The sequence below is a fragment of the Notolabrus celidotus genome, chromosome 4, assembly GCF_009762535.1.
Source record: "Notolabrus celidotus isolate fNotCel1 chromosome 4, fNotCel1.pri, whole genome shotgun sequence".
NCBI lineage: Eukaryota > Metazoa > Chordata > Actinopteri > Labriformes > Labridae > Notolabrus > Notolabrus celidotus.
This window is the reverse complement of record NC_048275.1, coordinates 10,265,830-10,368,749: the sequence shown is the minus strand read 5'-3', so window position 1 is coordinate 10,368,749 and position 102,920 is coordinate 10,265,830. Positions and strand designations below refer to the sequence as shown.

The following is a 102,920-nucleotide window of genomic DNA, read 5'->3' as shown; positions in this document are numbered from 1 at the left end:
TCATTCATTAAACTTTAGAAAGCCTACAGGCACACATAAAAGGAGATTAGTAGCATTGATTCACGCAAAACAATTTAAATGATGAAATAGAGAGATATGAGGTTTCTGCCTGACTGCAAAGATATGAGAATCAAACCTCCAAAGTGAAGTCATGCCGCCTGAAGTTAACTGAATCCAGTGCACACAGCTTAATGGGAAGTCCAGCCATCCTCTTAACTCAAGTGTTCCTGGAAATGCTTCACAACCACTGAAATGAAACTGAATCAGATGGTTGTGATATATCTCTGGTCAAGGAATGAAATGACTCATCATTTATGGCTGAACACTCCCAGGAAAAGAACTTTTGGACATAGAGATAAGTAGCCGGTTGGTGTATCTTTGACCCGTCCATGATAAGTTGGATATTAACCTGCGTTTTTCTTTTCACAGAATCTCTTCCTTCATCCAAATCAAAAAAGAGAAAGGGTAAATATTGACTGTGATGGTACAGTGAGATAAATCCTCAATGTTATCTCTGACACTGTGGTTTGTTCAGTATGAGTGTGCATTCTTTTAGGATACGTGTAATACAGCACATTGAACTTTTGGCGGAAGGCCACACCTGTACACGTTCAGGAAACTCCTATCTTTCCTGCAGTTGGAGTGGGAAACAACCGGTTCTACTGCCTCTATCAATACACAAGAAATGCCCTGTTAGGGCTCTGACCCTGAATGAACTAGCTTTCATTACAAATCAGATTGGTTAACTCAGGATGACAGCACTAACACTTAGTTTAACCCCTCAAAGAAATGTGGAAGTTGATTTTACGTCTCTTATCATATGTCAAACATTTCACAACTAAAAAACTGACCTAATTTGGACAGTTTTGGAAAGTTTCTTACCTTTGTACTTACCCTTCATTCACTTAAAGTTTCCTCTCCAGATTGTGGATATAGAAGAAATACATCCCCTCATGAAGCCTTCTTTGTTATTCTCGTAAAGCCAAGTTTCAACCAAACTAAGGCAGTCAAAACTCAAAGAGAGATACTAGGTTTCTCCTGAAAGAATGAGCATACAGTGAGCCATCCCTCAGTTCACCTGCGGGTTCAGCTCACTCTCCCATGTCCTCCAAGTCCCAAGAAGGGATACAGCATACTGTGTGACATTCAGAGCAAAGAGCCTTTAAATATCAACACCTTTCACATCACCCATCAGTCTCCCTCCCTCCCACCTCTCTATCTGTTTCTCATACACTCCCTCTGTTCGGTAAGCCTGACAGTCACTTCCCAGTAAGAAGGAAACAGTGGGAGTGAACAGCACGCCCCCTCACAGTGAATCAACACATAATAGTTTCTGAGGAAAACCATCTGACTTGCCCTGCCCCCTGTTCCCATAAAGTAAGCAGGGGAAAGGCTGTGTCTGCTCGAGGAACCAGGAATTCCCCCACAGGCAGCAAACAGCTGTTGAGATGAGGGACGATGACGAAGCCAGCACACGCTGGAAGTTTGAAGGCAGGGGACGTATGCAAACAGAAACTGTGTTTGCTGTTTAGTGTGAGCGAAACTGAATTCAACAATACATTCACTAAATAAGGAACTGGAAATTCTGTCCAAACATTGTGGTTGCAATGCACAGTCATGTTTGAGCTGCTGACAGTATGCTTCTGAGAAAAAACATTTATCATGATATGATTGTATTAATCAGAAGGGTAGTGTATACGTGCTTCATAAAGTGGACGTGACATTGAATCATGTGAATGTTTGTGTAGCATGTGAGGTCAAACAGGAGTTAATTCAACAGAGAAACACCCCTAAAATCACTTCAATTACTCTCTGGTCAGAGTTAAACATGATGTGGATGTACGGATGATTGTGTTCAATATGAGGTTATAATAGTTGTAAACATTTTTATTAGGATCTATTTTATCTTGACTTATATAATAAAGTAAATAATTTCAGTGAAGTTTAGATTTGTTTTCTTTGTTTTGTTCTTTAAGTTACTTTATTATATAAGTTGTGGTCATTTTTCTGATATTTATGGGAAACTTGGGGCGAGTCATAGATGGCCAGAAAAAATGTTGTGTAATAAAAAGTAAAAATATCATCCAATTAATAAACGTATTCAATCAAAATATAAACATGTGACTGATGACGTATGAACAACCATCCACCAAAAACAAATCACACAGGATGTGTGTCAGTCAGTGTGCCTGTGTCATTAGCCAGAAAAAATAAACTGGACACTTGAAAACTGAGCTCATTTTCTCTATGATCTAATTTAATTTAGCTAGTTTTGTAAACATATGACACAGTTAAAATTAGTCATTCATTTTCTGTAAAGCTTCATTTTTATTTGACTTTGGTTAAAGCTCCTGTGAGGACTTTCTGTCTCTTTATGAAACTGATTGAAATGAACAGCTCCTCCATACATCACTGATCTCCTGTCACTTTATGTTCCAACCCGATCACTGAGGTCCTCGAATGCTTCCGTTTTAAATGTTCCTCGTGTGTCTCGCACAAGTGCCGGCCAGAGAGTTTTCTGTTATTATGCCCCTAAGCTGTGGAACTCTCTGCCTCTGGACATTAAAACGGCGAGCTCTCTGGATGTTTTTAAAAGAAAACTTAAGACTTTCCTTTTTAACCTAGCTTTTAATTTGGAGTAATTTATTTTTAGCCCTGAACTGCATTATTTTTATTATTATTTTAACAATTATTATTTGAATCATTGCTTTAACATTTATTTATCTTATTTAATTATTTATGTATCTATTTATTTATTGTATTCACCTGATCTTGTTAAGGCTACCTTATTTTTAACTTTTCTTTCCACTATTACTTATCTTATTAATTTTATTGTATTGATTTTATTTTATTTTTAAGTATTTCATATATAATCCTGCCTTTTATAATTTTACCATTGCTGTTGTTTTCTGTCTCTCTGTTACTCTGTGAAGCACTTTGGGCTGCATGTTTTTATATATTTTATATGTATTTTATAAATAAAATTGAGTTGAGTTGAGTTGAGTTGAGAACAGTGATGCCATCAACAACAAGATTAACGGTGTTCATATAGTGAGTTTAAAACCCTGTACCAGCATTTCACTAGCAAGGACCACACCATCAACAGGATGAAATTTGACAATGATTTGTTGATTTAATTGGAATGGTGATTCTGAATTTGATGTTGAACTTACTGCTGGTTGCTGTTACTTGTTTGGGGAAGCTTATTAGGGGAGCCGCCATGGCCCACCCCCCATTAAGAGTCCTATGTATTGAAGGAAAGAAAGAAGGGAGGGCGGGGTGCGGAATCTGGGAACGAAGGGGAGGAGAGGGATAGGTTTGAATTCCTAAGAGAGACAGAAGAAGCGTGGTTGAGGTGTGGTCCTGCTCCTGAAACTTTGCTTAATAGCATCCTAAAAAATGTCACAGAAAATATTCACAATGAGTGATACATTTTAAAGAAAGCAGATTAGAAAACAGAACTTACACATGCACCGGACCCATCAGGTTCCTCACAGGAGCTTTAAAGAAAATGTTGGACGGCGTAGTTTTCTTTATTTCATTCGTTTTTGTTTAAGCTCCAGTGAAAGTTTCAAACAGGTTGTGAAACTGATTAAAATGAAACAAAACTGACGCCTCTCTATGACTCACAAAAGCAGATAAGACCGTCAGCAAGGAGACTGACATTTTTGGTGTCGTAATTCTTAATGCCTGTAACTGCTGTGAGGGGGTAGGTGTCAAACCAGAAGAGTGACCACATGCTGAAGAAACAGCCTGTTTGTCATATTTTGCAGTTAAAAGAAAGCAGAATGAGGTGTTTTGTCAGGAAATACTACGTTGGCATGTGCGTCTTTGCCCGCGGGGGCACCATCATTGACAAAAAACAAAAGTTCCCCAGAGGAGCTTTAACATCAACAGCCTCTGATAAGATAAAGATCACAGGATCGGCTTAGTAGCTTATACAACGTTTTTTAAAACGCACCGATGGACATTAATATTCAACCTGTTTCTTTATGCAGTGACCATAAATCAAAAAACAAACTTTTGTTTCCTCATTCTTTCTACCTCATTACCCCACAGACAAGAAACCAGTCTGAGCTTCTTCCAGACTTCCTCAGAAAAGGCATTGTGAGATAAAACCGACAGATTTCCTTGATCTGGGCGAAAAGGGGATTCCACATGGGGTTGGGAAAACTTGCCGCACAGTTCTCTTCTTGTTCGAAGATGTGCATTTGCTCATATTTCCTGGATGTACTGTATATACTCATACTATGTCACAACACTGTTTTGCAACAGAGCACACTCAGATCACGTTACTGAAGGTAAAATCCAACAGAACCAAGAGAAGCTCTTACTAGAATTAGAGACCTTATAGTGTCCCACCATTGATGTTCAGTGACTCTAGAATCCACTTTCAAACTCCATCCTTGGGCTGGTGGGATAAGTTGCAATTGACATTTTGCGCCGGACTTCAGAAACAAGCCTGGCTTTCATGCTGCTGTTTGAACACTGGGGAAATCACTCGCAAAGGTCACTGAGCCCATTTCCTTTCTTTCCTCTCCATGCATCTAAAGACCTGTAACAGCCTCTTTCAACTGCACTTCACTTACAGGCACACATATTCAGATTTCCATATGGGAAGTGAAAGAAGGTGTAGGTAACCAAAGTGCAAATAAAGGATGAGACAGCTTATTTAATTACAGTTTTCTCACTGTTAATGTGCCTCACATAAAAGGGATCAGATGGAGGAATGAGAGGATATTTATATTTGTTAAAACTTGGTGGTATTCCCTTTTTCAACCACAGCATATCAGTCTCGGACTGTTTTTACACAAGGAAAGATTCATATTAAATCATGGACTTACTTGTTGAACATTATCACATGGGGGCTATTGTCCTCTGAGGATGGGAATCTCAAATAGTGTCTTTATATTTAACTGCTAGGTTGGTATATCTTTTTAGAAATGTAAACAAATTTGTCATCAGTTTCCTAATTTTAAAAATAATTATTTATTAATAGACAATGCTGGAAATTTGGTCCACAAATGAAGGTGAAAAAAAACAGATGAGCCATCTGCTCATGTTAGACAACAGCTAATGTTAGCATGCAACCACTTCCTCCTTAACATTCCAGTTTGATGGAGATACATGGTCTGTTAAGAAAGACAGAAAATCCTAACTGGCTGGTTTGCTATTCCTTTCCTGTCTTCTCTTTTAGAAAGCTTAACTTTTAGCTACACAGACCTTACCAGAAAGCTAACCCGGCTGTAGTATACAGTGTGTTAGCTAGGAAATTATACATTGCCTATTTTACTGTGTAACTCCACTAAACTTGAATGAGATCGAAGAGTTAGTTAAATCATTCTTTATCAATTATTAATAAGCATTGATTTAATTTTATCCAAAGCTTTACAGAAAAACAAAAAGGTGACAGCACTCCCCTCATTGTCTCGTTGGTGTGTGTATTGTGTGGTCAGTAGCCTATCAGTAAATCACAAGTGCTGCATTCAAATTTTGAAGCTTATAAGAGTTACAATCAGAAAGTGTGAAATGAAAGTAATCAACCAGCTCTGTTTCGGTTCATGTCCTCTTCATGACTTTTTGAAGCTGACCAGACAACGCTGTCGTCATCATTTTACTCAGGTTTTCCTCATTTATTCAAAACTGTAGAGATTTTTCTTTTTCTAATTTTTTTTCTTTTTTTCTACCTTTTCCAATTTCAAATCAAAATCGTATTTCTTTATTTTTATTTTTTTTGGTGTGTGTTTACTTATTTATTATTGTTATTTAAAGTTTTACTTATGAATTATCGTATTTCCCCTTTTGCTTACTTACATATTATGTAAAATCTGGGAAGGTAGGTTGAAGGGAGGGCAGGGGTGGGACGGGGTGGGATATGGAGAGAATATTGTGTCTTTAATATGCAATCAAAAATAATGGATTTGAGAACAAAAAACAATTTTGCAAACAAAATTATGATTTGAAAAATATGAAATAATGCTATGAATAAAGGAAATATATTTGTGATTAAAAATGTATCTTTATAAATCCACTCTTTTTTTGTTACAAACAAAATTGTTATTCTCACGAACCACAGATTCGTTTGCGTTTCCAGTTTTTGCGTTTGCGTTTCCAGTTTTTGCGTTTGCGTTTCCAGTTTTTGCGTTTGCGTTTCCAGTTTTTGCGTTTGCGTTTCCAGTTTCTGCATTTGCGTTTCTAGGTTTCTACATAACTGTCATGGGCGGGACCTCCCCTGAGAGATGCAAGAAGCCTCCTGATTGGTCAGTCTCACTCAGAGAGACGGTGTGACAACTTCCGCCCCAACAAGCTGTTGCCGCGAAGGGAGACATATCAACATCGAGAAACAGGTACGTTTTGCGTAACATACCTGTCTATTTTCTGTCTTATTGGTGCTATTAAGGTTACACTTGTCGTTCGTTCTTCCAGTGTTTTTTTCCCCTAACCGTTTTAGACGGCGGTATCAGATATTAACACCTAACACGCTGTGTGCTCGTCATTAGTGACTGACTTTATTACCGCCCGGCTTTAGTGACAGTTATCCCAATTTCATAGTTATCGGCCTGTTTATAAATAAATAAACGAACTTTTTCATTAGATATACTATCAGAACAAATCAGGAGGCGTGTGTGTGGATTGTTGAGAGGTCATTCCTCCTTTAAGTTAAGTGAATAGAAACTAAAAGCATAAAAGGGGCCATATTTTCACTGATCTTCAACCCTTAGGGTTTGATCATGTTTTATTTATCACTGTCGCTGGTACCAGAAAGCAGCATCAGGAAGCAGTTTACTGAGGTAACTGTTATTATGAGCCGGGCGGTAATAAAGTCAGTCACTTATGACGAGCACACAGCGTGTTAGGTGTTAATGTCTGATACCGCCGTCTAAAACGGTTAGGGGAAAAAAACACTGGAAGAACGAACGACAAGTGTAACCTTAATAGCACCAATAAGACAGAAAATAGACAGATATGTTACGCAAAACGTACCTGTTTCTCGATCCAGCTGTGTTGTATTTACTTACAGACAGGCGCTGTGTTGTGCTTCAGACACAAGATTCGCCACACATTTACAAACATATTAACAGAAGTTCTCAGGTCTCATCTCACATCTACTGCAGCAACAATGGTCGGATCAGTGAGCAGTGCATCACAGCTACCCACGAAAGTCATTAAATATGTAAAAATAAAGTATTTTCAAACTTAAACAGAGTTGGATTCGTTCCCACGAGAGCAAAATGTGATTAAGTCAAGAGACCGCTACCTAAGCTCGTGAGCCACGAAGCTCACTGTGATTCAGTGATTCTGACAGGTATCCATCAACTACTTCATCATCCAGGTCACAGCCAGGGAACATGTTAGTCTGTGCTCACCTGAAACAACTGGTTTCCTTGAGTTCATATCAGGAAATACTGGACCATGTTTAGCAAAAGTTTCCTCCAAACTACGGCCTCATTAACCTCTGAACTGCAGCACACTACTACACCTTACTCTGTGACAGGTAAATACTTTATAACGGTGACCATCTAACCCACAGAACTCGGTTAAAATACACCTTTAGACGGTTTACGTGGAGCCGTGGGAACACAGTGCAGGAGGAGTTTTCAAGTCGTGTCTCAGTTAGAGTTTACTACAGGAAGAATAACTCAGGTGAAGGAATCACAGGATCACAGACATCTACAAAAATATATGCAAAGACGAACAAAAACACAGACTCGATCTTACGCGAACAAAATTCACGAGTCCAAAAGTCTCATTCCACAAACATAACCACTATGCCACTAACTCTACTGAGATAATACAGTTCTGTCACTTAAATATTATACACGCTCACGTGGGGTAACATTTTGGTCTGTGCTCGTCTAAAACAACAGGTTACTCTGTGTCTGTGTGAGGAAATACCTCAATATATTTAGTAAGGTGTTTGTAGGTAGTGATGCTTTATTAGCTGCTGCCTTACAGCACACTTCAGACCTACACATATTCACAAAGGCAAAAAGTGACGAACATCAGGTAAAATGTTACCTGGCGTGGAGTTCAATAATGTTTTAAATAGTGATTATAAAATACATTGCGGAGCAACACTGTCCTTTGTCTTTTCTTAGCTGTATTTTTGTAGATGTCTGTGATCCTGTGATTCCTTCACCTGAGTTATTCTTCCTGTAGTAAACTCTAACTGAGACACGACTTGAAAACTCCTCCTGCACTGTGTTCCCACGGCTCCACGTAAACCGTCTAAAGGTGTATTTTAACCGAGTTCTGTGGGTTAGATGGTCACCGTTATAAAGTATTTACCTGTCACAGAGTAAGGTGTAGTAGTGTGCTGCAGTTCAGAGGTTAATGAGGCCGTAGTTTGGAGGAAACTTTCGCTAAACATGGTCCAGTATTTCCTGATATGAACTCAAGGAAACCAGTTGTTTCAGGTGAACACAGACTAACATGTTCCCTGGCTGTGACCTGGATGATGAAGTAGTTGATCGATACCTGTCAGAATCACTGAATCACAGTGAGCTTCGTGGCTCACGAGCTTAGGTAGTAGTCTCTTGACTTAATCACATTTTGCTCTCGTGGGAACGAATCCAACTCCGTTTAAGTTTGAAAATACTTTATTTTTTACATATTTAATGACTTTCGTGGGTAGCTGTGATGCACTGCTCACTGATCCGACCATTGTTGCTGCAGTAGATGTGAGATGAGACCCGAGAACTTCTGTTAATATGTTTGTAAATGTGTGGCGAATCTTGTGTCTGAAGCAGAACACAGCGCCTGTCTGTAAGTAAATACAACACAGCTGGATCACGGAAACCAGTTAGCGTAGAAACCAGTAGGGCGATAACAGCGGCAACAACTTGTTGGGGCGGAAGTTGTCACACCGTCTCTCTGAGTGAGACTGACCAATCAGGAGGCTTCTTGCATCTCTCAGGGGAGGTCCCGCCCATGACAGTTATGTAGAAACGCAAATGGAAAAACTTGAAACGCAAACGCAAAAACTGGAAACGCAAACGCAAAAACTGGAAACGCAAACGAATCTGTGGTTCGTGAGAATAATAATTTTGTTTGTAACAAAAAAAGAGTGGATTTATAAAGATACATTTTTAATCACAAATATATTTCCTTTATTCATAGCATTATTTCATATTTTTCAAATCATAATTTTGTTTGCAAAATTGTTTTTTGTTCTCAAATCCATTATTTTTGATTGCATATTAAAGACACAATATTCTCTCCATAGTGGGATAGGGTGGGGCATGGAAAGGGAATGGCAACCTTAAATACTGCAGCAGCTGTTCTATGTATTTGTTTGTACGTGTTTGCCAGCAATGTATGCTGCAAGCAAAATGTATCATGATTAAGTCTATGGAAAACTCAATAAAAAAAGTTAAAAGAGAAAACTGTAGAGACTTGCATTTTTGTGTTAATTTCATGTTACTTTGATGTTACTTTCCAGCAAAAACAGAGAAGTCAGCATCATGCCATGTCCAGGAAAAAAATGAAAGAGTCATGCAGTGTGCAATCAGTAATGTCTTTTAGGTGCTGTTATATATAACCAAGAGAAACTGTGAAATAAAGAGGAAACTGGCAGCATGTAGGAAGTCTAGGGGTTGAATGTAGAATCCACCATGGGCAATCATATTAGTATACCATTAGCTCTTCTCCATGTAAGCCACAAGGGAGGTCTGCATCAATACAATTTAATCTATTTTCCTTTAGTTGTGAGCAAATTTCAGTTGTTATCTTTAGATTTTGACTTTAATGTCAGATGATTATAACTTGTACACTGTAGTTGAAAAGGAAGTATAAAAACACAGAGATAGGCCGAACCAACCTCACTGGTGTTGTCAGTGGTAGCATGGCATGTTGTGGTCTGGCTTATCAGCATCCCAGTCAATTGTTTTGTTCTTTAGAACGCTTAAAAATGAAAACAAGCTTTGTTTCCTAAGATGATGAGAAAATAAATCAAGCTTTGCAGAAGACAAAGGGAAACTATGAGTTTTCACAGGAAACCTTGGTCAGATCATCCCATCCCCTCTGGATTGTTACCACCCATTTTCATTTGAAGATAACAGGAAGAGGTGAAATGATAATCTGTCACATTTCTTTTTTTATACTTTTATTATTATACGCGACCTGGAAAACAGCTGTAAAACATTATAACATCTAAGAGCTTGCTTTTAGAAAAGAAAGGCTTCTGTGTGAATGTTGATCTCAGTTGCCCTTTGCCTTTTTAAAACGCAGCACTACAACGTGTCTCTGTAGTCCTTCCTCTCCATCCCACAGGTGATCCAGAGAGAAAATTCCCCTCTGCTCCACAAACGTCTCAAACAGGTGAAGTCCACCACCTACGCCGAAGTAGTGCGATTTGGTGGCGAGGTAGATCAGCCCGTCTGGAGCCAGCAGTTTATGGAGGGTCTGGTGTAGTGTGGGGTAATATGTCGTGTTGTAAATCGTCTCTGAGGTGAATATAATGTCATATTTGGGGTGTGGGTTCTCCTTTTTAACCAAAGCAAGAAATGTGCTCCAGTCACCGGAGAAAAAACGACACTTTGTGAGTTCTGGGTGCTGAGACAGGTCAGAGGCCTTCTTCTTTGGTGGTGACACACCATCCTCTACGTCTTGTTTCTCTTTCAACTTCTCCTCACACCCCTCTCCCACCCCTCCCCCTTTTCCTTTACCCTTCCCGTCTCTGTCGTCCTCACTGTCTACTTCGTCATCCTCTTGGCAGTTTAGTATTACATTTGGCACCGTGAGCTGTTCAATAACCGTACTGTTATAGTCTTGGAAGTGGACTTGCCGTGCCCCTCTCTTCATAGCCAATATCCCCAACAGTCCCGCACCGCAGCCCAAATCCAAAACCGCCTTCCCCCTAAAGGTCACTCCGTCTTTCTCAATCAGCTCCAGAAGGTCGTAGGTGCACTCCCACACCTTCAGTCCCCCCTCGTACACACCCGAGATGAGATCAGACCTCTGTTCAGCGGTGCGAGAGAGGATTTTCTCCCCGTCCTCTCTCTCTGCGGCTGTCTTTTCAAAAACTGTCTCATTGAGGAAGTAAAGAGGAGGAAGCGTTCCTATTGTAATTGTTTCAGCCACAGCATCCATGAGGAGAAACTGGGGGTCAGAATTTGGAGGGTGTTCTTTGGCCTCTTTCACCGGCTCTGCTGGATTAGTTTCATCCTCAATCTGAATAAAGAAGAGCAGATTGTTTGTTAAAGACGCTACATAGGAAGCCTTATTAATGATTTTGTTTCAGGTTTACAAAATTATAAGAGACAAAACATCACAGAGTTAAGATAGAAATGAGCCTGTGTACAAACTGCAGCATGGAGGACGCATATTTGAATGATGGTGTTTTGGGTATTCAAAGTGTCTTCCTTCTGAGATGTCCTAAATATGCTGCATTATGTGTAGTATGTGTTTCAGGAAGAACAATTATAACCAAATATTAAAGCTGTCACCTAAAATACAACCATATCTTACTAATTCACATTCCTACTTCACCACGTTTCATCTTACTTTTAGTACCAGCTGAGACTTGTAACTGGTGTAGATGTCAAAACAAGACCTTTTCAGGCTTTCCTAACCCTGTATTAACATGTTGAAGTTGACACAAGGAATACAAGGAATCTGTTAATAAAAACATAATGAGGTTAAATGAAGCAGATGCGCCGTTATCAGATCTCTTATATTTCAGATCTGGGATAACACAATGATAATGTCAGAACTGAGAAACAAAGCGCTGTGTTTTCCTGGATGTCTACGGTCTCTTAATGAGCCTACTGATTACCACCTCTTTGTACATCTTGTACATCTGTACATGCGGTCTAATAACGACAACCAAAAGCCACGTGACTGACTCTGTGACTGACTCTCAGATAGACTAACTGTTCTTGTGGTCACACCCACAGAAACACATCACTTTTAAAAAATGCCTGATGTGTCAGAACTTTGACATCTGACTCAACAGTAACTCCTCCAGTCAGCTATCAGTATGAGCTGGTATGAACTTGTATCATTTCCGTTGAGTTTTATTGACACACTTCCACCCTATGACATCAGAGTTAGTGGGCAAGGAGACTGTCAACCTACGCTCTCTAGTGGATGTTCACCTAACACAATTGTTAGGTAGAACTCACATATCCTCATAGCTGGGTACATTTCAATATGAAGACTTTTAAATAATCAGAAATATGCAATATGAAATATCTAAATAGTAAATACAAAATGTACAATTCCTGTGATCTCAATTAATTTTTTTAGGCTTTCAATCAAATCTATTCAATGTTACTATACCCTCAAAGACAAATGATAAAAATATAATACATAATTCTGATTTTTTTTTATAGAAAGGTTCATTATTTGTAAGGCATAGATATATAGTAAAAATATGCATGGTATATCTTTAAAACAGGTTTATATATTATATAAAAAAGACAATAAATACACTTCTTAGACAGGTAAAAATGGTGTAAGCCAAGGATAACTGTTAAAGAAAGTTTTAATACTTAGACAAGTGTATGAAAATTAATTTATGTATAATATAAAAGAGGTCTGAGCCAGCTTCGGGCTGCGATTTGCCACCAGAAAGATGCAATGTGTGAGTCTTAATCCTTGGAAAGACGTTCTGAGATTAATTGATTAATTAAAGGATGCATTTCGGTTAGGACGAAATCAGTTATGACTCTGTGTCCGGCGGGACAGTATTTAGTATGTATGTTAAGTTATAAAGGATAGAGAGAGAGCAGATTAAAGATAATTGGCCGCACAAAAAAAAACATGATGATGAAATTTAAATGTTTATAAAATGTTTTAAGTGTGTTTTTGTTGATTGTTACTGTTTTGTTTATAATTCTAGAAAGCACTTTGAATTGATCTTTGTATGAATTGTGCTTTATAAATAAGCTTCCCTTGCCTATAATTTAATTTAGCCTATATGAGGTAGCTGACTGGATAAGTATAATTATAGAATTAATGATTTCCCTATTCTTATATATAAATAACATCTAAGTGTTTAATAGTGTATTTTGCTTTGTTTTTATTTTCTCTTTGTCTGCTTGTTTGCATACTTTCTCTCGTTTTCTTTACATGTTTAAAAAATCTTCTTGCCCTTCTCAACACATGAACTTCATGAATTCAATAATACTGAATTATACTGTAGTATGAGGGCCTTGATTTACAAGAATAAACTTTATTTAGTGTTATTCAGCACTACTGTTTTGCTCTCTGCAGCACTTTCCATGTGCATTTTGAATATAGCTATAGATATGAATGTAATGTTGATTATTAAAGGTTTATTTAGTGTCTAAACGAATATCCTGTGGTCGCCTTTCTGCTTTCAAGCCTGAAAATACTAAAAGCCACTCCAAGTGCTAATGTTATCTGTCTTTTAATGACACAACTCAATTCAGCAGGTCGATTTATTCAGCAGGAGTCCCCTGAACTGAAGAGGGATACTACAGTCTGACAGTTTGAGTAACTCAACCTACAACACGTTACTCACTTTAGCAGCATTGTCTTTCTTTCCCTTTTGCATTTCATTTCCATCCCCTTCGCCAAGAAGGTTCGTTGTTTGTGAAGGAACATCGAAGTTAAAACAAAAAGACATAGTGACTGAAAACCCTGCAGACAGCTAGCTTGGAAAGTTCTTCGTTTACTGCAAAATCCACATGGCGAGGAAGCTGGCGTGCAAGTGTCGCACAGTCGTTGCGTTTAAGAACTACAAATCCCACAATTCTGACAGCCACAACACAGCTTTAAATATTTCTATTAATTAAGTAAATTTGCAGCCAAGAAGCATTTAAAATTATATAACAATCAGTTAAGTGCATAACATAGAAATGGAGGCATAAAAATGTACATTTCTGCAGAAGCGTTGAATGTTAGAAATACTTCCTGACTCTTACTACCATGATGCATTTCGCCGTCTTCAAGCGCATGCGCGGTAACTCCGGATCAGGATTCAGATCTGTAAACTGTCACAGAAGGTCCCTGATCCTGCGCTTCTCCTCTAATATGGGGCAATAATCCTGTTTTTATCCTCCTTTTGAACATGTCCACGGGAGACGGTCTTTCGGCAGCTTCATTGCCTTCATAGAAGAGTGAGTATTTCATTAAATATGCCTCAAAGGTATTAAATGTAAACGCAGCAAACGTCGGGTGTTTGATTTGGAAAACAGAGCATGACATCCATACAAAAGGGATTTAGGAGGGCTCGCGTTTAATGAGGCTGTTCACAGAGATGTGTTTAATGAAGAACATTATTTTAGAGGGCGTCTTTGCAATTTTTCGTGTTAAAATCTTGAAATTGATGGAGTGTCGTGTAAGTGAATGGAGAGGCAGTCCCACTTTAGACCCTCTCACCTCACCTGCAGAGCCTCCACCCAGACTCCACCCTGTCTGGAATGCAGCAAAGCAAGGGTTGGTTTTTGGCATTAACTATAAACAGACAGTCCCTTTTGTCCCAATCTCAAATGATGGATTGGTTAGCTTTAAATCTGTTTTAATGAACAGTAGATGCACTGCACCTTTAAATTACCTGTACCTGTAGTTAAAGTGTCAGCTGACACATACTGATGTAGCAGTTCTGTTAACATCTTCCCTGCCTAACAATTCAAGATGGCAAGCTCCCAAATGTAGGGTATTGTAATTTTTATTAAAGAGACTTCATTAGAGCTGGAAAGATTAGTAAATGGACAGAGAACTATTTGGAATATACTCTGATAATATATTTATTGTTAAAATAGTTCTTTAAGCTTATAGATGCCAAACATTGTCTCTAGAGATGGGATTTATGGCTCTTTGAAGGGAACCGGATCTTGAGGTGCCGTTCCTTTGTGTATGTATGTATGTATATATATATATATATATATATATATATATATATATATATATATATATATATATATATACTCTATTGGTGGGAATTATTCTGAAATATTGATTACAATTTCATTTGGCATTGTAAACAATCCATAAGATGGTGATATCCCCGTGCTTCAACAGAGAGATCACTATTTTGAATTTACCCTCACCTAAAAAACTTTGTGGCACTATGAAAAGGACGCAGGCTACAGATAACTTCCATGCAAAACAACTTTACTGTAAAATTTTCCACACAAGAACATTTTAACAATACAGAAAAAAATATAAAAAATGTATAAATAAGAATAAATATAAGTGTATATAACAGATATAAATACAACCAGAATAAAAATCAGGACATTGTAAAAATGTGAATGCAAAATTGTACTACCCCACCTGGTGTTTCTACACCTGAACTACTTTACAAACAGGGGCTCAGCTCCTTGACTCGAATCCACATCAAAACAATGTAAACAATAACAAAGTGTAGACAATAAGTGTGAACAAAAGACTCATGGGGCACGCAGGTGACACGTGAAGGCAGCGTGGGCAATCTGCATGTAAAAACGGCTCCTAAATGAAGGGCTTGCAACTGCGAATCGGTTCTCATTGTTCACCTAAAAGAGTCGTCCAAAAGAACGACTCGTTCGCGGACATCACATCTCTAGAAAAGAGAACTATTTGGAAACTACTCTGATAATAGATTCATTGTTAAAGTAATTCTTAAAGCTTAAATGCCAAACATTGTCTCCTTAGAGCGCTCTCCCCTTGTATTGCTTTTCTATATCTGATTGTAAATTAAATATCTTTACCTTGGTTTATGGGTTGACTGTCACAGAACAAAGTAGTTACATTTATTTCAAACTTTTTTTGCTACAGGCAACAATTCACTGATAAATGAAGAAAAACGTATTTGACAAACGTGTCTCTCTTTCTTCACAGGTGCACACATATCACAGATGCAGGATGCGGTGGTGTCCCAACACAATGCTCCACCTGCTGCGCTGTGTGCGTTTGCGGTCATGCACCAGGAGAGGAAGGAGTAGGCTACCCTTGCCGGTCAGAGAGACATGGGCCTACATGAGGCTGCTGGTGCAGTCACTTTATTTTAACTCCCTGACAGACTCAGACGTGGTTTTTGACTCAGTGTTTGAGCCGGTGTTTTGGACTGTGGATTATATCACCCGCTGGTTTGGCATGGTCAGTGTGTGTTTTGTCGTTGTGCTTTTCACTGTGTGCAGACCTCTTTGAAGTGTCTGAAATGACTTTTGACTGATGTGTTCTGTCTTCTTCTCACAGGTGTTTGTTTGTCTTGTTGTGGTACTAGTCGGCTCCATTATGGTGATTGCCTATACTGTCATGCTGCCTCTGGTCCTCAACTCATACTCCCCTCCATGGATTGCCTGGCATATTTGTTTTGGACATTGGATTATCACAGTGATTATTTACCATTACTACAAGGCCACCATGACAACCCCTGGTCACCTCCCCACAGTAAGACATCACTTTTCTCCAGAACAACGAATAGCTTTACTGATCTTGGCGTCAGTTAAAATAACATTTCGTGATGCATCAAAAATATTCTCTGTCAATCAGGAAAAAAATGACAGTCCGTTTGTGGCAGTCTGCAAAAAATGCATCCTACCCAAACCAGCAAGAACACACCACTGTGGCATCTGTAACAGGTGAGTTCAGGTTCTTCTCTTCTGTCTCTTCAGATCATTCACCACTTGTATGGTTTAGACCAGGGGTGTCAAACTAATTTCAGTTCAGGGGCCACAGACAGCCCAATTTGATCTCTAGTGGGCCGGACCAGTGAAATCATAACATAATAACCTATAAAGAAGGACAACTCAAATTTTCCCTTTGTTTTAGTGCAAAAAAATACAAGTCACTTCTGAAAATGTTCACATTGAATGTATTATGTTTTTACATAAACAGCTGTTGTATTTTTCGCTATGATGAGTCTCATGCAAAGACAACGGCTGTGACAACGTGACTCCTATGTTAAGACTCTAAACAACTGTTTATACTACTTTCTCAGTCTTATTTAAAGCTAGGGTTGGTAGCCACTGAAAACTAGCATGAATTTGAATGTAGCATTTCCTCAGGACTCCGTCTAACCCCGCCCCCCCGCCCCTCGGCGCTCCTCCAAAACGACGCCCCGCTCACATGCATGCGCGCCGCTGATTCGTGACCATATATCGTGACTTATTCAAAACCGGTCCTCAGCACCTCTTGTGTTTTGCACTACGTCAACTCATGTCTCACTCAGCGGTAAGAAAACACCAAAACATTATCATAGTGAAAGTTAAAAACACAAACAAACATGAAATGCACGCGCAGGAGGCGGGCAGAACGGCAGGACGGGGTTTGATTGGTTTCATATTTTGGCTCCTGATGGCAGGGATTGGTTGGTGTTTTCCCAGGTTTACTCCTGCTGTAGATAGAGGCTTTTTTCCGCTCTTTTTTAAGAACACATTATGTATTCATTACCATCGGGACATAAAGATCATTTTAACCAGTATAACAAAAAGTGTATCTAAATCTGATTACCAACCCCGGCTTTAAAAGACAAGGTTAATGAGGTGCTGTCAGCCTAGCAGTTTGAACGTGCGCCCCATATTCAGAGGCTATAGTCCTCATCACAGCGGTCACTGGTTCAACTCCCGGCCTCAGTCTCCTCGGCTGTCCTATTAATAAAGGCAAAAAAAGGACCAAGTTAAAATTACCTTGACTTAAAGCTGCTTGGTCTAAATGACTGGTTCTCAACCTGAGGTCTGGACCCCCCAGGAGGGCACAAGGCTTTGCTTGCTCAAAAGTTGTCAAAATGACTGAAAGACTTGGTGGGTAAGATGCACTTTTAATGACTTTTTCTGTAATCTAAAATGTTAGATGTGTCCTATAAACTGGTGCGACCAATGTAACAGTATAAAACGCAGAGAGAGGTATTCTATGGTGTAATGGTAGTTTACCCAGAACTAGCACTGTTGGAAGAAGCAAGTGACCACTTCAATACTCAAGGCATGCTGGTGACAGAGCAAGCCAGACCTGTTCAGTGTTTTTTGTTTCGTTAGATACAAGTAGGAGGCTCCTAGATAAAAAGGTTAGGATACGCTGATCTAGATAATGAGATAAAGATTGATGACCAGCAGGAGCTCAACAAACATGAAGGTTAAAAAACAACACAGCTGAGAACTTTCTTACAGAATTAGCGCCGTATTTGCCTTTTTTTTAGGCTGCCCTTCAGAGCCTACAGTCCTCTGCTGGGTTATTTTGCTTGGTAACCATAAATAACTGGACCAAGACAGGTGTAAAGGCATGATCAAGATGGTGAGAGAGGTCATTGGATGAGCGCTGTTGAGCAAAGCTCTCAGTCTTAGCGAAGGCTGAGTCCATCCTCAGTGACCCTACACAACCTCGACCGAACAGGTTCAGACTGAGCGATCAGGGCAGAGGAGGAATCCTGCTCCAGGATTACAGTGAAGCAGGAGAGCTGATGAAACAGCCTCATTGTGAATAAAATAAAGAGTATGTAGTGTACAGAAATAGGATTCGGGGATTTTTGATCAGGGATGTGTAATGTGCAATTGTAAAGTCATGGTCCACTGCAGTTTGTCTCTTATCTGATGACTTGGGTTGTTTTGTTTTATTTATTTAACCTACACTAACATGTGTGTTAGCTTATATCAGGGAAAAGCTGATTGCAAATGCTTTCCCTGTGTGACTGTTTACAAAAGTGTGTGTGTGTGTGTGTTAGAGGTAACTATTTGGTGCTGTAGCTTCATGTAAGGTGGAACCAACCTCTCATAGATGTCTGTACGTGGATCTAAACGTTGTCTCTTTTTCCTTCAAAGGTGCATTCTGAAAATGGACCATCACTGTCGTATCCTTTCGGCTTCCGTTGTACTGAATTTCTATTTTTATTGTTCTACATATTTCCAATTGGTGCTTCCCTGTTTTCGAGACTTTGAAATCAAATAATGTGACCATAAGGAGGAAGAGGTTTTCCTTAATGTGAGCGTTTCAGCCTGGTTGAATAACTGCGTGGGCCACTTCAACCACCGGTACTTCTTCTCCTTCTGCCTCTACGCGACCTTGGGATGTCTCTACTGTGTCATCAGCGGCAGATATCTGTTCCTTGATGCATACAATGCTCTTGAGGTGAGATTTACCCACTTATAGCTAGCCTGCTTTGCGTTATGAGATGACATATTTATATCAGTTTAAAGCAATGCCCATTTTTGGTCATCTTAAGGCCTTCAACGTGACTTTTTTAAACATATGACATTGCATGAAAATTAATGCAGTCATAAAAAAGGGTCAAAATGTGTTGACTCAAAAAAAAATTCCAGTTTTCATTGTATTATGAAGGAGCTAATCCATTTTTAGTTTTTATTCATCCCCTAAATTCCTCTCTCTGACACTGTAACACGTGATAAATAAAGGGTTAATTATAATATTAGTGAATATTCAGTATGTTACATTAATACTGAAGTTAATTAAAAGATTTTAAAAAAAATTGGAACGATCCATCAATATATGACATATTTATATAAGGTTAAAGCAATGCCCATCTTTGGTCGCCTTAAAGGCGTTCAATTTATGTTTTTTAAACATATGACATTGCATGAAAATGAATGCAGTCATAAAATAAGTGTTGTTGTAAGTCATCAACATATGTCAAAATGTGTTGTCTCAAAAATAAATTCCAGTTTTCATTGTATTATGCAGGAGCTAATCAATTTTTAGTGTTTCGTCATCCCCTAAATTCCTCTCTCTGGCACTTAAACACATGGGAAATAAAGGGTTAATTATAATATTAGTGAACATTCAGTATGTCACATTAATACTGAGGTTGATTAAAAGATTAAAAAAAAAATTGGAACGATCCATCAATATATGGCATATTTATATCAGGTTAAAGCAATGCCCATTTTTGGTCGCCTTAAGGCCTTCAATGTGACTTTTTCTTAGGGCTTACAGAGTTGAAGGCTTGTCAGGTTTGGTCTGATACCAGTCTGGTGTCTTCCCTTTAAGGGGCTTTTCCTTTTCCTTACTGCCGCTGCCTCTTTCCTTCTCTAACCATCTGGGCTGCATTTGTGGGCTCTATCAACAGCGCTTTAAGCATTTGAATGCTGAAAAACCAGGAGTACCCGTGACCGGGATGGGACAGCTTATAGGGCTTCTGCCCCCTGGCCAGGTACAGTCTGAAAAGTAAAACCACTCACAATGCTGACAAACCTGTGTGTGTCTTATCTGATGGTTACACAACATGTGCTCTTTTTATTTTTGTCAAGACCAACTTTCTGACACCTGCACCTCCATACACCTTTATGGATCGGATGACTCATAAGTGCATCATCTTCATGTGGGTGTTTACCAGGTAACAAAATGCATTTCACACTGCCACTCTTCTGACATAGAACCATGCATCTGACTGTGCCAAGTGTTAAAAACCCAAACAAGCATGTGTTTGTTTATAAAGGCTTCACAGAAAGTAAACTCAAAGATGTTTCAGTGTTGAGTAAATTCGCCTCATTTCTGCAAATATCTGCAAAAAACAGCGCGTAGATTTTTTTTCAAACTGATCCAGGAAAATAATTTTAAAATAACATTAAGCATCCTTTTCTGTTAAGTCAGATCTGTACACAGGCGTTCTCCTTCTGTTGGTACGGAGCAATGAACTGCATTAATTTGTTTCATACCAGCTCCGGGCAGTGTGCCACGGCTTACATCAACATTATCTCTCAGTATGTAGCGCAGAGCAGAGACATGCTGCTTGTCCTTATTATCGGCACAGATGATCAAATGAAATGTGTTCTGTTCTCTCAGCACAGTGAGTGTGGCCCTGGGAGCGCTGACCATTTGGCATGCAGTCCTCATATCCAGAGGAGAGACCAGCATAGAGAGACACATTAACGGCAGGGAGACGAAGCGACTGGCAAAAAAAGGAAGGGTGAGCTTGTTTAGTGCTTTGAACGGTGAAATAAATCAGAATGAGATGAGTTATGAGAGATGTAAGAGACTACAAACCCTCAATTGGAATAAATCTGTTCTTGTTTTAACGCCCATAGGTTTTACTAGGTTTCTAATTGCCCCCTTTCTTTTCCTGTAACTGCTCTGGCAGGTGTACAGAAACCCTTTCAACTACGGCAGGCTGAATAACTGGAAAGTCTTCTTAGGCGTAGAGAAAAGGAGGTGTGTTCGTCTCATGTTTTTAATGATTTTCCACAAAGATACCAATGCATCATATATCCATCAGTGCTGCTTTGTACATGTTGTAACTTCCCTGTTGATTTATCTTTTGTCTGCAGTCACTGGCTGACACGAGTTATCCTCCCCTCGGGACACGCCCCACTTGGTAATGGCCTGACATGGGACGCCGGCACAGTTAAACGGGACTTAATACCTGTATGACAGACTCTATTTGGGCACACTTGTGGCCCAGATTCTGCAGGTTTTGCCGCCTCAAACTGTCTCTGGTCACTTGATCAGGTTGATTTAACGGGATACCTCCCAACAGCTCAACCTCCAATACCTCAAAAACTTTCTGTGGCATTGCTTATGGTTCACCGGTCTACATTTGCACCTCTGACAAGTGTTAAAGATTGTTTGTTGACTTACCGGTCTTGGGTGACTCAGAGCTTTCCACTGGGATGAGATTGATGTTTGTAAAAGATACATATTTTCACTGACATATCATGAACTGATGAACTTTCAGATTTTAAATAATTCCTCTGTTTGTTTTTCCTAAAATTACTTTTTATTTATATAAAAAGAACAAGAAAACATCCAAAATACATACCACTAATGTTAAGGACACTATAGTTCCTTCTAACACGTCCACCTCTCTGTTTTCTGTTCATACATCAGTCCAATATCATCAGAAATGAACTTTAAAGGGAAACTGCTGTACTACGACAATGTGTTATTTATCTGTTTTTTTTTTGTACCTGTTAAGTTAATAAATCTTTATAAAGTGATTTTTATAAACAATTTGTTACAGGAAGCATTCTTTACCTTCTAAAAAATGCTCACTGTTCCTACACACACACATACGCACGCAGGTAGTTTCTGTATTAAGACCTCTTTTTTAAAAAAGGGTAAAAATATTCACAGTTTTAATCAGTTCAAATTCATAAAGCTACTACAAGTTCTATTTATACTGTTCACTTTTTATCTTCTGATGGCCCTTTATGCTAGTGAGCAGACCAACTCCAGCTCAAATATTACATCACAGTGTAGCTCACGCAGACAGTCTGGTAGTAGTGGAGGATTAATTTGAGATTAGAGAAGACTGATATGAAAATACTACGTCAGACTTCAGTAGAGGAGATGCTCACAGATGAAATGAGGAAGAGGAGAAATGTAACCCTTTAAATTCCTCATGCCATGGCTCGCTGGCTTGAAACTACTCCAAAATTAGATCTTTTTGATACCCAGACAACTGGAGGTTAAGATCAGCTGTAACAGGGTGAAAATAAGAGGAAGAGTCCGTCAGATAAAGGCAGTAGAGATTACAGGATGATAGCAGATTTTAGCCTGTTTTGAACTCTGTTTCACCCTGCTACTGCTCATTATTCTCTCCCAAACCCCTAAGCAAGAGTCAGCAAGAGTCAGCAATCTCTCTCTCTCTCTCTCTCTCTCTCTCTCTCTCTCTCTCTCACAGAAATGTAAGTATTCAATCTTCCAGCAGGTGTCAGTGTTCGACATCTCAAGTTCTGTATGAGGCAGTACAGTTTTCAGAGAAAGGATTAATATAAATAAACATAGTTTATAAAAGATGTCATCATTAATTCTGATACTTCAGTAAGGACATCAGTGCAATGTGAAGAGTTAAACATTTTTGTTAACTATTTAACTAATTTCTTATACAAGCTACTCCTCATCAGGATAATGATACTCTTTATATTTACATGTGCTTTTGATATTCCCTGATTTATAAAATAAATACAATTTGACTCGTAAAAATATATTTTATTTGCATGATATGTGTGTAAGGAATAGCATACATTGGGCCGCTTTGTCCCTGACAAGAACATTTTGAATCTGGCTCATAGACTGTATAATTAAGATCTGGTTTTGCACTTATCAATTCAATTCAATTTCCTTTATTGACATGAACAGACATGTTATTGCCAAAGCACATAAAATTCATACACATACATTACATATTATATTCATTACATATACATTCAATATATGTATTTCTATTATCATAGGAATTCTGGTTTTATGCTCTGTTCTTAAATATTCTTCTTCTACAAGCATATTGCTAGTTTTGCACATTATGTGGGAATTCCCAACACTTTAATTTAATTATGAGTGTGTATTGCCCCTAAATAACCATAAAATTACACTTAAAAATAGGACAGTTTTTCAAAACTGGGTATTTTGTTTGAAGAAAGTGTACCAACACTCGGGTTTGTACAATTCTAGTGCTCATATTTCAAGGCTGAGATACACTTTTGTTTAAGCAAAAAATCTATTACCTGACTTCCTCCATCCTTTTCACAATAAAACACCAAATGCAAGACATTTACTCTCTTGACTGCTGCTGGCATTATAATGCATAACATACTGTATTATAATTATCTTTGCAATATGACATTATGTTATATTACATTATTATTGTAACTACAACTCATGGTCATTGTGCATACCCATATTTATTTTTTATTTATTGCTTAATCTGTCATTACCAACCATAATCACACCATGTCAACCTGTCACTACTGAATCATTTTTAATACTGCCTGTAATTACTTCTATTTAATCTAAATTCCATTGTAACATTGTATATATCTAATTGTATTCTAGCTTTATTTATCTATTTTTATTTTTACTTTGTTTTATTTTATTTTACTTAGTGAAACTTCTTCTTGATTGTACTTATGTCTGGGTTGCTGTGACAACTGAATTTCCCCCCCGGGATCAATAAAGTAATATCTTATCTCATCTTATCTTAAATAAACCATTATGCGTAAAATATAGTTACTGGAACCCAGATTTATTTTTTAGATAATGCTTTTTTTCGGTTTTAAATTATAAATAATAAAGTAATTAATTATGTTCAAGCGGCGGTAATATTCGGAAGGGAAATACTCCATTCTGCTCTCATTCTAGTGAACTTACCAGAGGGGGGGGAAGAATTGGTCCGACCCGCGCATGCGCACTAACTGAAGGATTTAATTCTCACTGAAACGGCTTGTGCGGATGCGTGAGCTTCGTGCAATATGATTCGGGGGGGATTCGGACGTTAACTGTAACTCATTTTTTGATTTAGAAGGATTATTACTCTTATTTTTATTTTACCAGAAGCTCTTCAGAGACAAACTGGTCAGCAGCCCTTCCTGCCCTGCACCGACACATTGCTCCCAGTGTGAGTCTGTGCACCTGCTGACTGGCATCCTGTGCAGATCGTCTCGTCAGGATCCAGAGATAACTCCACCTGGAAACGAGTTCGGATGTGGCAAGCAAACTGCAGACGGATGCATAATTTAGCAGACTGGATTTCGGGTAGGTCAAAAAACACTTTTTAATTAGAAATATTCAGTAAAATGTGTCTGTTTACACTGCAAAGTGATTAATAAATAAATTAATTAAGTCTCATAATATGTATTTATTTAAAATTACATATATATTACATTAATTTTAGTGCATTAACCCTTTTTAATAGAATGTTAATTAAAAATCATGACAATGGTGGCATGAGGTTTAGGCGCGTGCCCTGTCAGCTGGCAGTACACGTGACGTAAACATCGCCGCTTGCCTGACCCCGCAGGAACGAAGACTGCTGAGCTGTCATTATTCCCTGATGATGCTTTCCATATAAGGCACCTCTTTTTTACATCATCAGCAACTGTTTATCAATCCGACATGATAACAATGTGCATTTTAAGGCATTTGAGCTTAAATAAATGCAGAGTGAATGATGGATTTTCTCCTTATTGGTGTGGCATGTAGGGACAGTGATGGGAGGCTGTGTGGGGAGGAGTAGGATGGATGGACAAGGGAGTGCCCGCAGCTCGACGAGGAGCAAAAAACGTGGAGGTAAGAAGCTGGATCACACTGAGCTGCTGCCTTACACGTGCTCAAACAAGTACATATTAATGCATTATAAGCACTGCTGCACAGAGGAGCCCTAATAACAAGGGATGATACCCAGAAACCTTGAATAAGAGTCTCTGTATTTATGTTTGCATGCTTAGTAAGTGCTGTTACCAGCAAGATAAAAGGTAAAGATGAAATGAGGCCTGAGCTTTAGGGAGCCTATAAATATTCTTATTTTAGATTCTTATTTTATTATCACTGAGAGGAAATAGCTTTTGTGGTGATTAAATGTAAATGGTAGCATTAAAATGTAAGAGTTACACGTTCTCTGATACATTAGGTGAATTGTCAGAGTCAGTTTTTAACACATTACCTTGTTATATTTCTGACCCTAATAGTGCACAAGAAAGTGCAAAGTGATGTTCATATATGTGTAAAAACCATTCAGGTGGGCTAACAGTTCAGCTGAATTGCCGGTTGTGTTCAGGATCCTTGGCTTCACTTCACCCCTGTTTCATCGACATCCTCCGTCTAAAAGCTCTCTATGTCAGTCCCTAAATGTTTCAGAGCCCATCTGCATGTCTGATCTGCACTGTCCTGATAGAACTGTGTTTTATATAAACACCGGTCAATCCATTTCTTGTGAAAAAGCTGCTGTGCACTCAGCTGGATTGTCATGCATTATGTATTGAGCAGCAGCAGCAGCAGCAGCCAGGAGCCCGAGCAGGGAGTTTTCATATCAAAGTTTGACCTACTTGGTTTCATGATTTGCCTCACGGTGACCTGCTGCTGAACATATTTACATGCAAGGGAAAGATCTCATTTACCTGCAAGACAGAGTTTGACCTCTGGGATCATGTCTGGGAAGGTTCTCAGTCATCCAGGTAAAGGTAATTAAGAGCTTGATCCTAAAGGCATCTGGACTGAGTTCAACCAAATCCAGTTGCCTTTTGGATCAAGCTCTGGGACCATGTCCTATTATTAATTATTAGATCTTTTTAAGTTTGTTCTTGGAGTTTTTATGCTTTGTGTGAGAGAGGACAGAGGATAGAGGGAAGAGAGCGTAAAGAAAGATATGCGGTGAAGGGTAGCAGGTTGGAATCAAACCTGAGCTGTCTGCTTAGAGTACTCTGTACATGGGGCACTATTTAACAGACCTGGAACATTAAGAAACAGCACAGAAAGGAAAATGGCCCTAAAGAAATAGAGGATAGCAAAAGAACCATTTCGGCAAAAATTTAAATACACATTGTCCATCTCGCAGTTTATAAATAATTTCTCATTCTCATCTGGATCATGAAACTCTTCTATGAGCTCAACCCAGTTTCATACTTTAGGTAGTTCAATCTGTTAAAATGTCAGAGTGATTCATTATTTTACAGTGAACATTTATTTTTACTTCCTCATCCTCATGGAGAAACATAAGTGTCAAAAATCTGTAACTTAAAGTTCTATGTTGCATGATTTTCCAAAAACTTTCCAAAAATAGTTTTATATTTGGGCTCGTCCAAATAATATGGCCATGAATTACATGATTTAACTCTCTTCAGATTCTTCAATATGTCTGATCTGTCAGGACAAGTTGTGTTTTTATTTTACTGTAATGAAGAAACTCACATGGTTCTTCCAGCTCTCTTCACACCAATACACAGAAGAAAAAACAAGTTTCACTTAAAGCTCCTGTGGGGAGTTTTTAGCTAGATGTGAAACTGTCTGAAATTAATACTGATGTATCTTTATGACCTACAAAAGCAAAAGTGAAGAAGGTAAAAGACTGATTTCTTTCTATAACGTGATTTTTGATGTGTGAAACTGCTGCAGAAGGGTTAGTGTCAGAAAAAGTGACTAACTACACAATGCTGAAACCAAATTGTTACTTCCAGTGTTGAAAAATGTTTCTAATTTGGAAGTGCAATAAACTGCAGTACTTCAGACGTCCACTTGAGGCTGGCTCCAAAAGCCAAAGAAACCCCATAAACACCCATGACAGGTAAACATGTTGATATTTTAAGTCTCTAAAGCCCATCAACACATTAGTTTTGAAGATGTTAGGACTATGAGTTTTGCATAATTTGGCATAATCAGGGATACTGCTGACTTGACTGACAGACAGGCACATTGTAGTGGATTTAGATGCCTGTCTGCCTACATTGCCTATGGCTAATCCAGCCTTCTTATTTCCATTATTCACAGCACAGATTCTCAGTGAGTGGGCTGTTAAAAGAAAGCAGAGGGAGATTTTTTGGTATAATAAAACACTGATAACACACGTGCAAGACAGAAAATGCAAAATGCAAAAATTGACAGAAACTGAAAATTCCTCACATTATTCAGAACTTCTCATCTTTTCTTGATACAATCTGTAGATCTGTTATTTCTTTCGCCTTTGCAATCCCCTGATGCATTTTTAAAATGATTCATTTAGGACTTCCACTGCATGCTTGTATTTCTTAAGCTCACACTTTCTATTTTTGAAACATGAGATGCAAAGATAGAAAACCTTTGACCATCAGTTTTAGAAATGTGGTGTCTGAGAGACCGATCTGCTTCTTCTGGTATAAATAGAATTCTTCGAGGAGAAAGAGATCGCGGATGTACAGTGGCTTCTCCTGCCAACAGACTGTAATATACTCAAAGGGCTTTAATGGCTGTTAATAGGTTTAACATGTAGCCTTGGGTGCCTGGGTATTTCTATCCTATCTCTGAATAGAGCTGATAGGATTAGGCCTCCTGTGTAAAGATACTACCCTCTGGCAAGGACATTCACCTGGCTCTCGCCACATCTTGAACCCTCTTCTATGAACCGATCCCAAGGTATTTTTGGGTTGCGTAGTGTTTGATATTAGAAGGGATATAAGTGGACGGTCGGGTCGGCGGTCACTTTTAAGAAACTGGGGAAGTGTCACCACGGTTAGCAGAGCTCGGAATCTGCACGTCGCTGTAAACTAGATCAGGGGGTTGTTGCCGTGTTGCAGGAAGGACTGTCGTTTGAAGTTTGTCGCTCATTTACGAATTGATGCAGAGTTCGAACTGACTTGCATCAACTCAGACAGAAAACATGGGAGTACCAAACTCCAGGGAATACAACTACCATCACACCCCAAACTCACCCTTTAGGATTTTGCTGAAAAGTAAGTACAGGTGTTTGTGTGAGAGGAACTTAATTCTTTGATTGTTTTCTGATTGAAAGTTTGCAGCTCCCTGTGTCGTGCAGTAGTTTGTGTTGGAGGGTCTTGTAGTTTTAAGTTTAAGATTGTGTTGTGGAAGCTGTTTTTATTTTATGATTTTTAAAACGTATCTTTTGATGCATTTTTCAAAAGCTTTGCAGCATTCTGTATTGAAAGGTAAATAGCTCAAAGTGGATGAAAAGCAGACAGATATTTGTAAGTCAGGGTTGCAGCCTTGTTATTCCAGAATTTGCTTTTTATTCTGTCTACAGATTCTGATTTCATTTTCCCTCAGCCTAACTTTGTTGTTGTAGACTTCGGTAGCCAGTTTTTCTATCCAACACAAATTGCCGTAGCTTAAGGACACCACCTTGATTCACCTACTTCATTTGAATCATTAAGCTTAAGGTTCCAGGTATACGGGCTTACACTTAAGGACATGATGTCAGACCTGACGTCTCTGTACATTCACACTTTACTCTACACAATCAGCCAGGATCATTCACTTACTACAGCAGGGAGGTGAAAAATCTTGCTTCTTATTATGCAGGATGTCTTAGCTGATGGCCTTCAGCTGCTCTCAAGCCGACTTAGACAGACCATAAAGGGATTTTCAAGCATCTGTTACACACACCTTGTGACTTTTTGCACACCTAATACATACTATGTGCATTATAATCAACATTCTAATAACCTATTTTTGTACCTATCTCTTTATGACAGTATGAGTACTGCTGATTTTGGATCCTATTTTCAATTTGTTTCATATTCATAATAATGCCCCAATAACAGAGACTCTCCTTCAGACATCTTTGCTGACCCTGATCCTGATTACCTCAAAAAGTTTACATTATCTGAAACTCAGGAGTGACTTTTGCGTCTTAGTCTGTTTCAGGATCAATAACAGATTTTCTGTCGCTCTGATTTGCACATGAAACAATTATCACAGTTTACCTTCTTGTGTCTGTCAGGTTGTTTATCAGGAATCAGGTCAACCTGATTATTTGCATCTGATCTGCTTGCACCTTGCAGCTGTCTGTCCTCAATAACCAAAATAAACAAGAAACTGATGGTTTAAAGAGAAAAGTAGAAAGATCTGAGCCTTTTTTTCTGACACAGTGATGTGACTGATACTGGATCAAAATAACTGAGGGTATTTTGATTTTACAGCGATTATCTTCACCTCACTCTGCTGTTCTGTATTTATGGATATGAAAAAAAGAATGCCTTTAATTACTAATCAGTGCCTCCAGGAAGTTGCGATTTCGCGATCGCAACTATAAACGCAAATTCAACCAATCAGCGCGATTTTTTCGCGGTCCTGCAATTTTTTACAATCAGCGCAACTTTCCCGCAAATTTGACCAATTACCTCAATCTCAGCCCCTGCACGTCATTGGTTTTATCATCAATTTGACTTCCTTGGAACATAAACGTAAGTCCTCACTTGATCGTCACTTTTCAACAACAAAACACGCACAGAGAACGGGTGAAAAGAGGGGACAGCAGGCAGGACAAGTGACCATGACAACGTTATTATTTATAGATTGAGGGGCTCAGTGTTAGCTTGGTCTCTACCTGCAGCAGGTGTGCTTTATGAACCAGCTCTCCTCACCTCCATGCATCTGTCTCATCTTCATTGATGATTTTTACCCCGGGTGTGTGTTAGCGACAAAGACACAACCGGGGGACGTCTGCTTACTATTTGATGTTTGACGTTGTTGCCGTGGTTACCGTAAAAAGCTCTGCATCTACAACTTGATTTCGTCCAGTTTGGTGAAACATCAGACACATTCAGTAAGTTTTGATCAACTCCTTGTCATCAAAGATGCAGATTAATTTCAGAGTGCCGTGAACTGACTGTGCATCAGTCGCTGCGAGGTGCATTCAGGGACCGTCGTAAATGTGCAATACAGTCCTTTCATGGCATTTTTCTGTGAATCAAGAGAATCAAAATACAGTCAGTGGCCACATCAAGAATGCTTTCTAAAAACAACTGTAATTTAGCGTATTTACTTGCCCCTGAGATGTTATTGGGGAAAAAAAAAAAAAAAAATCGCAACTTTCACCGCAATTTTTTCAAAAAGCTGTCGCAAATTCAGGCTTTTTGGGCCGCAACAATCACAAAAAAATCCCGCGAAATCCTGGAGGGACTGACTAATGCATACAATAGAGATGATACAGTGTTCAGTTTGAGTTCTTGTGAATGTACATCAATATGAGGATGAATTTAATACATCTAATTAAGATACAGGCAATGTAGCACCCTGATACTGTAGCCACAACCTTACCCATCAAGACCGTTGTGTCACATCATCTTTATTAGGAGGTCGGCACAGAAAAATCCTTTACATCTGTTCAAACTGTGCAAGAAAATGGCCCCTCATGCTCACCACAGTAAACAGATGTAGGCAGCAGATGTTGTTGTTATGAAACATAGTATGTGATGCATCAGCTCATATATCTGACAGAAACGAGGCCCAGCGACTAAAAGTGATGTTTGATTATTGATTTGCAGCTCTGTTCTGCTGGCTGTGTTCCACTTCTGTAAGTCAGTGAGAGTGTTTTTGCTGGCTTTCATTGGCCGACGGGTGCTCATCTCCCCAACCAATGCCTTATGAGATGGGAACAGATAAATCCTGTTATGTGAAACCTGATTACTTCCTTTAATCCACTGCTGTGCGCTTGTGTGTGTGTGTGTGTGTGTGTGTGTGTGTGTGTGTGTGTGTGTGTGTGAGTTTTTGTGTTTGTTTTTGTGTGACTGAACGTCAGAGCACATGGATGTGTTACTAGCCACTGCGGTAATCCACAACACTATAAATAATCGCTTTGATTTTCCTCCCTCTGTCACTCAAACGGTCTATCTTTGTGTGCTGCCTCTGTGGATGAATTATAAATAGGAGTGTGGAAACTCCTGCAGAAGGTGTGGAAAATAATTTTGTGTGTGATGCTGGAGTTTGACAAAGAGCAGTCTCATGCGTGGCTGTAATTGGCTTCAGTTTGTCTTCATAGCAAAGATATTAGTGTTGAATATCACAGATGAAAGGAGCTAGCGTATTGTGCAGAGGTTTTCAATTTTCCTTGTCTCACATCTCTAGTCACATTTACCTCCTCTTCCATGAATTCTATATTAAATTACGTTTGTATGTCTTTGTTCTGCTCTATTATTTTTCAGTGATTATGTTCAATTTAAGCTCTAAGAGTATCTTAAACTTTGACAAATTGTTTCGGGGTCGATTAAATTGCTGCTCTGCTGGAAGAGGTATATTGGTCTAACCTTTGAATTACATAATGTTTCCTGTACTAACCTGGCTGAGTTTCAGTACCAGGTATCAGTGGCCTATAATCCCTTTTAAAGAAGCTGTTTTAGCTACAGCCATTATGTCATTAGGATGGAAAAAACAGCATAAAGTAAACACGTTTTCTGGCTCCTTCTTGAAAACTCAAAGTTGTTTGCCTGACTGTCATGCGGTGTGAGGCTCTGATTATATCTGTTTGCAGTCTGCAGCTTTTAGATCAAACTGAACACAGTCGTCTTTTTCCTTTCAGGACGTAATGAACCCCTCAAGAAGGAGCGCCCAAAGTGGAAAAGTGAGTACCCTATGACGGAGGGCCAGCTGAGGAGCAAGAGGGATGAGTTTTGGGATACAGCCCCGGCTTTCGACGGGCGGAAAGAGATCTGGGATGCACTCAGAGCAGCCGCCCTGGCAGCGGAGTGCAATGACCTGGAGCTAGCACAGGCTATAGTGGATGGAGCCTGCATCACTCTGCCACACGGTACGAAACCCCCCCCCCCACAGGCACACATGAAATCAAACACATGATGTGGAAATGTGCTTCATCCAGCTATCATTGTAAGCTGTGTGTGTCCTGGCACTTTCAGCACAAATGCAAAACTCACTGTTGTAAATCTCAGAATGTCAAAGGCCAGTTTGCAGAATCCCATGCATCAGTTGTGCAGAGATTACTGCTGTAATAGTTACATAATAGTCGCAGTGCTGCGTGACCGCTGTGAATGGATTGGTTGAGAGTTAGATGGAACAGACACTCACGCATATTTGTCTGTCACACACAGGAGGGCTTTTTGCTTTTTACCAATCTTTTTATGATTCAAGGTTACTGGTGTTATGATGTAAGCTGTAACAAACGATAATGGCCCTATGTTTAACCTGCATTCTGAGAAATGGCTGTTAGTAAAGCAGAGGTTCATATATCAAAGTGTAGAGTTTGATTCTGTTGGAACCTGTCCTTTATGTTGTCCATTTCTTCTTTTCCAGGCTCCCTCACAGAGAGTTATGATGAACTTGGCAATCGTTACCAGCTGCCAGCGTACACTTTAGCCCCGCCCGTCAACCTCATCAGTGAAACGTGCACTGACAACAAAGTGACAGAGAACACACAGAAACAAAACCAACCCCCTGTGTGCAGGCAGGAGTTCCAGCTGAGGGTCCGACTGTCATCAGGTCAGTAACACACTGTGCAGACAGACAGAGACAGACAGACTGTGATAATCTATAAACATACTTTATGTTCAGATACATTGAGGTGTCGATGTGAGGAGCAGTTTTATTGGATATAAAAGAGAATCTTGTGCAGAACTGAGTTAATCTGAAAAACATCATGTTCTGCAGTTTTTCCCGGTACATATGACATTTCAAACATTCAAAGCACTGTGTCTCTTCTAGCTGGAGGCTTATTCATAATTCATAGCCTTTTCAGTCTCTCACAGCGTGTTCAGAAATCTGTGTCAACTCTATTTCTGCCTCGCTGTTTTCTCAGGGAAGGACGTGCGTCTGACAGCCAGCTTGGCCGACTCCATCGCCGAGCTAAAGAAACAACTGGAGGAGCAGCTAGAAATCGACGTGAGCCACCAGAGGTGGTTCTTCTCCGGAAAGCTCCTGACCGATAAGACTCGCCTGCAAGACGCCAAGATCCAGAAGGACTACGTGGTCCAAGTGATTGTCAACACGAACCCTCCAGTCATAGCTAACTGAGGACAGAGGATTATAAAAGGACGTGCCAGGGATAGGAGTTAGGGTTTGAAACCACTTTCAAGTTGGTCCTGCAGTTGAACTTTGTGTACATTTTTATATAAGAAATATTGCTTTTATATTGCTCCTTTTTGTATTTTTTTCCTTTTTTCCAAATGAAGTAGGAAATATTGAAAAGCACTGAAACACTTTAGAGTAGAAGTAGAGTCCTAAGATGCACATCCCAGTGTCTGTCTGTCCGCCTGTCTTTCTGTTTTGTGTTGACATCAACTCACAGCTCTAATGTTTACACTGGTCCCCCTCCTCTTCATGTGTTTGTATTTGTGCTGAATTGATAAAGTGAATATGATTCACATGGGGACCCGAGTAAGGAAAATCCATTCTCTCTCTTCTTATCTTTCCTTTTTTTTTTAAAGATTTCTGTCATGCTGTTTGAGAAGTAATGTAATTTAACTGGCAACAAACTGTAGAAAAAAACTGTAAATATCAGTTTCCCTTTGTGTTGTTTGGTCATGTATGTATGTATGTGCACTCTACATTTTCAATTCACAGCTGTATATTCATGATAAAGACACAGAATGTAATGACAGGCACCTTTCTAAAAGGTAATCAGAGACGATCAGATCCGTTTTTTTTAATGCCATCACTCCAAACCAGATACTGTAGTTGTATGTACAATATGATGCTCATTGTACTTGAATAAATTATCAATAAATATTGTAAATTTAAAGTCAGTCTCTGGGTCTTGTTCTTTGCAATATAAACCTCAGGAGAAATGTTCAAATGTTAAGTGCTACCAAGGTGATCGAGTCTTGTCCTATTGCTTTTGTAGTTAACTACAAGCCAGTTACAAATTCTCAGAGCCTAGAAATCTTGTTAATTATCTGAAGGGAAAATGTTCTCCGATTTTCACAGCTCATGAACACAAAAAAACAATAACTTGTGATAGAGGCGTCATAAGTGGGACTAAAGAGGACACAAGAAAACAACATCAAAAGAGTTGGCAGCTGTAATAAAAGTTTAAAATGCAAGGAAAAGAGACAGCCTAGTATTATTAGGAATACATTTTAAATTAGGGTTATGATTATGGTTAGGGTTATGATTAGGGTTAGGGTTAGGGTTATGATTATGGTTAGGGTTATGATTAGGGTTAGGGTTATGATTAGGGTTAGGGTTATGATTATGGTTATGGTTAGGTTTATGATTAGGGTTAGGGTTATGATTAGGGTTAGGGTTATGATTAGGGTTAGGCTTAGTGGCTGTGGGAAGTGGATTTAAGTTAGGGGTGCTGTAGTAAGAGGTGCAATATTTTTTCTTTTTGCATTTAGGTTACGTATGCAACTGATAGGCTATAGCGCACATACATTTTATTTTTATTTATCTGGTTTGAATACAAGCTTTCAAGAGAACTTTTCATTATAAATTCACATCAATAACGACTATAATACAGGCTACTTTAATAGGTATCAAATGCCCGACTTGCAACTTCCATACCCTGTTGTACAGCGAAGAGCATACAAGCCAAACCTGGTAAAACAGACCCATATGGCAGTAAAACGCATTGAATAGAACTTATCCAAATACGTTCCGTTTTTAAGCAGGCACACAGGCATCGGGTTATTTTAAAATGAACAATTTTTTAAAATTGCTATAATAATTTCTCAAATCTTCCTCAGGCATTACATTTTCAGAAAATAATACAATGAAAATGATTAAAAAAAACTGTTTTATTGTGTTAATGTATTTATTTCAACTTATTTAGCATTCAGAAAAAAATGTGATTAACCCTCAGCACCCCTACTTCCCACGGCCAGAGGTCAGAGGGCCTGCTTGTCCAGGGAGCCCACAGCATACATGAACTCAAATACTCAAACATGGACAGTGGACCCTGAAAAACAGTGAAGTGGACAAGAGGACCCTGAATAAGAACATTATGTATAGTCTTCCGTTTTGGAATACTATTGAGGGCACATACAACCAGCAGCTATACTGCTGTGGAGTAACAGTTTGATATTCTAGTATGTTTTCTTACACATTTTTTACATTGTTGGACTTTGACTTGTTATGTTGTAGTCTGTGATATGATGCATGGAAAATGTCTGTAGGATTTTTGGTAATAATCTTAGTAAAGTATAATGTTTTGGTTTATTTCTCTATAACTATATGAGTGTATTTATACGTTTTCACAAAGGGAGGAATATGGATATTGAATTGTATGGGGATTTCTTTGTTTCAATTTGCTTTAAGAATGATGTTTTCTGCTATGAGGTAAATATGTTGGGAACTCAGGTTTTTTTCTTTTTTTTCCGACGCCTAGGGTCAGTGGTATAGGCAGGGAAATGTCCACTGAAAGGTCAGATGGGATGACCAGCCTGACTTTGGACAACTTTTTGTTTTTGTTTCTAAATTTACCAAATGTATTTGCTTACATTTTGTTCCCCAATAGTTTTCTGTATCCTCCTTTTGCACATACTTGAAGTACTGTAGGTGGTTGCCTAGGGCAGAGGGGCCGTGAGTGTCTTTTCCCTGTCATGAATTGATTAGTAAATTATACAGGACTGATCACTGCCTGACAGGTTTTCACTCTCACACTCCATGAATTTACTGTAATGCTGGGATTTGCTGTGATATTACAGATTACAGTTATCTTTTGAACTTTCTGTGTGTGTAATTACGTGAATGTTACATGTCCGATTGTAATTGTGATTTTTTCTGTTTGTTTTCGAGACTCTGTGTAGTCTCAAAGGGGGGTTATGAGGTATCTCACATTAAGTTATACAATAAATACAGTTTTACTGCTTGGATCGGTCACAGAAGGTTCAGATAGAGACACCTTTACAGTTCTGTAAATTACGGTGACAATTGGCACGCTTACATCAAGGGTTGGAGCCCAGCATTAGCGTAAATTACGGTGACAGTTAGCATGCTCATATCAACAGAGCTGAGGTCCACTACTGGATTTAAACCAGATGTTAAGAGAAATGTGTGTGCGTCGTGGACATCCCTTAAACCTATATAAAGGACATGTTTAGTGGTCTTGGGGGGATGAGACACAATCTGGCCGAGTCGTCTTCCCAAGCAGTCCGGAATGCTTGTTCGATACTGGTGTTGTTTTCCTGTAAAAAACCTATTACTCTAAAAGCAAGCCAGTGTCACAAAGTTCCTTCTGCATCTACACATCACGGCCTGTCAGCATACGACAACAGTTAAAGGGATATGCTATAGACATCATGAATTAGCTTTAAGATAACATTACAATGTGAGTATTTTCTGTGTTTCTGTTTCTGGATGCCATTTTTAACTAATTCTTACTCAGGGAGAACTGATAAAATGCAAACCTGATCAAGATTTTTCCTTAGGTAGAAATGTCTTCTCCCAGAAAGTTGTGTAGCTGATCCTCCCACATCTGAATTCCCACATTGGAGAAGATTTGAATGACCAGGATTATGATGAGAACAGGACAAATCATAGGCAGGGTGTCTATGAACACTTTTACCGAGACTCGCAGAACTGCAGAAAACGAACAAAAGATGTGATTAAAAATTGATTGGGAAAAAAAAAAAACACAATTGGGGGAAAAACCATCAGAGTTCGGAGACCACCGGGGGATGCTTGTCTTTCAAATAATCAAATATTGACTTACTTTGTATTCTGCTGAATAGTCGCATCGGGCGGAAAGCTTGGAAAACTTTCCAGCGGAGGCTGAAGCGTGCCAGGATGAAGTCCAGCACTCTGAAGGAAGAGCATGAGGTAAGGGAAAAGATCTTTATTTTCATCATGGACTAAATTAAAAATTGTAAAATGTTGTAAGACTAAATACAAAGACATTAGAAAACTGATGGTGAAAAAGTCTTACTGTGAAATGCCTTTTTTAAAATATTGTCAAAAAGTCAGACAAAAGTTGTCTTCATGTTTTTTCTTATCAAGTTTAAAACAAAGAGCCCAGCTGTGTTTGTTCTTAAATGACTTTATAAGTTGTTTTTAACTCTGGAGCGTCTGAGAAGCTTAATATGATTGTCTCGTCCACCTGCAGATGAAAGACCAAATAGAGCCATCTATAAGAACAAGAGAGAGGCGCTGTGAGATACTCACTCTCCAAAGTTGATGAGGAAATCCAACGTGTTCCAGTTGTTGCCAAAATAGCCAACAACCCCCAGGGCCAGCATCTTGATGACCATTTCCATGATCAAGAATGCAAAGACAACAGAATCCAAATTCTGAGCGTACATATTAGGGAGAAAGAGTTAAAAGTTTAAAATGCAGTAAAAAAAAAAAAAAAAAGCTTTTGCAGACATTAGTAATTAATGTACAGTTATTTGGCTTCACTGTAACTTCGGTGAATAACCAACTTTTCCAAGTTACTTACTTAGAAATTGTTCATGTTATTGCTACATTGCACTGATGACAGGGTAGAGGTAACACTAACCTTCAGGTAGGTGGGTTGCTCTTCATAGGGTTTGTTCATGCACAGAATCACACAGCTAAACAGGACCATTAGTTTGGACAAGTACTCCAACCAAGTGGAGGAATTTGTTAAGTTCAATTCAGACAGAGACTGCATAAAATCCTTCTTATAACTCTTAGACAACAGAAGATGAAATATTTCATGCAAGAGGCACCTCATGGGACTTCAAATAGCTGAAGTGCTACAATTTTTTCTTTGGGGAAAGTCTACAGGCTTCTCTCCATAACTTATTTTCCTTTGGACTGTCATATAAACACAGATGAATACACATTGTTTGATATAAAGAGAAGCTTTCAAGCTGCCTATTCTTCTTGGTGTCACCACATGTTGGACACAGATAGACTCCCGCTAGAAAGAAAGGATATGGACTATGGGCCATTTGGAGACACCACCTTCGAAGTTTTGTGGTCTGTTCAAGGCAGCGGAAAACAACAGGAGCCAGGGCTGGGTAGGGCTGCTGCTGCTGCTGCTCATCAGTGGAAGCTTCTTGTTCCTGTATATTGAGGAACATCTCCAGCGGCTTCCCCTCTTTTCTTCCCTCAGATTTCTTCATCCTGAAACTTTAAACACAGAAGCCTTAATTAAAGGAGGAGTTAAGAAAGTTCAGAAGCAGATAAAGAGGGTGTTGACAGGTGCTACAAACACGTGAGCTAGCTAAACTTTAATGTTAGTCACTGTTTAGCATGAGCTGTGTTCTGGCTGACGAGAAAAAGGAACAGTCAAGAGAAAGAGGTGGGTTAGCTCACGGTTAATGATGACGTTCCAAATTGAAATCATAACTGGACTACACAGCTTTGAATAACACGAGTAAAACATGTTGGATTAATTATGATTTTCACTGTTCAACTCTTAAACTATTCAGCTCCTTCACATCATTCAGGCTTTGACTTTTCACATCTCTACGCCCTGTAATTTTTTAAATATTCAACTTTACAGATGGCTGGAATCTTCAAATCCACTTAAACTTCTTCATCTTCAGCAGTTTAGAGCATAATATCCACAAATTTCACTTCACATACTCAAATTCTTTTGTTACACCAGCTTACAACATGGGACAGGGGAATACAACAATGTACTAATATAGTTAAAAAAATATATAATAACAATAATAATAGCAATGACAGGGGTAAAATAGAATAGAATAGAATAAAATAAAATAAAATAAAATAAAATATGGCAACTATTACAGATATATACACACTATGTACACTTCTATCTGATAAATAGATAGGTAAGATAGAAGAGTACATAGTGTGTATATATCTGTAATAGTTGCCATATTTTATTTTATTTTTACTTTATTTTATTTTATCTTCAGCTTCAGTATTTCAACACTTTTGCTGCAAGGAAATTCAACATTTCTAGTTAACCAAATTCAAATTTGCTTTATCGACATGGCTTTTAATAACATTGCTAAGGCATCAAGAATCAATCCAACCCAGAAATGTATGGATTTTTAAAAATCGATTGAATAGGGGGATAATTTCAAACATGTTATTTCGTATTTTAAAAATAGGTTAACCAGTAAAAGACTCAATGTTGAAGAGTTAAACGTTATCCTGTCACTTGTAGAATTAGCTAACCTAACCAGAAACTAACAACTGATATCTCCACTGTTTAACTTGGGCTGCTTTATTTTGACAATTTGTTAACGTTTAGTCCTCATAAACCACGATGCTCCTAATTTATCTCAATACATTACCACTCCAACAACTTTTGATGCATATTTTTAGATTAATTAACCTTTTAATAGCTAGCTAACTTCACCCCCAAAAAGCAGCAGAATGTTGATGTTGCTAGGCATCCAAAGATTCACTCAAGTTAGCCAGACAGCTAATAAAAACGACTTTTCAAACGTAAAATATAAACTAAACTACACAATAAAGGCATAATAGGCACAATTAGTACTCACCGGTCGAAAAACTCAATCCACAGCTTGCGTTACTTCGTTGTTTGTCGGTAAACCGTTCTGAAGAGGACGGTTCAGGTTCTCAAGGACTGGCGAGGCGCAAATTGATGTTTTGGTTTGAACATGAAGTCTTTTAGAAATATTAAACATACTTCAAAATAAACAGCAGTTACTCCAGACACATGAAGTTGTACACACCGAAAATAACAGCAACATTTCTCCACATTTAGCTCCAAAACGTCATAAAAAATGTAGAGTGAATTTTTAAAAGTCACTTTTTTATCACATTTAGAGGAATATTTGTGATGTTCTTCACATTTAATTTTGTTGTGTAAAATATATTAAGTTAAAATAATTGTTAAATCCAAATGCTAAATATAAATCTAAATGTTAGATATAAATCTAAATATAAAATCTAAATCTAACTGTTAAATATAAATCTAAATGTTAAATATAAATATAAATGCTAAATATAAATATAAATCTAAATGTTAAATATAAATATAAATGCTAAATATAAATATTAAATATAAATATAAATGTTAAATACAAATATAAATGTTAAATATAAATATAAATGTTAAATATAAATATAAATGTTAAATATAAATATAAATGCTAAATCTAATTCTAAATGGTAAATATAAATCTAAATGTTAAATATAAATCTAAATGTTAAATATAAATATAAATGCTCAATAGAAATAGAAATGCTAAATATATATTTTACCTTTTTAATCTAGCTTTTAATTTGGAGTCATTTATTTTTAGCCCTGGACTGCATTATTGTTATTATTTTTTATTATTTTTATTATTATTTTAATCATTATTGTTTTAATCATTGCTTTAACTTTTATTTATCCTATTTAATTATTTATTTATCTATTTATATCCTGTATTCATCTGATCTTTTTAACACTACCTTATTTTTAACTTTTCTTTCCACTATTACTTATTTTATAAATGTTACTGTATTGATTTTATTTTATTCTAAGTATTTTATTTCTAATCATGCGTTTTATAATTTTACCATTGCTGTTGTTTGCATGCTGCGCATAGATGCTCCGTCGGTAGCTCTTGTTTTCAGTATTGAACAGGTTGAACAGGTTGAACAGCGCCACCTGCTGGCCAGAAAACAAAGCTTTTCCAGACACATGAACGCAGCCGTGACGTCACTTAGCACGCGACAGAGTCATCTGGAGCTGCACGGACTGTTGTGGTGGAGTAACCGAGATCATTTAACCCCGAAAAATGGTGAAATCGGGGAAACTGCGATCCGGGACGGGGTCTAAACTCAAGCGGTGGAAGAAAGGACACAGCAGCGACTCCAACCCGCAGACGAACCGGTTCCGTACGGCTGCTAAAAGCCGCTTCTTCAGCAGACCCTCCGGTAAGCTTCACAGCACACGTGGGTCTGTGGCTACTGCTAACATGAGCTAGTGTCAGCCATTTAACATGGGACAGTTCATGATAACTTTATATGATGTGTCATGAAACCTGCAATACCTTACAGTTCACTGCAGTAAATACAAGTGTTGATCTTGATCTGTCACATGTCATATTTAGGCAACAAGAGTAAGTCATCCCTCAAATTAGTCTATGATTTCATAAGACAGAATTTAACTTTGGTAACTGTGTATTTATTGCTGTGTAAGCCACAGAGACACTTGTTTTTATCTGTCTCGTGTGTGTCCATCATCTCTTCTCCTTTAAAGTGACACCCTGACAGAGAAAGCATCCTCCTTATATCTCCATAACAAAGCTGCACATGCTGGTTGTTTATATGTGTTATATAACTTCCTTTGCTGCATGTTTACATTAATTAGTCATCTGCATTGTCATAATTGGTGATGATAATACCTCTGATGCAGTTGTTGATAATAAAAATATTAATAACACGCACACACATCCATCTGCTTCTTACACCCTGTGCATTGCTTCCAGCTCTGCCTGTAAGACCTGTGTCAGACTGTGGCCCTGTCCTTGATCCCAACTTTCTCCTTTCTTATGTTATAATCTCAGATGTTTAAATGTTTCAGATTTTTAAACGTAACCTTAAGACTTACCTTTTTAATCTAGCTTTTAATTTGGAGTAATTTATTGGACTGCATTATTATTTTCATTAATATTTTAATCATTTTTATTTGAATCATTGCTTTAACATTTACTTACTATTTAATTATTTATTTATCTATATATTTCTTGTATTCACCTGATCTTGTTAACCATACCTTATTTTTTTCTTTCCACTATTACTTATTTTATTAATTTTTACTGTATTGATTTCATTTTATTTTTTAAGTGTTTTATTTATAATCATGCCTTTTAAAATGTTACCATTGATGTTGTTTTCTGTCTCTGTTATTCTGTGAAACACTTTGGGCTGCATGTGTTTATGTATGAAAGGTGCTATATAAATAAAGTTGAGTTGAGTTGAGATGTACATTAATTGGGACAAAGATATCTGCGAAATGAAATTGTTAGAGCTGTAAGTTGTAAAGTATGTCTTTTTTTTCTGTACATATCTAACTAACTATTCTGTGCCTCTGTATATACTTTTTATGTTATTTTATTCTATTTTATTTGATCTTTATTTTATTTTATTTATATCTTATTTTATTCCTTCTTCTATTAATATCTAACTTTCTTACTTACTGTTTATAAGAGCTCTGTAATGCCTGAATTTCCCTCCCCGGGATAAATAAAGTATTTCTGATTCTGATTCTTTCATATTTGTCCTCCACAGTCAACAGTGATCTAACAGTCGATGCCTTGAAGCTGCACAATGATCTGCAGACAGGCCCGCTGGAGCTGGGCAGCCGTAAAGATGCCTGTATGGAAGAGGAGCCAGATGAGGCGTTTTCAGACAAGACCTCGGGTACCTTCCTCAGCGGTCTGTCCGACTGCTCCAACCTGACGTTCAGAAAGGTGCAGCGCTACTGGGAGTCCAATTCAGCAGCTCATAAAGAGGTAGGCAGGACACTGGTTATTTAACCCTTAAATACAAATGCAGAACTGTGAATCCAAGATGCAGACTTTCCCTGTGTCTTTAATTTTCTCATGCAATGTGCTGCACAGATCTGTGCCGTGTTGGCAGCAGTTACTGAGGTGATCCGGAGTCAAGGAGGGAAGGAGACAGAAACAGAGTACTTTGCTGCTCTGGTGAGTAACATCTTTTTTTAAGTATGATCATGAAGACATTATCAGTTAACTTGCGGTGTGATGATAAGCAAACGTAGGCGTCTTTAAATGAAGCAAGTGTGCGCTTTTTCCAGATGACCACTCTGGAGGTTGTGGATACAGCTGAGTCACAGGCTGCAGTGGCGTACCTCCTCAACCTCGTGATGAAACGGTTAGACTAAATGATTTTTTTCAAGAAATATTTGGCATTTGTCAGGAATTATTCCTCATCTGTTATATATATATATCTTTCTCCATAGGGTTCCTGCTCCAGTGCTTATGTCCAAGTTCTCAGACACCACCAAGGCTCTGATGGACGTCATGTCTAAACAGGCGACGTCTGAGACGGCTGCAGCTCTCAGATGGGTGAGTAGTTTCATCTCTGAGCTTGTTCCTTCATTTTTACTTATTGATAAAAACTGCACAAACTAATTGATTCCTTTTTTTTTGTCTTTCATTTTTTCACGTTCAGGTCCTGTCGTGTCTGGCAACCTTGTTAAGGAAGCAGGATGTATCTGTGTGGACTTACCCGACTACTCTTCAGGCATATCACGGCCTTCTCAGCTTCACAGTGCACAGCAAACCAAAGGTTCGTCTCACCAGCCTCATACTAATGTCTTTGAACATCTGTGTGCAAATGCAACGATAATTTTTGAGCAAATAATTTTGGTTTGTGGCATACACTAAATTTACCAGCTGTTATTCCAGCTTGTGTTGTTGGCATGCAGGAAGTCAGTCCTTGCAAAGAGCAGAAGAGGAAAAATGCATTGGCCAGTGCAATCCCAGAACTCGTCTGCAACATTCTGCATTTAATTAGAGATGAGGGCACTCTGTAGCTGTTAGTGAGGAGGCTAAAGGCCTGCCTCAACTTCATCTTGTTGCCTGTATGTCAGGTCGACTGTAAGTTAGGTTGAGTCGGCATTTCCAATATGGCGACCGCCGTCCATAGGCTTCAAAACTCTGCTACAGAAACCAGTAGGTGACGTCAGAGAGACTAGGTCCATGTTCTATACAGCCTGGTTTACCCTCCAGCTACATTTTGGCAGTGCAAGTCACTAGTTGTGCTGTAAATAATGATGAGTCCTTGCAGGAAGTCTTGGTTGTCATATCCTTTATCACTTGTCCAAATGGCTGTTAAGCACACCAGAAGCTCTAAAAAGATATGACATCACCCTCAGAGGCTCTAATACAGCGTGAATGATAAAACATTGAATTTAACATTTAGCATGTTTTGCAAAAGTTAAATGTTTTCGCACTCTGTCCCTCTCAGGTCCGTAAAGCAGCACAGCAAGGTGTTTGTGCCATTCTCAGAGGAAGCGAGTTCCTGTTCAAAGATAATGCTCCAACCCATCACCCTGCTGCCATGACAACAGCCAAGTTCTGCATCAAGGAGATGGAGCAGGCAGGAGGTAAGACAGGTCACTGATGTGTACAGCTGAGTGGCACCGCTGTTCCTCTTGGGCTTTGATGAAGATGATGGTTTTTGGGAGACTGTCCTACATTGTGCTTTTTCTTTCTTATCAGGCAGCAAAGAGGACACCACCACGCTTCATGTTCTGGGTCTCCTCAAAGAGTTGATGGGGACGTTTCCTCTGGGAGCCGTCAAGTCCTGCTGTGAGACTTTGCTGCGAGTGATGACGCTCAGCCACGTGGTGAGAGCACACGAACATGAATCAGAGCAGCTGGAGACTCTTTCCTCTCCCACATTGACTCTTCAGTTTTTCACACTGTGCCTGTGTTTCTATGTTTCTGTGTGCAGCTGGTGACGGCGAGCGCCATGCAGGCCTTTCACAGACTGTTCAGTGGGAAACCAAACGCTTCAACTCTCTCTCCAGAACTCAACGCACAGATCATCACGGTGAGAAAACACAAACACATACAGTCGTACTTATGTTTTAAAATACACTGAGCACTAACAGAGCTCTTCTCCTCCCAGGCTCTGTATGACTACCTGCCCAGTGAGAACGACCTGCAGCCTCTGTTGGCCTGGCTCACCGTCATGGAGAAAGCACATGTTCACTTAGCAAGGTAATGAACCATCTCACATACAGCATAATATATCGCTCTTTTAAACATGTAATAGCACAGTGTGTAGCCGTGTTATTCATGCGTCTGTGTGTCTTTATTTAGCTTGCAGAGCTCTCTGAGTTTGGGTCACCTCCCTCGCCTCTTCTCTTCTGCCATGTCCTGCCTGTTGTCGCCTCACGCACAAGTGGTTTCTGCAGCAACTAACACACTAAAGGTACAAAATGCCTCCCAGACTTGATCTATCCTTCTATCTCAGGAATATTCACAAAGTAGTTTTTTTGTGTGTCCTAACATATGATGTATTTCTGTCCTCTGTTTCAGACTTTGTTGACTGAGTGTGTTGCTCCTCACATGGGGGAAATAGGGATGATCACCGCCACAGCGTCTGCAGGAAACCCTTCATACATCTGCAAAATGTTTCGGTAAGTGCTTCCACTTTGTCTCAACCTCTGCCTTCCCCTGTCCTCTTTTTAGCATCTCTCTACAGACTCTCATCTCTCTTTTCTCCTCTCTTCCCTCTTGAAAATGCGGGAGTATGTGGAGGTAGAGTGAACAGCCTAACCCACTCGTTCCCTCTCAGAACTGTAAAGCAGCACAGCAGCGTGTTTAAGCCACTCTTTAAAAAAAAAAGTGACTTTCTGTTTAAAAATAACGCTCCAACCCATCACCCTGCTGTATGCCATGCTGCACCTCACTCTCGGTGGAGGAAGGGCGTTCACACTAACTCAACAGGGGTGTGAGCTTAAGCCCAAACAGACTTTTTGCTTTGGCTCTGCCTTCCCTGTCCTCTCTCTTACACCATTCCTCTCTATTTGTCCCTTTTCTCCTTTCTATCTTCAAGTGTGGGTATGATGGGCGGGGGGAACTAGCATGGAGGGGGGTTCTTGCTCCGGGACACCAGAGCTCACTGTAGAGCCTCCCTGAGTGGTCTTGGGACTAGCTTGAAGAATCACTGGTAAAGGGAGTTGCACACTTGATCACCCTGCTGATGTTCAGACTCTTACTGCCCGGCTAGGTCCACATTTAGAGCATGGGTGACAATGGAGGCCAGGTGGTTGAATAAATAGTAGCAGGACTGTCAATACCTGAAGTTGGTCATTGATGGGCTGGGTCTCACTTGCAGGATCTAATGCTGGTAGACCTCTTGCATGGCAACATTGACAACATTTTAAATTCAAAAAGCACGTCTTCTGAATTTGCAAAACAAAAATTAGGGATTTGCAAATGCAAGTTTTGATTTCATGTTTTTTTTATCACAAATTTATTTGGCTTTGAAACATTTTTTGTATCGTCAAAAGTTTTCTTTTATCTTTTATCCTACTGCAGTTTTTTAAGCCATTCTGTATGAAAACATGATAAAGACGCTGATGAAGTAATCTTGGAGACATTCCTGTAAAAGCCATTTATGCTAATTATGGCTCTGTGTGTGTGTTCCAGCATTGTAGAGGAAGGATTGTCGTATCGCTTCCACGCCTCCTGGCCGTTTGTGCTGCAGATCCTGGGATCCTTTTACCGAGCTGCAGGGAAACAAGCTCACCCCGTCATGACCAAGGTACAGTCAGACAGCTCTACAGATCATCACGTCAGTAAAGAAGGGTGTATCAGTTAACCTGAGTGTGTCTGCTATCTCCTTTCAGTCCCTGCAGTCTCTGGCAGACCTGCGCTCCACCCCTCAGTTCCCCTTCAGTGGGGAGTTGGACCTGGCTGTGGGAGGAGCTGTGGAGAGCATGGGGCCTGACGTGGTGCTGGGTGCTGTGCCTCTCAACATCACTGGGTTCGAGTGAGTGCACATTAAACAGAAACACCGTGGATCAGACCTTTCATGGAGTGGTGGTTTAACCTGCTCTGTATTGTTGTTCTGTTCTTCAGGGATGATTTGGAGTTTCCTCGCAGCTGGCTGGTCCCTGTGATCCGTGATCACGTGAAGAACACTCACCTCAGCTTCTTCTCTTCATATTTCCTCCCTCTGGCTTCTACACTCAAGCAGAGAGGTAAACCAAGAGAGGGAGGCTTTAACTTTGGGTAGTGAGATGGGGAACCAGGCTTTGATTTAAATATGTATTTACTGATCTCTGTTTTTGTGTCACAGCTGAAGAGTTGGAGCAAGCAGGACAGAAACTTGAGGCCAAAGTCTACCAGACGCTGCAGCTGCAGGTAACTCTACTGTGACCTCCCTTTGATGCACTCAGGGGAAATGGCTGTAGTGGATGAGTTTTTAAAGACATTCATGTCTGTGTCTCCTTTCAGATCTGGACTATGCTCCCTGGTTTCTGCACGTGTCCTGTGGACCTACTCACATCCTTTAAAGGCCTTGCCCGTGTCCTTGGTATGGCTATTAATGAACGGCCGGATCTGAGACTCACAGTGTGCCAGGCCTTACGTACGATCATCAACAAGAGCTGCTCCTCTGGTAAGAGTGTGTTCACATAGAGATGAAATATTAAAAACTACAAACACATCTCAGACTTCAGGTCAGTGAAACCCTCTGTCCTCTTTTCTTGATGTCTACAGAGGAGGAAAAGGCAGAGGTGGGCCGCTTCTCCAAGAACTTCTTGCCCATCTTCTTCAACGTGTACAGCCAGCAGCCTGCAGCAGGAGAGCCCGGCAACTACAGGATGGCTGTACAGGACACCATCAGGGTCTACCTGACGGTCACAGACACACCGGTCAGTCCAGCTTCTACTGTAACATGTTCTCATCAAGCACAGAAATCAGTTTGTTTCCATGTCAGGCTTTTATTGTGAGCCTTTTTACACCCATGTCTGATTTTTTTGAGTAGCTGTCTGTCCTGTAACAGACCTGATTTATTTTCCTGGTTGCTCATTTATTAAAACCTTCATCCTCAGATGATCTGCACATTCCTGCAAAAAGCCACAGACAGACTGAGCAGCACAGAGGCAAACGAGTTCACACGGTAGGACACAAAGTTCCATGCATTGCCAGAGATTATTAGCTACTTATAGAATATATAACAGTGTTCTTACTCTTCCCTTTTTTTTCTTCTTTCTCAGGCTGTCTATGATGGACCTTGTGATTACCATGGCTCCCTTTGTAGACGGGGCTACCATGACTAAAACCTTTGAGCTGATCAGGCCGTATTTGGAGGTAAGGGGAAACTAAGACTGCGACACACACTGAATATTATCGGTCCTATTAAGTGTCTGTGCATTAAAAATCTTTGACTTTTTAAAACTTTTTTTATTGATTTATGCAGCTAAAACTACCTTTATCAGCTTGCATGAGCCTTAAGTTTTACCTGTAAGGTGCACATTTATCTGAGGATCTGCTGGCATGACATTGAACATATCTTGCAACTAGTTTCTTTAAACCCAAATTTTTTTTTTACCTATAACAGACATTTTCACAATATTATAGCTGGATTAAATATTGAAGTCAGCTTGCAAGCTACCATAGAGAGTTGCATTAATACTTTTTGTAAATAGGCTTTGTTTTGCTGGTTTTAATTGGCAGATCTGTTCATTTTGGAGAGGAGGAGACGTCTGAGGATAACTGATCATGGTTAAAAAAAAAAAAGCACTGAAGGCTCTTTGCTATTGAATTCATAGCCTGTGATGCTGTCATGCGCTGTTGTTGGTCTGAAAAAAGTGATGCAGCTAAAATACTAAAGATCATAAATTCAGCTGCCACAGTAGGAGTCGACTCTGTGTCTCTTAAAATGTGTAAAAGTTCAGATCAGACACTTTCCGTCTACACAATGAGCCAAAGTGCATGTGCGCTTTTTAATGAAAAGGGTTTAAGTGTTAGTTTTTTGTTTATTTTGTGCCTTCCTGTGCTTCTTTGTCTGCAGACCAAAGATCCCGGCATGCAGAAGAAGGCGTACCGTGTGCTGGAGGAGATGTGCGGAGGAGAGAGAGACGAGTGCACGTCGTTTGTCTTGGACAATCTGGAAACTCTAAAAGCGGTGCTGCTGGAGACTCTGAAGAACGCCTCCTCGCCTGCAAAGAGGGTGAGACTGCAGCACAGAGAGAAATCACACCAACTAAACCAAAACATGATTCACATTCCTGACTGATTGTTTCTTTTCTTCTTTCAGCCAAGACTGAAGTGTCTGATCCACATTGTGAAGCGGCTCAGTGAAGAACACAGAGACTTTATCACGGCTCTGCTGCCCGAGGTATGAACTCAAAGAAGTGTTTGTAAACACTCAGACAGAAAGAGTGCAGAAATTTAGCATTCTCACAAGTACCTCTCTCTTTCAGGTGATTATATGCACCAAGGAGGTTGCTGTGGGAGCTCGTAAGAATGCGTACACTCTGCTGGTTGAAATAGGAAATGCTTTTGTACGCTTCTGTGGAAACCCAAAAGGTAACACCTAAACTTCCTTAAAAAACTTTATTATTTTCAGAAACTGCGAAGTCAGACATCATACAGGCTAAAGGATTTTTTTGTTGTGGTTTTCATATTTGAAACACATTAAAAAGTAATGGAAGGGCCAGTCTTGCAGCAAATACAGAACACCATCATATCAATGGGCAAATGAATGTAACATAATGAATCCAGAGGTTAAAATATGGAGTGATTAGTAGTAACATAATACTGACAGGTTTAAAATCTCATGGACTGCTACTCTTCATGATATTATTCCACTTTCCTGCCCTGCTCCCTCCCTCATCTTCACTTTTATGATAATAATCAACATTTTGTTAAAGAAAAATTCATGAAGCTCCCCCAGAGATTTCAAAATCACCCCATGTTTCTTTTAGTCATGTTTTCCCACAGTAACCTTGATATTTTAAAATCATAATCTACTTAATTTTTAAGAGAAAAAAATCTTTTCTGAGAAGGTCACTCTTGTTGGAGATAAAATCATTATTTATATGTTCATTTCATGTTCATGTGTTTAAATGTATTCAAGCAGGAAACCTTTATTGATATTAGGAATCTCTTTTACAAGAGTCTCCTGGCCAAGATCAGCAGCAGCATGTTCCAACAAAGTTACAGACATACAACACATAATTCAAAAACAGTCAACATACCCTGGATCACATCACAGAAAGTCATCAGTCAAAGCATCTACAAGCTGATGCATCTTCCTCCAACGCCTTCAATCTGCTTTAAACACTAAAAGAGACATGCTCCCTCAGACTCAAAGTATTCTGCAGCAGGAGCAGCGTACCTAAAACTCTGGGAACGCACTCTGGGAACAAATCTCTTGGGTATATATTCAGGGTGAGGAGCTTTAGCGAACACAGGATCCTTACTTTTGTCATTTGGTTAATCATGTCAAGAACCTCCATCTAGAGACATTTCCAAAAGAAGTCAGAGAAGAGTTTCTTGCTTTAGAATGCGTCTTGGTTTGTAGATCAAAGTCTGTTATTTTTAGGTGGTTATTTATGTCTTCAAAGTCAAATTATGTTGCAGCTCAAAGTGTTTGTTGATCTTTTGTTCAAATACTGATCATTAATCTGTCTGCTGCAGATGCCATGGAACAGTACCTGATGCTGGTGTATGCAGGACTCACAGGCTCCGTCACCATGATCACCTGCACCGTGCTGGCTCTAACCCGCCTAGTGTTCGAGTACAAAGGTAAACTCATTGATTTTGAACTACTTTAATATTCATGTTAGCAGACAGGACTCAGTGTGGTTCCTTCTTCTGTCTCAGACGCTATAGATAAAAGCAACATGGAGCAGCTGCTGCACAACATCAGCCTGCTGCTCTCGTCCCGGACCAGAGAGATCGTCAAAGCCGCTTTGGGCTTCATCAAGGTCATCCTCTTCATTATGGACCCGAAGACGCTGGGTTCACACGCCACAGTCATGGTAGGTAGAAAAAATAGACACTCGAGTTCTCTGTTAGACAGCTTTGATCCTTATTGTGTACAGATTTAACTCTGTGTGTCGTGTTCAGATGGAGGGCGTAGGAAACATCAAAGATGACGTGAGGAGACACTTCAGAACCAAACTCAAGAACATTTTCACAAAGTTCATCAGAAAGTTTGGGTAAGTCCTTCCTTCCTTCCTTCCTTCCTCCATCCTTAAAAAAGAAAAATTGTGTTCTTGTGCAAAGTAATGAACACAGAAATAGAAATAGCCGTCTGATTTTCTTCTGTGCTTCCAGTTTTGAACTGGTGAAGAGCATGCTGCCTGCAGAGCATCACAAGGTGCTCGCAAACATCCGCAAAGCTGAGGCTCGTACAAAGAGAAAGAAGCAGGTGGCCGATCAGCAGGACGACTCTGAGAGCGAGGAGGAAACACCTAAAGCAAAGAGCAAAAGGTAGATCTCTGTTCTCTACACAAAGCCCTGCTTTCCCTTCATACCTTTACCTCCCATCTCAATTATATTTGCCTCCTCCCCTCCAGTATCGAGGAGATCCTTGCAGAGTCGGACAGTGATATGTCGGAGGATGAAGGGAAGGCTGGTAACGCTCAGAAGAAGAAACCAGGCAAACAGCAGAAAGGACGAGCCTGGCTCAAAGAAGGAGTGGAGGATGACCCGCTTAACTTCCTGGATCCCAAAGTTTCCCAGAGAGTGCTAGGTACCTCAAAGTCACAGCTAGGCTGCAGTTTGATTGGCCCAGAGAGAAGTTATTCAGTGGTTTTAATTCCTACATGATTTTTCTGTCTTCCTCAGCCACCAACCCCGCCCTGAAGAAGAGCGCTAAGGTGGAGCACGGCTTCAAGGTGACATCAGACGGGCGGCTGATCATCAGAGATGACGACGAGGAGGATGTTAATGAGAAAGGTGAGAGGAATCTTGTCCTCATCAGTGTTGAGTACATTATTTATGTCTGAACACGCCGTGACATCAACCTGTGACTTCTACCACAGATGGGGAAGAGATGAAGGACATCCTAGAGGAAGCTGGAGTGAAGAGTGTGAGTACTTCAATATGAGACACAGAAAGTACAAAACATTTTTATATTGTTCAGATAATTTATTGTTTTTTTTATTTATAACATTTTAGAAAAAGACACAGAAAAGAAGGTTCAGAGACGACAACTTTGATGATGACATGGATGTGGAACCACAGCTGAAATATAAAGGTAGGATCAGTAGGTGACTCCTTTGAGGGAGGGATACATCCTCCTTGAGAACCTGCCTTTAACACAGACATTACCTTTTAATGGAATGAAATCATTTTAATAAATGAGCTGTGATTTATCTGAGCAGACTTGGATGTTTCACAGCACATTATGTCAATGAGAGATTTTGATTTCGACTAATGACACCTGTTCTCCTGTCAGCTGGAGGCTCAGGTATCCACAGAGCGCTGGGAGGAAGGCCAGAAGTCGGGTCAGATTACAAGTCAAAGGTGAGACTGTCTGCTTGCAGATTGCAGAAAACACGCTGCAGGAGTTTCCGTTTGGAAACTATAACCCGTAGTTCTTTTATTTCACCTCTCAGAAAGGAAAAGGAGATGTGAAGAAACAAGGAAAACTTGATCCCTACGCTTACATCCCTCTGAGGAAGGCTCAGCTCAACCGCAGGTTTGAACTTTGAGCCGTTCTATGATGAAGAATTCATTTCCATAATGTTGTCAAACACTGAAATGTTTTATTCTGTTTCTGCAGGAAGCGTGCCAAACTTCAGGGCCAGTTCAAGGGCATGGTGAAGGGAGCCCAGAAGGGGGCGCAGTCAGGAAAGAAAATGCATAAGAAGAGGAAAGCTTGAGGAACATTCTCTTATTACGCCATGGACTTAAACTGTGTTGTGTGTTCATAAACATACAACATTTATAGGATATACACCTTGGCTGTGTGTGTGTATGTCTGCGTTTCTGTCATTGAAGGTGAAACCGGTTTGTTTTTGAACTGATCCATCTCTCTGAGCTGCAGAGCTTTTAGATGGATGTCCCAGAGCTTCATGACAGTTGTGTGTAAGAGTGTGTTTCTGCCTTTCATGGACTTTGATGAACCATAAAAATGTATTTATGTTTGAATATTGTGGAGATCTGTTGGCTGACAATAACACAGATTTGGTAAAAGTGATTTCTGCTGTTGTTGTCAATGTGGTCACTTGAGGGCACTGTAGACCTCCGTCCTGTCAACAGTGAACGAACGAATGCATTCATGATTTTAAAACTGATTTAAAGCTGCTTTTATTTTGAAAAATATAAAACAAAAGCTCCTCTACAAATCTTCAGACAATCTCCAGCTTCCAGTAATTCTTTTGTCCAAGTGACAGTGAACGCATCATCTTGATACACTCGGAGAGAAGCTGTAGGTTGTCTTGCAGGATGAGTTAACATACCATTACCCTCATGTGATTCATTCCCACAGATGGGTTGCAGCAAGATGAGTCATGTAGCAGCAGACTGACCTCCTAATCGCACTCTTATGTCGAGTGAGCTCAGTGTGCATGTCAGCGTTTTGTGACGGGAGCTGCCGAGACCTGTACTGATTCAGGACATTCTCAGACCATACAGTCATGGCCAAAAGTTTTGAGAATGACACAAATATTACATTTTCACAAAGTCTGCTGCTTCAGGGTTTTTAGGTGTTTTTGTCAGATGTTTCTATGGTATAATGAAATACAATTCGAAGCATTTCATAAGTATCAAAAGCTTTTATTGAGAATTACACAGAATTCATGCAATAAGTCAATATTTGCAGTGTTGACCCTTCTTTTTCAAGACCTCTGCAATTCTCCCTGGCATGTTGTCATCAACTTCTGGACCACTTCCTGACTGATGGCAGTCCATTCTTGCATAATCAATGCTTGGAGTTTGTCAGAATTTGTGGGTTTTTGATTGTCCACCCGCCTCTTGAGGATTGACCACAAGTTCTCAGTGGGATTAAGATCTGGGGAGTTTCCTGGCCAAGGGCCCAAAATCTTAATGTTTTGTTCCCCAAGCCATTTTGTTATGACTTTTGCTTTATGGCAAGGTGCTCCATGCTGGAAAAGGCATTCTTCATCACCAAACTGCCCTTGGATGGTTGGGAGAAGTTGCTCTCGGAGGACGTTCTGGTACCATTCTTTATTCATGGCTGTGTTTTTAGGCAAGATTGTGAGAGAGCCCACTCCCTTGACCGAAAAGCAACCCCACACATGAATGGTCTCAGGATGCTTCACTGTTGGCAAGAGACAGGACTGATGGTAGCGCTCACCTCGTCTTCTCCGAGCAAGCCTTCCTCCAGATGCCCCAAACAATCAGAAAGGGGATTCATCAGAGAAAATGACTTTACCCCAGTCCTCAGCAGTCCAGTCCCTGTACCTTCAGCAGAATATCAGTCTGTCCCTGATGTTTTTACTGGAGAGAAGTGGCTTCTTTGCTGCCCTCCTTGACACCAGGCCTTCCTCCAAAAGTCTTTGCCTCACTGTGCGTGCAGATGCACTCACACCTGCCTGCTGCCATTCCTGAGCATGCTCTGCACTAGTGGTGGCCTGATCCCGCAGCTGTAACACCTTCAGGAGACGGTCCTGGCGCTTGCTGGACTTTCTTGGGCGCCCTGGAGCCTGTTTGGCAACAATTGAACCTCTCTTCTTGAAGTTCTTGATAATTCGATAGACGGTTGACTGAGGTGCAATCTTACTCGCTGCTATAAACTTCCCTGTTAGGCCCTTTTTGTGCAATGCAATGATGGCTGCACGTGTTTCCTTGCAGGTAACCATGGCTAACAGATGAGGAACAATGGTGTCATGCACCATCTTCCTTTTAAAGTGTCCAGTCACTCAATAATGACAGATTGATCGCCAGCCTTGTCCTCATCAACACCCACACCTGTGTTAATGTGTGTGACACCTGTGTGTCATTGAAATTATATTAGCTGGTCCTTTTGTGGCAGGGCTGAAATGCAGTGGAAATGTGTTTTTGGTGATAAAGTTAATTTTCAAGGCAAAGAGGGACTTTGCAATTAATTGCAGTTGAGCTGATCACTCCTCATAACATTCTGGAGTATATGCAAATTGCCATTATAAAAACTGAAACAGCAGACTTTGTGAAAATGTAATATTTGTGTCATTCTCAAAACTTTTGGCCATGACTGTACATCATCAGGAGTAAGGTTTAAGTTATATCATGTCACTTAAGAAAGAAAGCAAACCACCTCACCTGGATTGTCTTTGACAGATTGAATTACTTATATCCTAACATCTATGAAAGAAAGTTGAAAACATCTTTAAGAAATGTGATTTGAATGCTTGAAGACATTAAAGGTTCATTGCAAGACTTTTATACAAGTCGTTTAAATGGGAAACAAATGGTAAAAGATTTATATTGAAGCAGTGATGTGTTCCAAAAGAGTGACTTTTAATAAACCTAAAAGCTGTTCAACATATCTGAATTTATTTTAAACTTTGGAGGCCAACTCTATAAATTTCATGGATAGATTATTAGTGTCCCGTCAGCCACAGAGGTTTAATTACTTTAATTAAAGAACTGTGGCTTCACAGACACATATCACCAAATGTTGTGTTCTGCAATATCTAATCATCTAATAAATATATCATTATGTCTCTGCAGTGCTGGCCCCAATGTGTTTGTCAGCTGATTCATGACATGACTGTGCAGAATCCTGAGATATTATAGTATACCTTAACACTTAAATAATGAGGAAAGAAATCACTTCCAGGCAGCACATAAAAAAACATTTCGTTTATTGGAAAAAAAAAAAGGTTGTTAATAAAGAAATAATGCAAATGATCATTTCAGTCAGTAAATGCAGAGTACAGGAGAACCCCAGAGATACAAAATGTTTGTTAACAATCCTCCACCAGAAGGTGCCAAAGGACCTCAAATACATCAGACCAGACATGCCAGAAAGCTCCCTCAGATCCACCTTCATATTGCCCTCCTGTAAGGATGAAAACCCCAGAAACCCACCTGATGCTAAATAGAAGACAGATGCAGGAAGGGCTTGTATTAAAATAAATAAAGTATGGAGAAACTGCCCTGCAGTCACAAAAGGTCGCTGTACTTCTTACTAAACTTTGAACTAGAATGTAAAAAAGTTTCTTTGGTTGAAAAGGTGAAACTATGCATCACTGTGATTTGTGGAAACCTAAGATATTTAAAAAACAGCACAAACATGACCAAGACTGCTCTCATCTTTCACTTGCAGCCTTATTGCTCACCACATCCTCCCTCAACATGATTACTCTCCACCAACACAAAGTAAACACAACGTTTAATCTGTCACAATCTAACTCCCAACAACACATCCATCCCTTTGGTTAAAGTCCCAGAAAGGGTTGCACTTACTCTTACCTCAGAAAACACCACATCTAACTGTACATACAGGCTTCAGGCGTAGGTAACTACATGCTGTGTTTCCTATAAAATCAGATAAATACTTTTGCTGTCCAGCAACAAAGCACAGAGCTCCAGATAACAGCTCCTGCCTTCAACAGATATGATGTCTCTCTGCTGGCTGAGTCTTAAAGGAAGACTTTTTCATGTGGAGAAGGTGGATGTTTTCAGCCTTCTCCTCATCATCAGAGCCTGGGTGGGGGTCGAGATGGCGGCGGTCCTGGTGGCATACGAGAAGGTGGTGGACCAGGAGGGGGTTGGAGAACAGCAGGGGGTGTGCGTGCGGGTGGTGTAGTGCGAGGCCCTCTTGATGGCGGCTTCGTACGGGGGACAGAGTTGGATACCAGGGGTTGCTCTTCCATGTGAAGAGGAGGAGGAGGCGGGGGCGGGGAGGGTGAGTGGTGCGTGCGAGGAGGAGGAGGAGGCCGGTTGTTTGAGGCGGACTCTGCATCTTTGACCCGCTGGAAACTGATACAGCGACCCTGCGAGACACAAACAAACATTGAAGCACAGCTACACATCATATTTTCAATGCAGATTACGGCTTTAAAAGCAGCGTGTCTTTGTGCTGGATCAATGAGCAGCTCAGATTCAGCAGCAACAGTGGTTTGTGTGAGTCTTTGCCAAGCTCTGCAGATAGAGGCCTGTGTGTTTGAGACCTTCGAGGACACACAGAGCTGCTTCTGTCTTCTATCCACACCTGCACTACAATAGCTGTGATGCTCGCAAAGACGACACACACAGATACGCTTTTGCAATCTCAAGCTTTCCCCGTTTCCCCTCTTCTTCTCCGGGAGCCTCTGGTATGAGTCTCTTGATGCAGAACAGAAAGTGGTTTATGTCTCTTATGTGCTCGACTTGCTGGGATGTAAAGGAGGGTCTTCTTTAACCACACAATAGTTAACAGAGGCCCCTTAGCATTTAACATAATTTACAAGTCCGCTCCAATGGACCGCTTCTCTTATTGTTCTCATTGATGGGTTTCCTCTCTGTTCCCTGCATAGCATCCTTCCACACACACACTCTTGTCATGCTCAGTGTGTATGTTTGAGGGATGGGGAGTAGGTCTCTGTGTCACAGACCCTTGGTGGTCTGATTATAACACCTTATTAAACAGAGAGGCCCTAAAGTCACACAGGGGCCAATAAGAGGGCCCCAGGAGCAGTAGCTTTGTGACTGAGGGGGCCATTGTGTGTCTGGGTGTGTGTCATGAGGGCTGAGTAATTGATTGGGGGCACCCTGGTTGGGGGAAAGCAGGGGGGGTGATTGCCGGGGCCTTGTGTCCAGGCCGTGGTGAAAGGGCCAGTCTGTGAGCAGCAGAGCAGCAGCTCCAACTCCAGAGACAGCATATGGACACAATGAGAGCACAAGCTCATGAATATGAGTGTGTTTGTGTGTGTGTGTGACTGTAAGCATGCCTCCACCAGAACATATGGCCTGAATGAAACCTGGAGCTCATGAATAACAGAAACAGAGAGAGAGGAAGGTTAGGGGTCTGGCTGCAGGAGAGCACTAAAAACATAGGGTGACTGCTTAAAAGAGCAACAGAAAGAGGAGAGTCTTCACCTTTAATATGGAAGAGATGAGGAAAGACAGGAAGCCACAAATTAAATACTGCTTTATGAGCATTTTTGTGCTCTACATAAGTCTGTTTCCTGACATTGTTTCAGTTTAAACCTTCATATTTACTTTATTTGACTTATAAGTTATTAAGTTTGTTATGCATTATAGTACGCTATATTAAAGCTCCTCTAAGGGATTTTTTTGCCTGTTTTGAAACAGTCTGAAATCAATTCTGGTGCCTCTATATGACCTTCAAAATCAAAATAGACCATCAGAGTAAAGACTGATGATTTTTATTTAGTTATTTCTAATTTCTGTGAACGCTGTCACTGGGTAGGTGTCAAAAAGAGAACTAGCAGCGCCCTGCTAAAAGAGCTCTTTGTTACATTTTCCACGGCAAAGTGTCATATGGAGAGATATATTTAAAAGTTAAAAGACAGAAAGAGGAGATCTTTAATCAGAAAATACTACTTGCACATGTACGGGACAGGATCAGCAAAATTGAAGGTACAGCTTTGTCCACTGGGGGCGCCAAAATCACAATAAAAAATCATCACAGGACTTTTAAGTGTTTATTTCCTGAACTTTTTATTTTTTATTTTATATTTTTGGCTTTTTTGCCCTTATTGGTTAGGACAGCCAAAGAGAGACAGGACATTTGGGGAGCAGAGAGTGGGGGACAACATCCAGAAAGCGGCCGACCAGTCGGGAGTCCAACCGGCGACCTCTGCAACGAGGACTACAGCACCTATTCATTGGGCGTCTAGACTGCTAGGCCACCAGCGCCCCTCCTCAACTTTTTTTAATTCAATTTTTAAATTCAACCCTAAAATTGTTGCTATTTACTGCCCAGTTCTTTCTCAAAATGAGTTCTTTATCTCAGCTTAAATGAAGCTTGCAGGTATTTTAATTACTTTGCATAATTACACATTTAATTTCAAAACTCAAGCTTAAGATCAACCAATACCAACTAATCAAAAACTCAAGACTAATGCAATTTTTTCAGTATATATATATTTTTTAAAATTCACTAATAGTTCGAATGAAAAATTAGCTTTGCTCAGAAGCAGCGACTAAAAAAGCCCCTCATTTACTTTTATACTGAGAGTATATTTCAGAGCCTGCAGTTTTTCTACCTTTACTTCATCAAAGAATTTGAGTCAGTGCTCCTACTGTTGCCAGATTGTTCTTCTACATACGGATTTGTGCTGTTCCTATATGTGTACATTTGCCACCTCTGAATGCAGATGGATGAGTAGTGTGAGAGGTCAGCTTTGTCACACTTGTAATGTTCAGCTTCTGGCTCTGACGTCTGTCACTGCTTCTCTCCCCCTCTCAGTGATTGTTTACTCATAGTCTCAACTCTCTTTTTAGATAAACAAAACCCTCTAAACACCTCCAGCATCGCTCCTCACACCACTCTGCTGTCCGCCTGGCCTCAATTCCTCCCTCTGAGCCCCAAGACTCAACCCTTCTTTTACAAAAACACACACACACACAGAGTAGATACTCCTTGGCCTTTTACAAAGCACACACACGTTTGTCACCATTATGGTAAAGAAAAGAGGAGGAAGATGAGAGAACAGAGACGTGCATTAGACCTGACAGCTCTGCTTGTCACCTCACATGACTTTACAGCGATCCACTAAGATGAGAAAGATGCTCTGTGTGCACTCGCAAGAGTTAACACTTCCTCACTGATCCGATGAGCTGCTGTGGAATGTGGGACAGCTTCAGATACACTCAGGACAACAAAGACTGAGGGATTCAAATGTCAAAGTTTTGCATAAATTACACATAATAAGTAGCAGCAGCTGGTAGTTTACTCATACTATTATATAATCCTGTATCTGTTGAATTTCTCTCCTCAGAAGATATATATAGATTTTTTTTTTTAAGTTATATTTTTAGACATTTTTGCCTTTATTGATAGGACAGATGTAGAGAGACAGGGAATGTGGAGAGTAGAGAGTGGGGGAAGACATGCAGCAAATGGTCGCAGCCGGGAGTTGAACTGGCGACCTCTGCGACGAGGACTAAAGCCTCTGTATGTGGGGCGCTTAGACCACTAGGCCAACAGCGCCCCGATACATGTAGATTTAAACTAAAAACATAAAGTCTTTGTGTCAAAAATTTAAAATTTGCAAATCTCCTAAACAATCTTTCCTTGTGTCACCTGACAGAAGTATCCCTCGCCTTAGTTCACATCACCACTCCTGATAATAAATCCCTTGGTATCGATAGTTTTCAGAAGAACTAATGACAGAGGAGTGATTAATACAAAGAGACATACCATTTCTGAAGCATATGTAAACTCCGTTCATATTTCAAGTCTGCAACAGCACAGGCACACAGCTCTGCCATCAACACGCCTATGTACTACACTGCAGGTGCTTCACGTACACACACACTTAAACATGCAAACACACCGCTTTGTTTTACCCTGCCTGTTCTGTTGCTTCACAGTGATGTTGTCTCACCTCTGTAATGCCTCTATTAATACCTCTGATGACGGCACAGCGGTGGGACTACTTGGTCCAAATGCCTCTGTGACATTTGTGTCAAAGGCAAGATGACGAAGGGGGGTAAATACCCGCCAGTACCAGTGTGACATTTTGCTGGCTTTGGCTGACATTACAATGTTTGTTAGCATATTTGTCTTTCAAAAATGTACCTGAAATGTGTCTATTTTGAGGGGTAGGTAATGAAATATTAATGTGTTGGCTGCTGTATTTTCCGCCTCCGGATCCCTGATGCCACATTCAGCTGTAACAACTGTAATTGACTACATGGCTAGTTAGCAGTAGCAGTGAGTGAGAACATGAGTGTGTTTATAATTCGAGTGATCAGCTCCTTCAAGCAAAGGTGGAAAAAGCGAGAAAGGAGGGGTGTAGAAGCAGAGGTGCTTGTTTGTGAGTGGACCGAGGAGGGATGGTGGCTGCCCCCTGGTCCGCTCTGTGCCGTGTGACGGTCCCATCAGTGCCATCAGCTCTGAGGACAAAAGAAGGGAATCTCTTCTGTCACAATATGGCTCGTGGCCTTTCAACTCCCCATCTGTTTGTGTGACGCTCACTCTGGAGAGCTGAGACATACGTTACAGTGACACGCACGCACAAGCACGTGCACTCAGAAGAGGGGGATCAAGCGCACACTGAGAGTGTGGCAGGAACTGGCAGGCCGCTGATGGCCGTTTGCAGAAGCAGTGAAGGAGGAGTAATGTGGGGGGGGGGGGGGAAGCAGGATAGGATGAACTCCTTCTGAGCTGCTGGTTCACAGTCTGAAGGGAGGAGTCTGAGGTGTGCTTGTTAACGCTGAGCTTTGTTTGTAATCCTGATGTTGCTGTTTTTCACACAGCTGCATGTTCCAGCTTTTGAGACAGGGCAATTTTACCTGTATCTGTTGCTCTGTTATAATGACACAAAGCTGTCTGGTCATAGTTTATATCTGACTCGGAGGAAACTCCAAACTGTTGCCTGTAAATATTCTTTTTGCTCCCTTTCTTTTTCCCTGTTTATTACTCTCATTGAAAAGGTGTGTGTCATTTATTTCAGCTTTTTTGTTATCCTGATCCATCCCCATATTTGTCATATCATTTAATATGTTTTGATTCTTATGTAGCTCTAGCGAAAGTTCAGACAGGAAGACTAAAAAAGCAATCACAGCAGTTGTTTAACTCTCCTCTCCCTTGTTCAATAGCTCACCCGCTTCCAGCTGCACGCTCCGGAGCTGTCATTGGTTAATCAGCAGCTGCGTCATCCAATAGCTCAGTGGCACGCCCTTATCGCCAGCCTATCAACTTTCTGCTGTCTTTTTAAAATGCGTCTCTCTCTCCAGCTAGTTACTCTTGCATTGATGGTGCGCACCCCTCCACCTCCCCATCTCCACCTGGTCTCTGCAAGTCTTCAATTCCTAGGATCATCAACCACCACCACCAGTGTCTGGACTCTAGGGGGATTTCTTCAGCTGCCAAATTCATGCATCCTACACCCACAACATTATCCTCATAGAGTCCTTACGCCAAAGATTTCTGTCAAGTTTCCTCATTCATTCAGTTGTAATAAATAATCTTTAATATTCAAATTGTGTCTCTCCTGATTGAAATAGCTGATTGTGAAAACATCCACCCAAACCTGTCAACAGTTTTATTTTTATATATGTGTATTTTCTATTTTGGGGCATTTTCCGCCCTTAATGGATCGGACAGCTGTAGAGAGACGGGTAACGTGGGAAGCAGTGAGCAGGGGAAGAGATGCAGCAAAGGGTCAAGGCCGGGAGCCGAACCCGCGACCTCTGAGGACCAAAGCCTCCGAAACCTGTTAACATTTTAAATTTTGATGTACAATCAATGGAAATAGCACTAATTAGAGTGACACCTTCATATTTTCCAAATTTTTGAGTTTGTTTATGTTTCACAAAATGTTATTATATCTGTCTCAACATCACAGTTTATTGTTTTCGAGTGTTTTTACTGGAACAGAAAGAGAAGTATTTTATGTTTGATTGCTGCTAGTTTAAGTCGTGGTAAACAAACTATCATACATTCTGTATTTTAATGTAGGAGCCAGAGTGGCAGTAGAATCTATTTGGAGGATCTGTTGTATTATGTATTATGTATGCCTTGCTTATGTATGTGTTTTTCATTTGAATTTTTCATGGTTTTTAGGTCCTTTGGTTTTCCTTCTGCAAGCAATCTTGTATGATTCTCACGTGGGAGAAGTGGACGTCATTTCTTTTTAGAAGAAGACAAAGACTTTATTAATTTCTACCAGTCCAGTTGCCTTACGGATCAACCTTTGGATTACCATGACCTGGATGACTGAGAACTTTCATAGACACTTTATTAATCCCAAGGGTAAATCCAGTTTTTCACTCTCTTGTTTGTGCACGTTCCACATAAAACACACATGCACAAACAAAAGCCTCAAGTGGACACTATTGGAACTGCAGTTTGTAGCTCTTCCACATGCTTCATATTATTTATGTAGAAACCGGAGCAAACAGTAAAATGAACATGACTGAAATTAAAATGTATAAACCATAAAGAGGTCCTGATGTCTGAGCACTTCCATCTCTTGTGATCTGAGCATCTTACCTCCCTTAACAACACAACGCAGAAGTCCAACAGTCATGCTTTTGTCGTGATATGTGACACCACAACTCTGAGGGATTCCCTCTGAGGGTCCAGATCTAAGTCTGGATTTCATCAACAAGAGGAATCATTGTCGTCCGTCATGTCTGATGTGGTTATTAGCACCAGTTTTGAACGACAGCCTCCCTTGCAATGAAAGTGTATTTCTTCCCCCTCCATTCTTTCGTTGAGCGAGGTGGCGTGGTATTTTCCTGAGTTAATGGCTCGTGAAGAGAGTTGTGAGGGTCATTGTTGAGGGGCTCTGTGACCCGGAGCTCCACAAAAAGTGTCTGACAAAGACTCCCGAAACTTCTGCCCTGACAGAGATGAATTATACCTCGTAGAAAAAAAAAGTCTGCGATGGAAAGAAGGGATAAAACCGGTGATGACAGCCTCATTTAAAGACTGCAGATACAGTAGAAACACGCATTCACACTGTTACATCCTAAAGAAGAATCATGCCATTCAAGGGACAAATCAATAAATTTCACTGCGATATGACCTCAGCTACAAGAAGCGACAATGAAACCATTTACAACGCAGCAGATGTTTCACCATGACAACCAGCGTGATGATGAAAACACGTCTGTGAGGTTTGAGGGATGCCACACACACACACACACACACACACACACACACACACACACACACACACACACACACACACACACACACACAGGGTCAAGGTTAGATAAGAGGGCTGCGCTGCTATCGTGTCGATTTAGGAGAAGCAGCAGAAGCAGCAGTTTCCATTTATACGACATCATAAAATTTCACAAGAAGCAGATCAAATAAAACCCAATGTGGAAGTTTCTCTTTTACTATAATTGTGAACGCACAGTGAACTTGTAAGTTCAAAGTGAGTGAGTAATGTGTGATCTGGGAGCTCGATAGAAACCCGACCATTTTCTGGGAGTCATAGGAAACTCTCAAAGAGGGGTACAGAGGAGTACAGTACTCCTTCTGTATGAACAATGACAGCTTTGAGGAGGAGAGCTGTATCAGTGGCTCATTGACAAACCCTGTGAGTCTGATAATGTGTCTGTGTGTCAGTGTGCATGAAGAAAGTCAGTACATGAAGCGCACTGACACGTGTTGTCTTTATGAAACGTGACAGACTTAAAGACAGAATGCAGATGCTCAAAATAGAGATGGAAAGCACACTGAAGTCTTCAGTACCATACCCCAGCTTTAAGGAGGATGTTATCCACAAAACAGACTTAGATTAATCCCAAAATGACACATTGTGATTAAATCACAGTTGTGTTTCAGACATCATGCCTGGTAGTGGTACGCCAGATTCTCCTACATCTTAGGTATAGAGTGTAAACATGAAGTAGACATTGACTCTGGTTTCAGAAGTGAAGACAATATGAAACCAACTTTAAACTGCATTCTTCCAAATGTCCAGCAGGGGGCGACTGCACAGGTCGCAGTTGAAATCAGATTGTATTGAAGTCTACGGAAAAATAAGCCCACTCCTTGGATGATTTATTTCCCTGATAAACATTTTCCCAAATAGATTGCAGATTTCAAGTCTTTCTTTAGCACAGCTGGAATTTCGCTGTTTGAAAGTCCTGCCTCCATGTAGGGAATAATCAAGGATAAAGTAAGATAAGTTTTAGAGTGGGGATATGAAGCTACCATAGCAATCTATCTACCAGAACAGAGGTGTGACCATGTGTGTCAACCCAGTCTTCCATTATAGTCGCTAATAGCTCTAAAAATCCTGGTTTGTGACGGCCAGAATGTCAAACGCTAACCTTCCAGTGGGTTTACAAACACATGAAAGACTTCATTATATGGCTACTTCCACTTCTTATATCATGTCTTTGGTTTGAGGTCAAGAAAAATATAAATGTGACAGCAGCTTGGTGTCAGACTCACCTCGTCTCCAGGCTGCGGTCTCATCAGAGACACCTGGTCATAACCTCTCCTGAACAGAGCCCACAGAGCATCAAGCTTCCCCTGCAGGACCCGGGGAGAAATAAATGAATGAGTGCAAAGAAGAAATTCTAAAGAGAGACATTTGAAACAAAAAGGATAAAAACATCCATGAACATGATTTTAACTTTTAAAGAAGTTAACAAGGAAAGACTGACCTGGATGGGTGTGTACCACCTCCTCTGCTGTGGGGGTCGGCGGGGGTGCTTCCGTGGCTTTGGCTCATACGGTTCAAATTCCTGCTCTGGCATCTTTACAACTGCATTCTTAGGTTTGTCAAGCTTGGCACCCTCTTCAGTGGAGCCTTTCTCACCCCATCGCACCTAAAAACACAGAACAAGGCAATTTCAAGGTTTAATCAACATGAAGTTGAAGCAAGAGAACAAAAGTTTTCAGATTACACCAAAGAGAAAGTAAAGAGATGATAAGGGACGTCACATATGAGTGAATCCAGAGACGTGGGCTTTAAGAAGTCATTTAAAAGATACCACTGATTCTCCATGACTCACAACAACCTGACTGGCTCCACCTAATGATTTAAGGCTCAAGTGGTGTTAACATGTCTGCAGAGTAGCTTCTAAATGCACAGTCTTTAGTGCATCTGTGTGCATACCTCCATGCGCTTGATGCCTCCCACTCCTCTTCCTCCGTAGTAAGATGCATCCACTGTGGGCCACCTTTTCTTTGGCATCCCATCTTCATCATCGGATTCCTTAAAGAGGAAGACTCATTAGCACACAACAGCTTATATTGTCCCAAACTTACTCATATTAACATTCAACTAAACACACACAACAATGAAAGGTGGAAATATAAGACTTACTGGTTCCGGAGGAGGAGGTGGAGGAGGTTCTTTGATCACCTGAAGTTGGAAATAAAAGAAGTTTAAGCACAGGCACACACATACTAAAACAAGTGACTACAAGTAAAATGCTGATGTGTGAAGTTCAGACTTACCACAGTGCAGCAGAGAGGCCAGAACCACCACATCATCAGCAGAGCCAACAGCAGGAACACCACCAGCAACGATATTAGCACAATGGTGCCGTCAAACTGCAAACAAACACAGAATCACAGGATCAGGATCAAACTGAACTCAAAGACAGGTGATGAGAAAAAGGTGAAAACAAAAACAGTGAAAGTACTCACAGCCTCCTCTGAGGACAGACACAACAGAGGAGACCTCAGAGAGGAAGAGAAGAAGAAGAAGACTAGAGAACCAAGAGGAAATAAGAAGGTTGAAAGAAAGTTTATTTAAATGAGGCAGCATGCTAGAAGGAAACAACAGTATGTTGTATCGTGGTGGTGAACACAGGATGTACTCACACATTCAGTCGTGGTGATGTGAACTGAGCTGGTGATGTAGGAGAGGCCTTCATTCATGCTCACCTGCAGGTAGATCACCCTGCAAAACACAGAGCAGGAACTGGTCTAGTTATCCAGTACAGATTTGCAAATGTGTTAACTTTTAACACTCACATGTTCTGTAATGGCTGAAACCTTATAATCTAAAATAAAAGTGTTACAAATTGTTGGTTAAGAAGCTTAAAGGTGTTTATTTTACATTGTTCAAACATTATATCTTTTGACAGTGATGTTTATCTCAAGATTCAAGAGCTTTATTTGTCACATGCTCATACAGATGGGCTCTGAAATGCAATGGCTCTACTGCAAGGCCGTACAAGGAAAGCACACTGCATGAACTGTTTCATTTTTAGTTTCATCTATGTAAAGCGACTTCGAGTATTAAGAAAAGCGCAATATAAATCCTATGAATTATTATTACTATCATGAACTAAAATAAACACAAGTATGTTAAGAATGTTAAATTATATGACTAAAACTTAGAAAAAAATGGGATGCCTCCACTCAAATACAGGGGTAATCCAAGCTGCAAACTCCAGTGATAAAAACTGAAGCCAATGCAGAAGTACAAAAACTGCAGTTCCTCAACTGTCCACTTGGGGCCGGGTCCAAAAGTGAAGGAATCCAAAATCTGAATAAAGCCTCTTTTGTATTTCACATTAGAAAATCCACAGGACCACTCAGTAAATACTGTAAATCAATTAACCATTTAGATTATTATTTTACAAATGAAATACATTTTTTACAAACATCAAGACTCCTACACCATCATCCTACAGTAGCTAGCAACCACTACTTATTTGGGCAAACTCTTTTCCTGCTTCTACATTAGCCAAAAGTTAGACAGAGCTATCACTTCCAATATATCGAACACCATCCTTTCACTTTAAACACCTTCAGAAACCAGTCAGTGATGTTACCGAGACTACATCCATGTTTTATACAGTCTAAGGAGAACTGTTGTATTTTCTTAATTGAGCTAAAGGGAACTAACTAGCCCTTTCTCAGCTGTGATGCTTTCTCCTCATTTGTTTGTTATGATTTAAAAACAAATGAAAGATAGTGCACAAACTTGCTAACATGCATAATGTTCGGGTAAGTATGGAGTAAGTAAAAGTTAGCATAGAATAGAGCTAAGCAAGCAGAGCTCCTGCAGAGTCTCAGAGGAAACCCTGTACACGTTGTGTTAATGGAGAAATCATATATTTACATGTTGTAATAATCAATCAATCTTTATTTGTATGGTGCAATTTCACAACAAATACAGTAATCAGTACAGTATGACTCATTCTCCTTAGAGAGATGAATCTTTCAGCTGATTTCTGTTGATTGTTTTATTCTGTGTATATATTTGTATTGTCTGTTATTGTTACTGAAACAGGATGTCTTCTTTCTTTTCCTGTGCATCATTATAAATGTAAACATTTTTATGTTTTTGTCAAACAAAACCAACTAAACATTCAGCTGAGGAAACATCACACTTTAACTCATGTGATTTTTGTTCTTCATACACACACACACCATGGTGCACATCTCCTCATGTGCACACGTCATGGTCATGTTTGGGTTACTGTAGAAGCATGCCCGAGGTGTTGAATACAATCCTCTGATTTTTCTGTCCATACTTGCTGCTTTATAAGCTCACAAACATGCTGAGAGGGACAAAAAGCAGTTAAAGAGGTCAGCGAGTTCTCCACCCAGTGAAGGAATCTCTTCTGTTTGGATCAGTCCCAGAACTCTAATGTGGAAACCACAGACAGCTAAATGACTTCTTATTCTCCTCTGCTTAAGCTGATATCTCGAGGCAGGGACATGAGAGACGAGGAAACCAACAGTTTTTTGTTTTGAAGGTGACAGGAGAAAGTGCAGGATTGAGGAAGGACAAAGCAGAGTAATATTTAGAGCAAGGTTATTCAGAAATGGGAACAGAAACAAGACCTGTGAGCTAAATAGGGGACGAGGGTGGAAGCACAGACAGCTGGATTGTTGTTAAAGGTTTAGAAAAGAATGGAGAATGGAGGCTTCTTGTGCTGTTCTTATGGTTTGGGGGGTATTGAAAGACACAAGGGGGTATTGAGGTTTATATTCAGGGAGGGGGAGACGAGGGGGAGGTCACTGCAGGGTGGGAGAAGGGAGAGGAAAACAGAGACGTGGGGGAGGGTGGTAGGAGGAGGGCTTTTCCTGTTCGACATCCCTTCAGCACTCTGAGACCCTTCTTCACTATTTCCTCAATCACTGACTCTGTTCTCGTCCCCCTCCTGCCACTGGAGCTCGTCTCATAACTCATGCTGACACTGTCTTCAGAGGAGGAAATTGGCGATGCAGGTGCCACTCATGTTTTTCACTTCTTCTCTCCCTTTACCCCCCCCCCCCCCCCCCCAAATCATATGTTCAGCCCTCCTCTCAGGCACACAGGGGGACACAGTGCTATCAGCTCCCCTCTGACAGAGAGATCTCAGCCCCTATCAATCATCAATCTGCCCACTATATGTGTCTTTGCCCTGTGTGTGTGTGTGTGTGTGTTTGTGTGTGTGTGTGTGTGTGTGTGTATGTGTGTGTGTGTAGGAGGGGAAAACTGCTGCATCTGGAAGGTTCCCAGTCAACACAGATTTGTGTGACGGGGGCGTCAATGACTTCATTACATGTGATAAGACTCGGGTGGAGCAGGAGGTGAGTGAGGGATTTAGGGAACGGGGTGAAGAGGTGGTGCTGGGAGCTGGAGTCCCCGTAAACCACATGTACAGACTTTATGACCCCAAAACAGGAACCAGTGCCCCTATAATGAGATCTGACATGTAAAAATGAATGGAAGGGCTGTGACTTCACATTTTTATTTTCTATTACTGATCAAGTTTCCAAAATAAAATAAAATTGTATTTATTAATTCTCTCTTTTTCTAATCGTCTAGACTTTTATCAAATGTTTTTATTTCCCATCTTTATGTTCCTCGTGAAGCACGTGGGCTGCATACTTGTACATATAACACATGCTGTATAATACATTTTGGTAGGGTTAAGTTGAGTATGAAGTATGAGTAATTTTTGATATTTATTTACAGGTAACTCAATGACACAGACAGATGCTGTGTTAATGGAACTACTGTTGAGCTTTGAGCTTCATTCTTTAACTTAAAATAAGCAACACCCCAAAACAGTTCTTCACACAAGGTCAACTTACACCATCATAACTCAACTGAACGATGAACGTCTTGAGATGGAGCTGAAACCCTCAGAATAATCAAACAAGTAATGCTTGAATTTTTGGGGATGATTTTGTCAGTCTTGACTTTGATTCGGTTTTGGGCATTTTATTATCTTATCAACAGGATAAGACAGTGGATAGAGTTTGAAACAGGAGAGAGAGAGAGAGAGAGAGAGAGAGAGAGAGAGAGAGAGAGAGAGAGAGAGAGAGAGAGAGAGTGGTGAATGATGTTCAGTAAGGTGCTGCAGGTAGGATCTGCTTCCAGGACTTCAGTCTCTGCACTTGTCGGTCTCAGCAGATGTGTGTCTAACATGAATGTGGTTCTGCTCAAGGTCTCTGCCTGTTAAAAGGAAGCTTCTCCTTACCACTGTAACTTGCTAAATGCTCTGCTCATGGAGTGCCTTTGGCCTAGCAGTCTAAGCGTGCGCCCCACATACAGAGGCTACAGCCCTCGTCGCAGAGGTTGCAGGTTCAATTCCAGCCTTGACCATTTACTGTATGTCTTTCCCCTTTCTCTACTCCCCACATTTCCTGTCTCCAGCTTTCCTGTCCATTAAAGGCAAAAATGCCCAAAATATAACTTAGTAAAAAAAAAAAAAGGGCTCTGCTCATGGTGGATTAAGATGAGGCAACACTGAGTCCTGTCTGTAAGATGGGACTGGATCTTATCCTGTCTGGATGTTGGGATGCTGCTCTGTTTGTGAAGCGTATTCAGGTAATATTTGTTGTGATTTGGTGCTGTATCAATAAAGAATGATTGATTGATTGACATGGAGCACACAATTTAACCAAATAGCCAAGCTCACGCCCTGTTTATTTCTTGAAAGTGTGTTTTGTTTTATTTCCTCTTCCTCTGTAAAAAAAAATTAAAATTTAGAAAAAGAAAATCTTGAATAATGTAACACCAAAGATTTCCTCAGATATCACGTTTGTCTGTCTAAACACAGTCAATTACCAGTAATAAAGACATAAATATCCACATTTGAGAGTTTTGCATGTTACGTGGCTCAAACTAAACTATGATGTGTGTGAACAGCTTTAATTACCGCTGGTGAACTTCTGATAATCCTCACTGTAAGACAGACATTTTTGCTGAGAGGACTTAATCCTCCAGACAAAACACAAAGGATGAAAGTTGTACGTTCCTCACACTCAGCAACCCTCTGCCTGTCTGACATGTTTCCACATTTATCTGCATGTTGGGGCACCACAGCCCCCAGAACTCATCAGCCAGCTGCTGGTCTCCTCTCTGGGCCCTTCAGCCATTCACAGCTGACTTCCTCTTTAGTACCATCAGGCTGTCAGGCATTGCTGACTCTGCTTTAATGGACTTCTGTTGCATGTGAGGACGTCTCCTGTGGGCACTGTTTCAACGTGTAATGATGCTCCAGGTTCTTGGAGATGCAGCCTGGACCGAGATGAAGCCTCTCTGGCAACAGCTTCGACAGGGGGCAGATTTAAGTATGGGTATTATCTGGACTGTGGATTGTTGTCATTGAGTCAATCCTATAAGTCATATCTGTGTGAGTAACAATTAAAATTCCATGTGTTACTTGTGTTATGATACATGTGAGTGAAATACGATGTATGTGACAAAGTTAGATCTTCCTGCTGCCACAGTGGGAAAACAAAATGTTTCTTTTCCCGTCTCTTCCCCATCAAGGCAGTACTTTTCACTGGCGGACAGGACAAGCTCAAATCACACCCGAAATCTGAGTGACAGCAACAAGACAGATGATGACTGGGAGGTGTCTGAGGCCGCGGGCTGGAGTGTATAATTATGCACAAGACTGCAGGCAGCAGGGACGGGGAGGCTGCCGGTCCTTCTTCAGTTCTCTCCAAGCTCAACCCACAGCATTGCTCTGTCTTCCCCGCAAGAAACTCCTGCTCCGAACCTACCACCAGCAAAACCAGAAGCCCTCAGAGGAAACTTAACACTGCCCCGCAGACTCAGCTCACACTTTCACTCTCCCAAAGTGTCAGACCGAGATTGGGATAAATCACACACCAGCAAATACACACAAACACGGTCGCAGAGTCCTCTCCAGCGTGGCTGTCATTAAGTCGTGTTCCTGGGCTCTACTCCTGTTGTCCCCTTGTGATTGGTGTCTGGCTTCGTTAGCTGTGACAAACACTGATTGATCACAGACACTCAATGACTTTGGCCCTAATTTGTTCAAGGACAGCAGTCTTCTGTGTCCACACAAAACTTGCGTGCAGCTGCTAAATATATGAGCTCAGAGTGTTAGAGCTGAACACAGGAGGTTGGACGTTTGAGAAAAGTGTGGGGATAAAAAGAGGACAGGAGCTGAAAGAAATGTCTTACCTTCCAACCTCCTCTATGACGGGAGCAGGACAGAGCAGGAGGGTGTCATGTATTTCAGCTGGTCTCTCATCTACACAGGGGAAGACAAAGTCAGTCTTGATGCAGAAAAAATGTTAACATCTGCAGCCTGAAAACAGTTCCCACATTCTTCTTAAAAACACAAGCCAAACCAGAATCCAATAATGCTTTAAAGTGTAAGCATTCATGTATAACAGCAATTAGCTATAATGGGAAGCATACAAAGAACATTTAACCATCACAATTCAGTGCTCTGCTCTGAACTGATGGTAATTTTTGATTTGCATGAACTTTCCAGAAATATATATTCTCCAGAAGCAGGACATGCAAGAGTGCCACACTCGATCCATCAGGGCCCACTGTGATCTTTAGCAATGTTGCCTTTGATATTAACTTTAATATGAATTATCGTTTTTTAACCCCTGCTCTTGAGAGTGTTTTCTGAACACCCACTCGTGTCCATTTGCAAGACTTACCCACAGAGTGTGTATCATTCAGCTTGAAGCTGCAGAGGACCTGGTCGGTGTTTCTTGCATGCAGGAACCCATTGCCTCTCACCACCACCTGGAAACTCTCTAAAAAAAGAATGCAGACTCCATCAGTAATGGCATCGAAATTCATGCATAATGTGATAAAACATATTTTTTTTGCATTGATGTGTTCCAGAGGATTCAAATTGGTCTTCTGTTTTAGTTTAAAGTCGAACATTTCTTAAGCACCACCACGGTGAGTGCTGAAGGCGATTCTTTCCCCTGATGTGCTCAACTTAAGCAGCAGAAACTTGTGCATGCCTCATTACTGCTTGTTTATATCTGTGTGCTTGTGCGTGTATGTGTGGAAAGGCCATAACAAGCTCCAATGGTGCTAATGCTTAAAGTGCTGCTATTCACAAATGTGTGCTGTGCAGTAGCCAGGAGGTGTGTGCGTATTTGTGTGTGCGTATGTGCATGTCTTTGACCTTTAGTGTCCCCCAGGCACTGTTAAAGCGCACTGACAGAGGCTTGCCAGCATATGCTAGAGTGTCTATGTGGCTGCTACCCAGCATATGTTAGAGAGCGGGAAAAAAAAACACTTGCTTAAAAAACATGCCTGCAGGGCTGACAACAGCAGAGCACTGTCAAAGTAGGTCTGACCTTACCTATGGCACCATTAACACATGTCTGTGTCTGTATGCAGATGTGTATCTGAAGAATGACTGTATGTGTGCGCTGACTGTGTGTATTTTCTGAGGAGTGTGTAAGCATCTGCAAGTCTTCAGCATGTGCATGCATGACTGTGTGCGTATGTGTGCGCTCTCTCTGGACTCTGCTCTGAGATTTCCTCTAGCACTTAACTGGCTAAGGGAGCATCAGCCACACCTTTAACATTTAAAGCTCCAGCGTGAAGATCACTGGATAAAAACATCAGCGGGTGTGGGTGTATTTGTGACAGTGTTTCTTTAAAGGTCAGACAGGCTACTATGAAAAGCCATAAATACAGATACACCCTCAGACAGAGCAGAGTGAAGGAAAACAGATCACATTTTTTTCTGCAAATCTCTACATATTTACAGATGCTGCAAAAATATTTTAGAGAGCATATTTGCTGTTGGAGGAGACCCAGGAGGGGGAAGTTGATGTGCAAAACAGAGATAAATTGAAATAAATCTCTCTATGTCCATGATTATATTTCATACTTTGGGAATATGAGGGGTGTCAGATAGAAAGAGGGCACACTCAGGAAGGTAAAACCTGTGCACACAGCTGCCACTCTATCTGCATGACTGCCTGCATGCTTATTTACAGACATTCAATGACTTGCAACTTGTCAGTACTGCTCATGTCTTTCCCTCAGCTAGATCCAGATTGAACATGCACACACACACACACACACACACACACACACACACACACACACACACACACACACACACACACACACACACACACACACACACACACACACACACACACATGCAAACCTACACTATCTGATTAACCACATGCCTTTTTAACAGTTCCTTACTGTCATCACGCTATTTGTCTTCTCCTGAATCCTGCCCTAATTCTACTGTAAGGCAACCGCAAAAATCCAGACAATAAATCAGGACTATTTGTTATGTTATTATACAACTTGTATTGTATTTATTTTCACATAAACTGATGGTTAATGTGGTTTTTAATGTTTCAGTACAATGAGAAACTTAATTAGAGGACTTAAAACTCATTATTCCTCATGCTGAGGGCCTTGGCTGCTTTGGTGGTCATGCCACTTCCCACATTGTTAGCAACAAAGAGCAGGAGCTGCTGTTTGACGAGGCATATGTGCAATGACTTAGTGACAGCACATGTCAGATTTAACTCCATGAGGATCAATTTGCCAACATTATCAATAGTTTGGAGTAGAGAATTGACACAGACATAATAGAAAATGTACAAATGTACACTAATGTGCACTGAATAATAATTACATGTCACATCACAGTGAAATATCTAACAGTTTAAACATGAAATCCTGACTCATCTTAAAGATTTAAGAACAAAAATGTGATCTAAAATAAAAAGTCAAACACTCATATTGTTGATTTTTTGTTCATGATAACTTCATCCTTGGTATGATATCAATCTAAACATCTCTACACACATCCTGACATACTAACACACACACACACACTGAGGCCTGATGGGCTGAAAGGTCAGTGCTGTCAGACACATGGTGGTCAGAGACTGGTGGTGCCCCGCTGACATGAACAACACATATGCTGCGGCCCTCGCCTGTGCGCTTTCTGCCTGCCTCTGTGGCCACATGTCTATTTACATCTACACCTGAACGCTTGACAAGGATTACATTTGTACAAATGTGTGTCTCTGTGTTTATTATGTGTGTGTGTGTGTGTGTGTGTGTGTGTGTGTGTGTGTGTGTGTGTGTGTGTGTGTGTGTGTGTGTGTGTGTGCGTGCGTGCGTGCGTGTGTGTGTGTGTGTGTGTGTGTGTGTGTGTGTGTGTGTGTGTGTGTAAAAATGGGGTACGGCTTGTCCGAACAGCGGCTCTTCAATCACGTTAGTGCGACGGGACAGTGAAGGGCAGGGAGGGGCGAAGGAGGACGGGACACCGGGGAGGAAAGGGTCAGGCGTTAATGAAAGCAGCAATCTCTGCTGTCATGTTAAATCTAAGGCCCAACTCTCACCGTGCTCTCAGTGTGTGTGTGTGTGTGTGTGTGTGTGTGTGTGTCTTTGTGTGTGTGTGTGTGTGTGTGTGTGTGAAGGGAATCAGTGCTGTCATGTCAGATAGTGTGGCCCAACGTTCACTGTCCAGTCTGATGGCCTGTTTGCAGGCAGCCCGGTCTGGTCACTTCACATCAGTGTGAGGGACGTGTGTGTACATGCGCTGGGAGATGTGTGTGTGTGTGCTGAATAAAGAACATCCTAACGTGTGTGTGTGTTGGTAGAGCAGTACTGCGTGTGTCTACACACAGGCAGAGAGAAAGACAGGGAAACAGACTGTCACTTTACCTATGCAATGTGTCAGAGTCTGTAATATGTAAATGCATCAGAGGGAACAGAAGTGTGGAGATGTTGCATCAAACCTCTGGGGGATCTTTTCCACAGCCTTGGATTTAAACACACAAGCTACAGTTATTTGTTTCTATTGCTAACCACTGACTTTAAACCACATTGTATTGCAAGAACAACCTTTGCATAAGGGACAAAATGCCAGTTATTTGTCAAAGATACAATTTAAATATATTTAAAGCACCACATGTGAGTGTTGGACATCTAAAATGTTATTTATACACATTGTGTCTCAGATCTAAAGCCCTTTTTTGCATATTCTCAGCATGTTGTAATCTTTGCTTTCATTAATTAGGCCAGGTCAACTCCTGGTTTAAGTGGGTCCTTGGTTTCTTAGTTCACTGACCATTAGACTGCTCATCAATCGAATTATGAATGAAGCTGTTGGAGGATATTTGAGCACACGTCGAGTGACACACACTCAGACTAGAGACTGTAATTATCACATCACCACAACCTTGATTCTTTAGTATTCCTTCCTCATTTTTATGCTTTCAGTGCATCATTTTCATCAGTCTCCTCTCCTCTCCTCCCTCCATTTCCTCTCTTGCCCTTCACATCCCATAATGGATGCTAATCTCCACTGGTTGTCCTGGTAGCATGGCTGCAAATGCACTCTGTTAAGTGAGTCCTAATAAGGTCATGTCAAAGCTCATCCATCCTGCCGGCTACACATAAAAGCTCTCTCTCATCATCCCTCTTCTCCTTTTTTTTTACTTCCTGAAACTGCTGACCAGAAGAAAAAGAGGAGCTGCACATGGTAGAAGAGAAGCAGCCTGAATGGCTGTTTAACATATATGATGTGGCAAACTAGGCCAGAGAAGCAGCCATGCTTAAAGATTCACGGCTAATTCCTCTGACCAACACCCGCCCCCCCTTCTCCTCCTTTTTGCACACACGCTGTGCTGAAGCGGCTATGCTAATTTCCCCCGGCCGTGAATGACAATACGCTCTCTGTCACTCCACAGTCATAAGCGTCCATGCGATTACTCAACATCATGTTCCACTCCAGAGGCTTTAGATGACTGTCATCTGACACAATCCTGCACTGTGATTGCCCAATGACTTAACAAGGAGGGGAACCGCACACCGCTTACCTCCTGCACACACGCTGGACGGTTCTGCTGCAAGAATCTCAATGCAGGACTTCTTGATAATCTGAGGGTCAGAGGAAAAGATAGATTAAACATTCACAAAACAATTCAATAAAGATCATGCCATTTCTTTTTCATACTGTGTTTCTGTGTGTGTATATACATATGGTATGTTTGTGTCATACCGAGTCAATGATCCCCCTGAGGGCTTGGAAGCCTCCCCATACTGGAAACACATGCTCCACAGTGTCTGCAATGGTTGCAAGCTAAAAGAAAACACAGAAAGATATTTAGAAATGTGATATACATATTTTTGTATCATTATGAATTTTGCATATCATATAAAATCCTTCTGTGATCCTACCTGAGTCTGGTTGAACTCTTTCACCCCTACACAGTAAACAATGGCCCCCATGGACCTGGCCCTCTGTGCCTGCAATAAAAGAATAAAACAAAATAAAGCAAAATGCAGTCAGCTTTAACAACTGGAAGACTTGTGCAATCAAGGAAACACTCCCCAAAAACACATCTTATTTTGGCAGTCCAAACACATTAAACAGGAGACAGGTCACATGATGCATAGCTCTTTGGAGAAATAAAACATTTGAATCTTAAACTTTTTAAAGTAATTTGAGAGAATCAACAGTGAGGCCAAGTCTTTTGATGCCAAATTCTGCATGCATCGATCAAAACAGGGCTGTGATTTTGCCTTATAAACATTTAGAGCTAAAAAATATATTAAATGAGGATTAATGGACTGGATTCAACGGTATCAAGCTCCCAGACTGAAAGGTAACTCCTGTAACATTTTTGTTTCATTATTGCCTCTTCTGTTTTTCCCTCACATTTGCTATGAACTAGTGTAGTTTCTTCATATGTTTATTTCACTGAACTTTTGAAGCTCTTTGATTAAAAACTGTATTAGAGTGACCTATGGTAAAATACGGACTGGATTTTGGGACTACCCATAACAGTGTTTTTCTTGTATTCATCTGTTCCACTCGAAGTGACAGCAAATCAAATTTATATTCTTATTGTGCTGTACTGTTTCTTCTTGAAAAGACTTTCTTTTAGGTTAGTATTTCATAGTTTTAGGACACATGGAGTCTTGTATAGGCCTGCTCTAGGCCTTTGTGGGTTGACTATTTGACATAATGCTTACTCCCAAATTCCAAAGTAGGACCTGATGAAAGTGTTGTCTACTAATCTTACCCTGGTAACCCTGTCCATTTTAGAATTAATTTTAAGATTGTAATGTTTGTTTTTAAGTCACTAAATGGTCTGGCACCTCAGTACATCTCTGACCTCATACACATGGGGTCACGAGGGATGACTTTTTCAGTGGTAGCTCCTAAACTGTGGAATGAGATACCCACCCAAGTGAAAATGGCCCCCACCCTGGATACTTTTAGATCACGTCTTAAAACTCATTCTTACTCCTTGGCTTTTGATACAGCATGACAGTTTGAGTTGGTCTCTGTTTGTCTTTTAATTTACTGTATTTTAAATTGTACTATTATTTATTTCTACTGTTTGCATTTGTTGTGCAGCACTTTGGTAACCTTGTTGTTTTTAAAATGTGCTATATAAATGAAATGGATTGGATTGGAATGGTAGTTTATTGGATCAATGTTTGATCTTGAATGCAGCTTCCCAATTTACTGGCCATCAACAGCTTCCTATAACCTGTAAATATGATCAACACTAAGACTATAGGCTTATCTGGCTGTCCTCCCAGAGATCTGATTCTTAAACCTGGGTGAAAGGCTTGTTTTGATCTTTGTTTGTACATGGATCATGTGTTGCCTTTTTTTATTTGCACTGCCTCTGTCTTTGTGCTTCTCTCAGACTTAAAGTAAGCCAGATGAAAATGGTATGTTTTATGTTCCTCATGAGGAGCACATATGATGTACATATTGTAGACAGAAACAAATGTAATGTCGGCCTGTTCTGAATTAATATGAGTTTGATGTTTCTGATTCCTTTGCTTTGTGAAAGAGGAACCTTGATATAAGAATCACTGCATCAACGAAAACATATGTATCATTAGGTTGTAGCCAGAAAAACAACATTTGGACTTAACATGTTTTGAAAGGCGAGTATCTCTGTTGGAAACTAAACTCCAAACACTGAAATGGTCTTCACTGCTTTGGGGAAAGGTGGTCTGCAGTTAATTTGCATGCCTCTTGATGTTAAGACTTATAGCTATATCAGAAAATAAGATGCTACACTACTGATGGCTTCATGTGATGACATGCTCTAGACACACATCTGTTCTCTCTTATTATATATTTATTTATTCAGTAACTGTTGTTTACAAGTGAAATAGTTAGCTTACGTGTCGGATGTCTGTATAAGACTCTGAGATGAAGAGTTTATTCAGATCGTTTATTAGACTGGGATTCAAGGGAAGAGCAATTTGCTCTGTTCTTGTTTACCGCAACAACAAGCAGTGTTCAAAAAGAGAGTAGTATATTCTGATGTTGTCATGAAAGAGTAAACAAAGAGGCATTTATGAGGACAGCAAAGTAGTTTGTTCCTGTTTCCAACAGCGTTTTAAAACAACATCCACAGACTCCGTTGGCTGAAAGTCACCAGTTATCCGGGTCGCTCAATGATTCTGAACACCAGGAGCCAGTCAAAACCTCATTTTATTTAAAAAACCACAAAGAAATTTAAAGTTAACTAGACCCATCTTTTTGTCATTGTTTGCAAGCATTAAATCTGATTGATGAAACATCTTACCTCTCTCTGAGCGGTGTCAAACTGCCACTCGTTCAGCTCTCCATCGGTCAGAGCGATGATAACACTGGCTGTCCCTGCAGAACACAAAACCTTTACTCCTCTCTAATAATTGACTACATGTTGGTTTATGTGATTAACTACTTGACAGAGTATCTCACCATGCTTCTCTTGATGTATCTGTGCGTTAGCCTGCGAACACAAACAAGACATTAGAGAAATGTCTCATCAATTCAGTTAGAAGACAAAATGTTTACGTTTACAGACGGCACTGGGTTAAAATATGTTCAGATTACTGCCAAGCCAGGTCACAGTCTTCTTTTTATGAGGCTTAGTTAGTGTTAGCATCTTTCTTTTGGTCTTGTTTACAATTTTGAACTTGGAACTCATCTGAAATGTTGTAAAATTTTAACCACCAAAACATGTTTCTGATTGAAAAAGGAAAATGAAACCACATGGCAGAGTGACTTAATTTCACAGTGCCTCATTACGTTTGCTCAGAAAGCTCTGCAGTTTCAAGAATGGCCAAATCACATGATCTGAGGCACTCCTTGTACGCTTCCTCTTGCCATTGTTCTGGCTGTTTTATCCTGAGTAAATATTGGAGTAAAATCTGGCGCTGAATACTGAGCTTGAGTGATTTACGATGGATTTACACATGAGTTAGGTCTTCAGTGTCTGTCTTACCATCTCCAGCCCTAAGTTCATAAACGTGTCTCCTCCAGGGATCACTCGACTCAGAGCCCTTAAGCCTCCATCAATGGCCTCTCTGCAGGATAAACAGACACAGAAGCTGATCAAATACACAGGAAAAAGAGCCGCTGCTTTTCTGGAAACACATTGAGAAATATTCCCAGAACAGTAGATAGAAAGAAGGAGGTAGAGAGGGGTTTGAGTTGGAGAGTAATTGTGTGGCTGAAGTTGTATTCAAGCCAATCCTTTTACAGTAAAATGTGTCCCAAGGAGACTGAATGGACTGTTTTGTATTATTTGATTAGTTAAAGCTGGATATCATTTGTGATCAATTCAATTTGAAGCAGCAAGAAAGTCTGGTCAGAAAATCCTTGTTTCCAGGAGTTTGTAAAACTAAAGAATAACACAACCAGAGAGGAAGTGTTAAGTGTTAGAGAAGAGGGTCCAGACAGAGGGGGGAGTGACCGCTCAGGTGTTTCTCAGCTGTGGGTCTCACCTGTTTTCAGTCAGTTTCATGATGATCGTCCCTCGTGTGGAGAAGACAATGAAGGACATTCGCAGCATGGGGCTGCAAACACACATTTGTTTCACGTTAACAACAAACAGAAAGAAAAAAACAGTCACATTCTTGAAGGATTAATCATGCTTTTTTACCTGATAAACTTCTCCGCCAGCTGCTGCACAAAGGAGTAAATCTCTATCCAGTGATGCTTCACACTTCCAGATCTGAAAAACAAAACAAACACAACCTTGTAAGGATAGAATGTGATGTTTCAACAGATGAATGATTATCCTCTGCTGCAGCCAATACCATTATTTTTATTGAACACAAGATTTCAAATGAAAATAGCCAACAGTCTCAGGGGTTATTCATGCATAATAAAGATTGTTTTCCACACAGGTTAAAATCAAATCCAAATGTGTGAAGCTATTGCAGTTTACACCCTCCGTTGTGTTTCTCTAAAGATCAAGTACCGGTTAGTGCCACATTTTGGTCCATATGAACATTGCTCAACAACATGGTGATAAATGAACATGAAAATTCTTTAGAAGATGAGGGTCCTCTACGGATTAAGGTTCTCTTTTGAGTCTCCTAACTTTGGATCTACTTCCAACACGAGGTCGACGTTGTGGTTTTAAGATTTCAGGCCTGTCAGATGTTTTTTTCAATAAAATCTTTCATATTTTACAAAATGTTTCACGTATAATTTAGTGGAAAAACTCTGACATATGTTATAGTAATATATGACTCATGACCTCTAAAGCCAACCGATCACCTTTACCTGTACTTGTGTGTTCTGTGATGATCTGCCCAGCTTGGGTTACCATGAACTTAGTAAACTAATACTTTCTTACTGTACTTAAGTAGAGTTTTCAGGGCACTTTTCACATTTTTGTGTCTGTTACCATAATTACAGATTAATCTTAGTTTGTGTCATTGTGTGCCACCCCAAATGGATGGGACAGTAACACACAGAAAAGATGATTCATCCCAGTATCCAACATTGCAAATCACACACTTCAAAAATAGCATGACAACAACATCAGAGCCAAGCAAGATGTAAAAAAATATAAATATATAACAAAGGGAATCTGCAATGTACAGAAGAGGCATCTAGAGACTTAGTGGTAGACAGGGAAGATATGGATGGAAAGTGAAGCTGTGAACATTGAGGACGTCTTTGGAGTCGATTCAGAGCAACAAGACATTCACCATCCAACTGATTTCTAAAGAAAAGTCTAAGTTCATTAATTTTTAGAATACAGTATTCTAATTTTATGTTATTATCATCTATAGGCTCTTACATCCTGACATTTCAAGTCAAGATACTCACACCCCTATTACGTCTCATCTGCAGTGTGTAATGCACAGAGGCGGGATGGTGGGGTGAAGTTGTTCCACCTCTGTTCCTATTTCAAAGGTAGTACCAGAGGCGTAATTTGGGGATGTGTAATGGCTGAGCCTGCAGGGAGATAGCATTGTGTATGTATGTGTGTGTATCTGGAGCTACTGCTGTGTGTTTGTACACCGGGCCTCTTGCTTCCACAATGCCAGAATGTAAAGACGTAGTGATAGTTCAGCGTCATGGAGACACTGCTGCAGAATTGCAGTGTGAAAGCTGCTTATGCTTAGTAGTCGGCCAATTATAAAGTCATGCTCAGTTTTCACTTGATGTTTCAGCTGAGAAGTTGAATCAGTATGTCTAATTTTAAGAGTATTTTCATACACATGCATCTGTGCTCATCCTTAAGTGTATAATTTTTGTGCTTTTGCTTTCTCTGGTGCTCGTTAAGATGCTAGCATTGACTCTTGTTTACACTGACGTTAGTAAAAGCACAACTTAACCTCGGCTAACATGATTCAGTCCTTCCTAAACAGCAGAGCAACCTCAAAATCATAGATTTCAGAATAAAACACCACTCCTCTCACCCGGTGATTCAGATGTAATAAAGTGTTGTAGGTTCTTGTGACTAACCGGATTTAATGGCCACGTTTCAGAACCAGCAGTGACAATTTATTTTGTCCACATCCGAGGACATTCCTCCAGCCATCCATCAGATGCCATTACTCTGGACAGTAACCTGTCAGTGGTATAAGAGCTGCTGGTTAGCCTGCTTACATGCTGCTGCAGCCATGGCAGTCTCCTTAATGAAGCCCAGTCCCAGGGGGCTGCTAATGGGGGCTAATTGCTGCTGGGCCAGAGGGGTGGAGGTTAGACAGGGACAGATGTAGCAGTCTGCCTCTAGCAGGCACCGTGTAGCAGGCAGCTGGCCTGTGTGTCGCCGAGTGTGCTTGTGTTTATATGAGCGTGCATGTGTGTGTTGGACTCGTGAGGCGGAACAGATGGTCTCAGTGAGCGCAGCCAGTCGAACAACAGGTTGGGGGTCCGCAGAGTGAAAAGGCTGGGACATGAACAACAGCAGGACAAAGTAGTAACACTCAGCAGGGGGTAAATGTGAGTGTGAGGGTCTTGTTAAGGATGCAACATCAAACAGCTTCTACGGCAAGCTCTGTCCAGCGAAGGACAGGGCTGTGTGTGTATGATTGTGTGTGTTTGCGTGTGTGTGTAACAGGGCCATAAACAGTGAAAGTCTGGGCTGGGCAGATTAATGACCCACCTTTTGTACCCTTGTTTAACCAGTGTCTACCTGCTCCACTTATCCTCTTTCTCTAAAATTAAGGGCATGACAAAAGCCCTCGTCCTGGAAGACTCTCCTCTGGGAACGGGTTCATCAGTGTCATCTTATCTAAATCCCCAGATCTGTATTGTGCTCTAACACACAACACAAGCTCGTTTCCAATCCAGTCTGCAGGACACAAAGCGTCTGTGAACCGCTAACTAGTCAGAGTGATTAAAATAGCTCATGTGGCAGCTTACTGTGAATGTACAATAAGTGTATGATGAGCCCTTTTAACACTAAGATTCTGTTGCAGTTCCATACCTATACATTGAATCCCACAATAACGTAATGTTGATGTCCCTGTGTGTTATTTTACACAATGCTCCTGAGGGACAGGATGGAGGTGTACATAAGCTGCTCCAGCTTCACACACACTCAGGCCTTGTTTACACCAAGCGGCAACTTTCAGTCTGAAAATATGAAGCCCATGCGGAAGTGTTATAAACTACAATTCATCGAGAATCCGCTTGAGGCTGGCTGCCCCGGAAACCACATACACACCAATTCAAAGAAGACCTTTGCAGCAGAAATAAACATGTTTACAGCCTGGTTCAAAAAACGACTTGGCTCTACGTAGCTAATCTCTCTATCGGCACACACTGTACGAGGGGGATTTTTTTTCTAATGTAACAGTTCAGAAGATATTAAGATTATGAGTTTTTGCCCAAATAAGGACATGACTGACTTGACTCCCGGACGGGAACACATAGCTGTTGGCTAGGAGGCTCAAACCCCACCTGTTTACGTCACACTCTGCCTAGTTGAACTCTGCATCTCCAATATGGCTGCCGCCGACGATTGGCTTCAAAACAGCGCTCAGGAACTGATGAGTGACGTCATGGATACTACGTCCATTATACAGTCTATGGTTTACACAAGATCAACCCCATTACAAACAAAAAGTCTATACTTTGTGTTTTAAAAAATATTCATGTCCACATGGCATTGCATCATATGCATGACCCCTCACACCTGCACATAAAGCCCTTCATCAACAGAGTACAAACAAACAAGAAGACTGTGGCGAATGCACGCTCGAGAACTGTTAACTGTCTGGAGAAGCGTTAGTAAACTCAGTGGTAGTCGCTTGGTAGTCCGCCATTGTTGTTATTATCCTCCTTCTTCTGCTTGGCTATCTGACTGGGAATGAACAAAAAGCACGTGCAAATGGGCCTGTGTTGTCAGAGGATCCATTAATGGCATGTTTACATGGCGATAGAAAGGGTCGTGTTTTCAAAGTATTCTACTGTGGAACCTGTTTTCATAAGTTAGCGTTTTCGGTCACCCAAAACGCAGTTTCACTGTAAATGAACGGCCACAATGCAACAACAGTTAATCGTTCTCTATCTAAAAGAGGTTTCATATTGACTGCAAGTATTTGAAGCAAACAACACAACAAAACACAGATCCTTTTATTCTATTTGCGGGACATCAGATAGAGGGGAAATATGCAGCCTGGTATTTGGTGGGGGTCAGACGTGGAGTGAAGGAATGTGGGGAGCTGGTGGTGTTTAAGTTATTCTAATGTCCAGTGAAGCTCACGCTCACATTCTCCACTCAGCATGCCGCCTAACCTTCTGGACAGTGCAGCCAGAGATGAGAGTAAGACAAATATTGAGGAGGTTAGAACAGCTCTGACGCTCGCTCACTTGGCATTTCAGATCTGAAAACAGCCAAAGAAACGATGCCATCTCAGGGGGAAAAAGAGCAGACGCTTCCTGAAGGCTTGCTGATACATGCAGGTCCAGACAGTCAAACAAACACAGTCGTACCGCAGGCCCGGCCATGTGTGACACGCCACGCTCCCCGGGCTCCTCCTAAACTTTTTGAATCAAAGGGTAAAGACTAAAGAGCGGCTGACAGATGCTGTCGTGGACATCCGAAAGATCATAAAATTTGTGGAAATCAGAGCGAAATGTCACTCAACATGTCCACATCACAGCTCGTGGGTGGTGGAAAAAAGAGGAACTGAGGTCATACGAGAAGCTTTCGTATACCATTACCTCCCCAAAATGTTACACATAGGTACCACAGTGTTTTATGCCTCCCCCTCAAAATGACAACATGCTGCAAAGTCTGTCATTCACCTTAAAATCACAGTTAAATCCTCTGGCATTAAAACCTGTTATCTCCTGCAAAATAGGGCAAGAAATTCAACCTAATGTTTTTTTTTCTCCCTCTCTCCCTCTCTCCCTCTCTCTCTGCTCACTTAGCCTGTTTTGACATGTCTGATTGTTCTGCGTCCACATGCTTGAACTTCACCTTGCAACTGCAGCCTAACATACGACAAAAATGTCAATTATAACGTCTGAGCTGCAATGAAAAACAGCTCAGCAGCTCTGAGGCTGCGGTGAGATCACATATGAGTAATTACTGGAACAGTCAGCTCCAAAAAAGGGTGGCAAAAACATCCTCTCTAAGCATGCTGTCTGAAAATGTCACTGCTTTGAGAGTTAGGTATTTTTGTTAGGGCTCTGAGGTGACTTTAAGTGCATTCTTCTTGGTTACAGTTAGTCATCTGTTGAGTTTCAGGTCATAAAAGTGTTTTTAAAAATGCATACAGAATAATAAATACAAAGAAACTGGGCTGTGGGAATCTTGTTTATCTGGGAGATGTTTTTCAAGGCGCTCTGGTGCTTTGATTGGACTTGAGTGTATCATCTTCAATCTTTCATGCCTCATTTACTGAATTTCTGTGCTTACGTCTATCTGATGAGGGCAGACATTACCAAGAAGAAGTGAAGGAAACAGAAGAGTTGTTAGTAGGACCAGGGGAAAGAGTGAAATTCCTGAAGATGCATTGATACCACCTTTATATTAGTGTAGTTTATGGGTCATACTTTTAACAGTTAAAGGATTTATAGTGAGCAGGTTATTATTGCAGATTGGAACCTGCCAGGTTTACATTATTACACAGATACTTCTCAAATTTCAATTTTGAAATTTTATCAATGATTTATATATTCAGTTTAAAGTTGGCTCCGTGCTAACTCCTAGCAGCGGTGTGTTCCTCATAGCAACAGTGTGCTATTCAGAAATAACAGACCGTTGCTGTGAACTCATGCTGTGTTATGACCAACCAGAATCAAGAACATAACTCAGCTGTGTAATTTTTTTTTCTACATGTCTGTGTTACATTTTTGATTCTTATTGGTCAAAACCAAATAACAACTGTAATTAATTATCAGCAAAAGTGAAGCTAGTGAAACCTTAGCATGCACATAATATTAAATCGTCTGCTGTAAGAATCCAGCACATTTCCCCTATGCCTGTTGACACTGTGACAAAAACAATAGTTTTAGCAATCTTGATAAACATGGTGGCAAAAGTGCCTCTGTCTCAGGCTGGGCTTGAGAGCTGGGAATTATTGACAGTTAGCAGGCACAGATGTAATAGCAACCTGAGGAGCTACCCCAACTATCACTGGTAAGGGAAAAGTGTAGCAACACCCTGTCCTGTAATCCAGGCAATGACAGCAGAGCTAGTGAGAGCATCTCTGGGTTGCTGATTACAAAGAAACGTAGACCATTAGCGGTGGTGCTGACAGCAACCATGTTAAAAGATGTGACATTTGCCTCATTGTGCAGTAACTGCACAGCTCCCAGAGCTGAGTGAGGACAGAAATGCTAACATATACTCCTGTAGAAGTTTGTCCAAAGTCACCTTTAATAGAAATGTTCAGTTTAATGGCAGCCAGGTATGTGGGAAAACATTTGTTGGAGTCCTTCTCACCCTAATTCTAGTTTGCATAACCACCAATTCACTATGCATTGTCCCTGATATAATAACTTTAAAGTATTCTGCAGACTTGTTCTGAATAGTAAGAAGATTACACTTTAAAGTAAAGACTGAGAAGAAAAAGTGTGTAAAGCCAGAGGACACTTTCATAACTTTGTAACCTAAATAATATTAATAGCCAACAAAGGGATTATCATAGATCCACAGAGCTTAAACACATACTTTTTTAACAAGTGATTGGCATTTAAAACTGTTACACATGCCATAGACATTGATACTAATGTGCATGTCACGTGTATTTACTGTGTTCTGTTCATTGAAAACATAAACCTCATCACATTCAGTGTGAAGAGGTCAAACTTCCAGTTGAAAAACAGAAATGTAAGACCCTGCCTTCAGTCACATAGCCTGTTCAGGATGCAATGATCTCACTGAAGATGGAGAAAATCATGTATTTTAAAAGGATGACCGTGTAGGCCACAGTGCTGCACCGCTGTGCTGTGGGGCAGCTGCTGCAGCTGTGTCCGCAGGCGTCATCAGCCTGAAACTCTATCCATCCTGCTCGCCCTGCCCACATCCCGTGAGTAAAGCTCAGTCTGTTTGCTCCTCCACTTTGAACCGGAGGAAGAGAAAAGAAAAGCAAGAGCCCCATTGTCTGAAATAGTCTTCCTACTTCAAAAACAAAGCAGCAAACCTTTCCCAAAAGTCACATAAAGACGAACAATGAAGGTTAAATGAGTTTAAATGACACAACCGTGTAGAGATCCCATTAAACAAAACACACTATCTTATCTAAGGCCTGCTTCTGTGCTACAGTGATTCAGTAAGGGGTAAGCTCAAACACTTACTGACTTTTTACATGTATTCAGCAGAACTGTAACAAAAGAAACGAGGAGCCTGAATCTGACTGATGCGCACCGCGTTTCCAAACAACTGGGCGGTTGCATGGCAATGCGCAGCGAGGGGAAAGTAACAAAGCCATAAATAATATCGGACACTCACTTGTCGAGGACAAAATAGAGGTCGAAGGCACCCTGACATGATCTCTCCTCCTCCTCCTCCTCCTGCTGCTGCTCTCCTTTCACCGACACATCGAGGAAGAAAATTCCCAGCAGAGCCAAAGCGAGCAACATGCGAGTCTGAGTCCTCGCCATCTTTCCCGGTTTACTGCTCACTTCTCCAACACCGTGACAAGCGAAGATCTTCACATTGTATCCCCTACAAGCTGTTACTGAGTCGACTGTGCGCTGAAAACGAGTTGTTTTCGGTGTTTCCTCTTGTTAGGTTGGGTGCATTCAGCAGGCAGGAGTGTTGTTCAGTTGGAGCCGGGTTCTCCAACTCTTCTCTCTCTGCTGAGGAGAAAAAAAAACTGCACCGAAGCAGAGCAGGATGGAGGAGAGGAGCGACACCCGAGGAGAGATACAAAACTCCAGTGTTACTCAGAGTAATAAAGAAGTGAGCAGATCTGCACAGTCTGTGGGGAATTTCCCACAAAAACATCAGACTTCTGCAGAATTTAGGGAAAAATTCCACAGTTTGAATAAATATGACTCATTCCTTTTGTTTGTTCGTGTCATTTTACGCGTGTAAAACCAAACATGTTTGCTTGTAAGGCACTTATTAGTGTACTCTTCCCTGGTTAATGAGTCCCATATTTTGTAAACACATCATTAGAACAAGAAATCATTTTGATAAATTTAAGTACCTCCAAAAATATAGCTGGTTATTTCACCTTAAATCGACATTCTGCAAAAACAGACTCATTGTAACCCTGAATGCAAATCTTCTGATGAGAGGTTGCTGACATTTTAATGTACAAAGCAGCTTGGATATAAATGTTGATTTACCCCTAAATAAAATATTCCCCTCCCTAATGTAATGGTTCTTAGACCAGACAGTTGGATGCAAAGCTTTAATGTGCTCCAGCTTTCTCATTACGCAAAGTTGGCTCGATCACCATGCAGCAGGACATTTATCCAGTCCAGAGCTTTGATGCAGAATAATTCATTAAATGCTCATTAGACAGAAACATTTACTTTATGAATTATGCATTTACCCGGTGGCAAACCCAGGCCACCCTGCATCACATTGTGGAAAAGTGGCCAATTTTGCAATTTCATATTGCCCACATAAGCCAGTGAAATACCTATCACTCGTTATCTCGAGTGTGGACGGAGTTTTTGTTTCCAGAAATGTCACGAAAGACAATTTCTGATTCCCATAGCGTGGGAATGCAGACGGATTTTATGTTGCGTAAAGATCAATAAGTGGAGTGGCTTTCTTTTAAAACCATAACACATAATATGATGGTGAAATAAAGTCATGCACGCATTACTGTCTTAAGCTGACTGCCTGGTAAATATGTGTGAGGTCTGGTACAGAATATGGTGGGAACTAAGCTCCCTGTTAAAGAGAATTTGGGCCTCAATGAGTGCATTTTTACCCATTTGATAGAGCAAAATTACACCTAGACCATCTCAAACTGTATTAAAGGTAAAAATATTGCTAATGTTATGCAAGTTGCATATTATAGTCTGGATCCATGTAATGGGATAAACAACATATTTTAATTAAGTCCTCATAATTTCGCCACATTATTCCAGGCAGCCACTACATCTCTCTCCTTCAGAGAAAGGACAGTAAACCAGTGCACGTTAGAATCAGCCAGTGGACCAAATTCATGGAGTGTGTACGCGCGTGTGTGTTTCTGTGAGCGCGCACGTGTTTACATCAATGCGCCACGCTTCAGTGCGCTCCGTGAAGAGGATAAGTGGGAGTGGAAGAGCGCAGGGACGACAGTACGGAGGAAGAACCAGCCGGATAAGTAACTCGTCACCACGAAACGAGAGAGAGAGAGAGCATCGTTGCCGAGGTCATCTGCACCTGCTGCATCTCACTGACACACGGCAACAACATCTTCTCCAATGTCCGGCAGGTTAGTCCTCATGCGGCTTTGACACTCTGGTGTTTCAAAATGGGATTCCTGATTTGACTGACATGTTTTTCCCGGACTGGCATCCTCAGATCAGCACATCACTTGGTTGAGATTTTGCGCTGCCAGGTGTCATTATTCTGTGAAGATAAAACTCCCTATATCCAATACTTGTTTTGACCAGAGAGTTTAAAAAAAAATCACATGTCATGTAATCTGTTAGTGTTAGTATTGATAATGCATCAGGAAAAGCACACAGTGAACTTCTCCTGCGCACAGAGGAAGCAGTTGGCTGCACGGCAGATGGGGAGACAAAAGGAGAAACCGACTGAAAAACTGAGACAAAGGACGTTAGAAATCGTTTTGCCTCGGCACCGGCTGCGCCTGTTTCTGAGTCAAAACGTGTAATTTTAGCAGTTTCAAAACATTAACTCAGACCCTCTGCTGTATTTGTTATTTATGTCAATATTGCATGTAAGAAGATTCAACGGGAGATCAGAGCACCTGAATCCATATCCACAAACGGCAGACCTCTAGAGCACATATTTATTTTATTGCTCATTGTTTGTTTTAGAATTAATTTAGTTCAAACGGATTCTAATTAATGTTTATGAAATTATGGTTTAACTGAGGCCTCTTGATTCTACCTTCATCTTAAAATATTAGAATAACTGTATTCATCCATTCAAAAGCTGAACTGCATATCTGCTTCTAAACTAACAATCATCTTGTTTTCTTGCAGTTTAATGATGGACCACTCTTTCCTGCCTCGGTCCATCTGGACCAGTGACAGTAAATTCCTGCAGCCTCCAGCGGATCTGTACACCAGTGTGGTCGTTACGCGCAGCATCCCTGCAGGCACGTGCTTTGGTCCCTGTGTGCTCCAGAACACTTTCTACGACACTATAGCCTTCATAGCGCAGAAATCCTGCGACAAGAGATCTAAGTCCTACGTGTTCAGGGTGAGTGGCACAGGTTTTTGATGAGCTAACTTGCATCGTAGAAAACAGATGCATCTCTGAGCATCTTTACTAGTACAATACACCTCATTTTGGGCACATATAGACTTAAGACAGAGGATAGAGATATATTTAAGAGACTAAATGTGTTTTTTAATTTACATATATGATGCACATTATTCTTTATTTTCTTATTCCTATGTGTACTCTTTCCATCTGCCATATATTTTAATTTTAATGTTGCACACATCAAATTGATTTGGATTTGAATTGGTCAAACAACCTGCAAAACACTGCTAGATTTAAAATAAGAAACGTTTGATTGTTTTTCAAGTATCCCAAGTTTGTATAAATAACATACATTTAAATGTGATCATTATAAACAATATATCAATGATTCTTCTCAACAGGTGGACCCCGAGGCCATGCGTAATTCCGCACTGGTGCTGTCCTGGCTGCGGCTCGTGCAGGCTGCGCGTAACAGAGAAGAGCAGAACACAGAGGCCTTCCTGAAAGCGGGCCAGCTTTATGTGAGGGCCACCCGGGACATCAGGCAGGAGGAAGAGCTGCTGGTGTGGTATGATCAGGAGCTGTCACATCTGCTGGGATTCACGGAAATGACCAAAAGCTTGAGTGAAGGTGAGTCAGAGATCTGCCACTCTACAGCATCTTAAGCATCTCTTCAATTAAAAGATAGGGATAAACCATCAGATTGTGAATGTCATTGCAGAATATATTTGTATGTCCAAGTACACACACTCAAACACTCTTAAATCTAGGTTTGTAATTCATCAATGGATGTATCTGTACTCACATTCTGTGACTTTTGTTTCTTTCAGACTTCAAATGTGGAAGATGTCACCAGGTCTTCAAGAACGAGTATCCCTTCCTGGCTCACTGTCGATTTCTGTGTACTCAAGTCAAGAATGACACCTATAGCCGCGAGGTTTACGAGCACAAGCACGTGGAAATAAAGAGGCAACGCCGAGTGACAGATTTCCACAACATCGCCAGAGAAATGGAACACAGGAAATCTGGCAGCAGCCATGAGGATGCTGAGATATCCCCAAAGAGAAGGAAATATGAGGATATTATTTATCCCAAGGAGCGGAAAGCGGTTCTGTTGGAGAAAACGAATATTTCCAATGATGATAATATCACACAGCTGAGTAAAGTTTACGAGCAGGCCGCAGGAGATGCGTCCTCCTCTGCGGGGAAAGCTGATAAGATGAAACCGGATCATTTGGGATGTAAGGATGCTGAAGTAGGGAATGCCAAAGGGACTTTTACGCACGACAGAGAGGATGTGGGGACAGGAGAGAGCTCTGGTGTGCGCTCAAGCGGCATCAGCGCATTTTCTCTGGTCGTCTCCAACAGCCAGAGTGGGCAGAAAAGCGCCTTTTGTAAACCGAGTAAAAGAACCTCTCCTGTGAAGCCTCAGGCGTGCGTCAGCAGCGCTCCAACAGCCCCCTCTAGCCGGCTAGAAGACATGTCTGACGCCTTTCCCCCCAGGACTGTTGTAGGATACAACAATCTGATGGCATCCAACATCTTGAGCTCTGACTTACAGGCTGTGCCATCTCCCCTCGCTTTAAACAACGCTTACCATTACGCACCGGAGCACTGGTCCCGGAACATCGGCGTCCAGTTGCAGACCACATCGTCTCTCACGGTCCTGCCGCCGACTTTCACCTCATTCGGGGTCTCTGTGCAGAACTGGTGCGCCAAATGCAACCTCTCCTTCCGCATGACCTCTGACCTCGTCTTCCATATGCGCTCTCATCACAAGAAGGAGTTCGCCGTGGAGTCCCAGGTGAGGAGGAGGAGGGAGGAGAAACTCACCTGCCCGATTTGCCATGAATACTTCAGGGAGAGGCACCACCTGTCCAGACACATGACTTCTCATAACTAAAGACAAATGAAGAACAAAAAACAACTATTTATTTCTCACGTGATGCTCCTATTTAACAGATTTAGACTCCAGATATGCAGCAAGGCTTTAACAATGAATGTAGTTAGCTGTAAAGGAAAAAGAAGCTGGACACACGTGACCTTCAAAGCCTGTCCACTAGATGGCGATGTGGGTACATGTTTGACTGATCTCACTACAGCTTGCTGTCTGTCCTGGAGGCCTGGATGTTAGCTTGATGATTATTTTGTGCCTTATGGAACTCAGGAGGGGGGGAAAAAAGACTGAGAGGTCTCAAGGACAGCTCATGATTGTCATAAATGTCAATCCTCTAATTTATCTGCTTTTCTCTGCTCTGATTTGTACAAGAGACATGGATTGAGTGTGTTTGCACTTTGGTTTTGAACTCTTAAAATATGAAAATGAAACAGATGTGTTGAGTGTTTTTCTTCCAAATCAAAGAAGGTGGCAGTTTCTGTCTGATGCAACAGACGCTGACTCAGATAAAAGTTCCCTTTTTACTTCTGTATGGAGAGAATATCAACACGTCTGTCCTGAAAGATACCAGGATTGTGTCTTTATTCAAACAAAAATCATTTTGCATGAGCTAGATGGGAGGATCTTGATCTTATTCTTATGTCATACCTGACAAAATGAAAGAACAGTTGTCTAAATGCTGCACTGATACCACGTCTGTTTGTCATCAGAGGTGCTTCATCCAACATTTTATCATGCAAAATGAAAGAAATGTACTTTAAACAATAAGAAGCAGTTTTCCAAACGATCACTTGAAAGGAAACCAAGTTCTAAAGATCCATGTTTATCATTCATCAACAAACCTGGATGTGTCCACATACTGCTTTGGTTTTGTGATTTTACTCTTTTCCATTAATATTAGAGCCGCTTACGTCCCATTCATAGAACTCTGCAGACAGACAGACATAAATAGCCGTCTCTGTTTCAGGTAAATGAGGCGGGTAGACGGCCTGAAGTTCATGGGAAAGTCACAGCTCGACTGAGTTCAGTCTCTCTGTAACGTTAGCAGGGATGTGAACTCGTCCCACGCTCGCTTCGAGGAGCAGAGTTTCTCCTCCTAAACTTAAGGCTTTAGAGACTCATTAAGGAATTTGGAAATATAATCAAACAAATTACAATATGAGGGTTGTTTTTCTTGAGATAATTGGAGTTCAGTACTCACTTTTTTATGAATATGACTGAAACTTGTTCTCAAAATACCCACAATCCAAGAGAAAGAAAATACTATAGCATGTTCATTATTAGGGCCTTGCACTTCATTGTATCACTATGATATAAGCATTCACAAAGACCTCATTTTATCAATACTTATGAATTAAATGTTATGTCAACAAGTTATGCTTTCTTTCTTATGGACACTTAGCCTTTTCTATGGAGGCCTGGATTTAACGAAAATACCCTCTCACTGCTTTGATGCAATCAGATGAAGCTAAAATAGCTACCAGCCAGCCTCAGATTTTTCACATATTGTGCAGGCCCATTGAGCTTTTATTCTTTCAAACACTCTATCAACTTTTATTAAGAAAGCACAAAACCATAGCCAAAGTGATCTCAAAGCACTTTACACAGACAGCTGGTAAATAGAAAATGAATCATTCTAACCACATTCACGTTGAGGTTGTTTTAGTTTCCCAAATAAAATTCAGTTTTTGGTGACTGCAAGTGTTAAAAGTTGTTTGGAAACCTGTAAAAGTATTTCCTTTCCCAGTTATAATGGAGAAAGACGGTCTTTAAAGTAAAGTACCCAGCGGTCAGTGTGATTAAATAGGTGATTAAGAGGCACAGTGTCACTCTATTAAAGCTACATCCTGATGAACAGAACTATTAGTCCTCAGAGTGTACGAGCAGAAACCCATTTAAGCCCAGACACAGAAACTCCTCTGTTGTCTATTAATGGCCACACTGCTCTCCTTTAATTGAACAGTCATCATGTGGAAAAACAAATATTGTTCTTGGTTTCCCTCTTGGCTCCTTTGGTTTTGGCTTGTAGGCGCAGCAGGCTCTGAACATGAGCCTGGACTGTGGTGGTTTTTCTGGGCTGGAGTCGACCTTTGTAGGAGCTCTCCTGTGACTGTGATTGCGGTTGACGCGGGTTCACTTTGTAAAAGCAGACCATGGAGCGGACTGAACGAGGGATCAGTCAGGAAATGAGGGAAAGAAGTGAACCTGGATGTGATCATTACGACTGAGCCAGACGACTTGAAGGTAAACCATCTATTAATGCAAACATGAATTATAATAACCCAAATTACAGTCATCAGAACAGTTTCAGTGGAGATCAGAGCCCACATAAAAGGTATGTTTGTGAAAAGGGTTTTAGCAGCTGAACATTTTGACTTGTTCTAAATACAGAAAACTAAGTCATGTGTTTTTAGTCTGTCGCAGCCATCCATCTTTAATCTGTCAGCGCTGTGATACTGCTTATCATCATCATGTCACAGCACACAGGCCAGGCTGTTCCTTTTCCTCAACATCCCCCTAATTATACTCTCAGAATGACAAATGGTAAAAAAAAAAGCATCTTTTAACTTTTATTATACATTTATAATAATAGTTCCTTTAAAAGTATTTACAGCTTTTATTGACCTCTTTCTGAAGCCTTTAACTTTTAGTGTTTCACTATTTAACAGAAAAAGAAACGTTTATGCCAATGTTAAAAAAAACAGATCTAGAAAAGTAATCAGGGAAATTTACAAAAGCAAAACAATTTCATCCCCTTTGATAAAAACACACCATATTTATATATCCTTACCTTGAACAGTAGCACTATCTACCTATGCCATTATCTAATTCATAGAGATATTTTTTATGTCTTTGTAAAAATGATAAGATTTTTTTCTACTCAGTTTAAAGAGCTTTAATATACCCTCCTCAAAAGTTTGCATATTTTTTACTTACAACGATGATTCATGTCAAATTTTTGACCCTAATAACAGACATAGATTATTTAAAACAGACCTCTTAAAATGATCCAAATATAACATACATAACAATCTTTATTTCCCTCCATTAAATAAAGTTCAGCCTGATTACACCCAGATCTCAAAGGTTCAAAATACGTTGTCATTTTCTCATTTTTAGAGATCTGTTTACTTTGTTTTCTTCTACAGGTCAGAAACAAATAAGCCACATTAAGTCCTGTTTGATTTAATGTTACACTCAATCAAACATGACCTCCAAGAATAGTGGACACTTGCACCTATAGTCTCTGTTTGTATGATGCAATACAATACTGACCAGAGGGGTGGTTCAGTTCTTTTCAAGATGACTGCAACATGCAACATGTTCTTAATCTGCACCCAATCTATGCCAGGTGCCAATACCACAAATTGTGCAACTTCTTTCCTAATAGAAGTAATTTCTGAATCAGTAAAGGTGGATGTTTTTTCCTGTTTTTGTGGGGAAAAAAGAAAATTCTGTGGAAAAAAACCCCCATTAAATCCCATTAGTTCACTGCTCTCTGTTAAAACACCCTCTGTGTAATCTTATGCAGAGGTTTAACACTATCTCTGTGTAACTGACTGAGAAATGCAGGTATATATGATAGCAGGTGACATTTTTCAGCTCCCTTCTCAGCTGCAATAAGCTGTAAAAAGACTGGATCTTGTGTTCCTATCCCCCATGTTGCCACTAAATGCCTCACTCTGGGACAAAAACACTGTCCAGTCCAGTCTTGGCGAGCTTCGGAGCATTTTGTTGTTGCAAACAGATGTGGAGCTCTTTGCCAACTTTTCCAAGCTTGGGGCAAAAACAAACACAGAGTGACGGGTTAATAATTGTGAGGGTCCCTCTGTCATTTCTCTGTCAGTTTGACCCACTGTTTAAACACCACATGGGTCACTCTCCTTCTGCTGTGAATAAAAGTGACAGGAGTAGAGTCAAAGTGGCTGAGATCATCTGTCTGTGACCATCTCTTTGAGGAGAACTTCCTGAAGTTGTGCTAAGAAAGGGGGAAGTGCAGCGTGTTTTGAAGTTCAAGTGGCTGACGTCCTAATGGGTGCGTGCCTGCTTCCTCCATCAACCATTAACCCGAGGCATCTGCATCAGTCACATTATTTGCCGGACAACAGACGCCTGAGCCTTTGGTGTGGGGTAATAATGGGTTCAAGAGGCTTTGAGGGAATGTTAGATATCTCTGAGTGGAACCTTCCTGCTTTTGTACTGAGCTGGTTTCAAACAGTGATGCCCTTTCAGCTTTGTTTTGACCAAAGCATCAAACCTTAAACCCAGGAATGACCAAGAATCACACAATCTGTATGAAACAAGAAGCATGGGATTAAATTACATTTTATTCTGACATAGAGAAGGCTACCTTTCATAATTTAAACAATACACATGTACAAAACCACATCTCTTCTAAATAAAGTAATACATAACTAGTAACCATGACACATTATTTAACCAAGCTTCACATTCAAAATAGAAAAATATTTCTGCTTTTAATAAAACATTCTTGAAGTGTAATGAGTTGGTTTGTTGGTGTAGATGAATTCCAGATGCTCTCTGTAATTCATGTGATATTTCCTCTATAACATTAAAAAAGACAGAAGTACAATAACCTTATTTTTTCCTGCAGACAAATGAGCGTTGCATGTTTGTACAATGTGGCGTATGATTTCATCAAAGTGTGAACATCTGTACAAAGAATGTGGAATAATGTTTCATAATCTCTGTCATCTGTGTGTGACTCTTTCAGCTGCCTGATGACACAATGATAAAGTCTTTTATTCGGAGCCTTTGTGTCCAAAGAAAACATGAACTCAAACTCACTGTGAGCAGCTTGAACAACAACTCCTTTCTGAGATAAAGGAAAACATCTCTTAAAAAACGCTCCTGTCCATGAAATCCTCATTTTAATCTCAAACACAGAATCAAAACAACCGGGCTTCTGGGACATGTGGAGCCCTGACTTTACACGTGTGACTCTGTTCCTCTTGCTAAAGCAGATGCCAGACAATGTGTCTCTTCATGTCTGCTGCCGCGGGACAGAAGAGATGGAAGTGATTTCTCTACAGCCCAAGTTCCTCCAGGAATACTGACGGCCAGAGTGAGTTTGTTTCTCAGTGTCAGGAAACCACTTGACAAACAGAGGTATGGTTCAGTCCCCATTAGTTTTCTGTTTTTCTGCACATCCACCCTGATTTCTCCTCTACCTCCATCGCCCCCCCCCCTACTTCCTATCTGCAGGAGCAGGACTGGACAGACATGTTGGGGTAGATCTTAAGCACTGGGTTCCTTGATTCATCCTGGTAGAGCACAGCTAGAGGACTCATCTTATCTGGGACACAGCAGGGCTCAGGGACACCAGGGATGATCCCAACGGCTCGGACTATGCTCTGGATGGTGGCATGGTTGGACGGCCTCGCCACCTTGGGGGATGAGTGGAGAAGAAAGGTGAAAATTAATTAAAGGAAAAGATCAACACACTCATATTTGACATAGCTTTTCCGCTCATCATTGAATCAGCTGGCAAAATGTCAGCTACCAGTGTTTTTCTACACCTGACTATAAAAGCTGGACAATGCGTCTATACCTCCTCCCACTGTCCTAAAGTAAAGCCAAAATATCCACTGTGAAAAGTGATGACACATTACACTGGTTATGTTTTTTGGATCTAAAGTCTGCGCTGCTGGGATCGGCTGGTGGAGTCACTGTATTGAGGCCACGCCCCCTCTCCTTACCAAAACACATATTTACCTTACCAGATAAACCACAAAGAAGCAGACACCCACAGTTACAGAAAGTTCAATGACTTGTTAGCGTTTGTTCTTGCTCTCCGTACCTCCTCTACTCCGCCAACACAGTGAGCACAAAGCTTAATTTGTGACAAAGCTGTGAATCATGGCATGTTACTCCTTATTATAGCTTCAAATAACTAATTCAAACTAAAAAAGAAACAGAAAAAAAATCAACATTTTGCCATTAATCTGCATGAAAATAACTAAGTATAATTGCAGAAACCATGTTTAAGAAAAATGTATTTGCCATGCATTTTGATTTTAAAGTTTGACCATGTCCCATCTGTTAACATGGAGGTGGCAGGCTTAATGGCCTTTACTGCTACCAGTCAGAGGAAGGACCCTCAAATTTTTTTTGGCTCCACTTTTAGGGAGCTTTCATGCCATCCATCTTTTTATACAGTCTATGGCTTCCGATGAAAAAATATAGGCCTAGTTGGCAGAGGCTGCAGTCAATGTTCTACTGGTCACAGGTTGGACACCTGTTCCCAACAATATTTGATGCATTTCATACCCCACCCTCTCCCCCCATACTACCAGTTTCTCTACACATGTCCTATTCAACAAATGCAAAAAAAGCACAAAAAAACTCTTAAAAGGACATTTCTGTACTTTCTGTTTCAAAGTGGCACACAGTATCTGCAATGCTTGATTATGGGAGTCAGAATTGTCTTTGTGCTCGTACCTTGGGCATGGGAAAGCCACACGTTCCAGCGCAGTAGTAGGCGTCAAAAGCCTTGGGTGCTATGACCCACTCACTCCATCCAATGTCTGCAAAATCCACCCTGAGGTTCCTCCTGGAGCAGCCTCTCTGCTGGGTGTCTCCCCACTGCCTCCTCCTCGCCTTTCTCATCGTTTGTTCATCAAAGCTCAGAATGGGTGACTGAGAGTTAGAGCCCCCCTTGTGCTTCTTTACACTCTTTCCCTCATTTTTCTGCTCATGCTTTCGTCCACTGCTGACAGTCTGTGTTTGACTGTCTTTGATTTTTTTCACATTTGAGTCATCTGGCTTAATCTCCTGTGATGTTCTTTCTACACCTTTGTGAACTTCTTCCTTTTTGTCCTGTGCTCCTCTACCTTTCTCCAGGCCTTCTTCCTCTTGGTTCTTTCTCTTCTTTCCTACGTTATGCTTGGGTTTGAGTGCCAGGTACCAAGTGCTCTCCCAAAGTTCATCCTTCCTGTATCCCTCAGGCCTGTAGTCGACCTCTGGCAGCTCATTGTTCTGGATGGTGTCAGAGAGCAGAGGTGCTTCCCTTCTCACGCGTCCTTTCGGCTCTGGTGACGAGTTTGGTCTCTGCAGGAGCTGAGAGGACTGAGAGGAATGTGAGGACTCTCCTTCCTCCTTGAACGGGTCGTACCTCTGAAGGCTTGAGGCCACGCTGTTGGGTTCCGCCAAAGCTTGATCATTCGCATAGAGCAGCAGGTAGGGCAGACCTCCTGCAGACAGCGCCTCCTCTGATTTCATGTGGTACTGCTGCCCTAAGTCCAGCTCCACTGACACTAGGAGATGACCCTTGTCCCGTGCCTCCTTTATGACCTGGGTCACATCTTTCATCTGCCACACCCCTCTCCTGTGGGGGTGGAAGGTCATGTTGCCTAGAAGTGACCCCATTGACCCAGATCTGACCTCTGACCCCGAGGAGACAGAGCGAAGGAGCAGGCTGATGGACGGAGCAGGGTGGACGGCTGAGGAGCGACAGGATGGACTTTTGAAACGTTTACAGAGCCAGGGTTTGTGACGAGGGCGACGATCAAGCAGGAAGTGGAATGTAGCGGAGAGGATGACCTCCGAGTCCTGGAGGGTTGTGAGGTTCATTTGGTACACTGTTCTGTGGTCAGAAGAGTCTGAAATCCAAACAAAAAAATCAATCAGTTAGTAAGTGAGGTGAGATACCTGACAATGAAACTCCAATGTTGGAGACACCAGCATTTATTCTGAGGATTTACAACTGATCCTTGATCAAAAATGAGAACACACATTTTAAAAAACTGATCAATTTTGTATCTCATGGCTTCATCTCTCTGTACTTGTTCTGAAAATAAACTAAAGCCAGAATTTATTTTATATGTTCCATTGATCCTCAGCTTTTTCGACAGGTCCATGCCGATGGGCTGAGATGTTTGGCACAATTAGATAACATTATTTGCCAAACTAAGCAGAAAGTCAACCTGATTTAAAGTGACATTTTCAGCTTTTTACTCTCACTATTTGAAGTAATTATGGTAGAAAGAATGCTTCATAGAAGGGGAAAATTTGAGTAATCAAGTCAAAGAAGGAGAGGAAACGTTGAGGAGAAAAGTGCACACATTGCACCGAAATCCCTCCTGCTGCAGTTAAAATCTCACAAAGTGACACTTTTGAAAACCTTTCCTTGTTCTGTGTAACATGCCTGAGCTGAGCTGCTGTTCACAGCTACATGTCTGGGAGAAGGTGCCCTTAAGAGGAACCAGACCCTGAAGAACAGGCTGGCAGGGGCAGAGGGAGTTGAATAGAGAGCTACATATTCATGATGAACATTAACTTCAACAGCAGAGTTATTGTTCATTGTGTAAGAGTTCAGCGGAAGCATGGACTGACTCAAGAGATATACATTACCTCGGATTCAGCCTGCATATGGAAATGCTTACCTCAGTCTCTTTTAAAGCTTCCCCCTTAAGCCTAATACAGCCAGCACTGTCTACCCAGACACCAAGACATAATCAACTGTTTTAACAGATCTTACATTGTTGTTAAAACTCCCTTACATCTCTCCTTGGATTACATGCAGCCTCTGCAGTAAAAATACACACGTGTTATGCTATGCCATCTGAGAACTATGTGGGATAAAATGTCTGAGTTGTGTTTTTAAAAACAGCATCAGACAGAGAGGAGCGACTGTGCGTTAAGCCCCCTTGACTCCAGGACGTGGAGCCACGCATGTCCTGTAGCCACAACAGGAACACAGGAGCCAGGACAATGACCCTTTGCAGTGCGTTTAACCGCTGCTGAAGTTTTACTGGAGGATTTTCACGCTGGGGCATGGCTGGCAGGGGATCGTGTGTGTTATTGCGCACATTGCGCGTTGTCTGCGGTAATTGGTCAGCCGGGGCACAGCTGCTGCCACAAAACACAGTGAGCCCACCAGCGTCCAAAAATCACTTAAATGCATTCTCAGACTGTTTCAAAACAATAGTACCTATTTAGAGCGTCTGCTCGAGCCATGCACCATCTGAGCGCGTGCACTTTTAATAACCATTCATGGAAAGGATCAGGGGAACTCTGACATTTACGCTCTGCTTTATTTGCGTCGGATTACTGCTGCACTAACGACATATAATTCTACTTTGCTTGTTTTTTTACTCCTGGATAAATTCTCAGCTGTTGCAAATGAGCACTCATGCAGGAGGCGATACCCTTTGATTGCGTAATAGGCAGGTAAATCGACGTAGTCACACACCTTGACTGGCTCTGAAACTCCTGACAGTGTTCCCCTCTCTGAGACGGTTTTCCCTGTTGCATTTCTCATACAGTTTGAACATGTGCTGGGAAACCATGTCCTGATCCAGACCATCAGAAAACAGGTCCGACGACGAGGAGTGGAGAAAACCACTATCCTGTGCGCTCCCAGTGCCTCCTTTCGTGGTCCTGATGGATGCAGCACCCAGGAAACAGTTTAATATTAGAAGGAACAGGTGCGAGGAAATTAAAATTAGAGCTGCCATCTAAAATCCAACTGAGAAAAGAGCAGAAAATCGTGTCAAAAACTATCCAAAGTGGACTTCTAAATACGCGCCAAAACAATCCAGACTTTCCAGGCTGTGCGTAAAAGTTCCCCCCTCTCCTCGCTCCTCGTTCCGCTCCGTCTCACTCCTCTGTGTCAGACTGTGTGGGACGTGGATGCTGAACGTGGGTTAGTCCGGGCAACAGTTTGAGCTCCTACTTTTACACTTGCGTCTGCGTGACCGCACGAGGCATGAGGGGGTTATACTGGAGCGGTGAGAGGTGCTGACGTATACTCCTGTCAGCCAACGAGGTCTCTGCAGAGCGCACAGCCAAAGTGGAGGTCATGATGCTGACCCCTCCTTCCCTCTGATGATGATGATGATGATGGGGATGATGATGATGATGTCTTCCTTATGTAGTTTTGGAGTAATATACTTATCCGTTGGTTTTGGCACTGTGATTTGAAGTTGCAGCCGTGCTCATTTGTTCAGCTCTGGTCAGACAAAGCCTCTGTTGAAACTCAATAAACTGTTTTTTTATTTTGAAGTAATTCCACCTCACAGTTTCCAGCTCACCACATTATTTCCAGTAACTACATCTGACATGCTCGCAGTCACACATAATTAGCATAGAAACACCTTTAATAATAGTCTGACCAACCACCCAAGGGCTATTGTTAGCGACAGTAATCCACATTTGTAAGTGTGTGTATGTGTGTGTGCGTGTATGTGTGTGTGGATTTGTAGGTGTTGCTGTAAGATATGATTTTATTCTCAACAAACAGAATACGATCTATTCTGGGGTTGAGGGTTTGAACCCAGCCCGGTTTTGTCCCTGGTGTGTGTATTTTTTGGTACATGTGTGTGTGTGAGTGTGTGTGTGTGTGTGGTTAGGAGTTGTTTCCAGTGTGTGTCTCTGGTGTCTGGAGCTCTGTACCAACAATGCTTGTTTTGTGGAAGTGGTGGTCTCCAGCAGAGAGGCTGTAACTAGCTGGGCCTCTCGGGTCACTCTTTTTCTGCTACACACACACACATTCACAAACTCACACGCACACATGCAAGCACGAGCACACATACAGAGCTACATAGTACCTTTCTGGCCCCCAAGGGCCCCACAGGATACTCCTTTTCACTATGCTTCACGGCAGCGACAGGTCTTAAATCTGGACTTTTCTGGAGATGTGTTTGAAAGAGTGTGTGCGTGTTTTTGTGTGTGTGTGTGTGTGTGTGTCTGAGAGAGAGCT

At 40.8% G+C, this 102,920-nt stretch overlaps 8 protein-coding genes across 14 annotated transcripts; 4 read left to right on the top strand and 4 right to left on the bottom strand.

Annotated features, from left to right (window-relative positions):
* Positions 1-9,503: 9,503 nt before the first annotated feature.
* On the bottom strand, positions 9,504-13,719 carry mettl18 (methyltransferase like 18). The gene is made up of 2 exons (XM_034681859.1): positions 13,490-13,719; positions 9,504-11,172 (listed from the first exon to the last, which is right to left on the bottom strand). The coding sequence occupies exons 1-2, from the start codon at positions 13,592-13,594 to the stop codon at positions 10,201-10,203; spliced, it is 1,077 nt and encodes a 358-aa protein (XP_034537750.1). The 5' UTR covers positions 13,595-13,719; the 3' UTR covers positions 9,504-10,200.
* A 189-nt stretch (positions 13,720-13,908) lies between these two features.
* Positions 13,909-21,585, top strand: zdhhc16a (zinc finger DHHC-type palmitoyltransferase 16a). Of its 2 annotated transcripts, XM_034681857.1 has the most exons (12): positions 13,909-14,087; positions 14,568-14,569; positions 15,793-16,050; positions 16,150-16,344; positions 16,447-16,535; positions 18,708-18,736; positions 18,881-19,014; positions 19,970-20,053; positions 20,151-20,236; positions 20,686-20,809; positions 20,981-21,051; positions 21,168-21,585. In XM_034681857.1, exons 3-12 carry the CDS (start codon positions 15,817-15,819, stop codon positions 21,268-21,270), a joined length of 1,149 nt encoding a protein of 382 aa, XP_034537748.1. In that variant the 5' UTR covers positions 13,909-14,087; positions 14,568-14,569; positions 15,793-15,816; the 3' UTR covers positions 21,271-21,585. The 2 variants fall into 2 exon arrangements, with proteins under 2 accessions (XP_034537748.1, XP_034537749.1); XM_034681858.1 differs by lacking the exon at positions 14,568-14,569.
* Positions 21,586-24,042: 2,457 nt separating this feature from the next.
* On the top strand, positions 24,043-33,793 carry ubtd1a (ubiquitin domain containing 1a). 3 transcript variants are annotated; one of them, XM_034681095.1, is made up of 5 exons: positions 24,043-24,372; positions 24,820-24,906; positions 31,622-31,849; positions 32,350-32,535; positions 32,852-33,793. In XM_034681095.1, the coding sequence occupies exons 1-5, from the start codon at positions 24,321-24,323 to the stop codon at positions 33,064-33,066; spliced, it is 768 nt and encodes a 255-aa protein (XP_034536986.1). In that variant the 5' UTR covers positions 24,043-24,320; the 3' UTR covers positions 33,067-33,793. The 3 variants fall into 3 exon arrangements, with proteins under 3 accessions (XP_034536986.1, XP_034536988.1, XP_034536987.1); XM_034681097.1 differs by lacking the exons at positions 24,043-24,372; positions 24,820-24,906 and adding an exon at positions 26,874-26,896; XM_034681096.1 differs by lacking the exons at positions 24,043-24,372; positions 24,820-24,906 and adding an exon at positions 27,862-28,037.
* On the bottom strand, positions 32,294-39,572 carry LOC117811069 (voltage-dependent T-type calcium channel subunit alpha-1G-like). 4 transcript variants are annotated; one of them, XM_034681099.1, is made up of 7 exons: positions 39,441-39,572; positions 37,894-38,088; positions 37,490-37,583; positions 37,156-37,280; positions 36,707-36,795; positions 36,402-36,573; positions 32,294-32,547 (listed from the first exon to the last, which is right to left on the bottom strand). In XM_034681099.1, exons 2-6 carry the CDS (start codon positions 38,079-38,081, stop codon positions 36,419-36,421), a joined length of 651 nt encoding a protein of 216 aa, XP_034536990.1. In that variant the 5' UTR covers positions 38,082-38,088; positions 39,441-39,572; the 3' UTR covers positions 32,294-32,547; positions 36,402-36,418. The 4 variants fall into 4 exon arrangements, with proteins under 4 accessions (XP_034536990.1, XP_034536991.1, XP_034536989.1 ...); XM_034681100.1 differs by lacking the exon at positions 32,294-32,547 and adding an exon at positions 32,613-33,062; XM_034681098.1 differs by lacking the exon at positions 32,294-32,547 and adding an exon at positions 34,773-34,951.
* A 1,015-nt stretch (positions 39,573-40,587) lies between these two features.
* rrp12 (ribosomal RNA processing 12 homolog) lies at positions 40,588-52,750 on the top strand. Its single transcript, XM_034681093.1, has 34 exons — positions 40,588-40,827; positions 42,184-42,407; positions 42,516-42,599; positions 42,713-42,789; positions 42,878-42,983; positions 43,090-43,206; positions 43,888-44,026; positions 44,142-44,269; positions 44,377-44,475; positions 44,554-44,645; positions 44,748-44,859; positions 44,967-45,067; positions 46,083-46,197; positions 46,283-46,425; positions 46,515-46,636; positions 46,735-46,799; positions 46,893-47,055; positions 47,157-47,311; positions 47,492-47,559; positions 47,657-47,750; positions 48,454-48,612; positions 48,700-48,780; positions 48,866-48,971; positions 50,085-50,192; positions 50,271-50,428; positions 50,517-50,608; positions 50,727-50,882; positions 50,969-51,144; positions 51,240-51,350; positions 51,437-51,483; positions 51,573-51,651; positions 51,853-51,920; positions 52,013-52,095; positions 52,180-52,750. The coding sequence occupies exons 1-34, from the start codon at positions 40,689-40,691 to the stop codon at positions 52,277-52,279; spliced, it is 3,867 nt and encodes a 1,288-aa protein (XP_034536984.1). The 5' UTR covers positions 40,588-40,688; the 3' UTR covers positions 52,280-52,750.
* A 2,437-nt stretch (positions 52,751-55,187) lies between these two features.
* Positions 55,188-87,792, bottom strand: antxr1d (ANTXR cell adhesion molecule 1d). Its single transcript, XM_034681094.1, has 18 exons — positions 87,403-87,792; positions 80,134-80,205; positions 79,976-80,047; positions 79,474-79,555; positions 78,948-78,978; positions 78,790-78,863; positions 76,409-76,477; positions 76,230-76,310; positions 76,048-76,108; positions 71,878-71,976; positions 71,384-71,453; positions 65,818-65,896; positions 65,449-65,544; positions 65,315-65,353; positions 65,105-65,203; positions 64,650-64,814; positions 64,435-64,515; positions 55,188-56,338 (listed from the first exon to the last, which is right to left on the bottom strand). The coding sequence occupies exons 1-18, from the start codon at positions 87,552-87,554 to the stop codon at positions 56,042-56,044; spliced, it is 1,719 nt and encodes a 572-aa protein (XP_034536985.1). The 5' UTR covers positions 87,555-87,792; the 3' UTR covers positions 55,188-56,041.
* Positions 87,793-89,197: 1,405 nt separating this feature from the next.
* Positions 89,198-92,628, top strand: prdm8 (PR domain containing 8). Its single transcript, XM_034681092.1, has 4 exons — positions 89,198-89,335; positions 90,075-90,294; positions 90,702-90,930; positions 91,131-92,628. Exons 1-4 carry the CDS (start codon positions 89,325-89,327, stop codon positions 92,201-92,203), a joined length of 1,533 nt encoding a protein of 510 aa, XP_034536983.1. The 5' UTR covers positions 89,198-89,324; the 3' UTR covers positions 92,204-92,628.
* Positions 92,629-96,507: 3,879 nt separating this feature from the next.
* Positions 96,508-101,922, bottom strand: gdf10a (growth differentiation factor 10a). The gene is made up of 3 exons (XM_034682006.1): positions 101,412-101,922; positions 98,660-99,819; positions 96,508-97,605 (listed from the first exon to the last, which is right to left on the bottom strand). Exons 1-3 carry the CDS (start codon positions 101,674-101,676, stop codon positions 97,414-97,416), a joined length of 1,617 nt encoding a protein of 538 aa, XP_034537897.1. The 5' UTR covers positions 101,677-101,922; the 3' UTR covers positions 96,508-97,413.
* Between the last annotated feature and the right edge of the window lie 998 nt (positions 101,923-102,920).

Coding starts and splice junctions, on each gene's coding strand:
- mettl18 (XM_034681859.1), bottom strand. CDS start 13,594: ATGTCTTTTTGTTTTAACTTCGATGTTCCTTCACAAACAACGAACCTT. Junction 11,173..13,489: donor AGAAAGACAATGCTGCTAAA/GTGAGTAACGTG, acceptor TTCTTTATTCAG/ATTGAGGATGAAACTAATCC.
- zdhhc16a (XM_034681858.1), top strand. CDS start 15,817: ATGCGGTGGTGTCCCAACACAATGCTCCACCTGCTGCGCTGTGTGCGT. Junction 20,054..20,150: donor GGCTTCTGCCCCCTGGCCAG/GTACAGTCTGAA, acceptor ATTTTTGTCAAG/ACCAACTTTCTGACACCTGC. Junction 20,810..20,980: donor GACTGGCAAAAAAAGGAAGG/GTGAGCTTGTTT, acceptor CTGCTCTGGCAG/GTGTACAGAAACCCTTTCAA.
- ubtd1a (XM_034681095.1), top strand. CDS start 24,321: ATGTGGCAAGCAAACTGCAGACGGATGCATAATTTAGCAGACTGGATT. Junction 31,850..32,349: donor CTGCATCACTCTGCCACACG/GTACGAAACCCC, acceptor CTTCTTTTCCAG/GCTCCCTCACAGAGAGTTAT. Junction 32,536..32,851: donor GAGGGTCCGACTGTCATCAG/GTCAGTAACACA, acceptor CTGTTTTCTCAG/GGAAGGACGTGCGTCTGACA.
- LOC117811069 (XM_034681099.1), bottom strand. CDS start 38,081: ATGAAGAAATCTGAGGGAAGAAAAGAGGGGAAGCCGCTGGAGATGTTC. Junction 37,584..37,893: donor CTCCAAATGGCCCATAGTCC/ATATCCTTTCTT, acceptor AAATTCCTCCAC/TTGGTTGGAGTACTTGTCCA. Junction 37,281..37,489: donor AGCAACCCACCTACCTGAAG/GTTAGTGTTACC, acceptor ATGTACGCTCAG/AATTTGGATTCTGTTGTCTT.
- rrp12 (XM_034681093.1), top strand. CDS start 40,689: ATGGTGAAATCGGGGAAACTGCGATCCGGGACGGGGTCTAAACTCAAG. Junction 43,207..43,887: donor CAGTGCACAGCAAACCAAAG/GTTCGTCTCACC, acceptor TGTCCCTCTCAG/GTCCGTAAAGCAGCACAGCA. Junction 44,860..44,966: donor CAGCAACTAACACACTAAAG/GTACAAAATGCC, acceptor CCTCTGTTTCAG/ACTTTGTTGACTGAGTGTGT.
- antxr1d (XM_034681094.1), bottom strand. CDS start 87,554: ATGGCGAGGACTCAGACTCGCATGTTGCTCGCTTTGGCTCTGCTGGGA. Junction 65,897..71,383: donor GTCATAGAGGAGGTTGGAAG/GTAAGACATTTC, acceptor TGTGTTTTGCAG/GGTGATCTACCTGCAGGTGA. Junction 65,354..65,448: donor GGCCTCTCTGCTGCACTGTG/GTAAGTCTGAAC, acceptor TTCCAACTTCAG/GTGATCAAAGAACCTCCTCC.
- prdm8 (XM_034681092.1), top strand. Junction 90,295..90,701: donor CTAAGTCCTACGTGTTCAGG/GTGAGTGGCACA, acceptor TCTTCTCAACAG/GTGGACCCCGAGGCCATGCG. Junction 90,931..91,130: donor GACCAAAAGCTTGAGTGAAG/GTGAGTCAGAGA, acceptor TGTTTCTTTCAG/ACTTCAAATGTGGAAGATGT.
- gdf10a (XM_034682006.1), bottom strand. CDS start 101,676: ATGGCAGCTCTAATTTTAATTTCCTCGCACCTGTTCCTTCTAATATTA. Junction 99,820..101,411: donor GAGTTTCAGAGCCAGTCAAG/GTGTGTGACTAC, acceptor TTTGGATTTCAG/ACTCTTCTGACCACAGAACA. Junction 97,606..98,659: donor GTGGCTTTCCCATGCCCAAG/GTACGAGCACAA, acceptor TCATCCCCCAAG/GTGGCGAGGCCGTCCAACCA.